Source organism: Solea solea, chromosome 12, assembly GCF_958295425.1.
Source record: "Solea solea chromosome 12, fSolSol10.1, whole genome shotgun sequence".
NCBI lineage: Eukaryota > Metazoa > Chordata > Actinopteri > Pleuronectiformes > Soleidae > Solea > Solea solea.
The window spans coordinates 12,617,982-12,741,026 of NC_081145.1; the positions used below are offsets into that span (position 1 = coordinate 12,617,982).

The 123,045-nt window shown below is 40.5% G+C and overlaps 6 protein-coding genes and 1 long non-coding RNA gene across 18 annotated transcripts; 3 read left to right on the forward strand and 4 right to left on the reverse strand.

Annotated features, from left to right (window-relative positions):
- Positions 1 to 4,267: 4,267 nt before the first annotated feature.
- tjp1b (tight junction protein 1b) lies at positions 4,268 to 66,909 on the reverse strand. Of its 11 annotated transcripts, none has more exons than XM_058644820.1 (30): positions 66,430 to 66,909; positions 65,745 to 65,844; positions 48,688 to 48,829; positions 24,863 to 24,919; positions 23,045 to 23,169; positions 22,824 to 22,926; positions 22,381 to 22,696; positions 21,890 to 21,993; positions 21,151 to 21,319; positions 20,892 to 21,036; positions 18,300 to 18,433; positions 18,048 to 18,153; positions 17,448 to 17,598; positions 16,756 to 16,864; positions 16,458 to 16,677; positions 16,072 to 16,256; positions 15,874 to 15,969; positions 15,709 to 15,791; positions 15,392 to 15,602; positions 15,184 to 15,284; positions 14,734 to 15,084; positions 14,174 to 14,395; positions 12,244 to 13,107; positions 11,156 to 11,247; positions 10,577 to 10,792; positions 10,323 to 10,459; positions 8,713 to 9,184; positions 8,371 to 8,588; positions 7,500 to 7,643; positions 4,268 to 6,061 (listed from the first exon to the last, which is right to left on the reverse strand). In XM_058644820.1, the coding sequence occupies exons 1-30, from the start codon at positions 66,863 to 66,865 to the stop codon at positions 5,967 to 5,969; spliced, it is 5,904 nt and encodes a 1,967-aa protein (XP_058500803.1). In that variant the 5' UTR covers positions 66,866 to 66,909; the 3' UTR covers positions 4,268 to 5,966. The 11 variants fall into 11 exon arrangements, with proteins under 11 accessions (XP_058500803.1, XP_058500805.1, XP_058500802.1 ...); XM_058644822.1 differs by having other exon boundaries at positions 7,560 to 7,643; positions 21,890 to 21,996; XM_058644819.1 differs by having other exon boundaries at positions 21,890 to 21,996.
- A 3,942-nt stretch (positions 66,910 to 70,851) lies between these two features.
- Positions 70,852 to 85,932, reverse strand: duox (dual oxidase). The gene is made up of 34 exons (XM_058646171.1): positions 85,838 to 85,932; positions 85,470 to 85,591; positions 85,265 to 85,348; positions 83,500 to 83,664; positions 82,901 to 83,088; positions 82,594 to 82,795; positions 81,136 to 81,302; positions 80,701 to 80,764; positions 80,237 to 80,333; positions 80,020 to 80,110; positions 79,749 to 79,851; positions 79,467 to 79,639; positions 79,215 to 79,390; positions 79,001 to 79,119; positions 78,768 to 78,905; positions 78,574 to 78,687; positions 78,136 to 78,338; positions 77,751 to 77,936; positions 77,297 to 77,522; positions 76,853 to 76,946; positions 75,955 to 76,130; positions 75,792 to 75,861; positions 75,608 to 75,649; positions 74,744 to 74,922; positions 74,420 to 74,650; positions 74,228 to 74,327; positions 74,111 to 74,160; positions 73,880 to 74,007; positions 73,634 to 73,787; positions 73,254 to 73,486; positions 72,955 to 73,113; positions 72,715 to 72,870; positions 72,099 to 72,227; positions 70,852 to 71,974 (listed from the first exon to the last, which is right to left on the reverse strand). Exons 2-34 carry the CDS (start codon positions 85,531 to 85,533, stop codon positions 71,852 to 71,854), a joined length of 4,584 nt encoding a protein of 1,527 aa, XP_058502154.1. The 5' UTR covers positions 85,534 to 85,591; positions 85,838 to 85,932; the 3' UTR covers positions 70,852 to 71,851.
- duox2 (dual oxidase 2) lies at positions 85,246 to 89,890 on the forward strand. Its single transcript, XM_058646176.1, has 9 exons — positions 85,246 to 85,603; positions 85,990 to 86,112; positions 86,450 to 86,628; positions 86,776 to 86,833; positions 86,925 to 87,059; positions 88,081 to 88,288; positions 88,383 to 88,597; positions 88,681 to 88,871; positions 89,140 to 89,890. Exons 2-9 carry the CDS (start codon positions 86,001 to 86,003, stop codon positions 89,149 to 89,151), a joined length of 1,110 nt encoding a protein of 369 aa, XP_058502159.1. The 5' UTR covers positions 85,246 to 85,603; positions 85,990 to 86,000; the 3' UTR covers positions 89,152 to 89,890.
- Positions 89,891 to 89,939: 49 nt separating this feature from the next.
- apba2a (amyloid beta (A4) precursor protein-binding, family A, member 2a) lies at positions 89,940 to 98,419 on the reverse strand. Its single transcript, XM_058646174.1, has 12 exons — positions 98,263 to 98,419; positions 94,948 to 96,211; positions 94,720 to 94,824; positions 94,223 to 94,262; positions 93,998 to 94,143; positions 93,611 to 93,697; positions 93,342 to 93,527; positions 93,007 to 93,186; positions 92,121 to 92,333; positions 91,736 to 91,855; positions 91,444 to 91,584; positions 89,940 to 90,704 (listed from the first exon to the last, which is right to left on the reverse strand). The coding sequence occupies exons 2-12, from the start codon at positions 96,178 to 96,180 to the stop codon at positions 90,633 to 90,635; spliced, it is 2,523 nt and encodes an 840-aa protein (XP_058502157.1). The 5' UTR covers positions 96,181 to 96,211; positions 98,263 to 98,419; the 3' UTR covers positions 89,940 to 90,632.
- Positions 98,420 to 99,253: 834 nt separating this feature from the next.
- Positions 99,254 to 105,197, forward strand: fan1 (FANCD2 and FANCI associated nuclease 1). 2 transcript variants are annotated; one of them, XM_058646173.1, is made up of 14 exons: positions 99,254 to 99,315; positions 99,461 to 100,740; positions 100,820 to 100,960; positions 101,202 to 101,400; positions 101,491 to 101,724; positions 101,811 to 101,942; positions 102,042 to 102,150; positions 102,244 to 102,363; positions 102,498 to 102,662; positions 102,760 to 102,916; positions 103,016 to 103,119; positions 103,202 to 103,396; positions 104,191 to 104,319; positions 104,463 to 105,197. In XM_058646173.1, the coding sequence occupies exons 2-14, from the start codon at positions 99,549 to 99,551 to the stop codon at positions 104,598 to 104,600; spliced, it is 3,015 nt and encodes a 1,004-aa protein (XP_058502156.1). In that variant the 5' UTR covers positions 99,254 to 99,315; positions 99,461 to 99,548; the 3' UTR covers positions 104,601 to 105,197. The 2 variants fall into 2 exon arrangements, with proteins under 2 accessions (XP_058502156.1, XP_058502155.1); XM_058646172.1 differs by having other exon boundaries at positions 99,276 to 100,740.
- Positions 104,452 to 114,235, reverse strand: LOC131470391 (uncharacterized). The gene is made up of 4 exons (XR_009241884.1): positions 114,085 to 114,235; positions 109,780 to 109,988; positions 105,503 to 105,637; positions 104,452 to 104,591 (listed from the first exon to the last, which is right to left on the reverse strand). It is a non-coding gene; the product is annotated as an uncharacterized LOC131470391 (long non-coding RNA).
- On the forward strand, positions 105,685 to 120,910 carry LOC131470388 (disintegrin and metalloproteinase domain-containing protein 10-like). The gene is made up of 16 exons (XM_058646175.1): positions 105,685 to 105,852; positions 109,030 to 109,180; positions 110,931 to 111,049; positions 111,223 to 111,381; positions 111,916 to 112,016; positions 112,477 to 112,626; positions 114,157 to 114,249; positions 114,344 to 114,527; positions 114,773 to 114,936; positions 115,037 to 115,220; positions 115,856 to 116,006; positions 116,106 to 116,289; positions 116,390 to 116,498; positions 116,688 to 116,908; positions 117,008 to 117,134; positions 117,683 to 120,910. The coding sequence occupies exons 1-16, from the start codon at positions 105,786 to 105,788 to the stop codon at positions 117,871 to 117,873; spliced, it is 2,355 nt and encodes a 784-aa protein (XP_058502158.1). The 5' UTR covers positions 105,685 to 105,785; the 3' UTR covers positions 117,874 to 120,910.
- Positions 120,911 to 123,045: the final 2,135 nt, after the last annotated feature.

The following is a 123,045-nucleotide window of genomic DNA, read 5'->3' on the forward strand; positions in this document are numbered from 1 at the left end:
CAGTATGTCTTCCAAAATGATACAAAAATGTCATAGTTTAGTATGTGGTCCAAAAATTGACAATAAAAGTCATAGTCGTATGTCTTCCAAAATGAGACAAAAATGTCATAGTTTAGTATGTCGTCCCAAATGAGACAAAAATGTCATAGTTTAGTATGTCTTCCAAAATGAGACAAGTCGTATGTCATCCAAGAAGTAGCATAAAAGTTGTAGGTCAGTATGTCGATAGCTTGTCAATAATTGGCCAAGTGGCTATATGGACAAGGCACTTGTCTTGTAAGCCAAGGTTTGTGGGTTCAAGTCCCACCTGTGGTTAAGTTCTTCAAAATGTAACAAAGAAGTTTTAGTTTAGTATCTTCTCCAAAATATGAGACAAAAGTCATGCTATAGTCTGTCGTCCAATAATTGACAAAAACAAAATCATAGTTTAGTACGTCGTCCAAAATTTGACAAAAATTTCATAGTTTAGTATGTCGTCCAAAAATGGACAAAAATGTCATAGTTTAGTATGTCGTCCAAAAATGGACAAAAATTTCATAGTTTAGTATGTTCGTCCAAAAATGGACAAAAATGTCATAGTTTAGTATGTCGTCCTAAATGTGACAAAAAAGTCATAGTTTAGTATGACGTCCAAAATGACACAAAAATGTCAATTTTTGGACTTCTTAGTTCAGTATGTCGTCCAAAAAGTGACACAAAGAAGTCATAGTTTAGTATGTCGTCCAAAAATTTAAAAAAATGTCATAGTTTAGTATGTGGTCCAAAATGAGACAAAAAAATCATAGTTTAGTATGTCGTCCAAAATGAGACAAAAATGTCATAGTTTAGTATGTTGTCCAAAATGAGACAAAAATGTCTTAGTTCAGTATGTCTTCCAAAATTATACAAAATGTCATAGTTTAGTATGTCGTCCAAAATGATACAAAATGTCATAGGTTAGTATGTCGTCCAAAAATTGACAAAAAGTCATAGTTTAGTATGTGGTCCAAAATTTGACAATAAAAGTCATAGGTTAGTATGTCATCCAAGAAGTAACATAAAAGTTGTAGGTCAGTATCTCGATAGCCTGTCAATAATTGGCCAAGTGGCCATATGGATAAGGCACTTCTCTTGTAAGCCAAGGTTTGTGGGTTCAAGTCTCACCTGTGGTTAAGTTCTTCAAAATGTAACAAAGAAGTTTTAGTTTAGTATCTTCTCCAAAATATGACACAAAAGTCATGCTATAGTCTGTCGTCCAATAAATGACAAAAAAAATCGTAGTTTATTATGTCGTCCAAAATTTGACAAAAATGTCATAGTTAAGTACGTCTTCCAAAATGAGACAAAAATGTCAAAGTTTAGTATGTCGTCCAAAATAAGACAATAAAGTCATAGTTTAGTATGTCTTCCTAAATGAGACAAAAATGTCATAGTTAAGTATGTAGTCCAAAATGAGACAAAAATGTCATAGTTAAGTATGTCGTCCAAAATGAGACAAAAATGTCATAGTTAAGTATGTCGTCCAAAATGAGACAAAAATGTCATAGTTTAGTATGTCTTCCAAAATGAGACAAAAATGGCATAGTTTAGTATGTCGTCCAAAATGAGACAGTAAAGTCATAGTTTAGTCTGTCGTCCAATAATTGACAAAAAAAATCATAGTTTAGTAAGTCGTCCAAAATTTTACAAAAATGTCATAGTTAAGTATGTCGTCCAAAATGAGACAAAAATGTCATAGTTTAGTATGTTGTCCAAAATGTGACAAAAATGTCATAGTTTAGTATGTTGTCCAAAATGTGACAAAAATGTCATAGCGAGGACTTGAACGTTGATTAATTACATTCCAAATAGATCGACACAGAGGGGAGGAGTGGAATGTACCAAGTCATGGAAAGTACACAAAGGCTTTTAAATCAGTGTGGCTTTGTGCAGGAGCAGCTCCACCTGTAATTAATCAAAGTTCAAGTCCTCGCTGGACAAATGAAAGAAAAATGGCAGCTGAGTTTTTTCTAATTTCAAAACATTTTTGCTAAAACAGAGAAAAAAAAACCACCACCCAAGGAAATGCTGCCACCTGCTGGACTGGATGTCAAATCAAATTAAAAGGGTCTTTATCATCATGGTAACGTGCATCTTACATTGCCAAAGCATATATTTGTCAACATTGTTCATACACTCTTATTTACACTATATACAATATATCTGTATAAACACACATATTATGAGTAGTAAATACGGAGAGTAGCTGTTCAGTTGGTTAGCTGCTCTTCTCTCTTGTCCACTGGCAAAAACATTTTTGCTAAAACAGAGAAAAAAACCCACCTGTTTAGCTGCCTAAACAGTCGGCCCAAGGCATAAGCGAACTAAGTGGCTGCTTAGGGCCCCATGACCACCAGGGGGGCCCAAGAGCAATTCATTAAAAAAAGAAAAGAAATTCAGTTTTGTTTTGTTTTTTTGCGTGTGAGTGATGACACATATCAGTGTCCTTGAGGGAAAAAAGCAGCGAAACGCAGTGAATTTAAGTTGAGACTTTATTTGGAGTGAAAACACAGCTGAGAGCCCAGAGAAAAGGTTTACTTTTATGTTGCGTGTGTGATGCCGTGGAAATGTTTGTGGAAGTGGGGATGGGAGGACACGGCAGGCTGCGGGGAAACATGTTCGCTACAAAGTAAATCCAGCCTCTTCTTCTACTTCTTTTCCGTCACCTACGGTTAAACAAATATCGCTCTTTCATTGTCTCTGTTACCGCATAAGTTTCCCTTTTGAAATTGCACCATGCCCCGCCCCCGAAAAATCCCACCACACCATGATGACTACCAGGGCTGGCCCGAGGCATAAGTGAACGAAGGGCCTCCTGGCCACAAGGGGGCCCCCAATCAAGTGTTGGGTTTTATTGTTTGTTTGTTTTTAAACATATTAAATAACAAGTGATATGAATGAATGAATGAATTTTTCAATTTAACTTCAGTAAACCACACTTAATGTTTCACTTTGAATATGAAAGTTTAAAATAAATCTGTGATCTAAGTGCCCTCTAAGGTTAAAAGGTGTCTGGTTTGGTGCAAATAGTGACTATATTAATAGACCTAGGGGTCTCCCAAGGGCCAGAAGTCTGTATGCACCCATTCTTGAACAAATAGGGTGGTCCTTATGCATCTGTGCCCAGGGGAAGAGTAGTTCATAATCTCTCTGTATTAATACAATTGATAATGTAACATTATAGTGTGACGTGTCAATAATCGTCAAGCACAGGTGACTCCGCATAGTTGGAGGGGTGGGGGGGGCCCAAATCAAATTCTGCTTAGGGCCCCCTAAAGGCTCAAGCCGGCCATGGCTCCAACACACCTGATTCTAATGAACAGCTCGTCAATAAGCTCTGCAAAAGCCTGATAACGAGCCCTTCATTTGAATCAGGTGTGTTGGAGCGGGCACCATCTAACACATGCAGGGCAATGATAAACACTGGTGTAAACATGTGTGATGAAACAAACAGACAAAAAAATATAATCCAAAAAAAACCAGAGACACAATTAGCTCAGTTTTATTTTGCCCTGATATCTCAGGAAATGAACACTTCACTCTCTCTGGTGGTATGTGGTATGTGAGGTAGCAGTGTGTGTTACAGTCTGAAGGTGAAAGGGCAGATTGTAGCACACACACATGAGTAGCTGAACAGTTGGTAATGTCATCTCAAAAAACTCATTTGTGCCATTTTCTCTACTGCTGATGAAACTCCTAAACCTCTAAAAATCCACTGTTCTACTCCAGGCTTCTCACAGCTGGAGCTTGGGAATCTTGAAAAGCGAGCACTGGCAGGCTACACTTTCACAAAGCACTGATACACCTCTCCGCCTCTCCTCAAAGTCTGGCCCCCAAAACACTGGAACTCATTTGTCTTCCAGTGTAACTTTGAATCTTGGCTGCTCTCTCTGCCATTTCCCTGACTTTCTGCTTAAACTAAATTCTAGCTACTGTCTGTGCTTCAGCGGTGTTCACCTCTACAGCTGAGTGACAGACACCAGCCAGTTATTCCAAGTGATCTGAATGAAGTGATGGGACAGTTTTATTACAGTACAGGCAAAGGAGGACGTGAGACACATGCTGTTTGAGTCTGGCTTTAGGGGACAAATGTGTTCAGTCAACTAATGATGACACCTATAAGAATCCAAAGAGTCATGAACCCTGCCGCTGTATTTCAGTACAGTGAAGTACTGAACAACGCTTTTTAATTAACTGATTCTAATGATTCAGTACATTACGACACACAAAACTTGATTCCGACTAGCAGTTACTTTAAAAATGAATTTATTTATTAATACAGTGGTATATTTAGAAATGTGTCGCAAAAGAAAACAAAAAAGTCGAACTGAAGACAAATCAAAATAAATAAAAAGAATGTCAGCCACTAAAGGAAAATAAAGTAGTGTTGGGTTGAAGCAGTGTTATTATATCAAAAGAAAATAGTACTGATGTGCCATAATAAATTGTCTATTAGTATAAAAATACATTTCAGGGCACACAATACAGCATCCAGTATCACAAATAAAGGAAGGGACCACTCTTCACAGCAGACCCCCTCAAGTACATCTTTTAAAATCATTTAAACCAAGCACTTCTCTATTTTGTAAATAAGAATAAAAACTTTTCTGACTGTTAAAAATGCCTTAAGTAGTGTGTTTATATGTTGGTAGAAAAGTCGGACTTATTACTGCTTATGTCAGTTCCAAGGCTCAGGGGTTTAACCAGAATATAAACATAACCAATGTAACCGCTTTGTCTTTTTAAACAAACTTTTTCTCTTTTATACAAAATAACAAAGATGTACAAAAGTTCATTTACAGAGAACCAAGGCCATATGCTAGCAATATGTACAGCCACAATTTAAACATCTTCTAGCTTTTTGTATTTCCTCAGACTTCATATGCATAGCAGTAAAAGAAAGCATACCTTTTCATCAGCCTCAATTATTCTCGTGTGCTAAATCCAAGTTCACTGGTTATGTGAAAATGCAGAGAACTGTGTCTTCTGTAGTGATCACTGTAACTGAAGGATCCGATGTTTTTAATGTTTCACTGAAAAGTTAATATGCAGATAAGGCATCACTGCTTGCAGTGTACGATGGGATTTTCATGTGTTGAAATTAGTAGTAACAGGTTTCTGGACCTGAGTCATAGCACATGCATAGATCTCTAGACAGCAGGAGTTTGTAAAATCAAGTCAGTATATTTATCTACGGTAAAACGTTGCTACAAAACATCAGTTTTAAACAGAGAGCCCTGTCAGAACAAACGGGCATCTGATGCTAATACTTAACCTTCACCTGTTATTTTCTCTTTTTTTTTTTTAAATGTTCATGGTGCCTACTTCTTCTCGTCATGAGTCAGCATTTCTCAGGTCTTCAGAGATCCTTCATCAGTGAAACGCATGACCACGAAACTCACAAACAAAAGTTTTGCATATACCAACTTTGCTGTTTGTGAGTGTGTTTTTTTTTTTCTCTTTTAATACGCAAAAAATCCTATTGCAATATTAAATACGTTTTCAAAATTCTCCTTTTTTTTTTTCTTGCACTGCTCCGACCCTTTTACAAAATTAGCTAAAAATGTCAAAACGAGATTATTCAGTCTATGCACTGGTCATGCATTCCAACTTCAGTTCCTTTGTTTTAAATAACTTCTTTTATTCTTCATTTTTTGCAAGCCTTGAAAGCACCAAAAAGAAAGAAAGAAAAAAAGAAGAAAAAGAGTACAGCCTTGGAGATGACTGGACACTCTCTTCGTATGTGTTTGTTTCTCTCCTCTTTTTTTTTTTTTTTTTTAAATTTTGGGCACAGTAAACAACATGAGAGTATCGAGTTCATTCTTCATCAGGCATTGTGCGGCCCGACTCGCTGCAGGGAGCACAGCGGGGGGAGGGGGGTTTGTCGTTTGGGGGGGCTGACGTCCCTAAGTTTATCACATTCAGTAACAGGCCAGCTGTTGCCCTCTTCAGAAGTGGTCAATGAGCACAGATACACAGTTTGCACCCACCAGGTAGTTAGGGTCTCCAGGGAGAGACTTGTTTTGCCAGGTTTTTGGATCACCTGTGGGGACAAAAAGAGACGTGATGATGTGAGCCACTGGAGAACCTGACTTTGTCTCATAATACATGGAACAAAACACACAACAAGAACATGTAGCACTGATTATTGTGATGATTTCATGCATATATGGATACAGGATATGTCAGCCACCACATGCAAATGCACATGTCAGTGAAAATGACTTAAAATCATCACATCATGCTTTAGGTGTATTTTGTGTTAATGTAAACTGTGGGTTAACTGACTGCATATATGTTGACTAAGTAAACTGAAATCATGATCACAGTACAGAAGGCAATTAATCTATAAATGAGAATATATATATATCTTTTTTAAGCTCCTCATTAAACTGGTCAAGAAAAGAACTGCCATGTTGCACAACAGACAACTGTTAGTGCTCCCAATATACAGATGAGTCAGTTAACTGAGACGTGAATGTTGTACTGCCTGAAATGTCGGAAGAAAATAACAAGAAAAGTGGTGAAATTACACAATGAAAAGGAGGAAAACATAAGAGCTGGGGTAATGTTTGGCATTTCTATTTTTTAAAAAGATTTAAAATAATTGTTCTTTTACCAAAATTATTAAGGACACAGATTAGGGCTGGGTGGTATTTCTTAAAACTAACTATTGCATGATCATTTCTCATTATTTCTCTTGCGAGAGTTCTTTCATCCCTTGATCACAATTTGGGCATTTCCACTTCCACTTTGTTCAATAACTACATCTCTGTTGAAAATATGAATCTACCGTACTATATAATGAATAATACTGTACTTGTGTGGTCTACTGTAGTGCCATCTACTGAACTTGCAAAGCGAGACACAAAGAAGAAAAATACGATGACATCGTACATCGTTCTGCACGTTTGATAAGCTGCACGCGCTGTGTGGAGAGAAGGGCAGACAAATGAGCCGTTAGTGTGTGTGTGTACGTGACTGTGTGTCTCTGTGTGTGCAGGGAGATGAATTGAAATTGTTATTGAAAATCGCGTTGGGGAAAAAAAGACAGAATCAACACTGTCACCATGCATTGATTAATGTATGGGAAACCCTGGATATGTGATGTGTGTTCTCAATCCCCACGCACTCGCTAAACTCAGCCATAAAAAAACATTGCACTGTAGGTCAACATAATAATCTAAAGTATAATAAGAATCTCTACCGTGCACGACTAATTCAGATCAAATCAGTGAAGCAAATGTTTGACAGATTGAATGACAGTTGAATTTTGAGTGATAATGGTCTTTGGTTGTAAAGAATATGGAGTCCAATAGGAAACAATGCCACAGTCCCAACAGAACATGCAAAAATAAAGACGTGAGTGGAAAAGGGAAAACAGGTGAAACGGTTCAAATGACTGAGTCACAAAGAAACTCTCCTCTCTAATCACTACATGAAGCCCACAGACCCAAAAGGACAGAGAGGGGACAGCGTACCCGACGAAGAGTCGGAGGATTTTAGAGCAAAAGACCAACCATCAGGAGTCATGGACGCACAGTGAGGTAAACGCAGCTCCACCGGCTTCAGGAACTTGAGTCCATGAGGGCCACACATCACCAGTGGACTGAGCAGTGTCTCTCCTGCAAAGAGTCACACAGGATTTAAATGCCACAAGTTAATAAGCACACAGGATAATCTGCTGCCAACTGACTTACCAGGTTAATTAGGTAAGTATTAACCTCTGACTAAATACTTCACCTAAAATATGCCAACATGGATTATTTAATGTTGGATCACAACTATTTTCAGTTTAAAAGTAGCCTATGTCACTTTTCTTTCTTTTACTTTATCTCTGCTTTATTCAGCCTCATTCACACTGAAATTAACAGCAAAATCTGTGACTTATGAACCCAAGTTAAGCTGCTAAATAAAGGTGATTAACACTGTTCCGATTGCGAGTTGTTCTGCTTTTTTGTCACCCATGTGTGAATTGTGACGTCAAAGGAAACAAAATTAATCAGAAGAAGAACGTAACAAACCGTGGCTACTGTTTTGCATCTTTTACTCTCTCTTTCCTTAAATGAAGTAAAAAAATATTGAGCTCTGTCCCAAGCTTTAAAAAGCAAGGTTCACTCCAACATTAATGGCTAACAGCCATGCTAACGACTGGAAAATGAATGAGTGTCTTAGTGTTGTGCCGAAGAAGAGGAAATTAGCAGAAATTAGCATTTTTATCATCAGTGAGATGTGTTGAAATGTTGCTTTTGCTCCACACGGCTCAAAATGACCGATCAGGCAGGAGAGACAGTATGATATTCTTATTCCTTGACATGTTTTGGATGTAACGAGCAGCAGTGCAGTGCTGACCTTTCTCCTTGTCGAGGGGGGGCAGGATGCTGTTGTCCCGGCACACCTTGAAGTAAATCTCCTGCTCCACATTCTCGGGGATGGCACCCTGGGGGATGATGATGCTGACGCCCGTCTCTATGGAGCTCAGAACCCCTCCGTTACAGTTGAAGATGCCACGGGCTGTGGCCACCACCGTGTGCCCTTCGTCTTCATCATCGTCATCCAGTGCAGTGGGGCTGAGGAAAAGAAGTCCACCTCATCAGTGAAACTGCTACAGAAAAGTTCCTAGCAGAGGACCTGAGGAGAGGAAGGACCGTGCTGCTGCTGCTGGATGTAAAAACAGGGGAGAGAGGGTCTTACCTGACAGGAATGGCCTTAGGGATGGCATTGATGTTATTGTGCTGGTATTTGGGCCTGTTGTCCATAGTGCGTGTGAAGGTGTCCAGGCCACTGTCGTGATCGAGGGGCTGTGGAGACAACTGAGGCTTCCCACTGGTGCTACTCACCACACCGGGCATGGTGAGGAGGTCGGTCTTCACCTGTGTGTCGTTGGGCAGCAGGTTGTGGTTGAACTTGGGGCTCTCAAACTTGCGCTCAAAGGGCCGAGCTGAGCTGGTGTAAGGCTTGGGGACGTAGCGGTTATAGCTAGTTGGAGCTGGAGTACCAAGCATCTTTGGGGGCGCTGCATCGGTGCCGTTGACCGGTGATTTGTCGAGGGGGCCCCTCTGGGGCAGGTAGCTGCCGGGTGTTGGTTCATCCCGACTGGCAGGCCTGAGGGCTGCCATCTCAAGTTTAGGATTGGGTGAGCTCAGTGGTTCAGGTATGGAGTTAGCTAGACATTTGACGAGGAGGATACAAAAGAGTTTAATACAAGTGCCGTTATTGTAATTTATTTTTAAGTTTAAATACTGCATTTATTTTATTTGCACAATTAAACTGTTGTAACTAAAGAGTTATATGCATTTTTGATTTCCACACCACTTACTTATAATAAATGAATAAAGTAACTAGGTACAATAACCTCTGTTATTATTGACACCAGCAGCTGTGAATGGAAATACATTGTGCTGAATGCAGTGGAATGTGTTTGCACACCTTGGTCTGGCTCTGTTAAAAGAGTTTTTGGGGGGCATTGATCATTACCTGTAGTGAGGGTCTGAGAACAGAGGCTGTCACTATGTGTACAGATTGTAAAGCCCAGTGATGACTCATGATGGTGTAATGACCATTATCAGATAACAAAATGTATTCATTAACTCATACATCTTGACTGTGTAAATTGAGGCCATATTGTTGACACAGCAAACATCCATTCGTGAGACAGGCATTTGTTTAGATTACAGCTCCACTGTACTTGTGTGGCTCTCGTCTGTAATATCTCTAGGGCTGCAACTAACGTGTATTTTCTTAAATGATGCATATCTCATTATTTTATTGATTAATCAAGTAATCCTTTGGTCTGGTGAAGGTGCTTAGTCGTCCAGGTCATGGTCATATTTAGTAGTTAGCTGTAGACAATTGGACTCAAGCAAGTTCAGTTGCCCACAGCTAACTCCTGAGCTGTGTTAGCTGTGGGCAACATAGATAAGAAAGCCCCATCTATGTTTGTGGCACAAACAAAACAAACGTGTAGAACAATAAGAAGCATATATATACATATATATATATATATATATATATATATAGTTATTATGCAAGTAATATAGCACAGCTCTAGTGGAGTCTTTTTAATGCTGGGAGCTGGTCATTTGTTGACATTGGCTGATTTGATGTAGTTATTATAAGCTAATGCTTATAATAACATCCACATTACTGCACAGATTTACAAACAAGTGATGAATTATTGAACTGGTAACTCATTGCAGCATGAAAACAGAGGTGACACATTGTTATATCTCTATAGCATTATTTTACATGTGTGATAAGCACATGATGAAGTTTAATAGGCATGAATAAACATGAGAGCTTACCATCACTGGGGCTGAGTTTAGGCAGTGTGTTAGGAGGGACGGAGGAGGCGGAGGGTCCATACTGAGAGGAGGGGCTGATCTGGGGCAGGGGTTCATATCTTTTCTCCACTGGACTCACTTTCTCAACAGACTCAACTCTGCAGTGGAAAGACAGCAACAATACATTTATTATTACTCAAGATTGTGCTGCGAGTACAAAGCTTTGACTTTATCCACCAGCAAATGCTCTGGGCAGAGGAGGTATGCTGTGATACCTGTTGTACGGGTAGGACAGTTGAGCTGGTTTGGTCAGATCATGGAAGCGGTTCATGCCAGGAGGAGGCTGGCCCATGGCTTTGCTGTCAAAACTTCTGCGATCAAAGTAGGACAACTGCTTTCTGTAGTACTCCTCATCTTCATCTGGGTCATAGTGGTTGGAGCGCATTATATCATCCAGCGGTTTAGTGTGGGGCTTCTGTGGCTCGGGAGCCCTGCAGAGGAAACCAAAAAAAAAAAAAAAACTTAGGGCAAGCCTAACCCAAAGGCAGCTCAACGAAGCAAGAAGAAAGAAGACTTATATTCCAATTATGATCAAGTTGAACATTGCAATCGGGGTAGGACAGCAATAGCAATGGTGCTAGCTCATCAGAACTTCTTAGCACAACAAGCAATGTGGGTTGCCGTTTGCATGGCTCTGCATGGTGCACCCTAGTCAACGTGCTGCATGGTGACATTAACACCACTAGATGGTGCTCAAACAGTAAATAAATTTGTGCCTTCTTGGCAAGGACCTTGAGAATTGTCTTTCTCTTGGTTGCTCTGAAACCCAGTGTGTTGTAATGAGAACTACATACCTATAGGTGGACTTCTCCTGCTCCAGGTTGCTTAGGGAATTGGCTTTGAGGACTGGACCAGGTGCACTCACAGGTTTAGGAACATCTGCAGGCTGAAAAACAAAGAAAGTATTCTAAGAGCAACTCTATGAACCCTTTCTTTTCAATTCCCACAATATATCAGTGTTATACTTCTTTCTTTCATGTCTAATTTTTTTGACATCTGCAGAGGAAATAGCACCTACTCTTGTTTGGAAATACTTTCTACCCCATTCTATTGTTTATTGGAGGTCAGGTGTCAAAACCTGGTTTAGAGCAGTTGTGTCTGGACATGGTTTTCTCTATAAATAAATCTTGGTCAGATTTCTGAAACACTAACTGTTGCAAAAAGCCCTGTCATCTCATGTTGATCTCCCTGTTTTGCTTCATACAGGGAGAATTGCCACCATGACCATGTCTCTACATTAGATCCAGATGTTGGACAATAATTCAGTTATTTATTTTGTTATCTACATATCTGGCTTCATTTACACTGCAGGTCATGGCGATCAATTCTGATACATTGCCTAAATCTGATATTTTTGGACGACCTGCTTACATTGTCTTTCAAAAGTGACCCATATCTGATATCCACATTTGGGGACACAAACCATACATGTCTACTGACCTGAAAATGGTAAGAAGGCTGATACAGAAGTGAAAGTGGTGTTCTTTAGAAATTTAGATATCCTTGAACAGCTTAAAATGCATGAAATCACAGCACGACTCCACTGGTTAGAGCCCTCGTCGATCATTGCACAAGTTGAAAGATAGCCATGCGATACATGCATTTATGTAATTCGGCACATCCTATTTTTAAAGACACTTAAGCCGCATTGACTGGGGAATATCTGATGTGTCTGCTTACATTGTAGAGGCAAATGCACATATCTGATTTAACCCTAACCCAGTTTCCTTTTTATTTCCACATATGAATGAGGCCCCAAACTGATCTGACGATATCTGAATCTAAGTGCTTTTTTCCTGCTTACACTGTCATGGGTCATATCTGATTTTGTGCCACATGGAAGGAAAAGATCAGAATTAGGTCACTTGTGACTCCAACCTACCCTGGGTGCTGACAACTCTCCTCCCTCTTTCGCCCTGTCCATAGAAACAGACCGTTTATTCTCAAACATCTTGACTCTGTTGAGCACCGACTGTGGTTTCATGGCCGGATCCTCATCCAGGTCTTCCCTTGGCAGAGGTGGGAGAGGTTTGGAGCCTGGAGTGATCGCTGGCTCACCTGGAGAGGGCAGGGCCTCTGCTTTAGGAGGGGGGGCGGTGGGTTCAGAGTTTATTATAGGCTCATGTACACCTGGCTTATAGCCACGGTTTGGAGGCCCTGGAATATAAGTGGGCCTCAGACCAGAATCACCGTAATATTGTTTTGGAGGCTCTGGTGAACGCGGTGAATTGATGGGGAAGCCATGAGGTTCTGAATCATAAGGAGAGCGGGCATCGTAGCTTGCTGGGGGTGGAGGAGGGGGTTCATCATAACGAATGGGCCCAGGTTTACTATGGCGTGGTCTGCCATCATATCCCACTGGTAAGCCCTCATCATAACGTGGCTGAGGAGGGCTGTAGTCCCGCCCTGGTCCATCCTCATAGGGGGACTGGGGGTTGTAGCCCATAGGTTGCTGGTGGCCCATCTGGTACCCTGTGGGCTGGGAGGGCGAGGTTTGCTGGTCATAGGGCGTCCACTGTTCGTTGTAATGAGGCACACGGTTGTCGTAGTGCAGATGAGAGTCAGTGTTGTGAGGCTTTGGTTCTGTGTAGCCGCCTCCATCGTATCCATAAGGCGGGTGGTCATATTCACGGTATGGCTGTTTGTCCTGGTACGGCGGCTGTAGGTGACTGTAGCTCATCGACGGTTTCAGACTGTGGTTAATCCGGACAGGGTCCTCCATATTGTACAGCTCTTTCTTGTACATCTGTAAAGAAATGAGACTAAATGAATACATCCACCATATCATTACTTTAAGAAAAAAAACATACCAAAAAGCCCCCACCATGTTTAAAGTACAGAAAGCTGCAATTGAAATTGTTTTTCCAACACAAGAGTAAGCATTACTTCAAAAGTAAATTCAAGGTTGAGAAATAACTTAAAGAAAAGAAAAAGTCAGCTTACAAGAAATATTCTGTTACCAGAAAATTAAAACAAACATCGAGTCAAAGTGCAATAAGACAAGCAAACCTTTATCCAAAACAGACCTGAATGCCTGTTTGATAAGATGCCTTTCAAGAATGATAATCATCCATACACAACAGTCCGAACACAACTGGATTCAACTCTTCAACATCATTTTAACATTTAAAAAATGTTGATTTAACAAGCAATTGGTACATTTCTGAAAGGCCTCATTTCAAACATATGATGTGTAGCCTGTAGACAGCAAACCAAGTTTCAGTGCTCTCTATGGAAGAAGGTTGACTTGTTGGCATCTACAAGAGGATGACTAAGAGACAAAACAATGCAGTGTGCTATAGAAATTTGTTTTCCCACAGTGAGAATCGCTTGATAGAAATCATTACCAGTACTGTCTGCAGGTTAGCTTTCATCATGCAACCAACATTCAGTTTGCCATGTCAAACTACTGGCACGACAACAGACCACACATCTACTACTACAATGCCACTGCGAGTGCCACTATTGTTCATCTACAGAGAAGAGTTAAAGCTGAAAGGAACCCAAAACCATTAGGAGCCATGCAAAGGAAGTAAGAGGCAACAGTTAAGGCTGGTAGTAGATGTCTTCACCCCGGTCAAAGACTTAGACGTGTACCAGTCCTTCTGGTCTCCCAGCCCACTGTCGTGCATGTGGACTTGTCTGTCACACGTTTTCTCTGGGAGCCAGAGGCACACAGTGGGATCAGTGAGTCACACAGTGTGGGCATTTCATGCAGAGAGCGAGTGGAAAGCATGTGCGAGAAGACAGGCAGTTAAAACAGCAGCCGGAGGCCCAGGCCCAGTCCAAGGGGCTGGTGAAACAGTGGGTACCTTTGGTTCTGGACCAGACGGTCCAGATGGGAAGGATTCGTGTGATGGTGGTGGTGGTGGGGGCTGAATAAGCTCAGGGGCAGGGCTGGGGCTGTTAAGTGAGTCAGCCTGAGGAGCTGCGGCTGCAGCAGTCGGCTCCTCTAGCTGCACAGGCTGCTCAACGGCAGAGGGCATTACCGCCGCTGGAGGCAACGAGGGCAAGGGTAGAGCAGCCTCATCTTGCTGTGAAGTATTGTTAAGAGACATTTATAACACAGCCTGCCAAGAGCACATAAAGCACAGCTCACCCCAACACCACGACCTTCTTCCTTACACTGAATCAGTTTTACACCAGCCAGAGATTGCACTTACAAAAATGCGGCTGGAATAACATACCAGTAGCTTCTAAAACACGTTGATTACTAAGCAAAGGACATTCAATTTTAACAAAGGTCAGGAGATGACACTGGACACAAAGGAGCTATTCCTCTGTTCTGCAGTTATACACTTCCAGCCGTACATTCATTTCTGACAGGCAAAGCCTGCAGAGGACTGCCTGCAAAGACAGATATGAACCTCACCTGCTGTGGCGTGGCCATCTTAAACCCAGCAGGGTCTATGCGGCTGGATGGTTCCGGCTGCACAGGGTGCTGGTATCCAGGGTAAACCGGTGTGTCCTGAATTACAGGTGGGTCCTCTCTCACAGGCTCTGATGAACGGGTGATGGCAGGCTCCGTGGGCAGACCCACCTCGTCATTCAGAGTCTCATCAAGCTCCTGGTCTGTGTACGCTCCCCCCTCCGTGTCTGTGTCCTCATAGTCAGACGTGTGGCGGCTGTCAGTACTATACATGGAGTATTCGCTACCTGGTGCTGACAGGTAGGACAAACGGTCATCATGGATGTCCAAGTCATCCTCAGCAGTACCATCCGCCTGAGCAGAGAAGAGAAATTGTCAACTAATGTAAGGACTTGTGCATTAAAATGGTGTTCAACGCAGTGGGATAGAAAAGGTTTAGATTTTTTTTCTCACCTTCCCCTCTGAAACCCATACCAGCTGGTTTTGCTGTTGCTGGGTTGTTTCTTTCAGAGCTCCGTACCAGCCATCATTCATATTGTTTAAGTTAATGGTGGCTTAAAAAAGACAATATTTTGAGTTACTATCACCTCATGATGAATGAAACATACATTAGTAAATTCACATTTTGAATTTACTGAATTTTAACTCTAGGACCACTCACTTGTGAACAGGTGGTGATTATTCTTCCTCAGTTTGATGGCCCTCTCATAGAGCTTCCTGGCGCTCTTCCTGGACTCAGGACACAGTCTGGTCCTCATGTTCTTCACACCCTGCTTAGTATCAGGATTTAGGAAGACCACAATTGGATACCACTGAGCATAGTTCAGCCTGTCCACAGCGTTTGGGGTGATGTCCAGCACAGCATGCTTGTCCTTCACGTGATAAGAACAGCAAAGAAGACAGACGAAGGATACATATATGTGGTGAAATTAACCAAAAATCTATAATTGTATATGATAAAACCGTATTCATACTCACTCTGTCAATAATCTGCTTGATGGTGTGAAGACGAATGATTCCTGAACTACGCTGGTCTGTTCCTGCATCTCTTGGCTCACTCTCTGTAAATGTGGTTCAACAAATTAATGAAGAAATATATATATTTAACTTTAATAATGTGCAATATATAATATAAGAACATACTTGCAAGCTCAAAAAGATCTGGCTCTTCTCTAGCGAGTTTCTCTCGAGCAACATCAGCAATGGGCCCAAAAATTACTATTGGTCTCAAGAAACCAGCTGTGCAAAAATATGAAAAAAAAAAAGAAATGAACAACAACAATGAAAGCAGTCTCATGTTGGTAGAATATACAGCCTGGCAGAATTGATGAGAACACTAACCCTCTCGAAGTACGACTCTTTCATATGCTGGGAACTTTGTTTGGACTGGTTGGGAGGAGAGGTCCTCTCTGCTCTTCCTCAGGTTCCTCTTTGAGCTGCGAAGACCACGGAATCTCCAGAAGTCAGCTCTGTCACCACCTGCTGTTTTGGGCAGAGTGTATTGCACGCTGGAGAGCTGCTCCGCTCTGTTGACAAACAGCAGAAAGACAAGTCCCTCAGTTTATAAGTTAACAGTGTCATAAATAGTGCCATAAACTTGGCACCGCTAACCTCGACACTGCCAGTACTTGAGGACATTACACGCTGCGATAATCATAACAAATGTAATACAAACAGAGGGACACGTCATTCTTTGAGACAGCGCGAAGCATGTCTGTTGTCGTCACCTGTTCTTGTTGGGAATAATGCCTCTTTCAACCTCTTGGTGATTCTTGCCAATGCGAATAGCAAGCCAGGAGCCAAGCTTGCCGTTGTAGAGCGTGTCGACCACACGGAACACCTCGCCCTTGTTGAAGCTTAACCCATATGGAGATTCTTTTTCATACTCAAAGTGTGTCCGGATGTAAAAGGAATCACCAACATCAGACTCCACAATCCGCCGATACACTGAACAAGAGACAGCGAGGGAGTTAAAAGGAATAGAATTGAGTTTCCTTGTTTCCTCTACTCATTCACTTCACTTACCATCTTTCTTCTTCTGGGCCAGAATAGTGACCTCTTCACCCTTAGGAAGGTCCAGGAGGAACAGCACCGCCTCCTCTCGGATTATGTTTGCAAAATCTACATTGTTTACCTGAAATTTGGTTAAAACTTGGGTTAATGTTTTAGGTTTTACACAGAACTTCACTGTTGACAATTTGGAAGTTTCAGTTTCGTGGAACTTTTTATTAGAGTGCACGTCGGAACGCATATGTCTAGGTAAAGGTTTACATCGCTCGACTCGTTCTCAGCATTGCCTTGGTAACTGCAGTTTTTACTGCACTGCAAGAGCTCAAGTCACTCGTCAGTATACTTTGAGAAAAGAGGAGGAGGTACGAACAGAAAGATATATGACAGAGAAAATGGGACAAGCACAACAAGATGACAGCTGTGTGTGTGTGTGAATGTGTGTGTGTTCTTTCAGGGCCATTGCTAGGAGACCAGCCAGGAGGCACGGGAATTTTGGAGCAGCTAATGCGTAAAACCACATGAATTAAAAAAAGGGAGAAGCTTGAGAATGCATACCTCATAAAACAAGGCTTTTCACAGACACTGGGTACCCACATTGTAGCACAGGCTAACAGTTATAGGTTTTCAACATATGCCTATTTTCAGATTTAAAAAATGAGGTCTGGATCAGTTTATAACTTGCTGTGTTAAAAATAAAAGGAGCTCACCCTGAGAATTTGGTCGCCCTCCTCCAGGCCCTCCTTAGCAGCTGGGCTATCCTCCAGCACTCCAGCTACAAAGATGCCAACATCATTCCCTCCGGCCAGGCGCAGCCCCACACTCTCACCCTTCTTGAACTTCACCAGCTTCATGCTTGGCCTGAGGACATCACAGGATGAAATTTTCTTTGGAACAAAAACCTCAGTTTATGAATAGTTCACAAACGTGATTGCCAATGCAGGTTTCTCCATTTCTTTTCATATAGTTTACCCTTTAGGGAGCTTACAAAGCAAATATTACAAAACTGTACTGTGTAGAAAAAGAAAAGATACAATCCCAGAGAACATTTCAATATTTTACTGTCAACAAAAATAACCACAGTTTGTTTAGTGAAATTCTATGCCATTTATGCCATATAATACATTGATTAACAGCACTAAATTCTAAACCTTGTATGCTACATTTTTATTACAACTATACAAACAAAAGACTAACAGCAATTTTAAATGTTTTACACACAGTTGCCTTCTCTTTTTAATAGAGTGAGCTGAGAAATGATGTACACAGAAGTTTACGCTTTGTAGATTTCTATATTGTCTCTTTATTACCGTAAGATGCTATCATCATGGGCAGCGCTTGGCACAGGGGCATCAGAGGGACTGACAGGCAGGTCCACATCTGGCTGTCCAGGCTGAGCATACACTGGTTTGGGCTCTAAAACATAAAAACATGTTGTTAACTCATTTCACTATTGTGAAGCCATTTAACATTTAGCTGCAAATGACTTTTTGGTTTACTAATTAATCCTTTTATAATGAAAACAAATGATCTGGTTAAGGGCTAATGCTTGTGTCTCTAACCTGGGAGTGGTGGCAGCGGTTTCTCCTCTCTGGTAATGGCTGACTCCTTCGGTTTGGGTATAGGAATATCCTCTGATAGCTTTGCTGGTGTTGATGCCGCCTTTGAGAGCCTTTCATCATCACGGCTTCTGTGACTATGGACAAAATTAGATTTCTTTTGTACAATTTATCTTAAGAATACAGAGACAAAACATGGATCTGACCGTGAAGATGCAGATTTTGGAGGCAAAACATTCAAGGCTGCAACTTCTTAACTACACACAACAAAGCTGAGGCCAAATCTAAATGATATTAGAGTATTATAGTATTTTTTTCCCTCCTGAATGAAGTGGCCACATGCTGATGAAAAAATAGAATAAAAAAATTGATGAAAGACAACTTGAGTCCAAAGCTGTGTCTTAGTGTGGAAGATCACAACTTTGCTTTTCCACTCTTAAATGGTTTATTTTTAGATCACCTGATCTGACTGAGGTGCAAGAGTAGCTTCTGTCCTCAGGAGAAATTCACTGTGGTTCACTGGTTCTGACTTTAGACCAGCAGAGGTCCGACTTTGATGCCAACATCTAAAACAATAAGAGTGTGTAACCTCATACACATGGCCACTGCCTGTTCAGAGACAGATAACCGCAAATAACGGCAGAATTGAACCTTTTCAAGGGAATTTGATAAATGCCGACACGCCACATGTGTTTCAAATGTGAAATCTGAAGGGAACAAGGAGGGAGCAATGAAAGATGACCAGTGGTCCGGGTCTATGGCTGTGACTCAGGCATTATGGTCACATGCCTGCTCACTGGCGCAGTGAGCCGACAAAATGCAGCTTTATTCACGGACTGAGTAACACTGGAATGGCTGCTGAGGAACAAATTGCCTTTTCAATCTGTTCTGAGGAAGCCCTCATTTTAACTGCCAACCCCCTGAGTGAGAGAAAGGGATCAAAGGCATCAGATCAGGATCAGATAAACAATAAGACCCTTTTCCAAACATCAGGGAATTACTTGAACAATTATTTTGGTTTTGGCATCCTAATTTACACACATATAAATCTGTGACTGTGAGACAGTGGATTTAACTGAAGGAGAAGAGTGAGTGAGGTAGAGCCACTCCTAATTTGTAAAAGAGGAGACAGTTGACTGTCAGAGACAGTCTTTTGTTCCTTCATTGTTGGAGCAATATTGTTCTTGTGTAAAACATGTAGTTTGACAACTAAAGGAGACAGAGATGACTTTCACTGGCCTTGGTTATTTCAAGCCATAATAAGAGGTGTTGTTAAATAAGCGGGTGTTGTATAAGGTCATTTGGGCAATACTTCATCATGTAAAACTGCTGATTCATCATTTCTCTTCTGGAAAAATAGCAGTTTGTCCAAGTAAACAACACTTAACTGTGTGCTGTTCTATTTTAAATCTATTACTACAACTATGCACAATACCTGTTCACTCAGAATAGTGAGTGATGACTTACGGTATTCTCCAACTGTTGTTGATGTGAAAAAGCAAGAAAGAGGGAAGACAACTCTCAGTTGGATGTCAGTGTTGATGAGACTACACACACACAAAAGCGTTCTCCCGTTGCTACATTCTACAATTTTCCTGTGCTAGAAACAAACACAGAGTATGGGTGACCCGACCATCAAGCCCCAATTTGACCAAGATGGACTCTTTTGCAGGTGAACATTTGACTTTTATTTTCCCTCAGGTCAATAAGCAGTGTGAAAGAGGAATAATCTGGCGCTCTACTGAGTTTAAATTACGAATTAATGAGGTACTTTCAAACAAGGTTACAGTTAGAAAAGTGCTGAATGGACTGATGGCTGTGTATTTATCCAAACATAAAATCGAACGTCCTTTGCGGTTCAGAAAAAAAAAGCCCCGACACACTTTGACCGACAAAGAAGCACAGACATTAAGACTAGGACTGCGTAATGTGATAAAAAAAAAGTATTCTAATAAATACATGACTTTGTTATTTTCAATATTTACCATTTGCCAGTTTTTTATTTGTTTATTCAAAAGACACAGAAAGTAAAGAACGTCCATCCAAGTTTCCCAAATCCTACAAAGACGTGAATATTTTGTTTATATCCGTGCTTAAAAAATGATTGAAACAATAAGTCACTTATTTAAAATGGTATAGTATTCTGTTGCCTGACTAATCCATTTTCAGGATCACCTCTATGTTAAAATGAGATGTATAACAAAAAAATGAAATGAATTAAATAATAATTAGAGTCACGTTATCTCTCGCTCCATCTTAATCTAATTGCGCTATATCAGTGTGTGAAGTATGTGTGTGGAAGAGGATGATGATTAGAAAGCAAATAATGTTATTGGGAAAAAATCCACCTCCTGTGAAAAATCAGTGTCTGACTTTGCTCGTCCTATTTACCCCACTGTATTTTAACGTTGCTGATAATGTTGTTGTTACTTTGAGAGTATATCAATATTTTCTCAGGTGGTATAAAAGGTTTGAGAACCACTGATCTGGGAGAAAAAGTATCACAACTGTGTTAATGTCAGTACAAACAGCACTTACTCATCTGTTGCATTTCATTCATCACAGTTAAAAGCAAAAGGAACAGATGGTTTGTACCTGCCATTGCTGATTTGTGGAGGCGAGTGTCTGGAGTGATCCGATGGTTCAGATCTTCTGTCTGGAGAGCGGGACCGGCTGCTACGATGTCTGTCATGTGATCGATTGGAATGATCGGATGCCAGAGAATGGATATCTGAAATGTCTGATCAAACAAGGGCCAGAGTTCAATGATTTCACTCACAAATACTCACAGACAGTTCCTGCTCTCAAACTGTACCCCATTTCAACAGAATTCAACCTTTAACACCGCTCTCACCATCTCTGTCAGAGGCGTTGGCTGAAGGAATGCTGTCTTCCAGGTCAGGGATGTTCAGCAGTGTAGCCCTGTCGTCCCTCTGTACAACCATTTTTAGCTTGCCCTTTGACCTTTCTATCAGCTTCTTGGCGTCTATCAAGGAGAGGTTCTCTGTCACTGTGCCATTAATCTGAGAGAATCAGAAGAAAAGCAAGACTTAGAAATTACATAATAGATCATTTTTTACACAGATGCTGAATTTGAAAAAGGAAATTATAAGTTAAGTTTATACAATTAATGCAAGCCCAAAGGATCAAATGCAAATTAACTGCAAAGCTGATTGATTGTATGTCAGGGGGAAATCAATTTTGAAACCCACAAGAGACAAAGCAGACAAGGGAAATGGATACAGTTTCAGAACGTGCATCTTTCTTTCCAGTAACCGTTTGATTTAACCTTCATTTATTAGTCGCTTGTATTCAAAAAAAGTAACAGAATGCGAGACAGCGAATGTGAGAAATCATTATTTCAAAAAGTTTCAGTTTTAAAAATTCACTATCTATCTGTTCTGATGTAGTTACATAAAAAGTCTAAAATAAGTGGCATTAGACATTAGCTCGTGCAGGGGCAAATCTCAAAGCCAAAATGTACAAAATTAAATAATGGATCATTTACAGTAGTTTCTTTCATCTTGAATATTTTAAGATGTTTACATATCGAATGATCAGCAGTCTCCATCCCACCACTCGCTCTCTCTCACCTTCAGTACAACATCCCCTTCCTGGATGTTGCCATCCCTGGCAGCCAGACTCTCAGGGGAAATGTCCTTGACAAAGATATGGCTGGCCAGGCGCAGGCCATATTCTGCTTACAAAGTGAACGACAGCAACAAAGATGATGTTAGTACAGACTGCACATAAGTGAACCACACTGACCACACTCTGCTGAGAGCCGCTGCTCCCAGTGGGATTAACAGCACTGATTAAAGAAGATAAATTGCTCCTCTACTTAGATTTACTTGAGTTAACTTAGATTTAGCTGAGGCTGGAGTGTCTTGTTTACTCTGGCAATTAACCAATGCTGAATTGGAGGTCTTATTCTCTTCCAAACGTCTAGTTGTCTCATATTGGGTAAATAAATTTGCAGGTGATTTCCTGGATTATTGTTGACTGAATGTACTAGGTTTAAAACCAACAAAAAAAACACCACCTCTCCTGCAGTCCTATTAATCCCCGAGTTTGTGAGCCTCACCTTCATTTTTGCGGGATTTGACAAGTGTGACCTTGGCAGGACGTGGGGGCAGGTTGTGTGAGCGGTGGTCTGTCCTTGGGGAAAGACTCCGCTCCCGTGAGACACTGCGCTCACGTTCCCTGTCCCTTCGCCCGCTGCTTCGGCCGCTGCGCCTGCCCATGGCCCCACCCATACCACTGTAAGCACCACTGCGTCCACTCCGGGTCTCGTATATCTCTTCATCATAGCTGTCCTCCTCCTCGTCATGCTCCGACATAGTTTCCCTCTCCCCAAGGCGGCCCATGGGGACATGCACCTTCCTCTTTCGCCTGATTGTCTGACGGAGGAAAATGAGACGTGAGATCAGCCCGAGAACCAGTGAGTGAAACAGTCACACGCAGTCCTGATTTTTTTTTTGACCATAACATACTCTAACATAATAATAATGGGGCTTTGATACTCACAATTTTGGCAATTTTCCCACTTTTACGAAGCTGCTGGACAGCATACGCATGCTCCACATTGTCCATGGAGACAGCATTGACCATAACGACTCTGTCATTTTCTCTGGAGAAAGGAGACACCAGGAAAAGACAAGCTGGAGTCTTTCTAGAGCAGGCAGTGTAATTTAATACCATTACAGAAAATCTGAGTGGGCTTGGCTAATAAAAGAACAGCATCTTACTGCAGTAGGCCTTCTGCTGGACCTCCTTTCAGCACATCTGAAATGACAATGGATGTCTCACCACTCTGAAAATGAGGGTTATCCCGACCTCCAGATATGGCTATCCCGAAGCCAAACCCTGGTGCCTGCACACACAAAAGCAAATACATTAGGACAGTTTTTTTTTGTTCTCTGTAAGGACTAAAAAAAGATCTGTATGAATACAGATTTTTTTTCTCAGCTGTGGTTAAACCATTGGAAGGGTGAGGCGAGGGACTTTCAGCTGCAACATGCTGTTTTACAGTGCATGTTGCAAAATTTTACACACAGTTGCTTAAAACTAAAATTAAGCAACTGCATTTTCTGCATATTGTCGCACAGTATAGCACCTGGACTGTAAAGAAGATCTCCACCTTATGATAACACCTGTGTTTTGTCACTTCTCACTGAAAAAGTGCAGACAAGATGTGCTTCGAATTCATTTCGTCATGGAGGGTATTTTATTTTGAGAGAATAATTTCTTCATTTCACACTGTCCTCTCTCTAAAATTCCTCTTAATTACATGCAAATATGCTGCTCACATTACTTTTTACAGCGTCCCCTCCATGTGGTTACTGTTAAACCAGGTTCAGCAGATCACTCGACATTGTGGACTGTATTTTACTTTAAATTAGTCTGAATTGTCCTTGAATTTAATTAAGACGTGTTGATTACACTTACTGTAAGGCAACAAATAACCAAATGGATGCTGACATGTTTCTGTATCCATATTTCAGGGTTAATGACTGGGAGACAAACCAAAAGTAAAAGGAACTCACCGACATAAAAGATAGCGGAAAACAGAAGTAACTATATGCAATGACCATTTAAAAATAAAACACAGCTGGTGATGTTGGACCCTTTCATATATGCACACCAAAGTCTATTGCTGATTAATATATCCTTTATCCTTTATCCTAATATCAATTAACACTACAGTGAGTTTAGTAGAGATTAAAACACATTCAGCTGTTTGTGAAGAAGAAAAATGTGTTACCTGAATACAGAGCTCTCAGGTAATTTATGAGCTAATGCTGCGTGTTCTCATCTCTACCTTGCTTCTTTCTCTTACGTGAATTATGTAACATGAAATGTACCTATATTTACTGCCTTCCTTTCCTACCAGAATCTGCTTAGACATCACATCTGGAGAGATTGCAAAACAAGACACATTACATGAGCAGCCATCCTGACTCAGACCTGGACTGTCTCCACCTTATGTTTGCTCATGAATTAATCCTGAGAGACATAGTGGCAGAGTAGATAGATCAAGTGAATATACTAAATCCCCATGGAGGATTGTGCTACCTGGTTAGCTGTCAGGTGGAATGTCAGCAATAAGAAGGCAATAAATATAAGTACAACCTCACACCAATTAAATCTGAGGAGAGTAATAGTACCATTAAAAAACGAAAAAAAGGAAAACGAACCATTCTGATAATCTGCTGAACCTGGTTTAACAGTAAAGGCCCATAAGGGATGCTGTAAAAAGTAAAGTGAACATGCCACTCACAGCACTCTGCTAGGTGCAGAAGTTTCATGAGCCTGCACACAAGCAGCCTGAGCATTAGAAAAATCACTCTTGAGTGAAGCACTCATTTGTGACCTGAGTGCAGAGAATCAGCCGGGGGGCCAAGCAAATTCACACCAGAGCAAGTAAGTAAGAGAGAGGGTAGACTTTTGAAATAATTCCAAGACGTGAATGTGAAATAGAAAAAACATGTTTTTGAATAAAGAAAGTCCGTGGATGTGATCTTAAGTTCTAAAGGTCATCTTATCAGAGGATAACAGTTACCTACCCTGTGTAGTGTAACTGTGTGCTGTTCCCAAATGACAGTCTCCTCCATTGCTGCACTCTGGAAGAAAAAGACAGACGCTGATTAAGATAAGCAGTTTAACAGTCCATGATCAAAAAAGTAATGCTCTTAATTGTAATTGTTGCAACAGTTGGTGTGTGTGTGTGTGTGTTCGTTTATAATGTATTAATGTGGTTCAAGGCACATAGGGTTTATCCATTTAACACACAGATCAATCTGAGGTATGTTAATGGAATATTGTAATGCTCTGGTTTGTGTCTGATCTTTTAAATGAACAATATGCTGGGGTTTGGTTTTATTTAATCATTACACCACTGAATACGATTCCAGCTGAAACAATAGGCAAAACTGGTAAAGAGCAAGAGAAATCAAACATGAGTTTATAGGCTCCATGAGTGAAATTTGATAAGGATGCAATCTTTCACAACAAGACAGAGAGCTGCACTCAGCATGTTATTTGGTTGGCTTCGATTTTTAGAGTACAGTAATACAAACAGCGTTGTGTTGTGTTCTTTTATTTGCAGCACATACACACACGTTGTCAAACAGACTGGTGTCAAACCGGAGAAAGACACTCCTTTATCGTCTGTCCACAGTTCCCATGTTGACAATGCACTCATTACAGTCATAAACACTGTGATGTTCACAAGGGCGACCCACTGAAAGCGAGGCCGATCAGACATTAAAGCATGCACACCATCAGATTAACAACCAGAGCACATAAGATAAAGGTCGCCACATTCATCTGTTAGGTCAGCACTATTCTCTGAGCACCGCTGCTCAATTTTATCTCTTCTTCTATATCATTTCATCTCCACTACAATCTCACAACACATTAGACATTCAATGACTGCATATAAAATACTATCAGCTCCATCCCCTAGAGGCAAATTACAGCCTACATCGGCACTTAATGCATAGCTCCCATTTCTCGTGAAAATTGAGCCAAGGTCCAAGACCTTAACAGCTGAGAATATCACACATTATACTGCTTTGCTGGTAACTTCTTTGACACCTCCAACACAGACAGTGAGTCCAAGAATGATCTCATGTTGCAGCACATTTAAGCGGGATGGAATATGAGCAAAGGAATGTGAACATGAAAATGCACTTGTGGAAGCTGAGCCAGTGGAGTAATCAAGCTGAACATTTTGATATAATTGGCTCATATTATAGTATTAATTATTGTAATCAAATATAAGGCGGAGATACCAGTGGTGGAGAATGATATGATAATAATGACAATAATTTCCAACTAATAAAGAAAACAGGAACACTTGCTGAATGCTGACTCAACATTCCCAACAAATCAAACAGCCGCATTATGATCACAGGTAGTTAACTTGGATAAAACTACCCAGCTTCATGTTGATGGACCCACATCTCATTTTTATTATTTTTTTTATTATTAATTATGCACTGCTTAATTATGTGCATGTATAAATATGATAGTGAAAATTGCACTCCATCTGGACAGTAAAGTTACATTCTTTTTATTTTGCTGAACCACAGTCCAAACACAATTACTACAGTCCCAACGGACATCTTTTCTATTTTTAAAAAAGTAAATGACTACTGTGTTCTAGCCAAGACTTCCTTCAATACGTCGAAGCAGTGGGGAAATGTTAGTCATCATCTGGGGAAAAAAACAGGCAGCTGAATAAATGGACACAAGTGACCCCAGGCGTTCCCAGCGTGGCGGGAGTCACACAAAGAGGGGGGAACAACGATTTAAACAAGAGAACTTCTAGTCCAACATCGTGGAAAAAACAACAGCTGAATATTAACAAGACTACTGGAAAAAGAGGCACGAATTCTCACTGGAACATTTGCTCTCCAGGGGGAAGGATTAAAGACTGTGTCTTTCTGATTAGCTATTTGGAAGCACTGATGCAAAGAACTCATTTAGTCTAAATTTATAGTACAGTAATATACAGTAATTGTTTCCAACTTTCAAAAATTCTTCAAAGACATAAATGCAGCATAAACAGGCACATACTCACAGACGTACAATATAATGCATTCAGCCGTCTCATTTGCAATTGGTTGCTTAGGTGCAGGAGCTACTACTATAAACAAGGAACAGCAATAGAGAAAAGTAAAGAAAAAATGAATTTCTTCACTTCTTCCTCTTAAAGCTTATTAATAGAATTGTTCCGAAGTGTTACATTTACTGCTGGCAGTTCAGTCTGATAAGACCCAATCAGGAAGCAAATGAGGGTGAGTGCTCAGTGGTTTCATCTCAATTTCCACCTGTAAATGGCAGCCACAAAGCCCAAATTCTTCTGTTTTGGGGCTCAAAAAGTGTGATGAGAAGTGTGATACCAGACATAAACTTCTCACCAAGTGATCTGTTGTAAAACAAATCAAAGTAGTGGACAAACCCTCAGCAGGTTTCAGGAATGTTTATCTCCCTCTCTCCTGTTAATCACACACACCTTTCAGATTGAAGGAGTGTATTTGTTTGCTCCTCCTGCAGAGCTTGTTACTCTGGCAACAGAGGGGGAACAGTATGGTGTTGTTTCATGGCCTGACATTTTCAGGCCATGTCTGAAGGTTCCTCTCAACTGTGTTTAAAATAAGACATGACTGAATTAATTTAAAATCAAAAGCCTTTTAGGCATTTCCAATGAGCACATCTTATTTGTATCTACATGTATCTATGTGAACACAGTCGGTACAGTGACCTAACATTTGTCAAACACAAACATGTCACCATTTTAGATCATCTGAAAACTGAATAACAATATAACAACCTAAATATCATACTCGCAAAGCACTTTGCGGAGTCAAAGACACTTGCCGCCCAAAAAAATATTACAGAAACAAAGACGTTTCCCATAGTTACATTCAAACTCTGGAGACTCGCTCTACACCGCTCCTGTGTACAGTTAGCAGTTAAGTCGTGTCAGCATCCAGTGACTGATGAGTTTTTGTGGCACTCTTGTGTTTGCCCTTTATGGTCAAACAGCTTGTGCCAACAGAGGCTTTGTGCCACAAGTCAGAGCCAGAGTTGGCAGCCGCTCCACGGTGGAGGCACATCATGTCAGTTGGGTCGTGCTTGGGGGATTACAACCAACCAACCTGGGAGCCAGTACAACATCACAGATGGACCACACTGCTATAAGTGGAGGAAGTAAAGGGAAAGCTTGGACTGTATTGAGACAATACAAAAAAGTTTAATAAGCCTTCTGTGGTTTATTCCTCTGTAGTCACAACGCACTATTGAGGCATGTCTATGAAATGGACAACCAGCAGCATTTTAGGATAGTAATTTAAATCAACATAGGGCTTCACTAATGAATGGGTCATGAGTTTAAAGAAGAAACAATTACCATCTGGAGCCATGTTGATCCTCAAAGTGATGTTTCTTTTGTCACGTCAAAAGTAAATATTTTCTTCTATAATCATATAGTAACAATTTTTGATCTACTAAAACACAAATTAACACATACATCTGTATATGTTCTTGTTTGTTTAACAATAAAATTGTAAATAGAAAAGGGCTCATCACACACATCACAAGTTGGGTTGAACTAACAGACGGAGACGGAGTCTGGCTATGGTCAAACCAAAAAGAGACGCGGTATCACTTCAACCGAAGGATAACATTTTTTTATCTGTTATTTGTTGATTCTTTATTTCAGTTCTCAATCAATTATATCAGTTCACTGACAAATATGATCATCCCCAATACCAGTGTAATCTTTTATCTTTTATATGCACTGAGTCATCACACTAAAAGGACCCATGAAATTGCAAGCTAAGATGATGTTTCATTGAAATTAAAGAGTGCAGGATCCCCTACTCTCTATTCAGCAGAAAACCAAATCATATTTGTTTCAGAGAGGCAATATGTTGAAGCGTTTAATACTCCAACTATGAGAATAGATTTTGTGCTGAAGTATGGTAAAGAGGAGAGGCAGAACCTTATTCAGTTTTGACCCTCTGGGAGCAAAGTGGCTAAAAATAGCTCTCATTAAGTCTGCTGTTGTGATGCTGCAACAAAGTGATTCAAGGGAGACTTGCAACATTAACACCAGGAGAACATTTAATAACCTCTTTTTGTATTAAATGCTACAGATGGACTGAAACAAATGATGCAATGCAGTGAAGACATTACATTTACTTCTCCCTGGTGACTATTACTTGGACTTGTATGTAGTCTGAAAAAAGACAGAGAAAAGACATTTTCTGAAATATGAAATAAAGTCCAAGTACTGCAATCATGTCTTACACAGACTGGCACTTCAGTTAGTGGAAATATATTTTCCACTACTTCCCCACCATAGACTGTATATTAAAAAGTATTCCTCACTGAAGCAAACACAGTCACTGTCTGGTTGCAAAATGACCATGTTTATGTGAAAATGACTCTACCTTCTCACTTGATTCACAACATTTGTAAATGTTTTCATGAAAACTTTTAAGTATTGCAAATTAGGGGGTCATTTTTAATAGAGCATGGTGTTCATTTTGTGAATTCTGGTCCTATTCAGAGGAAAATATGATTGCACCAGCCTGATCACGATGCTGGAAGCTTCAAAACGTATGTTCACATTATTATGGTTGACATCATCACCAGTTGGTCCCCACATGATCATTTCTAAGTAATCAATCAGAATGCCTCAGTCATTTGAATATTATAAACATTACATTACAGCAAACAAGTTTGCCAGCAATCAACAAATCGCCTAATCTAAAAAAGAATACTTCCAGAACAGTGTGCAAGTTGCACTGCAGCCAGAGACAGAAAACAGGATCACACTCCATTGAGGCTACCAGCAGTGAAGCAGCAAACAAGCAGAATAAGATGATTGATGACTTCAGAAATTGAACGATCGGCACAAGAGTGCTGACAACTGCTAAACCCCACCTCCATGAGTTCGGGGAACATATTCAGATGCAAATGAAGGCCTTTGCCTTAACACCAGAAGGTCCCGTGAGACATGAGTGACACTCTGCACAACATGGTTAGACACTGTACTGCAGACCTCTAATGGAGGGTAGAGAGTAGCAGAGATGCAGCACTGCGCGAGTAATGAGAAGGTCAAGACATAATACCTATTAACTGTGACATAAAACTTAATCACTAACCATTACATCCAAAGAAGACACACACTTGCATTATGTAAAGGCTTCATTAACTTAAACCTAAGTCCGTCATCTCTCTAGCTCATTGCTTAAGGATGCAGATAAAACCAGATGCATACTTACATCAGTTCATCCTGTTCATAACATAGGACGCTGATGAAAGCCTCTCAAACCTTCAGCTGCCTCTCAGTAAATCCAGCCGGAGACTCCTGTATATGCACATTGAAAGCCTCAGTGCATGACGGCACCAATCAGGGATGAGAGGTGCTTGCCCGCACCTTCTTTTCCTTTCTTCTTCCCTTGCTATGAAACAACTGAAATTACGACCACAGGTGAGGGGTTATGAAACGCACCCTGCAGCTACACTCTACCACCTCCTCTGCCCAGCACAGCTGTGTGTCTCCTCCCAATATCTTTCTTCAGAATTTTTTCCTCCTTTTGCTCTTTCCTTACACACTCATGGGATCGAGGCAAATCCCATCTGGCTTGGCAGCGATCAGTGTGGGATCTGCAGTTCCGCTACAGCCTGGGACTCCTCCGTACTAGCGAACATCCATCCGCAGTGTAAACTGCTGTATTGGACTTAACCCTTGAGCTGCTACATTGAACAGAATAGAACAGAATTGATCATTTCTCGCTGCATATTTAAGCCCCTCCTCTCCAGGTGTGCTGCACTGCATGCATAAATTAAATTCCAAACAAGATTAGCTCTTTGACAGCCAGTAGTCAGGAAAATATAAAGCATGACGACATGATACTTCGTTCATACTGCACCTGAAGACATAAACACATTCACTGTAATCATATTTAACATGTTGCAAACTCAGCAAATTGAAACCAAACCAGAGAAAGGGAAAATGAGGAGCCAGGATGAGAGAAAAGCAAAGGGAAGTGTATTATCTCCCACACACACACCACAAAAGGATGCTCAGAGCAAAATAGCAGCTGTCTTGTTAACAGCCTTTTAATATTTTTGATTCAATTGCAACTTTTTGTGGTTGCTAAAATGTCACCAGTCTATTATTTTGCTTCAGTGGCTATTATAGTAGTTCAATCGGATTTAATCCACAGCTTCTGCCTAATGACCCCAACAGGAAATTACATAAATTATAAGAAGTGACAACCATACTAAGATGGCATTATTGGGAAAATAACATACTTTGCGCAATTACCAGCAAATATACATTCCATTTAAAATAATGTTTCACTCATATATCAAGGCTGCCTATGCAATGCAACCTATGTCATATTGGTCATATTGAGAGGACAGGTAACTCTACAGTGGTGGTACTGTATTTCTCTACTAATGTGGCAACATGTTATTATGCATTCCATTCAACTGTGTCATATGACTACAGGGCTGTCCACATAACAATCAGCCTGCCTTAGAATAAAACAATAATATGGTCTATCTACTCAACCTCATGAACTAAGACGCCATTTATTGCCTGGAGCACATGACCTTTTATTACAAATCAAATGTTTGACATTTATTAGATCGCTATTACAGATACAGTTTTATGTTAGGGCATCATTTGTATAGCCTGTCTTTGTCTTGCTCTCTCCAGCAATCACAACCACAGACATGGATGCACTTGCCACTTGCTTGTTTGTGTCTCTGCAGGAGCAGACACTGAATGAATACACAAAATGCAACAACAGGAGGGGAGTTTATGTTTTTTGCCAACCCGTGATACTGTGAAATCACAATCTGCTTAAGAGAAGCGTTAAAGGTCGAACAGATATCAATACATAAGGAGTTACACATTTTTGCACATATTCATCTTAGCACACAAATATATTGACTAATCAGGAAACCAAGGCCATGTAGGCTATGCCATCCCACTTCTCAGTCATGATAATGATGGAGTTGGACAGAGCCACTGGTGGTGTAGGGACAAGTTAAATTTACATCGCTCAGAGTAGAGCCGGAGAGTGTTGACAGATTCTCTGCCTCCTTCTGCCTTCCAGCGCCCAATTATTTACACATAAACCAAAACACATGGAGAGGGAATGTTCATAATTAGCAGTCCGACAATTTATAGACAAGAATTTTGAATGATTAAGATGCGATGTTTAACAGTTAAACAGTTGGGACACCATTAACATCTAAGTGGGTATTCCCTGCCGCGGGCGTTACAGCTAACAGACTTTCACTAGACTTATCGCACATCATGTGGCTATTTCTGAATAGAAACCAGTAGACAAACTGTCCACTCCAGAGAAGACCAAGGAAAGCCTGGGCTGTTTGTAAGGGCTGATTATTCTAATTACCTACTTAAATGGCTCAGTTTACTCACATGCACACCACAATGACTGCATGCCTGCTTCAAGGATAAAAACACCTAAAGTGCGATGCTATAAAGAAGGCTGCTTTCCAACTGAAAAGGACATTCTCCCAGTGAAGTTCCTGTAAGAGTTAATCCTCAAAAATAGCCTTTTGTGATTAAAAAAAAGTTTTTTTTAATATGCAACAGACACTTGTTCATTCTAAAAATAACAATCTTAGTGTTCAATGGTTAAAAAAATCATACATAATGTGATACCTTTGAGGCAGAGTCTCCATAAAAACAGGCACGTAGAGAACCTAAGCCGCGCAGCAGTTTTTTGTTTTTATAATTTTGCAATAATTTGTGACAAAATGGAGAAGTGTGATTACAGTTTCCCATAGCTCATCATTTTCATCACATAAACTGGAATGGTGGCCGAAACAAATTGATGTAATTGAAATCTAGTACTCATTTTAAGAGAGAGAAATTGTGCATCAAAAATTAAGCTTTTCTAAAAATAAACTGGTGTATGTCCAAAAGCTTTGAATCCTATAAGGGAAAAAAACCTTTTGTTTACAGCTCAATATCTTGTGCAGCAGCTGGTTTTTGTTGCAGTGTTGAGTTACACTTTCTGTTTGAGGTATGGATACTAGAGATACAATACGAGTTCTTTTTACTCAAATTGGTGACATAGCACAAACATGTCTAGGGGAAATGAAAAGGGAAAGGACAAAGTCACACAAGCCACAAATATCTGTGGGATAAGGTGATGGGCAGTTCATGTGACAAGAGGACATGAATCATTGAATGCAGTGTCTCAGTGGCAGATAAAAAAAAACAAAAAAAAAACACTCAACTGTGCTTTGGGTATGCATGAAGAGTAAAATGGCGTTTTAGTAGCAATGATGGGTTTAATTTTACAAACTGAAGGAGGCACTAGGTCAACACAATATTCCAAGTGATAAACACTGTAATTAACAAGTGCACAAATTACATTTTTTGAGTATGAGGATAAAGGGGTAGAAGATGGATGGATGGTTAGTAACTGTTATTACAACATTAATTGAATATCATCATATTGGTGTCATGTCATTTGTCAAGGGAATGTTTTGTATTTCTAATTTTCTCCATTTGCTTTTCTGTTGTCATGTGACAAAAAACTGTACTGTGTGGAGAATAAAAACACACAAATTGCACAAAACTACACATTTAGACTGAGGTGTTTCATACTTTGCTAATTTAACCAAGCTTTTAAAATATAATGTTGTTCAGTGGAGTAACAAATACTTTCCCTATTTTGTAATGATGGAAGTTGTGAACACATCACCATTTTATTACCCTCTGAGAAACTTACAAATACTAGCAGTTATGTAGCTAAATTACCATTTATTCGGGGTAATTTGTGGCCACCTGGCAAATGCAGTCCACCACTATCTCACATTTAATTATTTTGGTCTTTAGTGAGTCATTGGGTCTTGAATTCTTTTAAATCTTAAAAAAATGTTTTCTCAGCTTCTCGCTCTCTAGGGTATACCATATTAATTATGTAGGAGAATTTAAGCGTTAAATATCAATGGACAAAGTCAATTAGATGTATGCGTCTCAAGATCAGATTAGTATGAACAGTCAATTTTAAACCCACATAGGCCCCTACTACACCTGGCATTAAAATGTGTTTTCTGTGATCAGACTGCAAGTGGATAGCACCTGGCCACTTATGTACAGGTGCAAATACACCAAGATCGGATTGTTATCCGATCTGTCAAACCACTTTGGGAGGTGGTCGGAAATTCATTGTGACCACATTAAACAAAAGTGTAAATTTGATGAGTCTCAGATGCATCTCTAGTGTGCCTCTGCATGTAAATGCATGTGGGGAAGCGCCATCCGATCTAATTGATGCATTCTAATGCCAGATGTAAAGGGGCCATAGTGATCATGACCAGAACACATGGACCCAGAAATCAGCCCCTGAACTATTTCAGCCCTGTGGAAGTTATCAGTGCCCCACACAAAGCACACAGGAGGGCAGGAATGTGCTGATAAGCTGAGGCACTGACCCGCACCCCACCTCCCCCAGTCTGTGATTGAAATGAGGACAACGGAGCCAGTGAAAAACAGTATAGATAAGGGATGTTTCAGGGCTACAAGAGAAAGAAGGTCCACGCTCTAATGTGATTGATGTGTGATGTGGTGAGCCTCTTTATCTTAATAATTCCACACTCCTTTGGAATGGGCTTGATTTACATAAGCAAAAGTCAGTATTAGAAGCCCTTTGTATTTGAAGCTGTAGCAGTGACCATAATTTAAACACATGGAGTATTTCTGTACTGTGGCAGCAAAGAATTGAATGTCATATTTTTAAGACGTGTTTGCTAAGAAGTTGCAACCTTAGCCATATATCAGAGGAATGACCTTTAAATGTCCAAGGTACCAGCAACAACTTGATTTATCTTTAAAAAGTAGCCTAAAATCCAGGGAATCTAAAAACTATAAGAAACTATGGAATAAAAGAGGATACTTCACCAGCCATTTAAAACCAGCACCACACACTGTACTTGATAAGACCTTACGATGTATATACTGGTTTACATGTTAATTTTAAGGTATTTTGTCCATGGATACAGTTTGTTTAGAGAAACGTGAAAAAATAATAACAATCGTACAGTACATTCCAATCACATGATGACATTATGGAACTGTTACCACTGAACAAATGTTGCCCTACTGAGATGTTGCTGTGTAATTCATCTTGTGCCAAATGAGCAACAATGAACAATATACAGAATAATACTTAAGTGGACATAAAGATAGAGATGGAATGCTGCATTGTAGAAAAGAAACTGCAACTTATTTGAAAAAAGAATAATTAGACATATGAGCGCATTTTCTCAAACATAGCTTACACACCTAAACCTAAGGTTTAATAGTTTCTCCATAATGCACCATGTTGCCATGTGGTATTGTTATAACCTGAGCCCCTATAAACAAGTGTCTGGAGAAATACTCTACAAAACTGCTGTTAACAAAAGTAAGCAAAATTCATACATGTCCTTCCACATGCAAGATAACTCAGTTGACTACCATTGCAATTATTTAAATGAACAATAAATGTATTCATGCAATTAAATGTCTAACATCTGTATCATAAGTCCTCCACCTAATTTGATATATCTCTTGCCCTCCAAACTGCCATTTCAAATTATTTAACTATCATATGGATGAGTAATGACACATTTACAAAGCAACCCATAATAAATCCTTGTTCTTTCCTTTGGAGATAATACATCTGCTACAGTTAAGGAGGTACTATTACTCAATGTTATGTGTTTTATTTTCAGAGATGCCTTTAAAATCAAAGCCTGTTATCAGTTGTAAATGGGCTGCACAATTAATTGCAATCGTGAAAATAAAACAACAATAACAATGTAACAAAACAGCTCAAAAATGTATTTATGTATTTATATTATTCATTCTTTCATCGTGTACCACTTTATTCTCCACATGCCATGGGGCCGCTGACGCCAATCCCAGAAATATAATTATAATGAAATTTAAGATGCAACGTTAAACAAAAATCTTATTGCAATCACAAGCTCTAATCAAATGATCTCTATGTAATTGTTTTAACCATACCGTACAGCACTAGCTGTAAACAAACCAGACCAAAAACAAATCAGATACAACTACAGTGTTTCAGGATCTCAACTGAATACCATTCTCGTTCCATCAAATAAGTTTTAGGACACATTGATAATTGTCCACAGCAGATATGGTCATTAACCAATTTACAGTTTCTTATTATTTGTATAGTGAAGAAGTATCAATATGATGTGATGCATTAAGACTTACTTACAATAGTTTCAAATACAAAAACTAGTTTAGTAGTATTTAACTTTCTATCATATTCCTTGAAATTACAGATGAAAGGAAAAACTATGACGGAACAAGACGATATTGCCGATAATCAACAGGTGAAGACTGATGCTTTTAAGTTTATGTTAGCAGTGATCAATCAGTTCTGATGGAAGTGAAAATAGAATGTATGACAGTATAAACTCAGCTGAGGAAAGCCAAACACAACACAGACCAGTCCACACACACGCTTAACACGACAGCGCTTTCCTATCAAAGCTGGTTGAACGAAACAGACAAGCAAGTATTTCTGAGTCACTAAAATCAGCTAACGGGCTACCGTTAGCCAACAGCTACCTAGCATAAGCCCATTCCGGCTTTACTAAAAGACCTCCATCAAAACAATGTTAGCTACCGAATGACCTTCCCTATGTTTTATTTTAAAAATCAACGTCATATTTCTATCTGGTGACTTCAAGTTATCACCCCCTCCTTGTATCTAGAAGGCAGGCAATAAATCCTGTAACCCCCGTTATACCCCCTTGGTCAAATCAATCCAAAGCTGGCCGACATTTTGTTCCAGCAGCTAGGCTAACTCATCCCTGCTAACGTTACCTGGACGCTCCGCGCACTTGACGTCGGAACAACCCGTCCGCGCGATGACAGCTCGACCGCACGTCGTTTTGTGACCTAACGATACCGCATTGACAAGCTCCACCATTCGTCGGGACGACAGCACATCCTCATTCAATTAGAAGACAGTCGTAGCGGTTTGGGGCAACGAGCTAACCGCTTAGCATAGCGCGTAGATGCAACTCGCTAGCAGTGAAATTGCCAAGTTACCCCGGCTTGCTTGCACCGTTATCGTTGGCTCGTACCCACTGGGGGACGCACGCATCCAGGCATCTCCTGCTGCCACAGCAAAACACACTCTCCCAACCACTGTACTCACGGATACATTGCGAAACCAATTCACCTTCTCAAAAACGACGATCCTCGCGGCGTGCTTGAGAAAATCTTACGAATAGAAATTGGGAAGGTCTTGGTTATATGTGGCTCCAGAGCAGCAGCCGCCGCCGCACTGCAATGGCAGGCAGTGGTTGTAGCCTTCCGTCTCCCCCCTCTGCGCTCACGCTTCGGCTGCCGCGGTGACAGTGACAGGTTCGCCTGGAAGAAACCATTCCCGTCTGTCCGCGGGGGGCGGGGGGGGGGGGGGGGGGAAAGCAGGGATGCGGAGAGGATGCTGCCGGACTGTCCGCAGCAGCAGCAGCAAATATCCAGCATCATCAGCAGCGCCATTCCAGCGTGAGAACAAACGTTTATCGTTGAGGGTGAAAACGCTCCGATCGAGTTTTATCGGCTCCTGGTGCATACATGCATGCATTGGATATGACATCATCTGTAATTTATTTTTATCCATCAATTAATGAGGCAAACACCATAGCGCAAGGATGAAGTGACTGCATGAGGAGTCTTATGTCGACAAAATTGTTTTGGAATAGAAATAATCACTAGACTAATGGGTCATAATTATATACATGTTAATAGTATATAATAACATATTTACAACAGAGCACTAAATAAAGCTGGGGTGACATGCTTTTGTCACAAGTAGTTGTTTATCACTTTACTTAGGTGCAATTTGATTTACTGTAGTACTGCATTTCACTAATATTGACAATCACAAGTGAATGATACATTTCTTAGGACAATAACTCTCACGAGTCATATTTGCAAAATCAATGTAGCTCACTTGTCAGTCTGACATTTATCCAAATCGATTTTTTTTTAAAAGTTAATTGCTACATTTAGTTAATAAAATAATACAATCTGGCCATGTAGGAAATGTGGCGGGATTTTTTTAGCAGTGTTTACTGAGGTGTAAAAACTGAGGTGTAAAATCCTAAACCAATAGAAGAAAACAGCACAAATGTTATTAAACTGAAAAGTGTCTTCTCAAAAGCCTGAACTGCAGATAAACAGACATTCCAATATTGTTTTATGTAAACTCTAACCTGTTTCTGTTCACCAAGCTAGTAGAAATAGAAGAAAACAATTTATTTATGTTGCTCTGTGCTAAACAGAAAATACCATGTAGTGCCCCCTAGTGGTGCTAACCCTGGCAATAACACAATTAGGAATAATAGAAAGTTTTGGTATTAACTCAATAATCCATCCATCCATCCATCTTCTACCGCTTTATCCTCCACATGAGGGTTGCGGGGGTCACTGGTGCCAATCCCAGCTGACACAGGGCAAAAGGCAGGGTACACCCTGGACAGATCGCCCGTCCATCACAGGGCCACACAGAGACAAACAACCATTCACTCTCACACTCAATTTAACTAATCCCCATTTTGCATGGAGGGAGGAGGGAGTATGTTTTTTACATTGGCTGATTTTATGTACAACATCAACAGAGTTGCCCTCAAAATACCGTCACTTTAATTGAGTAAGTAGCTGTTACGTCTTGGGATCTATGTTTTTACTATTATGATAACCACTTAAAATAAATCAGTGTTGTGAAAGTTGTGATCAAGCTTCGAATCAGGCAATTTACTGTCAAATTATTCAAATGAAAATGCATCAGGGGGTCCCTGAAATGTTTTGTTTTTTTATCTTTCACAGGATCTTTGGGGGGGGGGGGGGGGGGGGGGGGTGACTGTCAATGAGCTTTAATAACTGCAGCTATTGACTTGTCATGACACACGTTTTACAGTAGCACTGCAGTGGTGGGAAATACATGTATTTGTGTAATAGCAGTGTGTGAGAAAAGATGATATTATGTGACACCATAATGCTAAAGCTGCAAGATGATAGCCTACATATTGTTGTGCTTCTTATGTTGTTATCAAATTAAAGTACACTGGCATACTACAGGAGAGAGAGATGGCTACTGTAAAGATGCATCAAAAGCTTCACATTTGTTGCGTGTGATGTAAGAAATCACTTACAAGAGCTTTAACAAGCATTCTGATCAAACAGAGAGCTAATATATCAGTGAGAGGATTAAAGCTGTGTTTATAATGAGAGTACAGCAACCTTTCCCCTTAGGCACGCACACTCATGTACGGTCAAAACTGTTCTTCATACAATGGTTTTTAGCTTTTTTAATTATGTAATTGCAAAAACTGTTTTAGCTCTTGGACTTAAATAGATATCTAGTTGTTGTTGTTGCCTTTGCAACCTGTATTATGGCAATGAAAAGCACCTCATGATTAATAGGCCTTATGTATTACATTGATTCAACAAATTGAATCTTTTCAAAAAGAAAAAAAGGGTGCATTAATTGATTGGACATCCCTTGAATTGGAGGACAGGACGAGGAAAAGATTCATTGTTCATGATGAGGGACGTGGGATGCTGTTGATATTTTACTTTAAACTTAAATTGTGTTGAATGCAAACATCGATTTAGATAAGACTAACTACAGCAAACATAAACTCTTTATTGAGAAAGCTGAGGTAGGCTACTTAGGTAGTAATGACATGCTGCATAAAGTCATTTAAAATGCAGAGGATAGAAGTTAAATCCACCCTACAGTCACGATGCTCAATACTCCTTTCCCATGGGGTAAACAGATTTAATCAATATACTGTAGAATGTAAATGTGCACTGCACCAAACCCCACTCTTAAGACTCTATCACATGTACTTTATTTGTTTGCTGGCATATCCAGTAGAATCTAATTCTCTGCGGCACATTCTGTTGTGTATTTAATCACTTTGAGCTTGTGTGACCGTTCTTGTCACCTCTACCTCTGGCACTAATGAGCGGAGGAGAAGATAGGGGCTGAATGTAATGCTTGAGGAGCACAGAGGTCCTGCAATGTTGCTGACGTAAGGAGACTCGCGGCAGATTCCATTGGAGGAACAGAAGAAGGGGGGCGGCATCTTGAATAGAAGAATGTGAGTTGGCCAAGGTCATAGGAATTAGATAAACTAGGGAACGTGTATGTACATATCCTGTGGGGAAACAAAATATGATGAAGAGCAGCATGTGTCATCAATTAAAAGGATAATCCACACAAATAAACATGAACACACAGACCTTTGGCTGACGCTACATGTCTATAATATAAAATTGTGCTTTCAGAAATGCATGATTGTGCACTTTTTACCATCTGCATATGTGCATGACTGAGCTGGCTTTAATGTGGATTAGGCTGCTTAATGTATATCTCTGTTAAAGCCCTTGAAATACCCTCTGTTAATGCTACAGCAGTGTTTGCATCACTGGCTACGGCAGCACAGGGGGAGTTTCACATGCCGTGCAACAGAATTATGCAGCCTCTCACTCTCCCCTTATCACGTTCACACACAGAGTCAGCATCCAAACCAGACCAAGGCTGCAGGAGCAAATCACACGAGTGGAAAGGCAAATTAGAAATTCACAGCAGGTTGGCTTTTAGCGTGCACTGCCCCTGATGGTGAGTGAGTCACCTCTCAGCTGTGCAGGTCAGGAAAACAGTCTACTAAGCAAAGGTTGGCGTGACTGTCAATGAGCTTTAATAACTGCAGCTATGGACTTGTCATGACACACGTTATACAGTAGCACTGCAGTGGTGGGGAATACATGTATTTGTGTAATAGCAGTGTGTGAGAAAAGATGATATTATGTGACACCATAATGCTAAAGCTGCAAGATGATAGCCTACTCATATTGTTGTGCTTCTTATGTTGTTATCAAATTAAAATACACTGGCATACTACAGGAGAGAGAGATGGCTACTGTAAAGATGCTTGTGTTTCTAGGATTTCTGTGTTGCCCTCTGTCAGTATCGCTGACCTCTAACATGACAAAGCAGCAACCTGACGTGACAGCCAAACCATTAGTTCAGGACAATAATTCATCGGACAACATTTCGCATGATGACATGGTGCAGCACATTCAGAGCGGAGGAGAGCGAGAGTAGGGCCTATACTGTACGATCTAGCACACATGACATATATCGTCAAGTCAGCAGTAAAAGAACAACAACCTTTATGGAATAAAGAAGTATGACCTCAGTGAAGAAGAGCTGAGGATAGACAGTACAGTACCGTACTGTACAGTACAGTACAGCAGTGAAATGCAGCAGAAGCATGCAGGAGACAGTTTAGCTGCATCCTCTGGATCTCTGTCCGGCTTATCAGCAGCTGATTTCTATAGTGTGTGATTGTACCACATGTACCACCAAAGCATAAATATCTCTTTATATATCAAGAGCATTACATTCACGACACGATTTTGCTGTATTTATTTTTCTGTGTTGTTTATTTTCTGCAGTTCAAATGGAATTCATTTATACATTTTAATAATAATAGTTTTGTCATTCGGCTGAAGCACACTGCAGAGAATAGATTGAACAAAACAACTAAATCAGAATAAATTATATAATTCATAAATATCAACGTACACCAAACCATGTCAGTCTTGTAAACGCTGTATATGTGTGCAGATCATTTTGTGCAAAACAACTTTTTTCATGTGAATTACTGCATAAAATAGCCCTCTATTACATAAGTGTCACATTTCTGCTGCACTCATCCTTTCAGGCAGATATTTAATAGAATATAATATAAAAATTTAATAAATTAGGCCAAGACAAATGCCATCTGACACTGTGAAGGCTGTAATTGACAAAGCACACATCTGGGTTTATTGATTCATAAACATGAGCGCTAAAATCAGAAACCATGTGCAGGAAGGAATTCCTTTTTTTTCCCTCCAGGATTCCCTGAATGAACCTTTAATCTCCGTCTTATTTTCCCACCAACGACTAAGAGCTCAGACATATCAGCTGACCCAAAATGACCTCACATCCCCAGCCTGCAGATCATGTGACAACAGGCAACCGACATCCAAATCCTAGATCACCCTACAGCATTATGCACCGTAGCAAAGAAGCAATCACCTAAGTAGTTTATCCCAGGACGGGAGCACAAATGCTAATAAAGATGAACAGTTCCAATCAGTTAATGTGGATGCATGTATGGCAGAGAGGATTTTAGCAACAAAAATGTTTGTCTTTAAACACAGGCCCAGAACATAGACTGCAGACCTATGATTTCCTTGGAGGGAGGGGGGGATGTGATCGATCCAGTTGTGATTTCACAGACATCTGTGTAATTGTTTAATTATCTGTGTTAATTATCCAAACACTGGAGTGCCTCACAACTCTACACAGTGTTGTTCAGAAACACATGACATTAGTACTATTTTAGTTATTATAGTGGAGTGGAATAACTGTAGCATGAACTGTGATGTGTACTAGCGGTTACATTTTTAATGAAGCGACTGTGTTATTTTATTTCCCATTAAACAGACCTTTAAATTGGTTTGGCTTCATAAGTGGTTGTCTATTCATGGATTTTCCCCAGGAGAGCAACCTCACTCAGGATGAGAGTGAAGCAATCAGGAGCCTTGTTGGTCTGGGATCAGGTGCTCTCTTCAAAACAGGCTGAGGGCTACTGTGGAGGGCAGATGATGGGGGTAACGGAGACAGCAGGAAAAAGGGAGAAAAAGCACCCAGGGGTAATTTACCGCACTGCGGAAAGAAGCCACACAATACGATCCTGCTTCACAATTCAAGTGGAAATGAATTTTGTCACAACTAACAGCTTGACTCGCTGACAAAGTCAACAAGGAAAAAAAAACCTGGCATCATTTATTTTTAACATAGTGTACAGTGCAAGGTTTCCCCCACTGCAATAAATCAAATGAGTGGGGAGCTTACTGTGTCTGTTTGCCTGCTTGGCAAAAACCCAAACCACATGAGCTTCAATAGACCTTAAACAAACACTTTTGCTCATGCTAGTGGCTGCAGTGCCCACTGTTTCCCACAATAATATGTTTATCACCACAAAACAAAATACAACAACACCAAAACCCAACATCTAACAGAATAACTGCACGTTCAAAAAAACCCTTCTGTTCTCTGTGTCTCTGTCCATCACATGTAAAAACATCGATGTGCATTTAGGTAGTAAAACTCTGCCCTCTGCAGGCCTTCAGGTACACTCTTCATCTTGTCAAGCCATGCAAGAACAAATTCATATGAGGAGTTATTTATGGTGGCACGAAAAACCAGCGTGAGGACAGGGGACCTGCGTGATTTCAACCTCTGCTGGCTGATGAGGTGACATGCTGTGTGCATGAGGTGACAGAGGGAGCCACAAGAAGGAGCTGTGGTTGTTCAACCCTGGGCTCACCGTGATGGGACTCTCCTGAGTCTTAACGGCATATGGAGCCTCCCCGGGCATCAACATACATCCTACATGCCGAGCAACATGCCAGGCTGTGTGACACACTCACACGCCACTGACCCAGCACATGCACATCTTCCTTTTATTCATTCTCAAACACAACTCAGGAAATAGATCCTGTTTTTGCCTTTGTTCCTCCACCACATGGTGTAAAGTGCTGCTGTATAGTGACATGTTCACTGTCCTATCAGCACTGTATAATTTGACACTGGGCCTTTATGCATCCAAGTAAATACAAAGACTATTTCCTCAATCTGGCATGATGACAAACAATAGAGCTCAATATAAATGTAATTGTAATGTAACGTAACTGTATTACTCTTACTTGGTCAGTTTACAAATGTCAATTAAGACTATAGAACGTTTTGATTTACATTTATTAAACTTAAATTAAAAGTAAAGTTAAAAATTATAACAACGAAAGACAAAGACATCTACAGAATATGTAGATTATTAGATACGGAAATAATTGTAACAGGTACAGTTGCAGTCTACAACATGGCACAGTTGTCATTTATCGTCTGTAACGTCTTATTTTTGTTTTGGACAAACACAAAATGTCTCCTCCAGAAAAAAAATAACCCACATATGTGTTCATCTCACGATAATGAATCACCTGACAATATAATCCACAGAGCCTCCACATCTGTGAGCATCAAACACAGTGATTGATTAACTTGTCTCGGCACAACCATTCCAGTGTCTCATTCTTCATGCTTGACTTCCCCCTTCATGGCCACCATCTTGTTTCCTACAAACATTACATCATCCTGCTGGTTGTCCTTCACTTGACCCCCCCCCCTACACTCAAGTGCTCAACTGGGTGGAATAATATGATCAACAAGGCCTCCTTTAAAATAGGCCGCAACTATAATAGAAGGCTCTTATCGTGGTATTAATAGACATGGACTGTGTGTGTTTGGAATTTAAAAAAACAAAACAATAATTGTGTGCGATGTTGGTTTAGTGTGACATTTTCTCTAATCTAATTTTACCGATGTCATATATCAGGCGGGGGAAGTCAATAGAGCTGTTGGGATTTATGTGGGTTTGAATCTTCTGTCGTGATATGATTTGTTGTTGATGAGGGACGTGAGGCTGACCATAAAAACGTTTGGAGGTGCAAGTCATTCTCTTCAGATTTTCCACTCACAACTGAGCGCTCAGCTCTTTATAACCAGTCCCACACGTTTCAGTCATCAACTAGAAGGTACAGTATTTTCAGTTACTGAGGAAAAACAAGGTGTGTCTTTTTAAAACCTTTATACTACATGGATATGATAAGACGAGAATGACCCCAAAAACATGCAAAACACTAAATAATCTGTTCATATTGAGAAAAGCAAAAATCTTACATGGCACTGCTGCTACAGCTATAAAGTCAAGCTCTGATGATGTAGATACACAGGGTGCTGCATGCTGACAGTGACCTGCCATATGCCCCATCAGCGGACACATAAGTGGTTCTTGATCTTGAGTCACAGCCTCCAGAAACACACTTAGCATCTGCCATGACCTCAATGAAAGCCACCTTTACACACTTCATGCATGACCATCTCCTCTTCACTGTCACAGGCAAACCTTCTCCGTCTCCTCCACTAATTCCCCAGGGCTCATCATCTATAGGACAAAAAGCTGAGTCTTTTTTGCATAACAGACCTGTCTCACCTAGGGGGAAAAAATCAGCTGCTGCTCCCCTCCCTCACTCCCCTCTCCTCCTCCTTCCAATCAGGCCTCCTCCAGAGTTAGTGATGATAAATTTCCTGCACCCACCCCCCACTCCTTGCACTGCTCCTGCCTCTCTGCTCTATTCTCCACAGCCTCTGTTGGCGTGTCTCACGCAGGTCCAGCCCTTCACTCGCTGCACCTCCACACCTCCATCACACAGGAACAATCTCCTTCTAACAGGCCCTGAATATGCAGATTGGTTAATTCAGCTGCAGTTGCTCTCTCCGTAAATGCATCTGCAGCACTTTCCAAAGACTGAGCAGCGAATAAATGCTTACGCTGGGGCTTTTTTTTGGTGGTGGTTGGGGGGGGGGGGGGGGGGGGGGGCGCGTCTGTCCATGGCAGACTGCAGCCAAGGATGGGAATTTAGAAATGGGATGGGGCAAACAGAGGTAAGATCAGGACTTCAAAGCCCAGTTTGATGACTGATCCTGATCTGTTAAGGACTAATTAATGTAATTGCATTTTTCATCTTGGCAGCAGTTGTATCTTCTCGGGCTAATATTTGCTTAGTGGCACTTAGTCTCTCTGCAACTTACCTGCTTAAAGGCCTCTGCAGTAAACATTATTCTAACATTTCCTAAAATATAGCTGAGAAGGCAGGAACAATTGTGCACTGATCATTTCTAAAAATCAAAAACAGCAACTGCACCAGCGCTGCACAGCAGACTCTTTGTGTGATAAATATGTTTCTTTTCCCCCATTACAATGATGAAATATACTGCACATACTGTACAAGTGAGTCACACTAAACCATATACAAAGACACACAGAACACCGAGGGATTATTTTGTTGTGGTTTTTTATAAATAATCCCGAAAGGCAGCAAAAGTAAAATCATATCATGCGTTGTGATGCCAGAGATTAGTGTTGTAAATTAGGAAGAGAACATTTTAGTTTAACAGTTGCTCTGATGCATCTCCACACATCATTAAGATGTACAGTCATCACTGCCTCTTTGAAACAGAAGGGAGGTGTTGGCCGCTGGAAAACAACATCTATACTAAACACAAAGACATTGTGTGCATACAAAACTGTAATTCCTCCCCTCTTCATCTCTGTTGTGCTTTCTGCAGCCTTAGCACTAAAAACTGATTCAAGCTTTCTGTGAACAAGTGCACTGCCTGCCAACGCAAATGACAGCGGGAGTGGGCCACGTGCCAACGTCTTCCCCTGACCATCAAGAGAGAAAAGCAATCAAAAGGAGCAATCGATACAAACAAAGTCTTAACTACTATTGATTATTTAGCTCCACTCTGATGAGCAATGATGGTTATGGGCCTAAATTAATATACTAATCTGATTAATATTATCACTTTTCTGTAAAAAAAAAAAAAAAAATCTGGAGAGATTTTTATTTTGTTTAATGACTGCAAATCATCCTGGGGACACAAATGCAGTATTGTGTCGGTTGTGACATTTTTAGTATAGTATGCAATGGAAACGGCTCCTCAGCTCAGCATCTTGCAGTCTCATCACTCACTGTAAGGCGGACCGTTACTTCCATCAGCTGCATTTGAGTTTGGGCAAGTCAGCAAGTTTTCCTCCAGTGCACACACAGCCTGTACAAAAGAAATATACCGTGGAGAGGCCACTCGCCCTCAGCCCGATCTCTCAGTCTCTGGTGAAATAGTGGCCATTTGAAGCGTCCTCTGAGCGACAGGTCATAAAGACAAAAGTCATAAGTCAAGTAAGTCACAGAGTCAGTGTCTATGACTTACCCAAACAGCAGAGCGTATGAGAATACTGTGATATTACCCAGCACTTGCACACTCAGATGAAGGCTTAGGCTGTGTGGGTGTGTGTGTGTGTGTGTGTGTGTGTGTATAAAATGGGGGCTCAAAATCAAGGCCACCGCTAATCTGTCATTTACAGCCTAAAAGCATTTACCTCCACTATATCAGTGTAAGGTTTACTGGATGAGAGCTGAATAATGAATTTGTAATAACTTTAAAATGTAGGTGTTTTTTTCTGACTGAAATAATAATATATAATATTTTAATGGTAATCCAGTTCACCACTGTGTATCAGACTGAAGTATTTCAACAAGTGTTGCATGGGGACATTCTGTGCAGACTTAATGGGACAGCATAAGGATGAATGACTTTGGTGATCCCCTTACTTCTTATCTACCTCCACCAGCAGCTTGGCATTATTGCATATTTGTGCAATTCTGCACCTCAACAACTTCGTAATGTATATCCAAGCTGCCCAGCTTACAGCCTCTAATGACTCTGGTGACTCCCTTGGTTTTCTTCCAGCGCCACCAGCAGCAGGTTTTCACTCATCTTGTGAAAATATTAACATTTTCTCAATGGACTGGTGAAAAAATCTGGCACAGACACAGATAGTGCCAAGATGATGAGTCCTCATTTTTTTGTTTCCCCTCTAGTGTCTCCAGCATGAGGGTGACATTTTACGATTTTAAAGAAATGTCTAATCTCAGCGCTGTCCTCAGGATTTAATGATCCTCTTTCATTAAATGCCACGATGGCGACAGACATATCATTTGTCCACTTCAAGCCTTGTTAATGAATCTGGATTCAAGCTCTGTGGCACAAAGCACAGCTAAACTCAACGTCTACATTTGCACTTGACATAAACTCTCAGAGAACGTTTACATAATATTAAAACCAACACTAATCAATAATTCAAACAGCTCAGTTCCAGTGGATTTGAGTTGGAGCATTTGAAATGAAATCACAGTCAGGTCACAGCTAACAACATGATTGCCAACATGAGTCTGACTCTGAAGACAACAACGCACATGCATCACTTATACCTGTGCCTTTTAAGCTCACACCAAATGTGTTTTTATTGACCAATATAGAGAATCCTGAATCAATTTTATAGCAATACTGTAGATAATAATAGTATATATGTAATGTAGCAATCACTAGTTAAGTAAGTTTTTACTACGTTTTTGGAATGAATGATTTTCCCACTTAAGCCACTGTTAAATGTCCCACAGACTCTCACTGAGCTTCACGAGACAATTGATGCAATCAGTTTTTTTATGACGTTATGCCAACAGCAAGTTAGCATAGGAAATATAAAGCTGTGTAACGTTGGAAACAGTGGAGGACAGCTGGCCTGTCTCTGTCCTCAGCTTTGCTGACTACACCATAAAAGAGCAACTCGTCATTTTTAAACCTCACTTTTAAACAAGTTATTATTTCTTCTTCTTTTTTTTTTTGTAAAGCTAACCAGCTGCTTGCAGGAGCTGTACAATTCCCAAATACTGAACTAGATCCTTCTAGACCCCATGCACAAGAATGAAAGGACCTCACAGGGCCAACATAATATTCAGTAGTAGTAGTACAATAAACGTGTGACTTAATTATGTTTGCTCAAAATCCTTCTTGTTCAACATACAATAGTCAGTTTCATGGGTGTATATACATATTTTAACAAGCTTTTCTGTTATTATATTACCTTTGGGTTGCTGTTACATAGTTGTTTGGACATTCCTAGTAAATGTGTCTGTGCATGGCTGATGCATAAAAACATGCAGTTGTTTTCTATCAAATAAATGTGTCATGTTATGTGTCTGTGAGGAGGAGATTCAGCTCATTTAATGCATTGTTTTGAAAGGTACAGCAAGTTGACTTACATTGGAGTCCAGGAGGTCAATGCTGTCCAGGCTCTTGCTCCGGTGAATGCGGCCCTTGATGCGGCGGAGTGATGGCTTGCCCTGACCGGTGCTCACTGAAGAGGCTGCTGTGACGGATCCAGCAGTTGGGCTGGGGTGTATCCTAAGGTCGGCACAGAGAGGAAAGACAACAGTTCAACATCAGAGGGCAAGCAAGTGTTCACCCAGCATGGGTGTTTTTTCACAGCAGGACATACTGTAGTGCCACAGGCAAGACGCAAGAGTACGAGGAGGAGGAGGAAAGACATTGTGGTTATGGTATACTTTTCCAAATGCCACAGTCCCCCCCGCTGGATGAAGTGGCATTTAAAGAAATCTATAATTGGATTTAATGTCACAGAGGCACTGTGGGGAGCTGTTTCAAACTCAGGAAGCAGCACAGCTTCAACCAGAGTCGACCTGTGCTGCTGCTCTTTGGGCCTCGACAGTCAGACTGTAGCTGTTTCCTGTTGAGATGTGCAATGTAGGCACTGTGGTTGTTCTATCATCAATACTCCCAAGAAATATTTTACCCTTCACTAATAAGTGACACTGATGGAGCCCTGCGGACCACATTAACACCCTCAGCTTCGGGTTCCCATTGCATTTCACATACGTGTTCCTTAATTGATTTGTGACGTGCTGTGTTTGCCTTAAATATGAATCAGTGCAGTGAGTAATGAATCCATTAGAAGTGTATTCAGAATGTATGTGTTCCTAAGGAGTAGCAACATCTATTACACATATTTTAATTGCATATTAGCTCATACAATCCACAAGGAGTCTATGAATTGTAACCTATGTGACAAAAGGCTTTATTTATTCTTAATACTGTATGTAAACATATAATTCATGTTCAAGGGCAATTTTTGTCAGTTTAAAAAAACCCCCATCCCATCCACTTGATAATATTGCAGCTATAATGGAAAATCTATGAGTGAAATGAGATTAAGATTAATACATTTTTAATAGATTTTCTTTGTTAGTAATGTAATTATTTACTGTTTCTAAAACACGTTAGGGAGGGTGTCGTATAATCAAATGAAACCCTTTAAACATTACCTGAAACAATGTGTTGACAGTTTATTTACCTATTAATTAATTAATCACGTGTTTTATGTTATTGGTAACTCGCTATCACATTATCATATAGTGTATGATGTTGACGCTGTGGGCGGCACAAAACAAACAATTTAAATTAGTCAAACTGGGCTTTAGGAAACAATTGAAAGATGAATTGATAATTAATAATTTATGGATAATGAATAATGTAACAGCAGCAACACTGGTGCCAGAGTTAATTTAGTACAGGAAAAAGCTTTTTGTTTGCCATTACCGCTTGGTTTTATAGCACAGTGCAACTCTTATTGTTGCTGCCTCCTCTTTTCTCCTCTCCTCCTCCTCTATATCACTGCAGCCCTTTCTCTCAGTGTCATAAAGAAGAGTCACTCTTAATGAGGATTTACCCAACACAAAATTGAATGAGGAAATATCCTGTCTACACCGTGCAGCTCAGAGACAGTAGATATCCATTAGCGTGCTCAGGAGCAGGCCCTGAGGAGCTCCTGTGGTTTGAAGACTCAGCAAGGGAAATTATGAGAGAAAGGAATGAAGAAAGACAAGAGAAAAGAGAACATCACCTTCCACTTTCTATCTGCATTAATTCAATAGTCGCCTGAAGCCAGAGTGTGGTGCTTACTGGCTAGAAATGCAAGGTAAAAGCATTCTGCAATACGTGCAGTCAATTATAGGCGACCTCAGGTTGTGCTCATAAAAAATCCAGCAAACATGACTAATGAGAAAAGCAGTTTGGACGCTATCACAGGCCCGTGCAGTCCCTCTCATTCAGAGGTTCGTTTCTTGGATGATGATTCTGAAATGGATTTCAGCCAAAACTCTCGGGGGCCACAGAGGCAGAATGTAACACACAGTGCCAGCGACTGTGCCGACTCAGATATAATGTGCACTGAATGATTTTAAGTTGCATTTGTGAGGCATTTTTCGGCCATAAAATTTGCAGGCAAAACGTGGTTCATTTGAGGACTGAGAAAATAAAGGAAACGCTGACACTGAATATTAATGTCGCCTTTTCCTTTTCCCACATTTTGTACCTTTTATGACACACATGGAGTTTAAAGCCACATTAAAGTCAAGTGATAGTATAATATTTTGGGAAGTTGCATTAAAGCGGTCTGAAAAAAGGGAAACACACAGCCTGGTCCAAATGTATGAGTGAGATTATTTCATGGAGGCATCATTGTTGATTCTCCTGGCTGAGAAACAGTTTGGCAAATGACCCAATGTAAACCTGCAACTTTGTCATTTTTACATGACATGATTAAACCAAATGAGATACAAAGCATTCATGAGTGAGCTTCAGTGGCACTGGTGAGGAGATTGTAGCTGCAGTGTTTTGACAGAGATGAGTTACCTGTTTCTCCGTGGTTCCAGTCTTAATGTGCAGATAAGCTAAGTGGCTGCTGCTGCTGCTGCTGCTGCTGCAGCTGCAGGCTAACGAGACAACTTCATTTAAAGTATTAAGTAAATGAAGTATTTTCCAGGCAGTGTGTTATATTTATGTTTACTTTGTCGATGCTGTCAGATGGCACATTATCACTAAGAGGCTAAAATGGCAACATGTAAGAAATGTACAGGGCTTAATATATTTATTAGACCAGCATCCAAAGCCACAGCTGACCTAAATTAACAGCATTAGTAATTATCAAAACAATCTTTTTTTAGGTTTCTGTAATAACTAATACACCAGTATGTAGAAGCTATTTAACCAAAATTATATTTGTAATGCTGAAATAAAAGAATTATTGTTATTCATTAATTTTCAAGTGTACTGTTTAACAACAAAAATAGTAAAGCACATTATTTCTTGATTAAGATGTCAAATTATAGTTATTTACTTATTTACTGTATTTTAGTGGTTGAATGTTATGCTTGATTAATTTCCACTTTGTCAGTGGATTTTTTTTAACGTGTATAATGTTATCATGTGTTGCTGCTATAGACTAATAATGAAAATAATGAAATGTGTGCAGTGTTTGAGATAATAAATCAGACAGTTGTGTAGTTACGTACAGTAAAGGGTCGCCAACTTCTGTTCTTATACTGTTTACATATTGCACTTTACACACATGGCACCCGCCTCCCCTTTGCTATGATACACTGACTCGGACGACCAAATACAAATGAATGACAGACACATTATGGAGATGGCCTGATGGCAGGAGGAGGATGGTTTTATTTTCCCCTCATACACAACCATCTTCATTAGTGGACTGTAGTGACCTTGGAGAACAAAGGAGTCGCTGAGGGGCTGAGGTTGAGCCTGATTGTCTGACGTGCTAAACAAAACAAATCACTATGATTTCAAAATACGTTTACCCTTTTATTAACGAACAAAAGGGATGATGGCGTGCATAAACTCATAAATAATCACAGGAGTCAAAGAAAAATAGCAGCCAACCAAACCTCTTCCTCTCCCTTTATACACGTAACCCGCTATATCCCACTATCCAATGTAATCACACAATACACAATGCCAGAGTATAACCATAAAATACACTTTGCTACAATAAAAATAAGTATTACTGTAATAAATGTATGGCTCCTACATGTACCAATCTGTCCTGTTTCAGTCAATGTTGACTTGATCATCAAGAAAATAAGAAAAGAAAAAAGAACCAAGTGCGTTTACTATCTGTTCAATACAGAACACGTCTTTTATCTTTGAAATATGGAGCAAATCCTTATTTTACAGAACGATTGGCAACCCTAGTACACTATGTGTATGTATGTGTGCATGAACCGGTAAAAAGGGAATCTATGTGTTTACTCCTCTAAGTATATGTTTTGAACGCTAAAGGTTGTTGTACACACTTTTTTCTACGTATAAACCTCAGATTGTAATTAGGGCCCGAGCACAAATGGCAGGGGCCGAAATGGTTACACGTATTATTATCCTTCAGACTGTTATCATATCCGTGGCTTTGCGCTCATTTTTGAGGGGGTTAACGTGCATAAAAAGACATAAAAATAAAAAAGTCGACCATGGTAACCATGGCCTCAACTCAACAGGAAGTCGGCCATTTTGAATTCTGGTGTCCATTTTGACGATTTGCTCCCTAAGTAAAATGAGCAAACTCGTCTCACTCGCATTAGTCGTACCGACATGTGTGTACCAGTTATTGTTATTATTATTTTGAGTAAACAAGTCAAATGGCTGCATTTTGGACAGTCCGTGAAATAAGAGTGTCTGCTGGACCTGGTTATGATGGTTATATGTATAGTCTTTAGTCTGCATACACACAACACAACACTTACCATTACAGCGAGTGTGATTCTATAGTTCACTGAGAAGGTCAAGCAGACGCCTGATGCTATAACCAAGAAAGAACACTGCGCGCGCACGCACACACACACACACATTAATCAGTAGCTGGACTTTAAGCCGTGCCTCTCTTCCCTCTCTCTTGGTTTTGCCTCGAGGAGGCATCAAGTACAATTAGTATGAGCAATAATGGCTACTGCTTAATCAGCAGGTCAATAGGCAATGTTACACTTCATTCCTCCCATCTTGGCCAGTGCTAATATAACACTTAACAAAGAGAGCAGTCCTGACTTGTGTCTGATAGATGCAATAAAACACACACACACACACACACACACAGTAAGAGAAACACAGTCATACTCAGCAAATTCAACAGCAAATGAAGTGTCTCTGCTCTGCAAGCACTATCGGCCTGTTTTTGTTTCAGATAAAAGGCGCAAGTTAAAAATAACAGGAAACATTACATAAATGCAATGAACTTGTTGTATTATCCCTGCAGACTTGCAACAGAGTGTAAAGTTCATTAAGTCAGGTTAATGCCAATTGTGTGTGGCTGTGTGCAAGGGAGGATGGGTTTTTAAGACTGCAGGCAAGAGGAACATCTGTTTGCAAAGGCTAATTCCATTTTAGAGAGCTGCTGCCGCTGCTGCTGCTTTTCACTCTTTACAAATGTGGAGCTGTGGCCCTTTTTTTCGAAATAACTTAATAAAAAGACATCTGTTTATTCTCAAAAGACAAACAAAAGGCAGCAAACCTTACCAAAAAAAATCTGTCAAATCTTTACATTTATAGAATCTGAAGAAAGAGAGCGTGAAATATCATGAACGTAATGTTAGTTTCAGCTCCACTAGTGTAAACTGTACCTGGAGTATTTCATGGACATGCAGTGTTAAGGGGTGTGTAACATTATTGATCTGAAAGGTCACTTTAATCAAGTTATCAATATCGCTTGTGCAATACGGTTAAACCAATACATTGACTTCTCCAGGCAGAGAGTGAGGGGACTGCTGAGGGCAGTTAGAGCCACAGGCAAGAAACTTCAATTATATTAAATATACTGTATCTACAGCAGTATTCCAGGAACAGCTATTGTGTCTGATGATAGATGAGTATGACAGTGAGAATATACATTTATAATTTACTATTTGTATTTGACGTGTTCTATCACCACGTTATGTAAAGGATATCATGTTAATAGACAAAATAGTGTCTTTCTATATGTGACATCAGCTTTTTAATGTACATTATTTCTCAGAATTAAGTAAACTATTGCAAACCTAGTGGAAGGATGAGGCCTGGGTCTGAAAATAACACGTTAGATTTAGTTGCAGGTGTGGTATAAGTGGCAGATTCAGCATTTTTCTTTATACTTTTTTTTCTTGTAACATTACAACATACATTACAGCTTTTTGGAATAATGCAAGAGTGTTATTTAATGTTACATAAGTCTATTAAAGGAACTAGACGTGTATCTATCTGCACTCCAGCGGATGCAAATCTCATAGAAAGAATGCTCAGATTATTAATCTTAAAGAACACTACTCTTTATATTACCGCTCATTTCCCACTAGTTGGTTTTCATGATGGCAGCGTGTTTTTGTTTTGTTTTTTTACGACACATTAAATGCACATTGGTTTAAAAACCCAGTAAGAATCATGTGGCATTGACTAAGTGAAATGGATATGATGAGCACAAGAAATGTCAGGTGTAATCATGTGATGAGATTTAATGGGGAAACAATGTGAAAAAGCATTATAACATTTAAACATCAGTAACATGATTAGCAAGAAAATGTTAGGAGTGTGACATGTAAAATCCTTATAGTATGATGATTAACGTGTAATCTAATCAGTGTTTGATTGGCTAATAACAGATTTCAAGAGCTACAAGAGCCTGGTATATATGAACATAATTGTCACTCAAGCAGGCCTAAAAAATTAAGCTCAAATAACCAAAAACAAAAACACAACAACTAAAAAAACAAAAGAAACATGAAAGGTCTCCTCTGTCTTGGTGAATCTTGAATCTTCTTCCAGGAGGGCCACTATAGGCTAATAAAGACAAGACTAATGAAGCTGAACAGTAAAAAAGAGAACGTGCTGCATGTGATAAGTGTGTGACCCCCACTGAGGTCACAGCACAGTTGACTCTGGTAACTGTGCACTGTTCATGAAAGGACGGTGGTCACAGTTGTACAGTTTGTTACAGTTGTAAATTATCTGGCGACACAAACTGCAAAATGTTGAACACATCCTGTTTATATAATACAAACAAAATAATCTCGATCTCAAGACAAAGGGATGCTGAGGGATTTTCAGCGTGAGTGTTTCGTCTTCGCTCGAGTGACAGAAAGAGTTCAGGAAATTATTCAGGTCAACTTTAGCTGGTGGTTGTAATAGTTGAGCCTCACAAAGTGTAGAACCGTGCCAGTGAATACAGTATGTGGACAAATGATCCACAGCTCGCCACATCTTTCTACTTAGTGAGAAACACTTGCTATCAGAGTGTTATTGAGCCTCTTCACTCCCAATTAACCGTCTTTGTTATTCAAACAAGATGGTTATCTGGCTGTTATTAGGGAAACAACGATGTCTCAATCTGCTTAGTGCCAAGAAAAATGAGTGGCAGTCTTACAGTAAACAGATGAACACGGCATATATACAGCAAGAGGAGAACTATAGGGGGAGGTGAGAGGTGGTTGCTGCAGTTTTATATATATATTTCCTGTATATACACTATAGAAAACAGTCACACAGAGTAATGAGGACACACAGAAAGTAAGGTGGATACACAGACAGGACACACATGCTGAGAGTATGGGTATAGAACATTTAATAGACACGGCCGTGTGAGCAAATAAAACCAGGAGATGGTCATGTTTCATGCTCTACATTTTATTAATTAGTTTCCACAGAGCAGTGGGGATGAGAGTGGAGGCGGTGGAGGCAGGATGATGGTTGACCACACGGTTAAAGCGTGACGATGACGTTTCCAGTGACAGCAGCAGTGCAATGCAGTGAAGGCCATATATGCCACAGTGAAGCACACGAAGTTGGAGGCACAGGAAACAATGGGTGAGAGAGACTGTGACATCATTCAATACGCATTCAACTTCAGATCGTGATGAAGAGGAAGGACACATACACATACACACACACACACAGGCTCGCGCAATGACGCGCGCGCGCTCAATGACGCACGCACTCACGCGCGGAGCAGCAGCTTCAGCTCCCGTGTATCGACCACAGTGGGTTTAGTGATGATAACAACCTGGTGCAGACTGGCTGCAGTGGTGGAGAGGAATATTATGTCATGTTGGATGAAGAGTGAACGGGCGCACCGTGGCTCCGTGACCCACTCATCAGCGTGTGACGAGATGTAGGAGGCGACAGATCCTCTCTTTTCTCCCCAAACCTTCATCACATCATCATCATCACCACCACCATCATCATCATCATCATCATCATCATCCGCACCAACATTCATACTCACCACATTCGCTTCCTGGGTGGAAGACAATGTTCTTTGTTGGAGGCGGTCACCCCCAGAGCCAGCTGCATAACAGTAATGTATTTCTGGTAATTCACCATGGTACTGTCCACCGCTACTAAAAATCCAACCCAAAGAAAAGCACAGGTGATCATAAATGTCTTTATTCCCTGGCATCCGCCTCCGCTGCGTCTTCCACGCTCAGCATCACAGCGCCATTTCCAGCGCTGAAGGACTGACAGTGAAAACACTCCCCGAGGAGCTGAGCGAAAGGTGCCGTACCGCTGCGACCCATGTCTGCAATGACACTCTGAGTTCCGTGTTCTAGCGTCCGCACACGGAACGCCGATCCATTCGATTGGTGCTTTTTTTTCTTTTTTCCTTTTTTTTCCCCCCTTTTTTTTGTATGTATAATTTTTTCAAAATATAGAACAAAATGTGGACATTGTCTCCTTCCTCCTGCCTCCTCCTCCCTCCTCTCTCAAGGGCTGGAAACACTCTTTAAAAAACGCTGCAGCGTCCAGGCGTCCGTGTGTGTGAGGTAGGGGAGAGAGTGTGTGTACAGTGTAGTCAACTGGGAGGGAGGGAGGGAGGGAGGAGAGAGGAGAGGAGAGGGTGAGGCGGGAGTAGGAGGATGGTGGTGAGTGTGTGTGTGTGTGTGTGTGTGCGCGTGAGTGTGTCTGCTTGTGTGTGTGTGTTGGGGGGGGTCTTAAGATTGTTTTTAAATAGTTGTGAAAGGGTTTGTACACAATACTTTGTGGAAACAGTAATGGCTTACAGGGTTGTAACTAGAAAGAGCCTTGGTATATATACTGTATACCTACATATATATACACTGTATACATATATATCGGTATGTATCGGTTATCGGCCCAAGCACTCCCCGTGTTAGGCATATCATATATTTGCAAATTAAAAAGCCTTGCAACTGCCCCCTGTGCTGAAATCTCATTCATCCATCCATCCATCTTCTACCACTTTATCCTCCACATGAGGGTCGCAAGGGGAGCTGTACCAATCTCAGCTGATATAGGGTGATTGACGGGGTCACACCCTGGACAGATCACCAGTCGATCGCAGGGCCACACAGAGACAAACAACCATTCACACACTCACACCTATGGTACATTTAGAGTGTCCAATTTACCTAAACCCCGTATTGCATGTTTTTGGACTGTGGGAGCAAGCCGGAGAACCTGGAGAAAAACCACGCACACATGGAGAGAACATGCAAACTCTATGCAGAAAGGCCCTTGTTTTCCGACTGGGTCTTCCTGCTGCAAAGGCAAGAGTGCTAACCACTGCACCAACCGTGTGGCCCGGTGTGCTGGCATCCCATGTATTCATGTTCATTTCAATGAATTGGAAATGTTTGCATACACACAAATAAAGGATAGTGAATTTGACCTTAAGAACACATTTTCTCCATCCTTATTAAGTAGTGAACACACAGTGGGCCGCACTTATCTGTGAGCGGGGAGCACTGGGGGAATGCTCAAGGACACACGAGCCCTTGGCCCGTCCCAGGATTGAACCAGTGTCCTTCCTCTAACAAGCACAATTCCTTCCCTCTTGGCCGTGGGCTGTGTAAATTCTAATTTATTTTGTGAATATACGGAATATATTATTGTTATCAGTGAAGCCAGACTCTCAATTGAACATGTTTCTTTAATCTCTGATGACGCACCATGGTTATTTTATATAATAAATATCTTACATACAGCAGTGTTTTATAGTCTTAGTGGTAGTCCTAGTCCTAGTTTTATCTTGTCTTACTCTGTAAGTATTTCTTATGATTGCTCTTGGTCCCCAATTCCAGTGTAGTATTTTCCGGCAAATGACATAAAAACTGATTCTGAAAAAGTGCAGATGAGAGAAGACCGTTGGAGATGAAAAAGAGTTGTGTGTTTGTAGAAAACAACAGTCATAATGACATAATGGCTGTTGTCCGGCTACATCATTGCATTTAAGTGTAATGTACAGTATATTATTAGATTATTAGATTAGAGTCCTTAATCTCACAGACATATAACAATGTGTGCTACAGCTAAAGAACACTCAGTACCCCATATAAATGTCTCTCAGTTATAGTCAGCTTTTTTTTTTTTAATGGCACCCATATCAAAGCCTGAACCAGAACTGTAGACTGAAGCATTTTCAATTTGTCTTTAGTGTGGAGGGGGTTTCATTGTACAAACGTTGTAATGACACCTGCTTCACAGTTACACTGTAAAATAAAATAATCACCCACACTGTGCTTCTTCAGCGAGATGGCACTTCAGTTTGTCTGCTGTGAAAATGACCTCATGTGACAGCATGAAATCATTTATTTCACCGCACTGGTGATTTTCAGTAGCTGTCATTTACAAATAATGGTTTTCACGTCATGTCTTTTTCCAGTTAATATCATGATCCTTCATCAACACTCTGTAAACTAATTATGTGAGATTGTTTTTTTTCCTAGAGATATTGCTTATGTGTATTTCATTGAACGTGTTTTAATGATTTTTTATTGCATGAGTATTCCGTGTGTTTTAAACCTCTACAATCATCCATCCATCTTGTACCACTTTGTACCTCGCATGTTTTTGGACTGGGAGGAAACCGGAGAACCCAGAGAAAACCCCCACACACACACAGGGAGAACATGCAAACCCCGACCGGGTCACAAACCCGGCTCTTCTTGCCACAAAGGCAACAGTGCTCTCTACAATCATATAAATGTATATTTTTTGGTCTTTTTCCATATTATGAACACCCAGCCATCCATACCAAAATAAACACCAATGTTTATTTTCGAGCATCAAGGGCTTTGGGAACTATTGATGTTGTTGGCTTAAAATATAAAGTACTTTTTTTTCTGCTTGACGTTTCTAAGTTTGGCTGCAGATTATACGGTGACTTAGTGTTTGCTGAATTCATACACACACCAGCAGCACTGAATTCACTGTGCCCACACCAGCAGTCATTAGCAGCAAACAGAGGCAGGTGTGGTTGTTTTTCAGTCAATACAGTGACACGCTGGTGTCGCCATAAGCTTCGGAGTAAGTCGATTAGTCTAGACTTTGAAGTCTTAGTAGAGAGAGAGAGAGAGAGAGAGAGAGAGAGAGACGTCTTCTCACCTGAGCGGAGAGGTGCACGTCTCACTCTCACTAAACCCAACAGACTTAAAGAGTGAAGTCCAACCACGCAGGACAGTCTGTCTGCAGAGGCCAGATACATGGAAATGGAGGCTCTTATCTGCTGTGACTAATTCAAAGGCATAATCGGACGAATTAGCTGAAATAAGCATTAGATGATTAAGATTGTTAATAAGACAAATTGGATGGAAAAATTAAATGAGCTCCGTGGATGAAAGAATCCTCCCCATGGTTTGTGAAATGTTAACCTGATGGTGTAAACCCTCTCTTTGGCAAGCACGTATACACTGTATTTGTGATGTGAATTGAGAAAAAAAAAATATACGTATATATATAAATAATTAACTATGATTATTACTGTTTCTAAAATAACTAGGATTAGACTATTTACAATGTATAGCATTTACACTAATCTTAATATAAAAGACAGAGAATGAAGGTTGGGCTTGTTGTAAAATGTAAAACGTTTTTTTTCTTGGTTGCTTCTCTGTTACTTCTGGCTGAGTGGAAGCAGAAAAACCCTTAAGGGCATTAGAGGAAGCTAAATTGCAATTGCTGGTGCAAATACACTATGTGGAAAAACCATTCCAAAGCCTGACCATTAGTTGAGATGTTTCCCCTATTGCAGTGATAACAGCTTCCACACTTCTTGAAAGACTTTCCTCAAGATTCTGAAGTGTTTCTATGGGAATTTGTGTCCATTTATTCTGTAGAGCATGCATGATGTTCAGACACTGATGTTGGACGGGAAGACCGGGCTCACATTCTCTGTTCTAGTTCATCCCAAAGGTGCTCGATGTGGTTGAGGTCAGGGCTCTGTGTGGGCCAGTTGTGCACTGGGACACATGTTGGACTAGAAAAGGGCCGTCCTCAAACTGCTGCCACAAAATTGGGAGCATTGTCCAAAATCTATTGGTATGCTGAAGCATTAAGATTGTCCTTTATTGGAGATAAGGGGCCTAGAGGCCTGTTGAGAGAATGGCTCCATTTGCACAAATCTCAACAGCTCACTCAGTGTGTAAGAACTATGCATAAAGATATGCCAAAATAACCCAAAAACAATATTTAAAACTTTCTTTTTGGTGTTGGTAGGGCTTGACCTCAGTATTATGAAATCTAGGCTTTTGAGAGGTGATAACAACAGTTACACTTTGAGCCAAAATCAATGTCAGATTTGGAGCTCACAGGACTTTCTTTTATTTTGAAAGGATTTTCTTCTCAATTCTGGATGAACAAAAATCGTACACTCACGTTAGCATGAAGGCACCTTATTGTTTAGATGTTTTTAGTTTTCACATAAAAAAACAAAAATGTCGACACTCAGGTTCGGTTGCACACCGGCGCTGATGTCACTGCTTCCTGTTACTTCCAGTACTGTGCGCGTTTAAATCCCGTCAACCCTCTCAGAAACACCGTTAACAGAGCCGTGAGGGTGGAGCAGAGCTGAGCTCCAGCACACCAACCAGCAACGCACTCTGTCACCTCCCATTGACAAGGACACCATTCATAATACTGTTGATTTATCTGACACTACAGATCATTATCAGGCACGGAAAACACAACGGTCATTAGTGGATGGGAAAACTGCTACTGATATTCATACACACACACACACACACACACACATACACAGATATCAACCATGTTCCCCCTTCTTTTTCTCTGTCTCACACACACACACACACACACGCACACGCTTCATTCATAGTGAGAACCCTCATAGACTTAACCCCTTACCCCAACTGTAACCGTCACAACTAAGTGTCTAACCCTAACCCAAACCTAAAGTAAACTCTAAACCTAACCTAAAAAACCAGGTCTTAACCCTGAAAAGGCCCTTTTGAAAAATGTCGTTACTCTGTATGATGTACACAGTTTTTTTGGTCTTCACAAATACAAGAACACACACACACACACACACACACACAGTATGGGAACCAGTAGGAGTGTGTCAGTGGGGAAGCTGAGAGACAGCAGTGGGTCAGTGGTTGTGCTGCAGTCTGAAGCACACGCCACTGCAGCACTTTGATTTCATGTTGGCATCCCCCCTCTGCATCTTCACTGTAATGGCTCAGAGCAGCTTGCCCCATCATTACCCTTCTCACATGAGAACCCACTGCTGACTCCTTTATTGTGCATCACTCACACACACTCACACACACACACACACACACACAAACACACGCATTCTTGTACAGCATTCTTAGTAAGGTCACTGATAGACATAATACATTCCTTAGCCCCTTACCCTATCCTCAATGCCTAACCCTTAACCTAAAACCCATTCTTACACTGACCAGTAAACCAAGTCTTAACCCTCAAAAGGCCCTTTAAAGTTATGTGACTTTAAAGGGCCTAAACAGCCAAAATGTCCTCACCCGTGTTTTTTGGATTTTCACGGAGATACATAGAAGTGCACAGACACACACACACACATACACACAGGCACAGTTTTGCACTAATAGCACACTCAAGTACTTGTCCCTCCCCCCCCGGAAGTAAATAGGACAGACAGACCTGCCCTTCTTTCTTGTGTCCTTAGATTCTCTCGTCCACTTTAGTCAGTGTAGCAAAATCAAAGCTGGTTTGTAGGACTCAGAAGCTGCTCCCGGAGGAGACAAACTTGGACCAAAGCCCTGAGAACCACTACTGCTATAACACCGTGATTTATTGCTTTTGCACCAAACAAAGAGGAGAAGTTCACAGAGAAAGTCCTCTTCACATGAATGCACTGCACCAAGAAGAGCAAGAGTAATGAAACACGTCCCCCTCCACACACACACACACACACACACACACACACACTCACATGCACAGTCACACTTCAGTGCTGTCGCAGTGCTTTCTCTCCATGTGCTGTGAGGTGAGTCATCAGCACAGAGAATCATAACCTCGCAGCTCCAGCTAATTGCTCCTCTTCTCCTCCTCCAACCTGCCAGCATCTAATTTTCTCCACTTATGGATGAAGGCACAGTGACTTACATCATCACTGCAGCCTCACATATACATATAAGGCCTCCGAAGCAGACACATGGCCAACTCTTCCCGGAGAATTGCACAGACACACACACACACACACACACACACACACATCCTGTATAGATACAAAGTGGTATACCCTGCAGTTAAAACAAGGCAGTGATCCAAGTACAGTGTTTATATTAGAGGCTAGGAAGCTAATCCAGCGGATTGTGATAATTCTACTTGATGTACAGACACAGGTACAATTAGCAGTTGCCAGTTTCCAAAGTATTGGACGTTCTATTTATTAGTGTGTTCTGCAAAATAATTAATTCAGTTTAACGTGAAGCATTATAATTGAAGCATTTTATTTTATTTTATTACAGCATTAGCTCAGTGAACTGAAATTGTCTAATTGGCCTGAGTGTATTTATTTTATTATTGGCAGGGGCAGCTATTTCTGTTGTACATGTTCTGTTCCACAGGCCACACGCTTGGTGTAGCCCGCCTATCGCCCCAGTGTCAGCTGAGATGTTCTGTACCATCATTCATTCACTGTCTACCGCTTTATCCTCCACATGAGGGTCACGGGGGGCACTGGAGCCAATCCCAGCTGACATAGGGCAAAAGTCAAAGTGCACCCTCTCTGGACAGGTCGCCAGGCCATCACAGGACCAACACACATCCACTGTCATTCACACCTACTAGAGTTTCCAATTAACGTGCATGTGAGAGGAAAGAAGAGCCCAGAACACAGAAAGGCTGTTATGTAAACACATGTCTTATCAATTTAAACCACTACTTGAATTGTTAGTTACTACTTCCAGAGTTTTTAAATATTGGTTTAAAAACAAAAAACAACAGTACCAATAAAAAAAGTAAGAGTCATTATGGGTGTGTTGAACTCGGCTTGGCCCAAGGGTTCCAGTGATACATCGTTTGTGAAAAACGGATGAACAAGTCAAAAGTTAAAGTACATACATGCATGTCCACCTTTGTCCTGTTGATGGCGCTAGAGCTCTCGAGCTTGCGTTGCTTACACAGTATCACCACTTGAACCCAAGTAACAGGTGGTCTGCTGTTAAATTATTACAATATTGGGGAATTATTACATTATCAGGACCTGCGAAATGAAGGATAACCTGATACTGTAATAACCTCCCATTAATGTAATACTTTATTATCAAGTGTATTACATTATTGGGAAATGCACTTTATTACATTATCGGGAAGTTATTATATTTTCAGGGATTTATTACATTATCAGGTTCTACAAGGCTGTTAAACTGGTTTCATTCAGGTTCACATCACTTCGCGCACTAAACAAGGCCCTTTGTGCCCTTTAAAACAGAACAGATGCCCTGAGATGAGATTAAATGCTGCATGTTCACTCTCAGTCAGCAAGATACTGACCAGAGGCGGAAAACAAAAAGCCAAAATAACACAGTGTCTCTTTTAACCTGCAGAACTGACAATCACTCTGCTCATCTGCTCTGGATCAGACACAGTGTGAAGAGTAGGAGAAGGAAAAGGAAAACACACACACACACACGACTTAGTGTGTGCAAAAAAAGAAAGATATTTCAGGGTTGTTTCCACATTTGTAACGAGCATGACTGCAGACATGCTTCACTCTGTCACACAGGCATACGTGCTGGCAAACACAATCTAGCCAAGTCAAGCGTCCATGACTTGAGGCACTTTCTGTCCTATTTCTGCCAAGAGTAGATTAAAAAGAAAGGGAGAGATTATCTCGTGGGGTTTTTTTTTAGCTTTGTCCAACACTTTGTATCAGAATTAGACATTAATAATGATAGTGAATGTCCGTGTTGAAAGTAAAGGTTGTATTAAAAAGAAAACACAATGAGGGCAACAAAAACATCTCAAAGTTCTGCTTTTTTCCAACTAAGGAACTAGAGAAATGTCAGATTACAAAGAGCATCATCAGTTGGTTCATCACACAGGAAGGCACTTGAGATTACAGACATCGCCTTGTTGGTACTGTATATCATCTCCTGCTGAGGCACCGTGACTGTTGTTGCTGTGTGTGCCGCTTCTGTCAGCCTGTCTGTGTAGATACATGTGTGTGTGTGTGTGTGTATGTGTGTTTTCTGTGTGAGTGTCTGGAGCCGGACCACTGGGACTCCACGCTGACTTAGCTGTCATACCTTGTCGAGTGTATCAGCGCGTCTGTCCTGTCACTGCAAGCATCACATCCACACACCCACTTTACCACATAACCGCCCCCCCCCCCAACCCACCCCCCATGTGCTGTGTTAGCTGGGCTGAGACTATTATTCAGAGGGTCCACGCTCCCGGAGAGACAGCACCACTCAGTCATGATACACTCCCTGGGCCTGACACACGGTCACAACAACAACAGCCTTGCAACAGTGTTCACCAAGTGGAAACCAGCCGCTCAGTAATCTCACTGATGGAAACAGTTTTACCAGAAGTGTTTTAAGCGGACAGTGTCAAAGGTCACTGTGCTGAAATGGGTTAAGATCAAGGGCTACACTACAAACACCAGTGCACAGTATACACACTAGTGTTGAATTTGAAATGAGTTGATTCTGTCACGCATCTGTATGAGTTCATGTGATAGTAATAGGAACACGAAGGCTATTACAGTAGATTGCTCTCTATCAGAGGCCTGTGGAATTTCATGAGGCCTGCCACTTAATATCAAGTTAATAGATTCATTTTGCATTACAAATGCATTCGTATTCTGAAATACCAAAACAAACATTTTTAGTTTGAAATGATTTCAAATATCATGATAAATATTATTATTTCGGTGTCTTTTTCTCAAAAAGTCTGACTTTTTTTCCACTTGACCGGCCCCGAACTGACTTAACTAGACACTTAGTGGCACCCAAGTCATTCAAGTTTGAGACCCCTGCTCTGTGTGATGTCCTCCTGGCCTTCTTACCATCAGTCTTAGGGTAAATAACAATAACGTGAATTATTAATGAAAAAAAATCCGTGTTTACAGAACATGAATTGCTCAAATCTAAGTCGAGACAACTGCATTTTACAACTGCAACACAAGAGTAACTTTATCAACTGCTTGGACATGATATAATCCAGCGGATGTGTGTCTCACCTGGAGTCATACACAGGGTCTGTGTACATAGGTGGCTGCTCTCCAGGACTGTTTGGGGGCACAGTGAGGCCCCCTTTCCTCCCCCATGCGGAAACACCATCTGTAGGAGCAGATTAATGTTAGCTACTTTTCAAGGCCCTGTAATTTAATCTAAGTGAGTGTAAGAGGAATTCACATGGTCTTAATTGTGGGACATTAAGCACAGATAAAGTGGAAAACTCATTTAGGTGCAAATGCAAGACAGTTTCTTAGTGTACTGAGATTTAAAAATAAATAAAAAAAAAGTGAAGTATTGATTTGCTATAGTGCAGCACAGACAATGCCCTTCAGACAGTAGGCACGTTTACGCCATATGTTGTCAGAGGCCAGTTAGGAAAGCTGAGGGCTCAGTAATCCCCTCAGACATTCAGATTTAAGCAGCTATTTTTGCTGGCTCTTAGTCTGTGGCACTAGCTTACTGAAAATATGTTTCCATCTCTTTATATTTCTTGTTTTGTTTTGGGTTTTGTTTTTTTCCTCACAAAACATTAAATATTAAATAAGAAGACTGAAAAACAGTGATAAAACAAGTGATACGCTTTTACAGATCAATGAGTTTTAACTAACAGATGTAAACATTAGCGTAGGGAAACCCTCTAGTTTGTGTTCATCGTCAGTGTAATTAGTGCTTAATTAATGGCTGTACCTTCTCCATCCAGCAGGAAGCAGGTGAGCAGGTGGGGACACACTTCCTCCAAAACAGAGCAGAATGAGAAGAATGCAGAAGGCCCTTTTGAGGACAGATGATCCAGGAATATTTCTGTCCTTTTTTTATTGGACTCATGTCCTAGTATTTCCTTGTACTCTCCGAGTGAGAAAACCTTATCGTACACCAAGTAGGGGAGCACAGTGTTGACGTCCAGCTCACTCAGGATCTTCTGTCTGTGCAGTTTGAGGATCTTAGCCGCCCATCTCTTCTTCTTTCTGGTGCACGACCTCCTGCCTGACTTCAGCTTCTGCCTCTTCTGCTTCTCCACAAACCACTTCTTGCTGCCACTGCCAAACATCTCCAGGCTGAGGAAATCCACCAGAACTTCATCCACGCTTCTGTCAACACAGTTCCTAAAGGAGGGAAGGTGCATATTTCATGCCAGTGGAGCAACTGTGCCACATGTTCCCTCGAGCCTCACTTTGTTTTTGTCTGAGTCGTTTATCTATCGGGCAGGAACTGACAATCTGGACAGTGGCTGATTTCTAGCTGGGTACTTAGCGGCACTAAGAAGATTAGCGGACTCTTAAGTACATCAGTGCAAACTGCTCACCCCTGCATGGACATCCTCAACACATTTTGCATTATTTTGCCCGTGGTCTTGGAAGATCAAACCTCTGAGCTGCTTAAGTGGCCATTTAATCACCATATGCTCCCTTTAATTAAAAATGTGTTTAAGTAGCTCTGTTTTTTTCCCTATTAGTTTCCTTGAGGATAATGTAGCACACAGTTGCACAGTTGTTATTTTTGGGTAATGCTGACTAGCGTAAAAAATCATCAGGGAGTTACAAAAGAAATACACATCTTGGAAAATCAGCTTGATATGCACAAAATGTGATTTTATGAGCAAAGCTCACTCAGCTGCTCCACCAGAGACCCTCACCTTTCTGTTCTTTCTGTTCATGTGACACGTTTGTGCCATCCAGCAGTGGGCATTGACCTGAGGGATGAGAAAGATTAGCATACAATTAAATGGAACAAGGACAACAAGGAGAGCTTAATGCATTGTGCTGAAAATCTATTACGAAAAAAACAAAAAAAAACAACAGATAACCAGCATGACCTTGAATCACATTTTCAGCCAGCTATAGTGTGGAAAGGATGGAGAACAGCCTGCTTGCCAGAAGAGGGCGCTGACAGACAGACAGACAGACATACGACTTTATTAATCCCTTTGGGAGGTTCCCTCGGGGAAATGAACAGCTCCAACGTCCACACACAGCACTGTTAAAATTAGAGTCACACTTTACAGGAGACTGGAAAGAGAAACACCCCAGGTGCCAAACACCATAAGATATATGTTATCTTATGGTGTTTGATCATTGAGTATCATATTTTGTTGTCTTTTGTAATTCTTCCTCATTAATAAAAAAAAAGAATGACGTAATAAGTTGGTGATAAGATAAGGTTCCTGAGTGTAACACTCATAAGCCAGACAGATAGCTCACACTGTCCTTTAGTGCACTGTGCAAATAGACAGATAGTTTTATAGACCCAAGACCAACTTGTGTGATTCAGCAGTTCAAGGAACAAATGCATCACAACCTGCTGATGTTTAAAACTTATCCTTATTTAGCAGATACATTTAGTGTCTGCTCAAATGACTCAATCAGTCATTTGGTTTAGTGCACATAAACATGAGTCATTCAGCACTGACGACTGTCATTAGGATATTTTTTATTTCTTCATTATGAATATTGTGATATGATTTTAGTCTCTTATTGCCCTTCCCTACTGAACAAGTAGAGGAGGGCAACTTTTTTTTCTTGACTGGCCCTCCATTGACCAGATTAGATGCGCTGTGGTTCCTTTGAGTTTGAGACCCCTGCTATAAAGGACACATGTTTAGTTTTATTTCTCAAATGTTGACATTTTTCAAACTGGATCTGATGTCCGGTGTTTAACGTGCTGACACAGACAGATTTCATCAATATATTAAAGGGAACAACCAGTGTGTGTCTGAGCCACAGACCAGTGTTTAATTATCAAAGTTTATCCCCTAAGACTTGGAACGTTACACAAGTGTCACATGTTAGAGTAAAAATCCTTAATTTTCTTCTTTAAATTTAATAATTCTTAATTATTCATTCCATAGGTTTAGTTGTTACTAACAGCTCCAGTTAACAATGTAATATGTCAATTATGCTTAATATGAACATAAAATGTGAATGCATGGACATGAACACATCAGTGTGTTGATGAGGCGTCTTTTACACAACAAGTACGTCAATAATCAGTGGTGCAAGAAATAAAGCCAAACATGTGTCCTTTCAGTCAAATAGCCACCTGTTACAATCAAATACAGTCACCAGCAATGAATAACTCATAATTCATTCCCTCACTCTGTTTGGATACGTGACCTAAAACAAGTAAATGATTTATCATTTCCAACTAAATGTATCTGCTCAATAATGAAGGCGGAAGTTTTAATCATCAGCAGGTTGTGATGCATTTGTTTGTTGAACTGCTGAATCACACAAGTTGACCTTTGTCCAGTGGACTAAAATTCAGTGTTACACTGTCAGGACGTGTATAAATATACACCACTAATATCATTATTAATTTTTTTATTAATCCCCGGGGGGAAATCGTTTTTGTTCCAGATGCTCCGTGCAAAGTGAAATAGAAATACAGCAGTGGAAACAAGGCATACGATATGGATAGAGAGAGAGAGAACCTTATCTTATTATTACCTTATAACTTAAAAAGTGTATCATGCAATTATATTTTCACTATTAAGGAAGACTATAAAAGAGTTGGTGCAGTGAGCAGGCATTGTGTCCCTGAATATAAGAACTTAACCTTTACATTATATAAATACTTTACCATAAAGTGTCTCTTCTCTGCATCTCAATCTGGTGCCACAGCATGATGAAGAATTGTCTGTTGTTTTTAGTGGTGGAAAGTAATGAATTACATTTATTTGTGTTAATGTACTTTTTTTTTAAAGTCATTTTTGAAATTTGTAAATTTACTTTTACTTCAGTATGTTTTTCTGGAAGTACTGTTCTTCGCTACATTTTTAATCACATCCGTTACTGAGTAAAACATTTTAAAAAATGAAATTAAAAAAAAGAAATAAAAAAATCCCACGCAGGAAACTTTGGCAGTGAATGACGAGGACAGGTTAATTGGCGCTAATAAAGGTCCCTGAGTGAGTGACATTTGTGACCTTTGACCCAGTTTGACTGATACATTATGTGTTTACGAATTTGATTTTTGTCAGCACTTTAATTTGTAAAGGTTTACCTTTAATTAAAAACAATTCAACAAGCTTCTTCTTTACTTTATCTTGAGTACATTTTTAGACCAGTTTTTATTTGTACTTAAGTACTTTAGTGTTCTTTCCACCTCTCTTTGTTGATTCACACCTTTAAGCTTGAGAAACCCAAAACATTGAGACCAGAATCTGACTTTCGGACATAAGTCAAAATAAATAATTATTTATAACATATAATTCCATAAGAAGACATAGCACAAACCTCATTGATTGCACTGAGGCTGGCAACATCTGCCCAGAGCAATAAAGTCAATTACCAAGTTGTGCTGGTTTAATTGACCTGATTCATTTATTAATCGATGAAATTAGACACTTATGTAATCCTATTACGTGCTATAATGCATTTAGTCCACACTTAAAATGACTAAACACGTGTATTAGGTTAAATTGACAACTAAGGGAGAAAAAAAGACCTCTTTCTGTGAACATTATTTCCTTTATAATAAGCTCATTATTTTTGAGAGCTCCAAATCCAACATTGCTGGCAAAGCCTCACAACTAACACATGCTGTTTTTGCACATGACCATTGAAAACTAATTTACCTTAAATAGAATGTTTTGCAATGGGTGACTTTGTTTTTGCAAAATATGGTCATATGCTAGAACGAAGGTTATCATCACAATTACACCAGGATTATCAATAACTGGTAATACAATCCAAAATAATGATCGTTGGCTGACTTGACAGGCGCTTTTATCAGGTTTCCAAAATGGCACGTTGATGAATGAGGTTTATTCGTGCAACTCACTGGCTTCATGACAGAACTTATTGTTTGACTTATGTGGCAGCAAACAAGGTGAGACGAGGAACGGGATAGATAAAAACCATGATATATTCCGTAATAAAACTGCCAATCTTCTGTAATAAATTCTATTACAAAGGTAAAACAATGACTTTTGACTGTGTGAGTGAGAGAGGACATGTGACACTGCCAGTGGTCCCACCATTAATTAGATGAGACACCAACCTGACCACGTTAACCTCATATACTGTACTTCCTACTGCTAATTTTCTTTCAGAGCACTTGCAAACACACGAGAATTGAGAAAAAAAAAAAGGACATAGGAAAGATCATGTCTTTGTTTCTGCTTGTTTTTATTCATCTGTCCATCAGGAGTACAGGATGTTATAGCAGTGACGTGCCAAAGCGGTAAAGTTCTCTTTTAAGTTACTTTAATTAAAATTACAATCCAGCAGGTTTTGTGTAAGTGTCAGATGTTGTTATTAGGTTGTTTACCCGTCATTACACCTGCTGAGGTGAGGAGGGGTCAGCAGGTGCTGTGGTTAAAAATATGTGTAGGGTGTTTTCTTTACTGTGCAAATGTAAATAAAGAAATGCTACATGTGCGTGCTCATCGTCAGGTTGTAGGGTGGCTCCTGGTTATCATAATTACAGTCATGCACATTTTATTTGTCATCTTATTTTCACCAGGAAAGCTCTGTGTAACTCCTTGATTGTGACACTGCAGATAAGCTTTTATTTGTGTCATTGAAACTCAGATCGTTAAATCCCTGCACACACCCTTCCAACTGTATGATATCTGAAAAGGAAACGAGATGAATGAATGTGTTGTTGCACCACGTCTACCGAATCTGCAATGTTTAATTTAATGTTCCTCTTCCTCGTCTGGATGGCGCAAAAAAAACATTTCCGTGAAGGTGAGGTCATCAATAGCTGGAGGCATTTGAAGGTGGATTTAGTTAATGCACAACCTTGATAATTATTGTTTTATCTGTGAGACAAAAAGAAACACTGACATTGTCATGAAAGAGTCACAAATACACAAAAATTACTTGACATAAACTATCCTACATTTATGCGATACTGTATTATATGAAACAAAACACCCATCCTTAAACGATTATATAAGTTATTGTAACAATGAGTTTCATGACTAAAAAGAAATCGCATTAAAAATAAGCTGAATTTTAAAGACATTTTTGACTTTAGCATTCACTAACATTAGACCTGTTTTTGTGTGTGGAAGAGTGTCATGTCATTAAATGAGTGACTTGTTCTCAAAGGGGCTCCCTGTTCCCTCTGTTAGCACATGCAGCAGTGCAGTACGGAGGACGCGTCAGAAGTTCTCATAGTGATGCATGAAATGGGCTTGATCCCTCTTGTTCATCTGCTGACAAGCTTTTTCCACATTTTTGGTCAGTCCAGGCGGTCCACAGCTGAATACACCAATTTTACCCACCTATAAAAAAAGGAATGAATGTTGTCAAATTGTATAATTGATTTTTATCCAGACTAGTGTACTGGGCAACGTTTCAGACAATCACAAAGGTAGCTGAAGCAGGAAAAAGGGTGGGGGGGCTGACCTCAGGGTGAACTTCCTGCAGTGAGCTGAAAAAGGACACGAAGGGTGGACGTCCAAAGTGGGTGACGGATCGCAGGCCAGTGAAGAGACTGCGGTTCCACACCTTCTGAAAGTGGCGCTCACACACATACTGTCCACAAAAGGGACAATCAATTATTCATTAACAATGCACTGAATAATACGTGTGTTGGTGATAGGTAAAGAAAAAAAAAAGACTTCCTGGTCAGCCCTTAACTCTTACAATAAATAACTCCCATCTGTTCTGAGTGACATTTTACAGTATGACTGTACCGTGACATGAGCATGTGTCGTGGACACATCTACTGTGACCACATGAGCTCAGCCACTGCTTCCCCCGCCCTGTTTTCGTTAAAACGCACAAGTATGTTCAAAAACGTAAAAATATGTATTGTAATATTGTGTTAGTGTTTTGGCAGTGGCTACAAATAAACCAACACATGAGCACTGATTAGTGTTAAAAAAATGCAAAACAATGTGTGTTTTTGGGATTGGATTTGAGGTGGTACTTAGTGCTGTAATCAGATCACTCAGGATGGATGTTAATACCAGGTGTGAACAGGGTTGAAGTTGTATGCGTGTTCAACTGTGGCTCTCACCAGCATGGTGGTGCGCAGGTCAAACTTCTCAGCCACCTGAGTGATGTAAGTGTGAACTGAGATCAGCTCCTGGGTGTCAATCTCCTCCAGCTCTCTGATGATGTCTGACACCCACTCGAACTGACGCTGTGTCCGCGTCACCCAGATGAAGTACACCTTCAAACAATCAGTGGCTGTTAGCGTGGTGTTGTTTTAACAGAGTGACATATAATGATTTTTTAAAAATGCGTTGTATGTCACCTTTTTACACTGAATCTTAGACTTCATGGAGGACTTGAATACCAGGTCTTTGAGGATGGAAGTAAATGGTGTGACTCCAATTCCTCCTCCCACCAGAACAGACACCTCAAAGTCAATCCACTCCTGATGGCCTTCACCGAACGGCCCATCCAAGTACAGCTTGTGATTCAATGAAATATGAGTGTTAATATGATGAAAAGACAATGAATTAAACAGCAGCTGGACCCTTTCACACACACACACACACACACACACACACACACACACACACACACACTCAGAATAACACAATGACCTGCCTTTGGATAGCCTCCAGTCTCAAGCAAGCTTTCTTCAGAGTAGAGCTCTCTGAGCTGGCTCGTCCAGGGCCCCACAGCTCGAATGTGCAGGCTCAGGTTTTCTTCGTGAGGGGCTGATGTGAGTGTAAACGGGTGGTACTCATCTGTGCCTAACATCAGACATGCTATGCGTACCCACTGGCCCGACCGGTACGCAAAGCCCTGCGGCCGCTTAAACTCCAGATGTGTCACACCTACAGGTCGGGGGAGAGAAGAGGGGTGAGAAATCGAAACACGCAATGCACATAGAAATGACATTACTTCATTAAAAGATGGAAGAATCTCAGTAGCAGAGAGCAAAATCGTGTAAAGCCTGAGAAGAGTGCGAGAGTTGTGATTACCTGAAGGCAACAGCTCAGCTCTGACCACTGGAATCTCCACCTTTTTCCTACTCAAGCTGATTAGTTTGTCCAGCAAGAAAAGCAGCGCAGGAGGGATGAGATAAATGTGAAACCGTGGCTGTTGGAGGAGAGCAAAACTGCCGTGCACAACTGTCTGTTGGAGGAAAACAAAGCCAGCATCACAGCATTAGTAAACCTGCCTCTCCATCACTGTTGAGGGTGTCTGTGGTGTTTTTAACGACTTACTAGAATGTACACGACGACATAGAGGTAATGTGTGATCCAGAATCCACGGAAACTGATGCGGCGGAAATAGTGTGACGCAAAGACGTACATGAACGAAAAAGCTAGGAGAAGCAAGACGCCCGTCGTTCCTGTGAGAAGGACAAAGTCGAGCATAAATATAGGATTATGGAGGAGTATCACTAACAGCCCATGTACTGTAACCACTGAAGGTCTAAAGTCAGTCTCTAATACCTGGAACAGTCAGGAAGAACCACCACCACCACTTCAGAGGAAGTTCAGACCTAAATTAAAAAACAACTGTTAATCTCAGAGTATCTAATAAAATGAGGCAAATATTTCAAGCATTACCCGTTATTGCAAAAGACTTTGGGGAACAGACACGACAAGATGCTGAGGTCACTGATGGAGAAGATGTAGACATTTACCACATGGCCCAAAGTATGAACAACTACAGCAAGAACAGAAATATGAACAAGGATTAAAATATAACATCAATAGATGAGAAATTCCTCAATCAGCTCTCACTGTCTCTCTACCAACCTGACAGGAAAAGAGCAGTCATGGCCATCCAACGATGGAAGTCAATGGCGGCATCAAAGGGGATGTAGTGGTTGAGGAAAGTCTCTCTGCACAGTGTAATGAGGTTACGACACACAGTGAGGAGCATGTAGGGAAAGAGGAAGGAGATGGCGGCGGCTGAGCCCCGGGAGACGATGACGCCCACCATTGACGTCTCTGGGACTCCTGTTGATTGAGCCTGCAACCCGTAGTCTGCACACAGTATTTTTTTATCCAGGTCAAACATATGGTATTAGTGTTGGACTATAACACAACAACTAGGCATAGTGTGGGAGTAACACTCACGGTAACATCTTTCAATTGCTAGACCAGCTGTGATGCCGAACACGACCATGAAGCAGACGATATGGCGTCGATAATTCTCAATGAAGCGCTTGAAATGCTGGATCTTCTGCTGGACTGGGTTCCTTATGTACCGGTCACGCTTGGGCTTCACGTAGACATTTGGAGTGTTGGCACTTGACCTGAAAATGTTCAGATCCAATCAACTTCACTTACAGCTGTGAAACATTTCACTATATCATAGACCTAATATGAATATGGATGTAATATGAGATTTGCCATGTCATTATTTTGAAACAACAAATTCACTGACATCACCTGCAACATGGCACCTATTGGATGTTACCTGCAGCCAATCACTACAGTGTCCAATATGTGCCATGCTGTAACATTTTTGTTTTCCTCTAAATGGGAGCAAACATTACAAAAATGACATCATGTTCTATTGAAGAGACATCAAACTGGGAGCTGAGACCATTAACCCCCCAGCAAAGTGTTTACTGACCTTATCAATGAAGCAAGAAATAGGCTAATCTTATTTATACCCACCTACTTCCTGGACTTCACTTTTCCCGCTAGAAGACAATGTATGACCTGTGGCCCAATAATAAATACCACAGAAGGTGCACCTTATGTTTGCACAAAACTTAACTTAACAGAGGTAAATGTTTGAACTGTACATAATAAATAGATGAAACCAATTTTATCTGCCAATTACAACTAAAAAATTCCATGGCAGAAACCACAAACAGCTGCTGTACTAAGAGTCAACAGTGTTAATCCATTTGTGTTAATCAACATTCAATCCATCTCCATATTCCTCATTCTTCGTTCAGAAAACTGATTTAACTGAAGCAAGAAACGTACTTTTGACGTCTGCGTAGCTCCTGTCCTTCTGTCTTCACGTTCCTGCAAATGAAATGGGAACAAATATCATATTCTGAGTTGATCAGTGAGAGTAAATCTTTATTTTCCACCATAGGGATGAGCAGTAGTTGTTGCATTAGTACACCGGATGATAAATTACAGCCCGTTCGACCTGTTCTCTCACCTGTTTGCAGAAGAGATGAAGGACACTCTCTGGTCTCTATTCAGCCGCTTCTTCCCCTGTTTCTCCATCCCTGCGCACACAGCACATTCACTAATTCATCACACAAGGTCAGGAAAAATGAGGGTAGAAAAGGAGATTGTTCCAGAAAAACACCCTCTCCAACCTTTGACGTTGAGTTGAGCAAACTGAAGCTCCGTCTCGTGGTCACGCAGGAGGTAATGAAAGTCCTCCCATGAGATTTTCTCCTTGTTTTTAACACCTGTCTCCTCCATCATGGCCTTGATGCCATCCTCTACCTGCGTCTTTGACAGGGTGCCGTTGGAGATTTCGATTAAAGACCTGCAGCACAAAGGATGAACATAAATATAAAACAGAATAGAAGTAGAGAAAGTGCTAAAAGAGCACAAATGACTGCCAAGGACGCTCAGTTTCCCATGGTGTCTCCCTTATTTAGCCAGGGTAAAATTTGTCAGTCAGTCAGTCATCATCTACCGCTTTATCCTCTGCCAGAGGGTCGCGGGGGGTGCTGTGCCAATCTCAGCTACATCGGGCGATAGGCGGGGTACACCCTGGACAGTTCGCCAGTCCATCGCAGGGCCACACACAGATAGAGACAAACAACCATTCACTCTCACACTCACTCCTATGGTCAATTTGGAGTGTCCAATTTACCTATCCCCACATTGCATGTTTTTGGACTGTGGGAGGAAGCCGGAGTACCCGGAGAGAACCCACGCACACACGGGGAGAACATGCAAACTCCATGCAGAAAGGCCCTTGTTCCAACCGGGGCTCGAACCCGGGTCTTCTCGCTGCAAGGCGAGAGTGCTAACCACTACACCACCGTGTGGCCCGGGTAAAATTTGTAAAAAATTAAAAATAAATAAAAAATAAAGCAGAACCTGGATCTAGATCACCACCATAATATTAGAATTTCTTCCTCGGCCATAACCCACATCTCAAAACAAACACCCAGACAAACGTGGCCAAACAGACAACCACAAATAAGAAAACAAGAGACTTGGATAAGGTGTTTTTTTTTTTTTTTAAGGTGATCTGACCTGAGCATCTTGGCAAAATCTTCTTTTGACAAGAATCCATTTCCACCAATGTCATGCATGGAGAACATCAGTCTGGATTTTTCCTCAGGAGTCCCTGCATCGAAACACAATTCATCAACAATACATACTCTTTACTGCTCTCACATATCCATGTTCTCCATTTGTCATTTTGAACTGACTAAAATTAACATGGTCTATTAAAAACTGTAATGATGTTGATCTGAGTTTTTATTTGCTACTGGTCTCTGATTGTGTTATGTTTGTTCCCTTACATAAACAGCTAATAAATAACTTGAACCATGAGATACAGTTCACAAATCCCAAATAATCTCACTCTCTTTCCCCAACACCAAAATCCTTTGATATATGTATTTTATTATTTTGATATTTGCTGTGCTTTGCTGCGACATAAGCATCGTACCAGAGTCAAGTTAAGGTTTTTACCTTTCATAAAGGTAACCATCACATCAAGAAACTCTTGGAAGGAGAGGTAACCATTCCTATCTTCATCAGCTAGTGCGAACATGGAGTCCACAAATAAAGAGCCAGGCTTGAGGCCCAGTGCATCAGCAAACTCTGACGCTGTGAGCTCACACTGCAGAACCTCTCTGGCTTTCTCACGGGAAATTCCACTCATGTCACCAGCGTCACACTTCTCTATCTCCAAGACCTGCATAGCAGAGGGACAGAGTCATTACTTGTGTCAGTAATATCACGAACGTCAACTGAGGTTGTCATCATAGATGAGGTCACCATCAACACCAATGATTAGTTGAGGCTGGACCTAATTTGACCTCAAAAAAGAAGGTGTGACGGCATTTTGTGGCCGAGTTCAACGCTGCTGCCACGGTAACAGAGTGAGGACGAGGGAGACGTCCAGAGGCTTGACCGCACGCACCTTGGAGAAAGCGTGTCGAATGAAAGTCTCCACAATCTGAGCCCTCTGCTCTTTGGTCAAAGCCATCTTCAGCAGCTCCTTCTCTCTCATCTCCTTTACTTTAAATTCCTGTCTGATGTTTGTCACCACCTCATGCAGATGCTGAATAAATGCTGCACGTTTACTCTCGTCATCAAAGAACAGCACCTGCACATGCAAACAGAGGACATCAGAGAAAAGTAAACAGGACTGTTGGGGGATCAAAGTGTTGGCATATGCATTTCCTGAATCAATCTTGTAAAACTGACTGGATAAGTTAAATACGTACCACTCCCAAAAATGCAAACACACATGAACACAGATTGTTTGTTGCCTGTACAGTTACTTATTTTCAGATGGAACTCACCAGGTCGTACTCTTTAGCTACTTTGAGCAGTAGAGCTTTACTGTGACGGTCGTTGGAAAGATGGACATCCACATACTCCTGGTTGCCCAGAGTGAGGTGGCGTAGAGAAGAGCCACATCCATCAAAAACCTGCAGCCTCCCCCCCTCATGAAACTCCACACTGACTGGATTCAAAGGTTTTTTATGGCCATGCCACTCGTATGCTGAGACAAGCGGAAGCAGAATTAGGTATTTTAGTTTTTTTACCATCATATATACATAAGGGAATATAACATGGATTTAGCTTATCTCTATGAGCAAAATTGCAACCATGGTTCAAGATACTAGTATCTGTCTAATGTTAAAACAGTAATGTATATAATCAGTATGGTTTAACACCAAAGTGAATGATGTGTGTGTCACTATACTTGAATCTTCTGATTCTACATGAACTCATACCAGTGATGCCTGAAGGCTGCTTCTCGGCTTTGGCGCCCGCTTGTCTTCTCCTCTGAAACTTCCTGTACCTGTACTTGCGAAGATATGCCACCATACAGGCCACGAGCAAACTCACTGTGAGAGTAAAACGATCAAACTGCTGGTGAATGACATCAATGTTATGACATAAAGCAAAAAGAGACTGTGATACTGACCAACGGGGAAGAGGAACAGAACAGCGATAGTGATGCCAAAGCCAGCTTCGCTCCCATCAAAATAATTAAGTTTGGTAGCATTAGTGCAGGGATGGAGCATCGACGCAGACAACTGTGCGGGCTGAGGACAAGGGTCACCTACAGCAACACAGGGATTGCTTTTATTTTAGTAATCCATTACATTTGATATTAGTTTGCTTGTGTGATACACATGTTATGTATATATATAGTACCGTCCATCCAGAAGAACACATTATCTTGTATATCAGCTTCCTCAGCGCTAGTAACAGCAATAAGGACGTCATGAAATGTTACTTTGCGTATCGCCAAGATTTCCTCATCTGTAAACAAACTGAAAAACAGCCACAATAAGCAAAAAACTGATTGACTCATATGATTATGAACGTATGAGTTTAGCTCAAACTGCTGCTTTGGAGGGGAGCTTACCCATTCTGTCTGTTCTCAAACCAGAAGCGATCTCCATTTCTGATTCGTTCAAACTGGTCCAAGATAATGGCCGAGAAAACTGGACCTGGACCATCAAGGGACTCCAGAAGTCCTCCGGGAAAGAGCTCCAGTTTGGAGATGTCTCTGTCATACTGTTCTGCAATGTCATGGAGCAACTGGAGACAAAAATGTTTCACAATTACACTTTAATTTATTTTTCCTTTAGAGACTAGTTGCATTTTTTTTTTTCACCTGTGGGTTGGTTTGGTTCAGTTCAGAATTGATCTCCTCAAATGTTCTCACAGGAGGCAGATCCAGGGCTTTCGTGACCACAGTGTAACTTTGAAGGCCAAAGTCTCGTCCTCTTTGAATGGTCATGGCCACCAGGTCTGACCGGGTAAACCTCAGAGGTCCGTACATATAGTCTATTGAAGTTCAAATCAGATTAGAGCAGCAAATATTCGTTTAGAACTTTAGTAAATATCAATGGATGATGCAGAGTGAAACAGGCAGTGAATAGAATGGACTAAAGACCTCTCAGGTCCTCCACAACAACATTGTCTTCTCTCTCTGCAATCTGGGAAGCCATGCCCATGAGGAGATCGTCTACATCTTGGCTTGTTTTCATATTAGGTCTCTGCAAATCAAGAGGCACATGATGACATGATCTCATCTGCTCTCATTTATAGTCACAGGGTGTTGGACAAAAGGTTTGCTTGTAATAATCACGTGTATGATTTCAATGGACACACACGTCATTTTACAGTCATTCATTTCAAAATTGAAAAGTATGACTGTTTAATACCTGACGTTTCCAAAAGCTGTTACAAAGACGCAGCGCTGGCGACAAGCTGCCGTCTATGTTGACAACATCCCGAAAGTGGCAGGTTCTGTTTCTGTACCAATGAAAAGAGGAAGAGGATTTTATGGCATGGACTGAAACACAGTAACAGTTGCCATCAGAGCATCGATGATAGTGAGCTTTTTTTTTCTAATGAGCCCTGGGAGAGAAGAATCACTACCTCATGTAAACACCAGGTGGGGCCATAGTGATGCCAAACCTCATGGCAGCAGCCTGAAACTCTGGAGAAATCCCCGGATCAACAAACTTCTGGTAACCTGTGAACAGATATTTCCGCACACCATAGAATAACAATACTTTTAATGTGCTTAAGATGAGCTGGACCATGTGCATGCAAACATCTACCATTACACAAACAGTCAAAGTAAGGCAACAAATGTGGTGTAAGAACAAAAATGAAGAGAGATTAAGGCCAATGGGGTCATCTGACCGATGGCCCTTTAACTTTCTTCAGCTGCGGGTGCTTATTCAGCAGAAGACGGACACTCAGACTGATGCTTTGCTGACAAAGCACATATTTGTAAAACACCACCAACGATAGCTCAACTCACGATGGCCTGTGGTCAGCGGTGCATTACTCGCTCCCTTCCACTTGTACGCACATGTACTGTGGCTGACTCTTACCTGGGTATGCAGGAAGCCTTTTGTCTCCGAGATATCCAGGCAGCCATTCATATACGGCAATATTCTGTTTGGAGAATAGAAAAAAGTAAGGTTACTGTAGTTGTGTCAGGTTACGTTTAATTTAGTTTAGAAAATATATCCTGTCTTCTTTTTTTGGGGTGAGTTTCTTCCAACATAAATTGTGATTTCTAGATTTTATGTGATTTAAAATGATGCTTGATAATAGTTTGACTATTGTTTAATACAGAAAGAAATGTGTGTGCAATGTTGCGAATCCTCCTGACAGAGATGATCCACTCATCCTTTCACTAAAACCATCAATTTCACCCATAAATCATGACCACCTGGGGTTGATAAACCATCATTTTTTCCCAGAGTGCAAATTAAACCAGCACCTGTGCAGCGAGAGGATTACACAGAGACTTTTCCCTCTACCTGGAATGTGGCCACAACGGTCTTCCTGGCGTTTTGAAACAGTTTTTCGTCTGACCACTCTGGGTGTTCCTGAAGCAGTTTGGAGGCGACATAATTGTGGTATCGAAACCAGATAATCCCCTCTGCTGCCGTGAACATGTTCTCATTGGCCCAGGCGTTTCCCAACTCTAGACAAAAAAGATGAGGTCAAGATCAAGAGAGGGAATTATTTGATTCCATCAAGTAAATTAACATCCACTACAGAGAAGAGGCATTTGTGTGTATTTGACATGTTTTACAGAAAAAAACTGTCCCAAAAGCCATGGATATTCTGCTCCTTATTAACATCCTCTCACACTCTCATTGCATTGTTTAATAAGGAGCTCTGGCTGATAATGGAATAATAATTTAGCTGTTTGTTGGTAAGTATGTGCCAACAGAACGGTGACAACAGGAGGAGATCCTCCGCCTCCGCCCCACATAATAACAACACACCTTTAACAACACAAGCAACAAAACACTGGTTTCATGACACCTGTGTGGCATCTTCTTTGCTATAGAGACGGGGATTTACTGTGGTCAGTGTGACAAGCCATTTACACAGTCATTAAAGGACCATTACACACGTCAGACGGGGCCTCTCTTGACTCAGCCTCGCAGGCTGCAACCCTGTAAGTAAACCTCAGCGAAATAATGAAGAAGAAGCAATGGTTGCTGTTTGTTTTCAGCAGCCTGCAGTATCAACAGGACAGGGTATTTCCACATACGGTGAGACAGCGAGGGGCCAATAACACAAATAATATGACATAGATACTTCATTTCAGTGAGATTTACTGAGATTTTGAGATCCTTCGCTTTGAAAAAATTACTTTTTTTCAGTGAGTTTCTGAGTTTGAGGATGAAGAAACCATCCATTAAATGCCACCGAGCACCAGAGGTTCGGGTTAAGCTCAGCCATTACTTCTTCAGTTAATCACACTTAATCATTCCGCACGTCAGGTAAGGAGGTAATTATGCTTCATGGAGTTTCATTCAATTAATGACACACACACAGTGGCAATCTTATTTTGCATTTCTGTTTTTTTCTTATGAGATGATAAAAACCTCAAAGTTTACATTAGCATCTATTAAAACTTGCTTCTTTACACTCGTCAATCAGTGTGTGATTATGCAGTGACTTCTATGTTTGGATGTGTTGCTGCATTACTGTGTGTCTTGTGCGTATTAGGGTGAGATACTAACCTTAAAAGGCCAGTGTAATACACACAATTTACATTTCCACTTGCCAAATAGGCATTGCAGCTCCTACCTTGTAAACTACCTCACTTGGTTTCATTCATAAGGGTAATAATTGACAGATTATACCTCATTCAGTCCTTTTTACAGTTTGAAATACCCTTAAAGGGCCAATATAACCCAGAAAATGATCTTTAGCACGTCAAAAAGTGAAAACAAAACTGAGCTTGATGGTTGTCTCACCATAAAGGTCATGAGGTCCATGGTCTCCTGTAGAAGGGTCAGCAGCGCTCCACATGAGATTGCGTCCACCTCCACATTTTGGCATGTCTGACTCAGAGCCTGAGGTCAAGAGACCCCCAGAGAAGCTTCTCAGAGAGTCAGACCAGGACGTGGACGGGCCATAGATGGAGCTGCCATCTATCCACGCTGTCACCAAGTTGATCTGCATGTGTCAGAGTTGTTTTTTCTCAAATGATTGCAGTTTGGAAAATATGGTGACATGTAAAGTAACTTTCAGAACGATCTGCCTGATCTTTCTGTTCTGTACCTGTGTTCGAGGGTTACTGGGACTCTGTCCGGACTCTTTGTCCCATGGTCCTCGCTGGAAGGGCAGCAGCACCTTTCCATTGCCAGTCGGATCAAACACAGTGTCATCATTTGGAACTGGGATGTTCATGAACTCAGGTGGACACCCAGGGGTTCTTGAGTCAAAAATGTCGAAGGCAACATGGTACCCTTACAAATTTAAAAATAAAAAAGTTAATACTTTCAATATCTCTTCACTGATTGTGTATTATTAAACTGATCACACTGTCCCAGTGGTTATGATAAAGCCAGGGATCAAATGGGAGCACAATCAATCACTGACATACCAGGAAAACCAGAGAGCTCAATATCATATTTCATAATATAAGTGATGATTGTCTGATTTTGTAATTTGCAGTTGCTACATTAGTTTGCCACATGTGTCAGACAAACAACAAACAGTGAAGATGACATTCATTTTTCACCAATTGCTTGTCTTAAAGTCACTGCTTTAAAATATACAATATGGGAGGAGAATAGACTCGGGTTTCATGTTGGTAAAGGAATCATGGAACAGTGTTTTTAGTGTATGTCAATGCAACAAATTTTCAATAAATTTACCAAAGAAGAGAGAGAGTACAGTCTGGTTGCGTGTGGAGGGCAGACCAGACGGACCCCTAGTCAGCAGACGGCTCAGTCTGCGGGGGTTCGGCAGCAGTGGCTCCTGGACAGGCTGGTAGACACCGTCCCAGTAATATGCAGGCACCAGACGCATGAGGTGAGAACCTGCACAAAAACAGTGGAGACCATGGTGTATTTCCAGTGGTAAGCATTGGACAAAATGCAAATTTACATTATCCTAACCAAAATAATCTAAATTCACAGTACTATTTTTTTAGTAAATTCATAAATTGAAATGAGCACATTCTTTTGTCCATGCTCTACCTTAATTTGTCTAAATTTCCATATTTGTCAAGATCCTCTAAAAGCTCATGGATGTGATGGAAACAGATTAACTATTTATTACAAAAAAAAACTTTTAGTGAACATTTTAATGTCAAAAAGTAGGAATCTTGAATAGATTGTCGATAAATAAAGTAGTCCTGACATTACTTGGAAAGATGCAGGTTCCCCCTTGTGGCACCTCAAAAGAAATCACTAGGACTGTACGGCTACGTTCACATGAACAGTCAAATTCATTCAATGAACTTAGAATTCAGTTAAGTTTCACACATTTCAAATTTAATATTTCACCTTCACATGAGATTGACTATTTGATTTTGGAAGGTTCCCTCTAGTTTACTTAACATGACTTCATTCTAACAAATATCTGTCACATTTCATATTTTGCAGCATGCTTGTATATAGCCAAAAGGCCACATTGACTCTAGTTGTCATATCACATGGCCAGACATTGGATATTAATCAGATTTAGCGCCACATACTGAAGTGACACTAGTCTGATTTGAACTTTCAATCAGGGTTCTCAAACTCAGGTGACCAGGGGGCAGCTAAAGGTCTTATCTGGTCAGAAGGGAATGAGCGGTCATGTGGAAAAAAGTCAAACTGGCCAAAACTATATCATAATATTCCACCATGATACTGCAATAACAATCGTTGTGAAAATATTTCACAGAATTTCAAAATAAAAGTGTTTATTTTGAAATTGGATGATAGATATACAGTTTACAATAAACAAAAAATATTCATGATGCAATATATATCTTTAAATAAAAGACATACAAAAATAATTATAACTTGATATTGAGTGGACTGATTCGGGCATGTGGCCCGCGGGCCGTAAGTTTGAAACCTCTGATTTAACTGGACAACAGGATTTCTGTATCCATTATCAGCTAATATCAAATTACATTAAGATTAAAAAAAATAAATGAAATGAAATTTTTTAAAAACAGCAAATTTAACGTTTCTGACTAACCTTTACAGCCATTTTGTAACAAATATTATTCAGAGTATCTAAACCCGCCATTTACAATGTTTGACAAATGAACTTCATTTTATACAGGTGTAATACATTTTAAATAAAAGTGTGGCAAAGATTCTGCAATTATTTCCATAGAGCCGAGACAGTCTGTGGAGCTTGTAGTAAACCACTGTTACTGTTAACTGTTAACTGTTAACTGTTACTGTTACTGTTAACTGTTAACGTTAACTGTTACTGTTACTGTTACTGTTAACTGTTACTGTTAACTTAACTGTTTACTGTAACTGTTAACTGTTACCTGTTACCTGTTACCTGTTACTGTTAACTGTTAACTGTTAAATGTTACTGTTACTGTTACTGTTACTGTTAACTTAACTGTTAACTGTTAACTGTTAACTGTTACTGTTACTGTTCGCTGTTAGTTGTTACTGCTGAACTTACCGACCGCTCCGCGTCGTGGATAACCAAGACTGTTGTACCAGCCGTCAAAGCGACAGACTTCCCACAGTGTTTCACCGCGAGAACCTGTTCAACAAACGTTGAAGTTTGTTTTAAAGAATGTTCAATTCCGCTTTCAGTCATTTTCTGCGTCAACTGTGTGAAGCAACTGTAAAACACAGTTTACATACAGTGGCCGTCTACTTACGGACAATGAGCACGGAGACAAGCACCGCTGCGCACACACTCCAAACCCATTTACGCAAATCCATTGATGCGAGAGACCTGTGGTCCTCAGCTCAGTCTTCAGACCAGAGGAATGAAGCGCGTCTGAAAGACAAGGTGAGTAGTAACATCTATTGGTACAAATCTCTGTCTAATGTCAGTGTCATATATATATATAAAAGTATATATATATATATGACACTATATAATTTATTTGACAAATAAATAAATCAATTAGAAGTATGATTCGACTTTTTGTGGTGAAACAAACTTTTTCTGTGTAAAACACCTTCTTTTTTTTGCCTCTAGTGTAAAGATTAAAGTTGACCAGAAGAGATGAGACAGTCTTACCTCCTGTAGGCTGAAATGTGCAGCAGTAGTGCAGATGAGGGTGGTGCAACACCCAAGCAAGCTTTTGTTTCACAGCTTATCACAAATGTGACCTGTACGTGTCAACAAGATAGGGATGGTCATCATGTCTGAATCACACCTCTTTTCTTCAGAATTTCAGCAAATGCATCCTCCTCCCCAAGTGACACAAGTGGAGACTATAAAAGAAGTGTATGTTTCCTTCAACGTCCACACTCCACTCTGTTCACCTTCACTCCTCGTCTTTCAACTTTCAGGTAAGAAAATTTCCCCTTTCCTCCCCTTTTCTGTAAAAGGTTCCTTTTAAAAGTTTAGAGCACACATTGTTCACTGAATGGATGTATAGCATGTGCCGCACACATATGCTTTTCCTTCTTTGCAGTTAAAAAACAAACCTGTGATGAGAAATGTTAAATCCTATAGCATAAGCCACGCATTACGCTTGAATGTAATCACGTGCAGTGTTAAGCAGCAGGAAAAGATCACAGTGTCCCATCACTTATCTACTGTAAGACACAGGAGCCGCTATCTCTGCAATCTGGAGGAAACTGAGAACTCCACCACTAACACTGTTGTCTCTGTTACACTCTGCAGCCTCAGCTGTGTCAGTAAGATCAGGAGCTACGATGACTTTCTACGATGACATTTACCCATTCTACCCTCAACAAAGGACTGCCTTCATCTTCAGTGGTCAATTGCTCACCATTATCCTGGTGTTCCTTGTGTTAGCTGTCAGTCTTTTTCTCATTCTGCCAGGGATAAGAGGGAAGTCGGTGAGTGCGACTCATCACATAATCTATTACCGACTGCAAACATATTCTTGTCTCCCCCAGGGCTTTTGCAGGAGGATTTTGAAAATGCTAAATACAACAACATCGTATGTATTTATTCATTTATTCTCCTATTTCTCCTTCAATCAGAGGCTGTTCTGGATGTTTAGAATATTAATCAGCGTGTTCATAGGTGCAGTGATAGTAGGTGAGTCTCATAACCTTATACCATTGTTGTTGAGTAAATCACACGTGTGTTTTCTGGCGTCGTGACCAATCTTGACGGTGTTTTTCTGCAGCGCTCAACTTTACTGATGACTGGGCTGAAGCCAGAATGACCACGAACGCCACCTACAAGTCTTTCAGCAATGTGGAGGTCAACGCAGAGATCGGCCTGCACGTCGGACTGTACGGCATCAACATCACCCTGAGGGGTGAGTCACTGTCACTGTGGTTATGTGGAATTGTAACTGATAAGGAATTCATACACTGGCAATATTAATTTCTGATTAAGGCGTTGACGCTGAAAGCTGCAGTGTTACTTGTGGTGAGTTTTGTTGTTGTTGACGTTATTATTCTGCTTCTGTTGGGTCTTCATTATAAGAGAAGATATCATTTATATGCTGTGACTTGCATGTGAATCTGGGTTCTGTCAAGTAATACTATCAGACCTGACTGAGGGAGTTTTTGTGTATATGCGGCAGTAGCAATGCAGGGGCGAAGTTTGTGCTGTCAAACTTACCAGGTTTTTTGAGCAGTAGTAGACTTTTTTGTGGTTTCAGTCAGACTCCAACCTGTTTGCACTCGTCACACTTTGCCTCCATTGGTCTTGACATAAAAATAAATAATTTCTTCTGTATAGTGTGGGAATGTTACTGGGAGACACATGATCTTTATAGCCTGGACAGTTTTTATTCGTCTGCATTGTGTTTTTAATATAATATATATGTTCTCTCCCACATGTCATGTAGTGTTTCCTCATGCACTCTGCATTTGTGTTTTGATGAATGGTCGTGTGTGTGAGTGGTGAAACTGTGGAAACCGAGTTGCCCTAAGGCAGGGGTGCCCAAACTTGTTTTTTTAACGAGGGCCATATTTGATAATACAGTAATAATAATAAGATTTTTCCGTCCCTGGCGTCCCGAAGCTGCGGGCCGTACAATATCTCACCGAGGGCCGTAGTTTGGACACCCCTGCCCTAAGAGGATAAACAAAGTTATCTGTGTCTGTAAACACTGCCATGCTGAGAAACACAGAGAGTTGCACGTGAACTTATTTGATAGAGATTTTAAAGTGAGATACATTTGTTTATTTTTAAAAGTTACACACTACTACTTTAATAGTGTGAAACAGTCTTATACAAATCTCTTTGTGTATCTTTTTTTTCCCTCTCTATGAATTTGGGTCCATCTGTCTTTGCGCACGTGCATGACTATGTGTTTCTTTTCATCCCAGGGAATCCTGTTGTACAGTTCAATGAGACCATCAACTACAATGAGATGTTCAGCTGGCAGGACACTATTGAAGAAGAGTATGAGGAAGCTCTGGAGAAAGGTTTGCCCAATCCCATCCTGTACATTGCGGAGAAATTCACCCATGGCAGCCCGTGTGGACTCAACTTTCAGTACCGATACTCATCACGATACGCCTCTGCTACTCTCTGGTAACTACACATAACTCAAAGTATCACGCTGAAATTTAAAGCAGATACGTGTTGAAACGCAGTGGAAAAATAAAATGGCTGCACATGCTCACAGGACTGCGTTTTGCACGTGGATGCTTGCAAATATCCTGTTCTCCATGCCGGTCATCTTGTATGCTGGGTACATGATGATGGCAACAGCGGCCTTCATCTTCTTCTCCATTGCCTCCTTCTCCACCATCATGAATGCGCCGCAGTGCGTTTTCTCCATAGGAACTGACTCGTTTGAGACAGAATACAGCCATTCGTTCTGGCTGGCTTTGGCCACAGGTAAAAGATAGCTTTTGATTAGACATGTTTTGTGCCTGCCACTGTGGGAGACAGTGATTCCTACTAACTGCGATGATTTCCAGGTGTCCTGTGCACCGTCATTGGGATTCTGGTGGTGATATTTTACTTCCTGATGCCAGAGAAGATGAACGAGGCTTTCAGCGTTGGTGTTGACAGTTATGAAGATGAGGACGTTCCTTATGAGGAGGGCTACCTGAATTCAGTTTTTCTTTCTGGAGAGACAATTTCACCATCGACATCAAAGATGACCACAGTAAGTCCATTGAATTAGGTTCATGTTTCCAAAAACCTAATTTACAAAATAAATGAAAGTGACATTTCTGACTTTTTTTTTTTTTTTTACATTTCTGTAAAACCTAATATTATTTTGAATAGATAAACCAGCCATTTTGTGTTTGAAATCACTCTTTGATTTAATGTCTGTGTAATTTGATAAATATTAGATAAAAGGCTTTTGAAAAAAAGTATTATTCCTATCTTTACTGCTCATTGACTGTGACCCTTTTATTTCTGTGTTTCAGGTGTATTTATGAAGCCTTATAGGTTTTTCCTCAGATAACTTTTTCAGTCAGTATTTGGGGATATTTTTGTTGAATGTGTTTGTTTCTATTATCTATGAGCCTGTTAAGTTATGTGTTTATTGATTACACTGTATATAATTAGAATTGTAAAGTTCATTGTTATGTTGCTGTATTTATATTGTATAAAGTGGTAAGGGATCCATACGATGTGCAATACATTGATAATTTGGATTATACTTCTGTTAGGATTCAACTAGTTCACTTTTATTTAATTTGACCTTTCATGGCCTCTGTAGGATTTTTGTAGCTTTTTGTAAGTTGCTGATTTGGCAATGTCTTTTTGAGGAGTGGCACTGGTTCTGGGGACACACAGCGATGCAGTGGCTAGCATTGTTACCTTATAGCAAGAAGGTCACAGGTGTGCATCCCAGTTCGATCAAGGGCCTTTTTGTGTGGAACTTCTTGGACTGTGGATCTTCTTCCTCCCACAGTCCTAAAACATAGATTGGGGTTTAGGTTAACTGGACACTAAATTGATCGCAGGTGTGAATGTGAGAGTGGATGGTTGTTCGTCTCTGTGTGTTTGTCCTGCGATGGACTGGACCTCCCCACCTTTCGCCCTATGTCAGCTGGGATTAGCTTCAGCCCCCTGTGACCCTCATGTGGAACATCAAGTGCAAATAAGTGTGAAGATACAAAAGGAACCAGTCCATGAAAGTGCAACTGACTAAGTTCTACACGAAGCAGCTGTTTTGTTTATTGTATTTTCTGTTTTTCCTCCTTAATAAACGGAAGACAAATGAGTATTCAGCAGTGAGATTGTATTTTTACTGTTACATTACATTACATTCATTCAGTAATGTATATTTTTATACATTCTTGTATGCTCTGGTAAAGGTAATGATAACCCATACTGCATATTTTCTGAAAAATAGGTGTGTCTTTGGCCTTCAGCATCACCATAATACGTAGATTAGCGCCTTTGTACAGCTATTATTATCATCTTCTTTTAACATTGACCGTAATAGATAATCATGTCATACTGTGAATGAATCCCTGGTCAGTAATTCTTCATAATAACATGCATATACTGTAGGAGTAATATGGCCTTTCAAATCAAGTCCTTGAGTAATTCAAAGTATTTACAGTAGAAGTACATTTTACCATACACATTATAAAAATGACTAAATAAAAAATAAATGTACTAATTTATCTCTTCATAGGAAAATAATCATGACCTTAAAGCTACTTCTCTTCATCACCAGAAACACAACTACAGACAGAGTATCCACATTGTAAGGCCATTATGACAATGTAATTTGAGACAAAACCTGAAAATGAGAACCGGATGTTCTTTACAGCATTGCAACAAGAGGCCGAAAAAAATAAAATGATAGAAAAATAAGTTCTCCTTGTCCCACTGAGCCACCTGTCCGTCATCTGTCTGTCGTCCTCACACTGCCAGACATAGTGGGTGGATCCATGCAGGGACTCTATATGTAGACAGGCGTCTCCTGACCCGTCAGCAGTCTGAACATCACAGCAGGCATCGTCTTCATGTTGATCTGGTAGAGATGAGACCAACAGGGATGTACACACTGTCAACTTAACAGCCCATCTGTGCCACCAGAAGAGGCTTTAACTCACATTTGTGACCAATATGGGACTTTTAAGGTTTTAATGGACACAACTGGAGAAATAAACCGCAGAAAAACAAGTTTAGAGTGCGTTAAAGCTGTCAGATGTGTAGACTAGATTAGATGACTTTCCTATTAATCTTAAAGCAGGACAGAGATATAAAGATATAAATATCTTTTTTTAACTTAAAAACGATGCAATTTTACAGTTATCAACTTTCGCTTAAGATTATAGACTATTGTTCTTATCCAAAATGGGACAGTTTGTGACTGTTTATTTTATACTTGGTCATTCATTGAATAATCTGAGACGAAAATGATGGTAACAATGAACTTAACCTGAACCTCTTTCACAACAGTAAATATGAAGCTTAGCTTCACAAAAAGAAAGGAAACAGTGAGTCTCCCTCAGCCCAGACGTGACAGCAATGTCATATTTACACAAACACACATTTTGATCTCATCATTATAAGCATTTAAGCACCATTATGTGTAGATATGCACTTCAATCAAGCACATTTTATGATCAACTAAGTCTTTCTATTAAGATTGAAAACTGAGTCTTTTTCATGACTGTACGTTTACTTTTAAAAGGCTTGTATGGCTCAGTGATTTGTGTGCCTCACCAATTACTGAAAACTGCCATCTTGTGGCATGAAGTTCTTACCTCACCCACTGAGACAGACAGGTTCTGAACAATCTTCTCATGTGCCATGGCAACAACACTCTGACCATTTATTTCAATGATCCTGTGTCCAACACGGACACCACCTCGCTCTGCAATGCCACCTCGCATCAGACTGCAGATCTGTGGACGGGAAGACGATTATGTCACTGCGCACAGTTGTAGTGTGCGGGACAACACTCACCCTATAAAAACCAGTGGCGCTTTACAGAAGTCGACAAACCTTCCCCTTGAGCATATGCTCTGCTACTCACTAGCAAGGGCCTATACTCACAATGCCATTCTGAACACTGAAGCCAAGCTGGAACTTGAGATCAGGCCTCTTTATGAGGACGGTGGTGACAGGGGGACAGCTCACAATACTCAGCTTTACCTTCACCTGATTCTTCAACCCCTGGAAACACCATGGAAAACAAATAATATTATAGCCATTTCACAGGATAAGTACATCTTTTTGTAAATAAATTACATTAAAAGAACAAAGGTAACAGCTAGAGTAACAAATCACTAGCCGAATGTACAGTAGATAGCAGTGAATGCAGTATTTGTGCGAGTATAACTTTTATTGTGAGGTGATGACTAAGACGCTGTGGCATTTCCACAGATCGTCAAAATTCAAATCACATTAAGTATCTAGTGCTCCCTGATATGCTCTGTACCTTGATGATGCCCTGACATGTGGCCAGCGGCAGCCCCACCAGGCTGGTGTCGTTGATGGACATAATCTGGTCCCCGACGTTGAGTTTTCCAGAGCGAGCTGCAGGGCCGCTGTTCAGCATACTGGCCAGGATCACGGTGGGCAAAATGGAGCCCCAACCTGACTCCACAATCACCACACCGAGGCTCTCGCCCTTCTGTTTCTCCACATACAGCTGGAAAGCAGGAAAAGTATTTCTGAATCTTTTTGGTGTACATACTGTATAATATCACATAACAATAATATTAATAATAACTTAAAACAGAGATTACAAAGTGCTTTCACAAAACAGACTAATAAAAGCCAAACAAGATGATAGACAATAAACAAACAAAAGTAACAAGGACCACGGAATGATAATGTAATAAAAGATTACAATAAATAAAGCAACTGAAGAGAAAGGCTTACAAGTGTAAAATAATAAGAGTCAACATAAAGGGTCATCATAAGGTCAGATACAATGCCAGTCTATAAAAAAATTTTGAGACGTGATTTATTTCCTTCAGCCTTATCTCCTCAGGCAGGTAATTTCAAAGTTCAGTGGCCCAGGTGGCCAGTGGCCCTTGGTCTCCTCTGGATTTGAGCTTTAACTATGGAACAGCCAGTACGACCCTGCATGTGGATCTGAGGCTGTGCATCTCTGAACTGTAGTTAGGGGCAAGCCCCATTCAAGCTTTAAAGGTGGTCAGTAAAATCTTAAAAACAATTCTAAGATGACAGGAAGCCAGTGAAGGGCAACCAGGACTGAGGTGGTGCGTCATTAAGATAAGGTAAGATAAACTTATGTTTACGGCAAACCATCATTCATTATCCACATTTCCCCTGAAGCCAAATAAAAAATGGCACACCTCTTTACAGTTGTCTGAGTTTGAGAAATGGACAAGGTCATCATGGTACATTTCCTGGGAGTTGATGATGTCACTGTACTGTTTCTGGCTCAAGTCAGTCGGGTTGATGCCGTTGGCTCGCAGGAACTCTCTGTAGGCCACGCTAAAGGCCTGACCAATGGACTGTGCAATAAGCTGTGCCTGTGGGAGGAAAAGCATTTGGGGAAAACTGCTCAGTAGAAAGGCTATATTAGTTGACAACAGCAAGGAAAACCATACGAAACATCATAACACAAAACCTGGCTATTAACCCAAATCTAAAAAAAAGGATGCGTAGTTAAACGCTGAACACTCACATCCTCAGACTCAAAGACATAGCAGACCATTCTGTACTGAGTATTCCCTTCACTGGGAGAATCAGGAGATTCTAGAAAATCCTCTGATGAAGCCTGAGACACGCGCCTCCGAGCCATCAGAACCACAATGCTACCAATGTCGGCAATATAAGAGATGGTACGCAAGGCACTGTCCATCATTGTCTCCTGCACAAAGCAAAAACAATGAGAAACTCTGCTCATTATGTCTGACAGTAGATTCAGCACACATGGATCTGACATTTACTAACCTGTGTGTCAGCATTCAGTACTTTGACAGCTTTAGTGGAAATAAACAGGTCCACTTCGGTCATCATTTGAGAGTCTTCATCCTGGCTCTTTTAAATAAAGAAAAATGTTATATGACATGAATAAATCATTTTTCTGCACTTTCCTCAAACTGAGCTCATTAACTGAACACTGATGCAGCGTCAAAGTCAAGCAACATCTCCACCGTGTGGTGAAAAAAGGAACTGTACAGCTTTCATAACAAAATATTGAATCAATCTCTACTGATTACAGAACATGTACATTTTTTTAAGACTGGCTGATTGGAAGAAAGCATACAGCATGGCAGCCTTTTAGGCACATTTAAATATTTATAAATCACAACAATGGACGTCAATACTTTTGATTACCTTGATACGACTGACAGCTTCATGGGCCTGGGACATGCGGACAGACTTGGATGGATTTTTATCAGACAACACCTGAGTGCAGCCAAGGTAGTTAGCAGCAAAGATGATCCCATCAATAAGATCCTCTGGCTCACAGGGACCTGGGACTATGCAGCAAAACAAACAGCTGTAACAAGCTGCATTGGTAATAATATTATTATATCACAATATTTATAACATATTTACCATCCTCAAAGCTGGGGAAGGAAGTAGCCTCCTGTGTTTTCTTGAAAATAAGGCAAACATTAGTTAGAATGTAGACTTCAAATACAAATATTGTAATGTTAATATAATAGTGGCTACATTCTGAAAGAATCCAGCTGATATTAAATATGTAACATTATTTGTATGCTGTGTTCTTCAATGCTGACCTACCTCTTTTGTCAAGCAGTAGAATTCACTCCTGAAACTTCTTTGAGTTTTCAGTCATACTCTAGCCTGTTTTCTGTTGTCTCGCTTCACTAGTGTAATGTTGCTGTTGCTTCTGTCCGTTTTTGCAATGTCTGAACCTATGCAATAACGATTTGTACGTGACCCTACGTGGTCGAAACATGTCGAGGTAATGAAAAAACCTTACTTATGACTGAACAAAAAGCTCAAAGATATTGCCAAGAAGACAGTATCAACCTTTTTGGACTGTAACAGACAAGTGTTGTATATTACAGCTTTTACTCCATCTTCACCTTGGGTGTGTTAGTTTTCTCTGCAGGGTTGAGCTCGTGACAGTGAGGCATCCTCGGCAGCTCTGCTACATCCTCAGGCACCACAGCTGAGCTTGGCCTCTCACCCTGTGGAACACAAATACATGCGTTGAGCTGGACTTTCCTTGTTTTAATGCTTCTGAATTTGACACAAACACAAGCTACAAGAGATGAGATCTAAGAAATGTCTGCCCTATTTGACATTGTTACCTGCTGGGTTTCCTCTGGCCACCGCTGCCTCTCCTCAAGAACCCCCCTCTGTTGTTCAGGTACGTGCTGAGGAACCAAGGAAGGTTTGGTGACCCGAGCTTTACTCTCCTGGCTGTTGGCATGGGAGGGACTGGGTCTGGGAACAGGAGGTGCCTCTCGACGAGGCTTGGACTTCTGGGACTCGGCAGGTGATTGAGCATGGGAATGACGAGGAGGTGGAGGAGGATGTTGCTTGGTGGAACTGGGTCTAGCTTTGGTCCGCACAGCGGCCTTCTTGCAGTCCTTAGATGAAGTCTTTGGACGTTGTTCAGTGCTGTTGGTGGTGCACTCTTTGATCCCAGAAACAATATGCTCAATGTCCTCTACTGGACCCCTCCTCCCTCGTCCTTTACTCTGCCTCTCCCTCTCCCTCTCCCTTGAAACCATATGAGATGACTCACACGTCCTACTGGCTCCTTGGATATTGAGGTTTCTTGTAACTCGAGCATCATCCTCCCTTTCCCTTTCATCACCTCCCTTTCTAATTTGTTCATTATCATTGGCCGGATAAAGGCTGGTTGGTCTTTGAACACTGTTCTCTGACTCCTCTAAATCCTCTATAAATTTGGCCCCATCCAGCACCTCTTCTATTTCATCGCCCTCACCAAAAAAGAACTTGTTCTCCTGGCCCCTTTCCACTTCCCTCTCTGCTTCAGTTCTGGCAACTGGGGCACAGTGTGACCTAAAGCGATGGCCTGTCTTATGAGGCTTAGCGTCAGATTGTGTTTGCTCACACGACACGTCTGTGCTATGCTGAACTCTGGCGGTCAGCTGGTCAGTTGCACTGCTGTTCTCACTTACAGTGTCACCTCCTGACCGATTCGTATAGCCACCGTCCTCAACACAGTACTGCTTGTAGTATCTCATGTCTACCATGCCCTCTCTGTTCAAATGCAGCACCTCATCATAGTCCTGCTCAACATCGGAGCCCACATTATCATACTCAGAGCAGGTGTCCTCCATGTCACCAGGACTAGGGTCAGAACTTAAGTAAAAGTGGTTTGCAGAAGCGGTAGGAGTCAGCTCATTGTTCCTGTCATCCTTTGAGGTGCAAGTAGGTGGTTGCTTAGACACCTCCCTCACCAAACCTTGCTGCTCCGCTTGGCTCTGGTTTGAGACTCTTGAATCGGGGCACAGTGGAGGGCTGGGAGCCAATATTTTGGAAATGGTTCCTGGCCTCTCACCATGAGCCATTACTGGCCCCGTAAGCTCACTGCCATCAACCCTGTGAACATTAATAGATTAAATTATTTTGATTCTTGCTTGCATGATACCTGTACATTTTCAATAGACATATCACATCTTCATTCATACTCCCTTCTTCCTTTTTCCTCACACAAATAGAAATGTCCAGGAACATTATTTCCTTCCAGTGACTGACATATCACAGGCATGTCTCTAACTGTAAAAAAACAAATTATTGAAGATTTAATTTCAGCTACAATTCAACCTCTTGACTTGTTTACTTTAACAAGATATTGGGATAAAACCCTACAACAACTCCACACTGCACCAGATTTAAATCATTTATGGTCAGTGATTCTTTTCCACTCTGACGCAAAAGATTGTATTTCTATTGTATCTGAATAAATAAATGTCTTCAGACACAGAGAAACAAGTCAAGGACAAAGGCGATCCACATTTGAAAGTAACTGCAATTTTCTTTCACTCATGATTTCCACTCCTTCAGCACCCACACATGAGATCTTAGTCCTTTTCTCTATGGTGTCTGGATGGGTCTGCTCTCGTTTTGTCTTAATGTCCTGCAGAACAGGAAATCTGCTGTAAGCCAGCAGCATGTGATATTAATTTTCTCTAATATCATTGTTTATATTTTCGACTTTTCAGTACATGCAAAGATGTGTATCTGACAAATATACAATGAGGTTAGTGTGGAGGCCAGATTTATGACAAAAGACCTATATTGGCTTCAGATTTGTTGGGAAAGTACATGGGTCTTTTTTACTAGCATCTCTGGATAAATGTTTTCCCTGGACTAAAGCACAACAAAACATCCTGTGTACTGGCAAATGGATAGATAATGTCATTGTCTAATAAGAATGCAAACAGCTGGTGGAAAACAGATGTCTTCTCCATCCCCATGTCTCTCTATTTTATGTTTTTAGTGGTTTCACCAAAAACACAGAAATGATGCTGCAGAAACATTGCTTACATGACCAAAAATGTTACAATAGCCTAACAAAACATTACAAAAAATGGAGGTAGATTATGAACAGAAGGAGCATTTTCTGAACCTGTTTCTGATCAAAAAAGACTTTGAAGTTATCAATTATATTGAAAGCCTACTGTTGCAAATATGACAGGAAAGCTTTACGATCTCATATGTCTTACTAACTTAAAATAATGATTTAGTATCACACAATAATGACGTACTAACATAATATCCCAAACACAATGACAGGGGATCTCAAATAATGACTAAGTATCTGATGGTAATGACTCAAAAATAATGACTCTCTTATCTCACAGTGGTAACTTATTTTGCCAAAAATAATGACTTACTAGGCCCAAAATAATCAGAATATGAAACAGTTTCTCAAAATAATGACAAAATATCTCAAACAATTACTTACTAAGTAAAAATAATGACTTACTATCCAGCACACAATTATCTTGGTCAGAATAGTCTTGACATGACATGTTAATATCGTCCCATGTGGCTTTCACGCAGACCTAATCAGGACCTCTCCATGGTGCTGAACTGGTAATTGAAAACAATAGGGGACATTAGAGTCTTTCTAATTGAATCGTCCGGGTTTTACGCATTTTGCCCTGCCCTTAACGCATTTGTGGTGGTATTTAATAAACCCATTACGCTGAAATTTGCCGCAGCTGCAGGGGAAGGTGGTATAGGCGCGTTGTTATGGTGGCTCAGGTTTCCTCGCAAGTGGACGCAGCACTCCCACCTGGCCAAATATCGATAAGATAATCAGATGTATGTGCATGTACCACGCACTAATGGAGCCGACTCCCTTCATTACATACATAAACTCTCACACACACACACCGCTGGCTTCACCATTAGGAAGCATCATATCATACTGCTGCTGCTGCAATTCACATCGACCTTGATTTGAAGCACTGGGACTGCACCATGCTGCCATCCAGCTCACAGGCTGATACTGTGACACATCCAGCATTGTCCTCATCTCAGCCCTGCGTGTTGTCGCAGGCGGGATCAGGCCTGTTTGTGTGCACATCACTACTGCATCTTCAAACAAATCTAAGTACACATGAATTCAGTGTGGCACTCACCAACATCAGTGCTGTCCGCGTCCCTCCATGTAAAATGCCCGTGTGCTCGCTCACATCAGATTGCTCCCCTCCTCGGAATGGTGATTTTTGAATAAAAGCCGCACAGCTGCCCAGGAACCTGTGTAGAAGAATACACCCCCACCCCCAACATCATGTGCTGTTCACTGATCTGCTGCTGCTTTCAGTTCCTCGACACAAAAACAGAGCTGCAGAGTCAAACATTACTTTTACTGGTGTTACTGTGAGCAGTTTTTAAAAAAAATAAAAAAAATAAAAAAAATAAAAACAACAACAACAGTAATCTTGTTTTTCTTAGGTATGTTTTGTTTGTATGTTTGAAGCATTGTATTTTTGCAACATTTTAAATCGCATATGTTAAGTAAAAGAGAGTATGTAAAAAAAAAAGAAGCAGGGAATGACTCACTGATTGTTGCTGGTGTTTGATGGTGAAGGAAATTATGACGTATGTAGAATCCATATCATTTATGCCACTTTGATTGATTGTTTTGTTTGAAAATGGTGGTCTGCACTAAATGTCTCACACCACCCTGAATGTTTTTAATGTAGTGACTCAACATCCTTTTTTAAAGTTTTTTTTTTTTTGGTATTATAGAGGTTTATTTACAGACAATTGAGACTTATATCCCGTGTCATTATTACACTACACATCAGAGACCCTCTCACCATTAATTAGTAAATTTATGGTGAAGGGGTCTCTAAAGTAAATTTTACCCGTAAAAAGCTGACTTAGCAGCTTTTTACTTGTACCTTAGCTCATTTTTAGACTGGTAATTTTAAAATTAAGTCTGAACAGTAATAGTAGTTTTACTAAAGTAAAATATTTTAGTACTACTAGTTCCACCTCCTCATTTTAATGTAAATAGTATGAGCGTGTTGACCGTATATTTTGTGTTATAGCTAAGATAATACTTAGAATCAGATCAAAATATCGATGTAGTCGGGATCGATTCTTCAGTCTTACATGTGTTCTGTGCTCTGCTGGTTAAGTCTGAGAAGCGGGATGGTTGTTGTTATGCAGCTCCTCTGTAGCCGGTACGTGTATTAGCTACTGTTTTGAACATCTGATACGTTTTATAATGTACATGTTTTATCCGTTTTGTCCGCGTTTTTATAGTATATGCGTCTGTCACTAAAGCTGCCAATATGTAACGATGAAATGAATCGTGTTTTGTCTTAGGGGAGTCTGCTTGAAGTTAGCTAAACTGAGCCACGGCAGTGTCATGCTGTTCATTCACCTCAGAGTATGCAACCAGAAAAGTCCCTGAATGTCACATATCACAACCGCCTGCACCATGACCGGGAGAGCCAACAAAAACAAACTCAAGAGCAAAAAGAAGGGCCATGTTTCAGCTGGGACTTCTGCCAGCGCTGCCACCACCACGACTCCAATCTCCTTCTTCTTCAACAGTCAGCCTCCGTCTAAGCTGGCCTGCCCTCTGTGTGGCCTGTTGGTACCAAGATTCAGGATCAATGAGCACATTGATTTGCAATGTCAGAACTTTGACAGAGGAGACAGCAGTGCTGCCTCAGCAAGCAGTAGTGTTGTGCCAAGCATGCAGCTGTCACACAGAAAGAAATCCACAAAGTCCCCAGAGCTTGATAGAAGCAAGGAAGAAGAGGACCAAGAGACGAAGACCAGTCCTTATTTCAAGAAGAATAACCCTCAGCAGGCTCCACGGGAAATAAACAGTAAAAGTGTAGTCAGGAAGATTGACCTGGGAAGTCTCTCCTCCAAGTTATCTAGACGGGGCAACAATGCACCTGAGAGCACACAGACTGATGATAATCATGCACCAAAGCATCTTGAGGAGGAGACAGACCCTCCAGAGACAATCAGCAGCTCTCAGAAAGAAAATGTCCTTGTTCTGAGTTTAGAGGACACAAATTATTGTGTAACAGTCACTGACCAGACAACAATCAGTACTGAGACTTCAGCAGCAGTGGGCGATTCAACATGCTCAGAAAAAGGACATAAACTTAAACAGAAAGCCTCTATGTCAGATGTTTTCCGAAAAGTGGGCACTCAAAGGTTGCAGCCTTCCTCCTCCCAACCGGCAAAGAGGAAAACACCCTCCACTGACAAAGCATCTGATTTAAAAAAGAAAGCAAAATCTGACAGTAACAGGAAGCAAGAGGAAGTGTTACCAAATGAAAATAAAGCAGAGACAAGTGATACAGACCAGCACAAAACTGTGGTTTCCTTAAACATAGACCTCCCTCTAAATTCAGAGGAATCTCATGGAATTAGTGCTGCTGTCATCAACAGTGAGTCACTGCCTGGGTTTGCCCAGCAAATGACTGTTGACCAGGCTGATGAGGCCTTTAATCCTCCAAGGCTTCCCTACTATATCCGTAACTTCCGAGCCGTGTTGCAGGCTGTGCTGGAGAATGAGGACGACAGAGCATTGTTCAATGAAGATGATATGTTGCTTGTTCATGCTTTTGAGAAGCTATCAGGTATGGCATAATATCACTCAATTATTGTGATAAAATTGAATCAGGCTTAACTGTTCACTTGTGTCTTCTCTCTCAAAAGTCCCAGGGCAGAAGCTCTATGTACGGCTCTTTCAGAGGAAGCTGAAGTGGCTTCAAGTAAATAAACTTGATTATGATGAGATATGCAGTGATTTGGGACCTGTTGCTGAGGAGCTGGTTCAACGTGGTTTTCTACAGTCAGGTAAAAAAAAAAAAAAGCCTAAAATCTTTTAATATTTTATGACACCTGCTTGAATTTGCTAAATCCTGGAATTACTAAAATATTTATTTGTATACTGTTGAAGGCTGCATTTTTTATGACTGCTTAGATAATGGATGATTGCATTCTTGTATAGCTGGGAGTAAATACTGCGTTATGCTACTTAAACTTCCTATCAACAAAACCGTGTACATTATTAATGTCTCTCTGTGTAATCTCAAAGAGAATGATCTTGAGGACCTGGGAGAAGCTCTGGACCTCCTGCCTGCTCCTGAACTCAAAGCTCTGGCTAAGATCTTCCACTTGGGCAGTTCTGGGACTCAGAAACAGCAGCTTGTGGATGGGCTTCTTCATCTAAGCAGGCAAAAGTCTATCTTCTCTCTAGGCCCTACTCGAAACATCAAGGCTGTCATACTAAGAAGGTGAAATGATTGATGATAGCTATTTTGTTTGTATAAGCAGTACTTTGTTTTGCAGTAATGATCTCACTCAGGTTGTTTCCAATATTAAAGGGCGAAGCAGTTTGCTGGTTCTTGCGTGCGTCTGTGTCGTGGTCCTCGTGCTGTTTTCTCTCGCATTCTTCTCCTCTTTTCTCTGACGGACACCATGGATGAGGAGGAGATGGCGGCTGGTGGGCAGAGTCAACTTTTTACCATCCTGCTGGTCAACTCAGGACGGCTGACCTTCCCTGACTACACAATAAAGCGTATAGCCAAGGTGTTCCAGGACAGAGAAGACCTGATCAGGTGAGGGCCTGCAAACATATTTGAGTTTCTTGCATTTAATCTAAGAAGAATATAAATATTGCTCCTTACTCCATTCATCCCACCAGATATGAAGCATCAATGCGATCCCTGCAAGAGGTGAACTCAGCTATGCAGGCAGGTCAGTGGGAGGAAGCCCTAGAGCTGTACACTGCTGCCAAAAGTGCTTGGCAGGAGCTGAAGCAAATCCATGACTTCAGGTAATGAGCAATGAATTTATAAGTTATTTTTTAATCTAAAACACACATGCAAAGTCCCTCGTGATCAATTAACATTTACATTATCATTGTGTTTGATAGTCATGAGGCAGAGCTGCCTGTGTTCCTGCGCAGCTTCACTACAGGATGGTCTTACACTCGCCTTTTATCCAGAGGGGTGGAGATCTTGCAGAGGCTACGTAAATATGAGGTTTGCTCACTTGAAACACTCACTAATTCAACTCTATGAGGTGTGTGTCACAAATAAAACGAAAAAGTAGAAAATGTTATTTTCCTGTTACAGGAGGCAGTAGAGGAGCTGCAGTCCTTATTGCTGCAGTCTGTTTACTGTCCTGACAGCCGAGGGCGCTGGTGGGACAGACTGGCACTAAATCTTCAGCAGCACCTCAAAAAACCTGAGCGTGTGAGCACCAGTATCTTTGGTTCCATTCCATTTACCTCTTTATAGACGTTCTCATCAGTTTTCACATAACGTGTTCCACAATAGGTGCTGTGTTTTCATTTGTGTGACTGCTCCTCTTTTGTGATTGCACTTAGGCAATCTGTGCTATTAGAGATGGGCTTTCAGACCCTTTGGTACGAACAGGACATAAACTCTCCCTGCATCAGAGAGCTGTTAGGATGAGAGAGTCTACCAGCCTCAAGAAGTATCGTCTACAATTCAAAGATATGCCAACTATTCATGTCCAAGATGTTACACATGTAAGTTTGCTGTTGCATATTCGTATTTAGCTGTTTAATTTTTATGGTATGAAAGTCAAATATATATTATTTTTCATGCTTTATCTTTTGTCTTCAGGTGACAATACGAGGACAGCTGTTTCCTCATGAGGGAGGCACGGGGAAATCCATGTTTCTTTTACCAGCAAATGGGGCAGAGAGCAGTGACGCCACTGTAATATGCTCTGTGGAAGAACTGTGTTTAGCACATTACCGCCAACAGGGTTTTGACCAAGGTAAACAACTGTCCTATTAAAAAGTAAAATGAGGTAAGTTACTATTTCATCATGAGAACAATATATATATATACAGTATATATATACTGTCATCACCAGGGATCCACGGTGAAGGTTCAACCTTCTCTACATTGTTTGGTATTTTCCTGTGGGATATCATTTTCATGGAAGGAATTCCAGATGTTTTTCGAAACCCATACCAGGTAAAGTAAGGTCCATATACTGCTGGTTTTGTTGAATAGACACACATCTAAGCAGGTTTAACTTGCATTTTTTTTCTCACAGACCTGTCCACTGGATCTTTACACCGACTGTTTCTATGAGAATAGAAAGGAGCCGATTACTTCTCGTGTTCAGTTACTCAGTGAGGCATCTGTCGAGACGCTTCATAGCATGTTGGAGGATGTCTGGACCTCACAGGAGGGTAAAGTCTGCTCATTGGTCAACTGGGAGCGTTTCTCATCCCTTCAGCACACACAGGTATTTGCTGAATCCTAAAATATACAGTGGCTTCAGAAAGTATTAAAAATGATTTACCTTTTGCACATTTTATGTTGTTGATATAATTTTAAATGTATAAAATTGGCGTTTTTATCTACCATCTACTTGTAATCTAGTCTACTGTGAAAACTGGTGAATGCAGCCAAATACAGTACATAGAGGTCCTGGTAAAAAACAAAACAAAACAAAAAAAAAACCTGCTCACGAATGCACGTGACCTGAAACTGGGACTGGCAGTTTGCTCTTAGGCACAACAATGGCCCAAAATATGCAGCCAAAAAACCCTAGAATGGTTCAGAGCAAGTTGCTGGCCAGTTCAGTCTAAAGCACAATAGAGCATATGTTGAGACTAGATCTGTATATGTCAGCTTACAGACATTTCCTCTGGACTCTAATAGGCCTTGAGAGAATCTGCCTGTAAGAATGAGATAAACTGCTCAAGTCCATGTGTGTTAAGCTTGTAAAGACTCGCCAAAGAAGACATGAAGCTGTAACTGCTGCCAAAGGGGCATCAAAAAATACTGAATTAAGGGTTTTGGAAGTGGGAAAAAAGGAGTTTTCATTATTAATACATTTGAAATAAGATTTGTTTTTCATTGTACAAGTTTGATAACTTTATTAACAATTTTAGTAACATTTGGCTATTTTATTACATTGTATGTAGTTACAGTGGGACAGATAATGAAAAATATGCAGGTGTCATTAAATAATTGGGATTCGATGTTTGTCTTCATGTAGGCACTAACAATAATGACTTTCACTGATACTTGCAGTCTTTGGTGTCTTGCCTCGGTGGAGCCTTCGTAGGAGGAGTAATAGCAAGAATGTCAAAGGACTACAGACACTGTCGTGGAGGTTTGCCTGATCTGGTGGTGTGGAACACCACAAATAACACCTACAAGGTAGAATAACTTCACATTCTTTGAATTACATATTTTTCTTTGTGTATGGATTCAGATGCTCTCTGATATCTGATTAATTTATGTCAGATTACACTGAATATACTGCACACAGGCTTTTCTGACATGGGTTATGTTGTTTTTAGCTGGTGGAGGTGAAGGGGCCCACTGACCGGCTTTCCCAGAAACAGCAGATCTGGTTGGATGAGCTGCAAAAACTTGGGGCGGATGTGGAAGTGTGTCATGTGGTGGCTTCCGGAGCCAGAGGAGCTCGTCTGGAATAATCAAGAAGAAGTGACTGATGAAATTTTGCTTCTAATTATTTTGTCATCGAAATGTGAATATCAGCAGAATGACTGAAAACAATATTTGGTGCTCTGTCTGATTCTGGTTATCTAAAGCATTTGTTGATGTTTTCTTCAAATCTCAACCATATAAAATAAATTCTACTCTATTTGAGCTTAGGTAATGTGGCATGATGTTTGGTTGATGAATGTGTTATGATAAAGGACAGTACACCAAGACTTAGAGGCACAGCATGAGATGATCATCCCTTTGAACCGGCTGCCAGGATCAGAAATATTTTACAGATAATCAGAGTTGATGCACGACAAGAAATGGATCCCACACCAAACAGAAGGTGTTTCCTTCTCTTATCCAACACTATATTTACAGGGTTGCCATGAAACATCAGCAACTCAATGATTTTGTTGTGCAAGTAATTAGGGTGTTACTTAACTGTAAATATTAATTTCTGCCTGCACCATTCTACCAAAAACACTTGTTGGTTAATAAGAATAATATAGTTGGGCTGCAATTATTGATTTTCTACCATTATTGTTTAAACTTGTGTTTTCTCAATAAAAACAGCGGTTGTTGAACCTTGGGTTTGTTATAGCATTTTTGTTTAACAATTGTCTGAAAATATAATGTGCACACTTCCACTTCAGAAGGCCATAAATATTACCAGCAGCAACACAGATTTATACATGACAGAAAAATTAAATTACAGAGTCCTCAGTCCCAGAATATGTCTTTTACTGTTCATACAAGTTAATATCAAATGCAGAAGGTTCTTTTGAGGTTTTTAGTTCATAACAACCTTATGTCAACCTTATGGACTGCGCTCAACTCCAGGACCTGTAATCTGTATTAATAATACACCATATTTTATAAGAGGAGTCACCTCATCCTGGTTCCTGCTGCCCCTCAGCTGTATGTCCAAGTCCCACCAGTAGGCCGCGGCCCACGCTTGGGAATCCTTGCAGGCCTCCCTCAATCATGGATGCACTGCACTTGGGGGAAGGGTTGCCAAGCTGGCCTACGTGTGACGTCAGGGCGCAGGAGAGAGGGGGAGAGAGAGGGAGAGGGAGAGGGGAGGCGATGAGAGGAAGCTGCAATAAACACACAGGGCGTCTGCGCCTATCTAAGTAGGACAATAAAGTGGAGGCGGCTTCAATGCTCTAACCATGGATTTATCAGATATGCTTCTTCTCAATCTTTTCCTCTTCGCGTACTTACTAAATTACACCCAAGGTGAGTGAGGCATATTCAGGGAAAAGCTTTCACACAGTGTTGAATCCGCGAAGCTGCGGCTGAGAAGAGCAGAAAGGCTGCTAGCACGTTAGCTAACAGGAGGGGTCAGCGGGGCCTGCTTGTTGTGAACAGAACTGCGCCCTTTTCGGTGTCTTACTTCCAGCTATTCGAATGACATACGTCACCTAAAGGAGCTCGGTTTCGCGCAGTTCACTGAAACACAGCGACATTGCAGAGTTAATTCTGTGTGTTGTCATGGCTCTTAATGTCGACTGCGGGTCGGTTTTTGTTACCTTGTATTAGCGCCGACAGCCATTGTTATGAGAAGATGGAGAAGCCGACCGTGTTGACGGACCGTTAGCTTTATGCTAGCTACAATTGTAGCCGCTAACCTCTATATTTTGGTTAAAATGTAAGGTTTAGCATCTGACGCTAGGTTAGCTGAGCCAGGCCTACGTTTATAGTTCACACTGTATTAAAATTCATGTTTGCTGACATAGTTGTACGCTATGTTTTGCCAGTGGTCAGTGCTGCTCTAATGTTTTCTTTTTCGAACTAGATATTTTTTTATTAAATGGTTCTGAAACTGGTAAATACTTGTATTACAGTAGCACAGTATTAAACACCTAAGCACTTTTTCAAAAAAATAATATAATATTGAAAAATATGTGTGAGATAAGTGTAAGAATAGCTTTAATTAAAACATGAATAAAACGTTTAGTTTAAAGGGTTTTTAGTTTAAAAATTGAAGAACGTGCATGTATGCTTGGATTTGTTTGTCGAGTTAAATTTTGAGCCCAGAGAGTTCTCTCTTTCAAAAATAATAAGCACCAATTGTATGGATCATACTACTGCTGTGTGCTGCTATTACAGTGAAACAAAATCAGCTATGTTTTTTCATATATTTGACCACTCTTGTGACAGTAACATCATGAAATATGTGTGATTGTGCTATTCTATGAATATATTGTTTGTGTAGTTTTTTTGATGGGTTTTCATGATTGCTGTAGTTGAATCAGATCTCCTGCTTTGCATTTTTTCTTTATTTTAATGTAGACCATAAGTAATTCCAAATAGACATGGTGTTTACTTCTCATAGTTACCTCAATGAAAAATTTAATGTTGCCTCATAAATATTTGATCAAGCATGCATATGACTGGAGAAGTAGTGGAGGCCTGGTCTACTTACCCGTCTTTGTCATGTGTCACACTCAATCCTGTAATTTATGACTCACTAGTCCTCAGGCATAAGTACCAGTGGCATACTATGCTACAAATAAGACCCACTATATTTACCGAATATTCTTTATTTTTCAGAAGTACCTCTCAGTAGGGCTTAAGTGGCTTATAGGATTTAATGCTTGTGAAGCAGCAGGTGAAATGGGTGGAGGTACTTGGAATCTAATTCACCCTAACCACTGTATTTGGTGGCAAAATTGTTATGTTGGGACACTGAGGGCAGTTCTTAACAAAGCAACAAATCTGGCATCCTTTTGACTTCTTGATAAATAGATTAGAGATAAATATATTAAGATGAATTTTAAAATACAGACCATGCTGTTTTGCTGTCTGTTTACACCGTTTTAACCCTTCCTGTCCAGTATCTGCTTCATCATCATTTTTTAGGGCACCTCAAGTATCCGAACATATACCATGCTTTAGTTTTTACTCTGAAGCAAAGATCACTTTGACAACTCTATTCAGTTTAACTGCCATAACTGCTAACCATATAGCACCTAGTTAAGCAGAAGCAGAAACACTTAGTGGAATAAACTGATTCCCGCTAGGCTTGGGCAATATCCAAAATGTAATATTGCAAAATTGGACTGCCCAAATCGGCGTCGGAAGGTGGAGGAATAACAGGACTGAGAAGATAATATGTTGTTCATCTGTATATAACATATTAAATTGATCTATAAAATAGCAACTTCTCACCTGACATTTTACATTTAAATAAAAACATTTGGAATTTTCATCAACAATATGGATAAGTAAAAGAAACAGAAATACAATAATAATGTGTGTAATTTGGCTGTGTTTTTGGCCAGGAAGACGATCTTATGAAAAATAAATAGACATCATAAATGTTTGGTTATTAGACAATCAGCACTACTGTTTGTTGAAATATTTTACAAATACAAATCGTTTCATTAAAACGTGGGTGCTGAATACGTGACTGCTTCCGGTCATCTAAAAACTTGATTTTGTCTCTTTAATCAATTCAAAGACAATTGGAACTTTATGTAGGTGGTGCCTGTGCTCCGCAACAGTTCTTTTCAAATTCTATAAATAATCAAAACTTGATTTTGATCTCAAAAAACACAATCTAATGATACTAAATTCATTTTAAATGAGCTACATACAGATACATATTAATGGCTACAACAGCTTTCACACAAATGCTGTGTTCAGTTTTATTATTTAACAGCATCAGCTGAAATAAGACCAGTGAATTTAAAAGTAACAACAACCCATTTTATGCTTTTTGTGTGTCCTTCTCATTTTGCAGCTGATGGAGCAATTTTGCTTCCTGCCCTACTTAAGAGATTGAAAAGTTCAAAAGTCAAAGTGTATTTAAAATATATCAAAATAGACATAATTACTGTCACCTACATGAGTGCATCTAATACAATCTTCAGCTTCAAGCCATATCTATTTGCTTTCATAGTCACACACTTGGTTACAAAATAAGTTTGTCATGTCTCTGCATGATGCATGAAGTGCTCCAGTTCCTCATGGATTTTCTTTCAAAATAAAATGTGCAGCAGCTATTTGATATACGATATTTAAAAAAAGATTGCAAATATCACAATATACGATAATATCTAATATTGGCCCATCCCTAAGTCCCGCTAGTGCTTGTATATGGGACAAGCACTGTGGTAGCATAGTTGACTGTAGCTTGACTTAACTCTGCATGGAAATGTTTTGACTGTGGCACCAAAGCAATGACAAACCAATAGATTTGGGCACTGACAAGGGTTAGCGTTATGTATATTTTTGAAGAAGCTTAATTTTGTGTTCGCTTTGTATAATATACTTTGTTTCCTGTGTAATGGCCTCACTCATTTTTTTGGTTTATGTACATTTTCTTCACATGCAAAACCTAGAAAAAATTAAATTTGGTTTTCCTTATCTTTCATTATTAACAGGAGTTCATCTGTTCTTTTCAAACAGGGCACTACAGAAATCCCCTGAACAAGTACATCCGTCACTATGAAGGTCTGTCCTACGACACTGAGCTTGTGCACAGCAAGCATCAGAGGGCTAAGAGGGCGCTCTCTCATGAAGACAAGTTCCTTCATTTAGAATTTCATGCTCATGGAAGGTTTGTCATTTTTACCAGAAATTAAAGTAAAACTATGTTTGCATCTATGTCTTTTTGTCTCATCTATGTCATTATTTATCCATCTGTTTATTTAGCAAGTTTTGATTGTCAACAGTTGAAATTTGTTTACATTTGATTCATAAACCTATTCAGAGCCATTGCTTCCATTTTGTGGTGGGGTCAGATTTGAAATCTTGTTTATTTTTCTGTATTTTCTCATCTGGACCCAAAATAATCATTTAAATTTAAATTGCAAAAGTAATTGCAAGGTAATTAATTGTCCAAGCTATATTGTATGTAAAAGATCCACAATATCAGTTGTAAGGGTTTGTCTTATGTGATAGAGAGCTGTTTGGGGAGTGTTGGTTAGATAAAACAATGTATTTAATGACACACATTTCTGTTTTAGATGGTTGAAATTGTTGTTTTCTGACTGTATCACCTATAAAATAAGATTATTCATCAGCGTATTCAATACATTTTTATTTGGCTATATTTAAAAAAAGATTCCCTGACTAATTTTAACTACAGGAATTGAAAATGTGAACCATGTTTGTATCGGACTGGATGTTTGAATGATTGGATTTTACACTTGATACCTGGGTGGGTCCCCTCCACGTAAAGAGGTTGAGTGGAGAGATGCATAAAGGCCTTGTCGTGGTTCCTCGTCCAGCCTTTTGAAGAGGTGTTGTTTGATAGGAAGTGCCCACACTCTCCATGACAAAGTCAAGACCATCTGGCTGGGAGCTTGGCAAGTGCTGGTTATCATCCTCCCTGTAGCAGGGCCTGCTGTTCCCAGGCTATGGTGCTTAATAGAGAAGAAAAAGATAAGAGCTGTACAAACAGGCACAGGGATTGAAGATGCACCCATGAAGATGCAGCGCTCCTGTTTTACATCTTTTATAGAAATGTTTGAAGCAGCTGCTATACTTTAGATTACTGGTCTTTTTGTAGCCTATATATATGGGGTCACACAGTCTGTGTTAAAAGAAAGACGCCAGGGCCAGGCCTCATACTCTTTTAGAGGCAGTCACCATTTAATTTCTGATAGAAAATGTATAAAAATGACAACACCAACAAAAAAACCCAGCTAGACACATTTGGAGCCCCTTATCCCTGGCACATCATAGCATGACAATAGCATGTAAAAAATACCACTCATACACATTTGGAGCCCCCTCATAAATGATATCATTAATTTATATATGATGAGAAACATACATCATAACGTATACAAACATAGTCAAATATAAATAATATAAAAGTAAGGGGGGAAAAAGCGATGAAAAAGTCACATTTTCCCCAGTATACCACAGCAGAAAGGGTTAAAATAATATGGGTGACACGGACAACCCTTATACAGGGGTCAGCCACAAAAACGGACAATAGGGAAACATACAACTGTAAACTTGTTCCATATGTCTGTCACATCAAATGATGTACGGCAAAATATATTTTGTGGAATTAAACCCCTACATTTAACACCAACTTATAAATAAATAAAAAATAAATAATTGGCATTGTTACACAAAGTCACAAAAAATCTAAAGAGGGCACACACAGTGAAAACCTCCACAAAGGCTGCTCAGTTTTTGAGTGTCAATACATTAAAAAGGTGAACCGTATCCAGATCAGAGCCTGAATCCTATCATTTCTTCCATCGGCCAGAACTAACCTCCCCTGAAAAATGTATAGGTTATCTGTGTATAAATCCATATTTAAATATGTTGTGTCTTGTCTTTCATTTCAGACATTTCAATTTACGAATGAAGAGGGATACCACCTTGTTTTCCCAAGATTTAAAGGTAGATGTTTCAGGAGAAGAGATGCCATATGATACATCTCATATCTACGCTGGAGAAATCTATGGTGAGGCTAAACATTTAATGTGAATCCACTTGTTTGATTGCAGTTCTTGATAATCAAAGGAAAGCAATATTGCAGCCTCAGGCTTTTTGGAATCTATAGTCTTCTATAAAATGTAAATACCTTACCCTGTGTGAATTTTGTGGCTCCTGTCCCTCTGTTATTTGGGTTCCCAGGTGAGAAAGGTACCCTGACCCATGGCTCTATTGTGGATGGTCAGTTTGAGGGCTTCATTCAGAGCTACCATGGCATCTACTATGTGGAGCCTGCTGAGAGATACTTGGAGGGCAAAAATGTGCCCTTCCACTCGGTCATCTACCATGAAGACGACATAAGTGAGTCTCTTAAAAAAGTTCAGATACACAAATGTTTTGACAGCCAATTTTCCTGTAAACATTGTGTATTGTATTTTGATGCATGCATATATGTATATATAATAGTGTGATCAGTAAGGTGCAAGGTAAGGGCTGTTGAGCTGATGGAGACAGGCTGGTAGAATCATCACCGAGGGAGCAGAGACACCTGGAGTGCTCATTAGATGACTAACACAATTTTTCTCTTGGGCTACTGGCTCATTTTAACAGTCTTTACAATGCTCATACTCATAGTGAGGTTGGCACCCTGTAATTTGAAATTATCTGTGTTCATATAGTACAAGGCTGAGGGGCAAATTAAGTAGAAATGTGAATAGAATTGCTAATGACTCTGGGAATGTAACAGCTCACACAGCAAAGCTAGGCTCAAGTGGCGTGTAAGTACATCCATTAGCTGATCATGAATAGTGCCAGAAATAGAGTGACTCAGGGGGTTAAGTCCCAAACAATGTCTCCCATAATCCAAACAGTGTTGTGTCTGCTTCCTTCACTCAGACTACCCACACAAGTACGGCCCGGAGGGAGGATGTGCTGATAGCTCAGTGTTTGAAAAGATGAAGAAGTACCAAGCATCTGCCTTAGAAGAACCACCCAAGGTGAACTTCATTCCACGTAACAATGATCCCTTGCAAAATTGTTTTTACTTTCTTTTTTTACTAAGTTAGACTCGCAGTTGCCCATAGAGAACTTTTAGCAAGTCTCTGTGGTTTCCAGTTGCTTGTCCCATCTTTTAGTATGACAAATTAGTAGCTTATCAGAATGTTTGAAAAAACTGTCATGGATCTTTACTATACACCATTCTTAACTTTTATGCACTTCCTGTTTGAAAATGTAAACTCACAGCCTGTAGAAGCACCAGTCATCAAAAAAGTTTAGTATGTTTCTGTTTGTCATTATTATTTATTATTCCTCAGTTCAGTTACAGTCCATCCATGAACATGCTGGCGACTGAAAACCACAGCACTAAAAATACCTCATCATTATTTATTAACCCACTGTTAAAAATGCTATGTATTAACATATTTTATTTAACCTACCATTCCCTGCCCTCCACAGGCTCTACATACTCCAGCTGACTTGAACGACCCTGTGTTGCTGAGGAAGAGGAGGATGGCCCAAGCGGAGAGAAACACATGCCAGCTTTTCATTCAAACTGACCACCTCTTCTACAAGTATTACAAGACTAGAGAAGCTGTCATTGCTCAGGTAATACACAGGTAGTCTCATTCACTTGACTCATGTTACTGCAGTGCTGCTGAAATTGGATTTACACAGTGAGTGCTGAGGAATTTCTGTCTTGTAATATTACTCCAGGAGCACGCTTTTAATCATCTATAATTCTAGATTTGTATCAAAATATGACATGTTATTCAGTGCAGGGTTGATTCATACAACTCTGCAGCAAATAAAAGTCCCCCTGGGGATCACGTAAAGGCTCTGTGTGCAGTGATATCTGTTGAGGAGTATATCATTATAGTATATCAGTGATTACAGACAGCAGCAGTTATTAGTTCAAATAATTTGTTGTCCTCTACGCTGATGACTACCTAATTAGTAGTGCATCCATTACCACATGGTTTCATCAGCAGCAGGCTTTTCGCGTGGTTTTTAGTGCATCTCATAGCTGTTTTTCCAACCTTTAAATTTAACTTGCCCCAATTGTGTACTATTTGCTGCCCTGCAAACTAAAACAGATGTTAGTCACTGTTAGATAGTCTTTTCCAAAGGGAAATTTAAGCTTGTGTCACTTTGTAAACTGTGTACTCTCCTCTTGTCAAGTCCCATGTGCATTTTTTTAGTTTACCCACTGTTGCCATGATTTGTAAGTTCACTTTTGTTTTTTTGTGACTTTGTTGCATGTAATCCTTCATTTGGATTTAATGAAGTAATGCAGATTTAAAACATGGCCTCAGTAGACCAACAGCTCCCATGTCTTGCAAACGGGTTGACTTTCAGCAACGCTTCTCTTGTAGTGGAGAGAGCGAGATCAAGTTTCTGTATGTTTATCAGCTGCTTGTAAAGTTAGCTTAAAGCAGCTACAGCTTCTACCCTGGAGGAAATCTCTCCCCTGTTATTTCTGAGCACGGCCTATAAGCTAACCCGGAAAGATAAGACAAACTAAAGTCTTGTTACACTTGAATCAACGACTTTTATCAGTGTAAGTTCTGGTAAAACATTACCAGACTTTTGGACATTGAACTTTCGGCCATAGCAGATCTGTGTCTGTGTGAAGCTCCTGCTGCTTCTGTTTGTGTGACAGGCTGCTAGCCTCACCCCCCCCTGCACAGCCTGAGACACACAGATCTCTCCTCGGGATTGGGAACAGTGAAAATCCATCGTACACAATCTGATCGTGTCAACACGAATTAACCTCAGTGCTTAATCACCATGGTATTTCAAAATTTAGCCCGGGAGCATGTTTAATAGGCTTGGCTGAGCCTGCAATATACTGGCAGAAACCCGAGTCACACCAAATGTCAACATGCACCTATTTTGATAATTGAAAAGGTTTTTGTTCTGTTTTTGTCGCTCCATACAACAAAGAAATCATTATGGTTTTGTGGACAGAACAGACATTTGAGACATCTTCATTTCGAGGTTTTGATTAAAAAAAAAATTGACAGATTAATCGATTATGAAAATTGTCGTTCGCTGAAGCCTTACCTTTGATGTTGTATTATAGTGTTTTTGCGCAACCAGTGATTCTTGATCTTATGTTCTCTGACACGATTCCAGATCTCCAGTCACGTCAAGGCCATCGATGCCATCTATCAGGGAACAGACTTCATGGGCATTCGCAACATCAGTTTCATGGTGAAAAGGATCAGGGTAGGTCTTGTACTTATATTATTATTATATTTAATTTACCTTTTATGTGTGATCACTGCCTTTCATCTGAACCTTTTTTTTTTGTCCATCACAGATAAACACAACCATTGATGAGCGGGACAAATCCAACCCATTCCGCTTCTCCAACATTGGCGTGGAGAAGTTCCTGGAGCTCAACTCGGAGCAGAACCATGACGACTACTGTCTGGCTTATGTTTTCACTGACAGAGACTTTGATGATGGAGTGCTGGGCTTGGCGTGGGTTGGAGCCCCCTCAGGTACTGAAGGACTGTGTATCATCAGCAACTGCAAACAGTCGGCCATGTTTTAAGTCAGGATATGAGTAAGCTAACAAACAGATTTAGAACCATTGTATAACACAGTCCATCCTCTGCATTGAGCGGAAGGTCCATTATTACCCAGTCTTGGTGAAATGTTTTTTCCTGTAATGAGGGGATCCTTTTAGCTTTCTAGCTGTGGTCTTGAAAAAGGTTTGTTTCAACCTTGTGGTTTTCCTTCTCAGGGAGCTCTGGAGGCATCTGTGAGAAAAGCAAGCTCTACTCAGATGGAAAGAAGAAGTCGCTCAACACTGGTATAATCACTGTACAGAACTATGCCTCCCATGTACCTCCCAAAGTCTCCCATATCACTTTTGCACATGAAGTAGGACACAACTTTGGCTCCCCGGTGAGTTGCTTAGATGTTCCACATCCACATTTTTTCATGGAGAGATTTATGACGAGCCTTTCTTTTCCTCTTTTAACCTTTCTCGCTTTCTCACTCGCAGCACGACTCTGGTTCTGAGTGCACCCCGGGAGAATCCAAGAGCCAAGACAAGAAGGAGAAGGGAAATTATATCATGTATGCGAGAGCTACATCAGGAGACAAGCTCAACAACAATAAGTTCTCCATCTGTAGTGTCCGCAACATCAGCCAGGTGCTGGAAAAAAAGAGAAACAACTGCTTTGTCGGTACGTTTTACCCCCTTTGAATGAGTGAATTTCTTTCTTTTGAACGTGTATGTATACACACAAAGGACGAAAGGAACAAAAGGACAATATAGTAACACAAATGAAGTATCGCATGTGTTCAAAAATTAGCAGGAGGATGTTTTCATTTATTAGTTCCCACCACTTTTTTTACTAATATGAATACTATGTGCAACCTGATGGAATACAAATATAAACAATTAGTTAGCTATCTTAATTAATATAATTAGTTAAGTCTTACAGAGGAGGCTTGCAGCATTCATGCAAGATGAGTATGTTTTGTTTCCATTCATACACTTCTTAGGAAAGTTTATTGTTCTATTCTTCAAGCTGATGTGTATTTTAGCTCCAGCTCTATTATTTGAACACGTCACACTAACCATTGTTTCATTGTTTGTTGTGGCTTTAAAAGATATTTCAGGTTAACTAAGAATGAACTAGGAATACAGCTTTTGTTGAGTTTGAAAAATTATTTTAGTGGGTTTTATTTTTTACAGATGGTATTTTGTAGACTTTTTTTTGTATCACCCAGTGCAATGTTCAGCAGTATCTTCTGTATTCATTCATCAATTTTATCACAAGATTGGCTCAATGTTTATTCTCTCTTTCCCAAACAGAGTCTGGCCAGCCCATCTGTGGTAACGGCCTGGTGGAGCCAGGAGAGGAGTGTGACTGCGGTTACAGCGATCAGTGCAGGGACCAGTGTTGCTATGATGCCAACCAGCCTGACAATAAGAAGTGCAAGTTAAAGCCCAACAAAGTCTGCAGGTTAGACGTGGATGTTGTTTTGGTGTGATTTTTGATGTTCCACTGATGTGATCACTTTTGACTCAACACTTCCCTTCTCTTCCCCGTCTTCCCCACCAGTCCCAGCCAGGGTCCATGTTGTATGCCAGAGTGCAGTTACAAAGGTCGTAATGACAAGTGCAGAGAGGAGTCAGAGTGTGCTCACCAGGGCATGTGTAATGGAGTCAGTGCTCAGTGTCCCACTTCTGAGCCCAAAGCCAACTTCACCGCCTGTCACGGAGAGACTCAAGTGTGCCTCAATGGGGTGAGTGTGTGAACACATGGAAGATCTGGTTGTGGTGTCAATCACATCTTCACACCAGTCGCTGCCTGATCTCACCTGCCTTCATGCTTCATCATAACAGGGCTGTTCGGGATCCATCTGTGAAAAATATGGGCTGGAGGCGTGCACCTGTGCCAGCCAGGAAGGCAAGGATGAGACTGAGCTTTGCCATGTGTGCTGCATGGAGAAGAGTAAGTCATTTATCTATTTCCCAGCTTCAATGTATTTTTTAACTGCTCGAGAGTTGTCATTCTTTGTCATTTTGTTATTTTGTTTTCATGTAAAGCACGTTGAGTAGCCCCTGTGTGTGTGTGTGTGAAATGGGCTTCACAAATGAAGCTGAAAGCTTTGCCTTGATTATCTTCAATCCATCTTCTCAGTGAATCCTAACACATGCAGCAGCACCGGATCAGAGCGCCTGGCTCGTTTCTTCAACAAAAAAGTGACCACGCTGCCAGCCGGCTCGCCTTGCAACGACTTCAAGGGCTACTGTGATGTGTTCATGAAATGTCGTCTGGTGGATGCAGACGGTCCACTTGCCAGGCTTAAGAAGGCCATTTTTAACCCAGAGCTCTATGAGAACATTGCAGAGTGGATTGTGGTATGTGTCGGCTTCTTGATTTTGGTTGCATAATAAGTTAAAGTTATTATGAAGTGTTTTGTATCAAGTGTGTTTTAACTTGTGAATTTTCTTCTCCAGGCTCATTGGTGGGCAGTGTTGCTGATGGGTATTGCCCTCATCATGCTCATGGCTGGTTTTATTAAGATCTGCAGTGTGCATACACCAAGCAGTAACCCCAAACTTCCCCCTCCCAAACCACTTCCAGGTGAGTCTTCATACCTAAGAAAAACTTAAACTACATTCATACTACTCCATTTTCCATTTGAAAACACAAAAAATACACCTGTCATCTAGATTATCCTGGCATTTTTGAGCCCCAAAGACAGAAGTTAAAAAGTTTTAATTAGAAAAATCTAGGGCTACGTTTTGGTCTGGACAGGCAAAAACTGAGACCGTTGGAAATGATGACGGTTACCCGCGTTCACTGCCTGAATCAGCCACATCTCTCACATTTTTTTAAGTTAACATTTGCCATTCCACTAAACAGATTTGTTTTTCGTTGCTAATTTATTATTTCAAACATGTTTATGCACACAATAATTGCTGCAGCTGAATAAGCTCAAATTCTTCAGTTTATAAATGCATAAGTATTGTTTGATTGTTTGCTCCTGCTAGATACTGTTGTGGATGCAGTTAATAAACCTATGTTGTATTTGTTGTCTTTTGTTTTGTCTTGTTTAGAACATGCTGCCAATCATACAGTTGTGTAACAAGTTGTCATTGTTGAAAAACCCTTTCTCCTCCTCCTCACAGGCACTTTGAAGCGGCGGCGAGCACAGCAGCAGGCTAACTCGCAGGTGCAGCACCAGTCTCAGCACCCGCACGGCCACGGCGGGCACGGCGGCCAGCGGCAACCCCAGAGGCAGCCTCAGCGTCAGGCTCAGCCCCAGAGGCACCACCGTCAGCCCAGAGAGAACTATCAGATGGGCCAGATGAGACGCTGAGTCCCCGGCAGCCCCGCAACTCCCCCCGCCTCCCCCAATGCCTTGGCTCCTCCTTGTGCCTACAGTGGGAAACAAAAGCATCACTCCATCCAAAGAAAAGCCTGATATAGTTGTTGGTCACCGTCATATCCTCCATCTACAGACAAAACAGACACGTGGGAAAGAGAAAAACACTGTCTAGCAACTCGATTGGCTCTTTGTGGAGTAGACTCGACCGTCGGCCATTTCCAATGCAGTGTGATCTAGCAACTTTTTCCACCTTTTTTCTTTTTCAGTTTTTTTGAAGGAGTGCCAAGGAGTTAAAGGAATAATGTGTAGCTTTAGTACATTCTGTGATTTTTTTTTTCTTTTTTTTTTTTCTTTTTCGGGCAACGTCTTCTTGAGTGACACACTCATGGCTGCTGGTAAATTGTTCTGTGCTTTTCTTTTGCCATTCAAGCCAGAAATGAGACACTCGGAGGGGATTTGCGGCACCTGTGATTCACACATGTCAAATGGCAAAAGACACAGGCTCCGGTCTGTCGTGCAGACAGTCTTCTGCATGTGATTGTACATATTTAGTGTATCATAAGTGAAAACAAACTATTTCTTCTACTGTAAATGTGTAATTCTTCACTTCTTTTCTTTTTTTTTTTGGTTTTTGGTTAGTGCTCTCAGGACTCTAAACACATAAATGAAGGAATGATGGTGGTGAGGCGCTCCATGGATGTTGCTGGTGAGGATTTGAGGGCCATCAAGTTCTCCTCAGTTTTCCAGTCAGGTGGATCTCTTTCACTCTTGCTTGGGTCCAGATTCGAACAAGGGCACCATATTCCACGTTCTAGGTCTTCTTTGTTCAAACTCCCTCCTCTTTCTTCATCTTCTCCCCCCACCCTTGTTTGTCTCGCTAACGTCATGTTTGCTCGTGTTGCATAACAAGCTAGATAAGGTAATGGAGGCGTGGGAACAGAAAGGGAACATCACTTAGTTTTGTTACCGTTTCATTGTCTTTAATGATTTAGTTAATGAGCAGGAAAAACAAATAACCACTAAATGAAGCTTGTGATGATTCTACCTGTTCAGCTTTGAAAACAAGGGAAAGTGAAGCCTGCTGTGGTGTAGCTTAGTAGTGAGAGTGTATCATGTTGCAGAGTTCTCTTACACAAGTGTGGAAGTGAACTCACAAATGACTTAAGTGTGGATGTACAAAAAAAAATGTAAGAAAACATTCTATTATTCTTCAAGATAGTGACTGTAAGAACTTTTCAATGTGGGCATGCGGACACATTTACTAAATGTGACTATTAATTGACCAATGTTTGTATGTCACTCAACACTATTTACTTTGACAGGTGATAATGTTAGTATTAAGTCGTGTGGAAGGAGCGATGTAAGGCAGCAGTATTGTCACACTATTCACTAACAACTTCCTCTGTGTGTTCACTATTGTCACAGGAGACAGTTTTCTCCTGCTCGGTCAAACCTCATCGTAGACTCGATCCCTGTCAGAGCTCATGAGTGCAGGCCCCAGTGAGGGTTTACATCAGCGTGCCATTAAACTTTATACAGATGATGTTTGCGCACAGTTTTAAACACCTGTCATGGTTTCTGGAGTCACTTTAAAATGGAAGAAGTGAAGGAGATGTGATTATTTTTTTTATTTCACTTGTGTGTGTCTGTGTGTGTCGTCCCCTCCCCAGTGTAGCAAATCATGGGATAGTTTCTGGAATGACACTAATTTGAAGGATGTTATAAATCTGGTCATGATACAATAATAATTGTGCAAAACCACGTGATTCATTCCAAACAATTTGTGCAAACAAACCACGGGATTTTTTTATTATTATATATTCAGTGAACGTTTTTTTCTCTATTCGCTCTGACATTTTCCCCTCAGCATCATTATTTTAAATGCATGCAATACTAATCTCAAGAAGTATCTTACAACACTGTTCCGATGGTTGTAATAATCACACGTGTGCTCTGAAGGGAACATAAAGATAATGAGTGTCTCACAGTCGATTATTTATTTCACGAGGCAGAAGAATTAAACACAGGTCGGCTGTTGCTACAACTTCTCATGTCTGTACAAAAATGGAGCTCTTTTTAAAACGGTGTAGGCCGTCAGGCCGAGACAATTTACATGTAAAGTTGTACAGTACTTGGAAAAATCCGAATTTCATTTGAAAATGAAACTTACATTTTGATACATCGGTTTCATTTTTTGTATTCTAATTCCAGAGTAAATTGTTCAAAGATGTTCATATGTGACAAACTTTCCTCTAAGTTATTTATGTTCTTATATGTGCTAGTTGAACTGGAGTTTGCTATGATACGTTTTCTCCGCCATCATCAATGGTAAAAACAATTCAGTGTGATGAAAGTCAATGTTACATTCTCATTTTTATCTTCGTTTTCCTGTGGCATGGTTTGGGTAGAAGAGCAGAAGAATAATGCCTGTAAATTTACTTTCTTTTTAATTTCGTAGTCTTGGTAAAAAAAAACAAAAAAAAAACCTTTTTAGATAAACGTGCACTGAAAATGTCCAAATTGAGTTGAAACGTGGTAGGTGATGTAGGCCGAAAGAACACAAGATTAAAAAGTAATACTACTGTCTGATTTTAATGTTCACTGTGTTTTATACAGTATCAGAAATTTTTGTTCACTTTGAACATTTTTACTAAAAAAAAAAAAAAAAATTCAAATTGTATTGTGCAAAGAGATGTAATTTTTGGAGTACTTGAAATGCATTAATTAAAAGACTCATTCAAAAATAAAATAGACCCCTGTTTACTGTCTGTGACGTGTACGCTCTTTGTTTTTTTTTTTATTGTTTGGTGCAATTTTTAGTCGTGTGTGCTGAGGTGTTTTACACAGAGTGAAATCAGAGGCGACTCAATTGATTTGACACAAGATTTAAAATTTGTAACAGCGAGTGTTACACACTGGTGTGATCTCTGAAAGATGTGGACATGAGAAGGATCGAAGGAAAAGAGTTATTACTGGAAGTGTTGTTTTTTTCACTAACTGCAATTAAAAGCCAGAATACCTGCTGCAATGTTTTTGTCTGTTGTTTTTTTTTAAGTCTGTAACTAAATACTGACCTATTACTGAAGCTGAAAGTGACAAATAAATTAGGAAAAGAATCTGCACTCATTCTTCAGTTTAATGAGGCTATCAAGTCTCCATGTTATGCTGATGCTTTAGGTTTTTTTGTCTTTCTATTTTAAACAGAATGTTTCTTGCAAATCTTCCAGTGTTAAAAATGTGAAAGTCAATTGAATTGGAAAGTTGAAATCGTATAGCTTGTTTCTTTTTCATTTTTGGTAAAGATTTTATTTTTGTTAGTGTCATACTTGATTTTATATAACTTTGCTGTGTTGTGTTTTAGTTTCATATCCAAAAAAAGGACCTGAATAAGTGAATAATTGTGTAAATGATACTTACTGTTACTGTTAAATGCAGTTGGCGTGTGAACAGCAGGGGGCGCAGCTGTTGTGGGTGAACATCTTAACTGCAAATGTTCCATGGAACTCATCAGCACTGACATTTATTATTTGAGTGACTGTGGTTGAAAGTAAAACAGCCGCACGTGTGGACAATCACGTGTGTTTTTTGTCACTCGTCGCCTGAACTTATCGATCCCTCATGAGTGTGTTAGATGATGTAACAACCACAGAATCGTGTGCATGACATCCCGGAAACCCACATTTGCACATGCAATGGAACGAGGCCTGCTATTGATTTTCAATGCTCATCCTCAGCTGCAGTCGCTGGTTGTGTCATGAGCGAGAGGCGTCAACTGGAATACACTTTAGGTTCAATGTTCCCTTCTAGTAAATTTATATTGTGCTCGTCACTGATGCTGTGGTGGGTTTTCCAGCAGCTCTGAGCTAGAGATAACATCCCCCCTCTCACAGTGGCCATTGTAACCAACCCCTGGACAACATTGTGCATTTTTAGCATTGTAGCTCTGTGCAAGGAGCTGATGTCACAGCCTGTGAGCGAGCAGCACCTTTTGTCTCTCCTCACTGTGGCAGAGCATGACTGGAGACGAGGCACTGGCCTGTTGAGTGTCCAGACTGAACTAAGTGACAGCCAACAAAGAAACAAAGACAGGAAATACAGCAGAGGCAAAGAAATAACTGATTGGTTCATTGTCTGGTATCCTACAATAGCCACTCTGCACATTAAGTCTGATTTAGTCTCATACATTTAAGAAAAAACAGACACTTCTTATTATAAGTTTGAAAGAATCTCATCTGTTTTAATCTGAATATGTCAGTATAGTTGGAAAACGATGAGCAGATGCTTTGGAGAAACAGCATTCCTCATACTGGTGGTGTTTGCAGTGTAGTTTCACAGAGAGCAACTGTCGGTTTTTACAGCTTCCCTGTGTGAGTCGCGCTGAATCAGCACACTGGTTTGTCATCCTCACATCATTCTTAACGAGGCCGTCGTAGGTGAGAGATGCAAAGAGACTCACGTGCACCTGCACATGTATCACCATCATCAAGCTGCCGGTGAGTGCCTGTCCCTGTAAGCAATCATACACTGGGATCTGTACATAAACCCTCCATTCATTTTTTTTATTCATTTTCAATGTGGTAAAAACTAGGGACGGGAGTCGGTATCAGTCAGTATCAATATCCAATACTGGTTAAAATCACTGGATCAGATATAGGACAAATAAAAATGTCCAATCTGATACAATCCAAAAATCCTATATACATCTCATGCTTCACTATCTATGCTCGGGCGGTCACTAAGGTGGACAGCTACTAACTCTAGAGCTATTTTCTTGCATATATGTGGGTGTTGATGATATAATTGCACACTAGTCACCACCGTAGACCTTTCTCCGGGTTCTCCGGTTTACTCCCACAGTCCAAAAACAGGCAGATTTGGGAATTAGGTAAATTGGTATGAGTGGATGGTTGTTTGTCTCTATGTGGCCCTGTGAAGGACCATACACCCATCCAGGGTGTATGGACAGGTCATGTCCCAGCTATGTCAGCTGGGATTAGCTCCCTCGGTAGAAGATGAATGGATGAATGAATGAATAATTCTTGACCATAAATGGAATTCACAATCACAATAACTATAAAAATGTAATCAGGATTTGTTCATTTCTAAAGGGAAATGGGCAGAAACTTGTGTCTGAGCTCTACCTGCGTTTTAGAGACAAAGACA

Excerpts from the sequence above, each read along its gene's own strand:
- tjp1b (XM_058644819.1), bottom strand. The coding sequence starts at position 66,865 with ATGCACCTTCCCTCCTTTAGGAACTGTGTTGACAGAAGCGTGGATGAA. Across the intron at positions 18,154-18,299 it reads ACCGCTGCCACCACTCCCAG|AGCCCAAACCAGTGTATGCT; the intron begins GTTAGAGACACA and ends TTTATGTTTTAG. Across the intron at positions 16,257-16,457 it reads ATTATTCCCAACAAGAACAG|AGCGGAGCAGCTCTCCAGCG; the intron begins GTGACGACAACA and ends GTTTGTCAACAG.
- duox (XM_058646171.1), bottom strand. The coding sequence starts at position 85,533 with ATGGATTTGCGTAAATGGGTTTGGAGTGTGTGCGCAGCGGTGCTTGTC. Across the intron at positions 74,651-74,743 it reads AGCAATTGAAAGATGTTACC|ACTACGGGTTGCAGGCTCAA; the intron begins GTGAGTGTTACT and ends TACTGTGTGCAG. Across the intron at positions 74,008-74,110 it reads GTTCTTCCTGACTGTTCCAG|GAACGACGGGCGTCTTGCTT; the intron begins GTATTAGAGACT and ends TCCTTCTCACAG.
- duox2 (XM_058646176.1), top strand. The coding sequence starts at position 86,001 with ATGCATCCTCCTCCCCAAGTGACACAAGTGGAGACTATAAAAGAAGTG. Across the intron at positions 86,629-86,775 it reads CAGGGATAAGAGGGAAGTCG|AGGCTGTTCTGGATGTTTAG; the intron begins GTGAGTGCGACT and ends TCCTTCAATCAG. Across the intron at positions 88,289-88,382 it reads TACGCCTCTGCTACTCTCTG|GACTGCGTTTTGCACGTGGA; the intron begins GTAACTACACAT and ends ACATGCTCACAG.
- apba2a (XM_058646174.1), bottom strand. The coding sequence starts at position 96,180 with ATGGCTCATGGTGAGAGGCCAGGAACCATTTCCAAAATATTGGCTCCC. Across the intron at positions 94,263-94,719 it reads AGAAAACTAACACACCCAAG|AAAACACAGGAGGCTACTTC; the intron begins GTGAAGATGGAG and ends CTTATTTTCAAG. Across the intron at positions 93,528-93,610 it reads TACTGAATGCTGACACACAG|GAGACAATGATGGACAGTGC; the intron begins GTTAGTAAATGT and ends TGCTTTGTGCAG.
- fan1 (XM_058646173.1), top strand. The coding sequence starts at position 99,549 with ATGTCACATATCACAACCGCCTGCACCATGACCGGGAGAGCCAACAAA. Across the intron at positions 101,401-101,490 it reads AAGGCTGTCATACTAAGAAG|GGCGAAGCAGTTTGCTGGTT; the intron begins GTGAAATGATTG and ends CCAATATTAAAG. Across the intron at positions 102,917-103,015 it reads CCAACAGGGTTTTGACCAAG|GGATCCACGGTGAAGGTTCA; the intron begins GTAAACAACTGT and ends TGTCATCACCAG.
- LOC131470388 (XM_058646175.1), top strand. The coding sequence starts at position 105,786 with ATGGATTTATCAGATATGCTTCTTCTCAATCTTTTCCTCTTCGCGTAC. Across the intron at positions 112,627-114,156 it reads GAGAAGCTGTCATTGCTCAG|ATCTCCAGTCACGTCAAGGC; the intron begins GTAATACACAGG and ends ACACGATTCCAG. Across the intron at positions 114,937-115,036 it reads GACACAACTTTGGCTCCCCG|CACGACTCTGGTTCTGAGTG; the intron begins GTGAGTTGCTTA and ends TCTCACTCGCAG.